This window comes from Salvelinus fontinalis, chromosome 35 (genome assembly GCF_029448725.1).
Source record: "Salvelinus fontinalis isolate EN_2023a chromosome 35, ASM2944872v1, whole genome shotgun sequence".
NCBI classification, from domain to species: Eukaryota; Metazoa; Chordata; class Actinopteri; order Salmoniformes; family Salmonidae; genus Salvelinus; species Salvelinus fontinalis.
In genome coordinates this window covers 14,984,204-15,128,382 of record NC_074699.1, presented here as the reverse complement: position 1 = coordinate 15,128,382, position 144,179 = coordinate 14,984,204, and the positions used below count along the sequence as shown (strand labels likewise).

The following is a 144,179-nucleotide window of genomic DNA, read 5'->3' as shown; positions in this document are numbered from 1 at the left end:
GGATCTTCGGACCAAAATGCGGAGTCAGGGAAATAAGCCATCTTTATTTTACATTTGACAACGATGCAGATGGCAACACGAAAACTAAACAAAACACTTTCAAACTACAAAATAACAAAACGACGTAAAACGGAACCTGAACATAAACTTACATAGACAAACGTAAACTCACGAACAGGAACGGACATCGAAACATACGAACAGCCAAACAGCTCCAAAAGTGAATACATCGACAACACGAAAACATCACAGGAGACAATCACCCACAAACAAACAGTGAGAAATGCCCTACCTAAATATGACTCTTGATTAGAGGAAAATGCAAACCACCTGCCTCTAATCAAGAGCCATACCAGGCAAACCGAAACCAACATAGAAACAGATAACATAGACTGCCCACCCAAAACACATGCCCTGACCAAAAACACATAAAAACTAACATAAATAGGTCAGGACTGTTACAGTACCCCCCCCCCAAGGTGCGAACGCCGGGCGCACTAGCACAAAGTCCAGGGGAGGGTCCGGGTGGGCAGTTGACCACGGTGGTGGTTCCGGTTCAGGACGCTGTCCCCGCACCACCATAGTCACTCCCCTCTTCTTTCTACCCCTTCTACTGACCACCCTAACACTACCTTCCCCTAAATAAACAGCTAGCACCGGGACAAGGGGCAGCACCGGGACAAGGGGTAGCACCGGGACAAGGGGCAGCACCAGAACAAGGGGCAGCACCAGGATAAGGACCATCACTGGAATAAGGGGCAGCACCGGGACAAGGGGCAGCACCGGGACAAGGGGCAGCACCGGGACAAGGGGCAGCACCGGGACAAGGGGCAGCACCGGGACAAGGGGCAGCACCGGGACAAGGGGCAGCACCGGGACAAGGGGCAGCACCGGGACAAGGGGCAGCACCGGGACAAGGGGCAACACCGGGACAAGGGGCAGATCCCGGCTGAAGGACTCTGGCAGGTCCTGTTTGGACGGCTCTGGCAGGTCCATGCAGGCTGACGGCTCTCGACGCTCATGGCAGACTGACGGCTCTCTACGCTCATGGCAGGCTGACGGCTCTCGACGCTCATGGCAGGCTGACGGCTCTCGACGCTCATGGCAGGCTGACGGCTCTCGACGCTCATGGCAGGCTGACGGCTCTCGACGCTCATGGCGCTCTGACGGCTCTGGCTGCTCATGGCTCTCTGACGGCTCTGGCTGCTCATGGCTCACTGACGGCTCTGGCTGCTCATGGCTCTTTGACGGCTCTGGCTGCTCATGGCTCTCTGACGGCTCTGGCTGCTCATGGCTCTCTGACGGCTCTGGCAGATCCTGTCTGGTTGGCGGCTCTGGCAGATCCTGTCTGGTTGGCGGCTCTGGCAGATCCTGTCTGGTTGGCGGCTCTGGCAGATCCTGTCTGGTTGGCGGCTCTGGCAGATCCTGTCTGGTTGGCGGCTCTGGCAGATCCTGTCTGGTTGGCGGCTCTGGCAGATCCTGTCTGGCGGGCGGCTCTAGCGGCTCCTGTCTGGCTGACGGCTCTAGCGGCTCCTGTCTGGCGGATGGCTCTGTAGGCTCATGGCAGACGGGCGGCTTTGCAGGCTCATGGCAGACGGGCGGCTTTGCAGGCTCCTGGCAGACGGATGACTCAGATGGCGCTGGGGAGACGGATGGCTCAGATGGCGCTGGGGAGACGGATGGCTCAGATGGCGCTGGGGAGACGGATGGCTCAGATGGCGCTGGGGAGACGGATGGCTCAGATGGCGCTGGGGAGACGGATGGCTCTGGCCGGATACGGCGCACTGTAGACCTGGTGCGTGGTGCCGGAACTGGAGGCACCGGGCTAATGATAAGCACCTTCCTACTAGTGCGTGGAGCAGAGACAGGGCACACTGAACTCTCAAAGCGTACTCTATACCTGGTGCGTGGTACCGGCACTGGTGGCACCTGGCTGAGGGCACGCACCTCAGGACTAGTACGGGGAGAAGTGACAGTGTGTACAGGACTTGGGAGACGCACAGGTGGCTTAGTGCGTGGGGCCGGAACTGGAGGCACCGAACTGGATACACGCACTATAGGGAGAGTGCGTGGAGGAGGAACAGGGCTCTGGAAATGCACTGGTAGCCTAGTGCGTAATATAGGCACTGTAGGTACTAGGCTGGGGCGGGGAGGTGGCGCCGGAAATACCGGACCGTGCAGGCGTACTGGCTCTCTTGAGCATTGAGCCTGCCCAACCTTACCTGGTTGAATGCTCCCGGTCGCCCGCCCAGTACGGGGAGGTGGAATAACCCGCACCGGGCTGTGTAGGCGAACCGGGGAAACCCTGCGTAAGGCAGGTGCCATGTATGCCGGCCCGAGGAGACGCACTGGAGACCAGACGCGTTGAGCCGGCCTCATGACACCTGGCTCAATGCCCAATCTAGCCCTACCAGTGCGGGGAGGTGGAATAACCCGCACTGGGCTATGCACACGTACAGGAGACACCGTGCGCTCTACTGCGTAACACGGTGTCTGCCCGTACTCCCGCTCTCCACGGTTAGCCTGGGAAGTGGGCGCAGGTCTCCTACCTGCCCTTGGCCCACTACCCTTTAGCCCCCCCCCAAGAAATTTTTGGGAGTTACTCACGGGCTTTTCGGGCTTCCGTGCAAGACGTGTCCCCTCATAATTCCGGTTACGAGCTTGAATCTCCGGCTTCCATCCACGTCTCCTAGCTGCCTCCTCATACCAGCGCCGCTCCGCCTTCGCTGCTTCCAATTCCTCCTTTGGACGGCGATATTCCCCTAGTTGAGCCCAAGGTCCTCTACCGTCCAAAATCTCCTCCCAAGTCCAAAAGTCCTTATTGCTCCGTCGATTTCTCCCATACCGCTTGGTCTCTGTATTTTGGTGGGTGATTCTGTAATAGCTGTCGCTCTCCTCATCCTCGGATGAGGTGAGGAGAGAAGGATCTTCGGACCAAAATGCGGAGTCAGGGAAATAAGCCATCTTTATTTTACATTTGACAACGATGCAGATGGCAACACGAAAACTAAACAAAACACTTTCAAACTACAAAATAACAAAACGACGTAAAACGGAACCTGAACATAAACTTACATAGACAAACGTAAACTCACGAACAGGAACGGACATCGAAACATACGAACAGCCAAACAGCTCCAAAAGTGAATACATCGACAACACGAAAACATCACAGGAGACAATCACCCACAAACAAACAGTGAGAAATGCCCTACCTAAATATGACTCTTGATTAGAGGAAAATGCAAACCACCTGCCTCTAATCAAGAGCCATACCAGGCAAACCGAAACCAACATAGAAACAGATAACATAGACTGCCCACCCAAAACACATGCCCTGACCAAAAACACATAAAAACTAACATAAATAGGTCAGGACTGTTACACCTAAATATGATCCCCAACTAGAGGCAACGATTATCAGCTGCCTCTAATTGGGAACCACACAAACCACCAACCTAGAAATCTATAAACTAGATAACCCCCCCAGTCACGCTCTGACCTAAACACCATAGAGAACCGAGGGCTCTCTATGGTCAGGGCGTGACAGAGATGCTTCATGGATACGGGCTTTGTGAGACTATCTTAGGTCTGTCTCGTTGGTTTATAGCACCTAGGGTGGCTACAGTCACCTGATTAAGATTTGCAGACTTCCAGTAGACTCTTAGAAAAAGGTGCTACATAAACCCATAAAGGGTTCTTCAATTGTCACCCTTAGAGAACCCTCTGAAAATAACTATTTTTGGTTCCAAGTAGTAACCCTTTCACTCATACGGTGTTCTATGTGGAACCCTTTCACCACAAAAAGGTCCTACGTATAACCTTTTTCACACCAAAGGGTTCTACCTGGAACCAAAAAGGGTTATCCTATGGGGACCAAGAGTGTACTTGAAACAATATTTGAAAATATTTTCAATACTAAATCCTTTTTTACAGTGACCCAGTTTGGCCACACCTAGAGCTGTGTTAGGAGGATTAAGGGGCACAAAGCATTTCTCCCTGCTGCCCGCCTGCCCCTCTGGCTCTCCTCTCCCCTGGAACAATAGCGGGCAGACTGGCTACACTTCCGTGAGTCATGTGACGACACAGAGCATGCGAGAGGAGAGCGCTCAGCTGCTTTTTGTTCTCCCTGAGAGAGGAGAAGAAGACAGAGTGTCTGGTCTCAGTGACAGTAATTACAGGTCCTGTCACCTGACTCCAATCTACCCGTCTATTACTCCCCATGTCGCTGTGCTCACAGACACAGAGCAGAGACAACACAGGCTGTCATAGTGTACACCCAACACCCCTCTCCTCACCCCTCCTCATCCCCTCCACCCTCCTCTCCTCCTATTGAGAGTTCAGAAGCAGCGTGTGGTAATGGAGTTGATGTGAGTTCAGTTTCCAATTAACAAAGGTACCGGTACAGTGTATTGCGGTTGGTCACAACTTTCGCTGTGATACTGAGGGCTGTTGAAGGGCCTGTCAAGGTTCATGTTAGATTACTTATTGTGTCTCACTGTCTAAGTGGCTTACAAACAGGTTGCTGTGTCCAGACTGTCTGGGTGTACTGCGGCATGGTGTTCTTTTTCCTCCACACCAAGAGAGCAGGTAAGGTTCAGACGGCATGCTCTGTTGGAGTTCAGTGATAGACGTTCAGTCCAAGCTCCACCATTTGTTGGGTAGTGGTGCTTGTTTCATGATGTTAGGAGCTGACTGTTCTTGTCTCTTGTCTACTCTACAGACCCTCATTCTCTTATTCCTCCAGGGAGTGAGTGTTTAACAAATAAACGGTACATAAATCAAGAAACACAAACAACACACTGACATTAAACAGAGTCAATAACACCTGAGGAAAGAACCAAGGGGAGTGACAGAAATAGGGAAGGTAATCAAGGAGGTGACGCTTGATAGTCCGATGAACCGGCCGAGGCGTAGGAGCCCGACGAGACGGCCGAGGCGTAGGAGCCCGACGAGACGGCCGAGGCTTAGGAGCCCGACGAGACGGCCGAAGCTTAGGAGCCCGACTAGACGGCTGAGGCGTGAGAGCCCGACGAGACGGTTGAGGCGTAGGAGCCCGACGAGACGGTTGAGGCGTAGGAGCCCGACGAGACGGCCGAGGCGTAGGAGCCCGACGAGACGGCCGAGGCGTAGGAGCCCGACGAGACGGCCGAGGCGTAGGAGCCCGACTAGACGGCTGAGGCGTGAGAGCCCGACGAGGCGGTTGAGGCGTAGGAGCCCGACGAGACGGCTGAGGCGTGAGAACCTGACAAGCGGGCTGAGGCGTGAGAGCCTGACAAGCGGGCTGAGGCCTCCCTGGTAGCTCCTGTACTGACACCCGGACCTGACATACCTTCCAACAGAAAAAATAAAAAATAAATCACTCCCTGATGCTTCCCTTAGATAAGGTGTTTTTCTGTAACGATATATGCTGAAAGTTGGGAAGTAAGAGCAGGGAGTGAGTGTTTAATAAATAAACGGTACATAAAACAACAAACACAAACAACACACTGACATGAAACAGAGTCAATTACACCTGAGGAAAGAACCAAGGGGAGTGACAGATATAGGGAAGGTAATCAAAGCGGTGATGGAGTCCAAGTGCACGTGACGATGGTGACAGGTGTGCGCAATAATCAGCAGCCTGGTGACCTAGAGGCCGGAGCGGGAGCACACAGTGACATGTGCACACACTCAAATAATAGCGTGACCAAGTGTTGTGTTGAGCACTTCAGTACAGATCAACTTTATTATCCCACCAGAGGGAAGTTCATTTGATCATGTGCTTAAAAATACAGTACACAAAACAAAAACACGGAATAATACACAATAAAATTCATTTGAAAGTGCAATAGCCTACATATTCACAGTGAAAGTGCAATAAAGTGCAATATGCTGACCAATAGACTATCCATTGTATAGCCCAATGGCCGTTGGAATAAAAGAGTCCCCCGTCCCCGTTCTGATATTCTTTTGAAGGTGTCTCTTTCCCCTTGTCCGGCTGCTGCTATGACTAAGGGGACGGGTACTGTCCTGTAAAATGCTTTCATATTTGTGACTGACCAGCTTGATTCGGTCTTACAGTGGTTCCTCCTTTAACTTCTCTAGGGTAGGTGAGACGCTAACTTCCCACCAGGCCAACATCCGGTGAAACTGCAGAGAGACAACATTTTAAATACACCATTCGTTGTATTAAACATTCTTGTAAATACATGTATCTTACATCATTTAAAAGATGAACGTCTTATTAATCCAACATGCGATTTTCTGAGGATGGCAACCCCACACACGTATTACTAGCATTTTCCAACCAAGCATTAGCATCACGAAAGCCAGAAATAACAATAAAATAAATCGCTTACCATTGAAGATCTTTCTCTGGAGGCAATGCCAAGTGTCCTAACTACACAGTGAATGTTCGTTTTGTTTGATAAAATCCATTTTTATAGCCTAACACGAAACATTTGTAAACCGGTTGCGTTGTGATTTCCGTCTCATTCAACTTTGGACGAAGCGTTCGTGGTAATTACACACACTAAACAAACGTTTATCCAGTCATGGTTGGATTTGAAGACACCAATCAATTACATCATTGTGCACCAATGGTAGGAGCGGTCTATCGTTGATTGACTGTATTTTGGCCCAATGACCACTGATCATCTTGAAATCTAGCTTGGAAGATAGCCAATGAGCTGAGGTAAACGGCAATATGTAATGTTTATACGTTTGAAGACCAGCCTTTGTCGTAAACTCTGGCGTAAAAGAGGTTCATTCGCCATTGCAAATCCTACTTGACGGAGCCACGAGTGTTACGCATAGCAGTACATATTCAATAGCATTTTCAACAAGTTTATATATTTAAATTATGGCGAAATAAATCAGTAAAAGCTCAAACAAAGTCTAGGTATACAGATTTAACCCAAATTATAGAGGAAATTGATAGAGACAGCCCCCCATCTCACAGCTAACCTTCAGGGAGCTGCTCATCCAGGAGCTTGCTCGGTACAGCAAGTCCACTGCAGCACCTTCTGCTCCAACCAGTGGTGTTCACCTGCCCAGATTCATCTCTGTAGGCATGAATGTGCTTCAGGGCAAAAAGGGCACAGTAGGGAGACGTCGTTGTGCCCTTTGTCACAGGAAATTCCCATAGTAATTTGTTATGGATCCATAACTAAATCAACATCTGCATTTTGAAAGAGTATTTTTTATCATTATTTTATTAACGAAATATGTTTATTTGTTTATTAGGCTACTGTGCAGTCTACAATACATACTGTAGTAAACATGGGAAAGTGCCTAATTCCTTATGTAAGGGAGAGCAGGCCATGTCTGTACTACAGAATGCAGGGCACACGGGAGACCGGTGTTATTTCATAGTTGTGATGTCTTCACTATTATTCTACAATGTCAAAAATAGTCAAAATAAAGAAAAATCCTGGAATGAGTAGGTGTGTCCAAACTTTTGACCGGTACTTGCTTAATTAATTTGATTAATATTATGTTTTTTCTATTCCAAGAAAAACGAAAAACCCTCTGGGTTTCTGTTAGGATGGAAAGGAAAATATGGTGCTGTACAACGTGACGGTCGGCAGTACAGTACTGGGCTATTTAGCTAAGGAATCCCCGCAGGGCACGAGGAAGGAGTAGGCTGTCCTTGTAAATAAGAATTTGTTCTTAACTGACTTGCCTAGTTAAATAAAGGTTACACTAAGAACATAACATTTCTGCACCCTCATTTTCTAATTCTTGTCTAACCAATACCAACTGGAGATTCAGTGAAAATAAAAATCTCATTGATTTATGAAGACCAGTCCCCATGTTTGCCTCAGAGCAGCGCGAAACAGTGCTAAAATAGTTGTAGGCTTTTGCTTCTAAGTTTTATATGCTCTTTAAATAAATAAAACCTACACCATTTTTAACAGCACATTACTCAACACTAGTGAGACTCATTTCACCTATGGTAGGCCTACAGTATATTGGAAAAAAATGTTTTCAATGACGTGACTCTCCGACAATAATTACATTTAGAGGATTGGAGGACTCTAAATTAATATCTATGGGGCATTTTCCGTTAGATATTCTCAGATATTCTCACATATCCTAAGGGGCTTTTATATAATTCTAAATAAATTAATAATAATAATCGCTTTGTTTAAAAAGTAATGATATTTTGGAGATTTCGTTTTCATTTAACCTAGAATGAGCGAGAAAAAGGCAATTCTTGGACATGGGGTTAGCCATTCTCACTAATTTGTAAATAAAGCCAGTGTGTTATTTACAATTATTTATTTCTGGAGAAACCTAACTTGATTATTTAGCAGACATCACTTGCTTATATTCAGTCAACACATATCTTAAGAATATCATGGAAAAGTTTAACATTTTCGTTTCGCCATGCTTGTCTCAGAGCAGCGCGAAACGTTGCTGAAATAGACGCCCACAGCGGGAAGGTTATGTATTCTGTGCCCACTCGTGGTATCTCTCTTCGGTTACACATCCTTGGAATAGCAGAACAGCATAACGGTCCGGGCGGCCCTTGCTGTGCCCGGTGAGCAGTTGGTCAAGTTCTGTTGTCAGAATAGGAATGGAAATGCCAGGGTGAACCGACGACCTGACGAACCTTCGACGTACATTATGTTGACTCTGCCTGTCGGAGGTGGAGTTCCAGAGCTCACAGGTTTGAGTTAGAAATGTAACACTTTAGAGTACTTAAGCATCGAATACATTGCAAGTTGAGGGATTTTCACAACAGTAGCCGGGCTATAAAAAGTATATTGTCCTGCTAATACGCATGATGGGCTACATTCATTATTGTAACCACAATGTCACACGTAATTTGTATCTACCTTTCCCATTACTTTTAGAGTTTGGAATTTAAAAATGTGAGCTTTTAATTATTAGTTACATTATTTTAGTTAGAACGTGCAGACTTTCTTTCTTTAAATGATTGTTTAAAGAAATGTTGTCCAAACTGGAAGTCTTCCGACGAACTAAAAAGCAGCATTCCCCAAGAGAGGATGGCTTTCACTTCAGCAGTAATAAATTCATGAACTTCTTTGAGGAAAAGATCATGATCATTAGAAATCAAATTACGGACTCCTCTTTAAATCTGCGTATTCCTCCAAGCTCAGTTGTCCTGAGTCTGAACAACTCTGATAGGACCTAGGATCAAGAGAGACACTTAAGTGTTTTAGTACTATATCTCTTGACACAATGATGAAAATAATCATGGCCTCTAAACCGTCAAGCTGCATACTGGACCCTAATCCAACTAAACTACTGAAAGAGCTGCTTCCTGTGCTTGGCCCTCCTATGTTGAACATAATAAAGGGCTCTCTATCCACCGGATGTGTACCAAACTCACTAAAAGTGACAGTAATAAAGCCTCTCTTGAAAAAGCCAAACCTTGACCCAGAAAATATAAAAAACTATTGGCCTATATCGATTTAGAAAAAGCTGTTGCGCAGCAACTCACTGCCTTCCTGAAGACAAACAATGTATACGAAATGCTTCGGTCTGGTTTTAGACCCCATCATAGCACTGAGACTGCACTTGTGAAGGTGGTAAATTACCTTTTAATGGCGTCAGACCGAGGCTCTGCATCTGTCCTCGTGCTCCTAGACCTTAGTGCTGCTTTTGATACCATCGATCACCACATTCTTTTGGAGAGATTGGAAACCCAAATTGGTCTACACGGACAAGTTCTGGCCTGGTTTAGATCTTATCTGTCGGAAAGATATCAATTTGTCTCTGTGAATGGTTTGTCCTCTGACAAATCAACTGTAAATTTCGGTGTTCCTCAAGGTTCCGTTTCAGAACCACTATTGTTTTCACTATATATTTGACCTCTTGGGGATGTCATTCGAAGAATTAATGTTAACTTTCACTGCTATGCGGATCACACACAGCTGTACATTTTGATGAAACATGGTGAAGCCCCAAAATTGCCCTCCCTATAAGCCTGTGTTTCAGACATAAGGAAGTGGATGGCTGCAAACTTTCTACTTTTAAACTCGGACAAAACAGAAATGCTTGTTCTAGGTCCTAAGAAACAAAGAGATCTTCTGTTGAATCTGACAATTAATCTTGATGGTTGTACAGTCGTCTCAAATAAAACTGTGAAGGACCTCTGCGTTACTCTGGACCCTGATCTCTCTTTTGACGAACATATCAAGACTGTTTCAAGGACAGCTTTTTTCCATCTATGTAACATTGCAAAAAATCAGAAACTTTCTGTCCAAAAATGATGCAGAAAAATTAATCCATGCTTTTGTTACTTCTAGGTTAGACTACTGGAATGATCTACTTTCCGGCTACCCGGATAAAGCACAAAATAAACTTCAGTTAGTGCTAAATACGGCTGCTAGAATCCTGACTAGAACCAAAAAAACGGATCATATTACTCCAGTGCTAGCCTCCCTACACTGGCTTCCTGTTAAGGCAAGGGCTGATTTCAAGGTTTTACTGTAACCTACAAAGCATTACATGGGCTTGCTCCTACCTATCTTTCCGATTTGGTCCTGCCGTACATACTTACACGTACGCTACGGTCACAAGATGCAGGCCTCCTAATTCTCCCTAGAATTTCTAAGCAAACAGCTGGAGGCAGGGCTTTCTCTTATAGATCTCCATTTTTATGGAATGGTCTGCCTACCCATGTGAGAGACGCAGACTTGGTTTAAACCTTTAAGTCTTTACTGAAGACTCATCTCTTCAGTAGGTCATATGATTGAGTGTAGTCTGGCCCAGGAGTGTGAAGGTGAACGGAAAGGCTCTGGAGCAACGAACCGCCCTTGCTGTTTCTGCCTGGCTAGTTCCCCTCTCTCCACTGGGATTCTCTGCCTCTAACCCTATTTCAGGGGCTGAGTCACTGGCTTACTGGTGCTCTTCCATGCCGTCCCTAGGAGGGGTGCGTCACTTGAGTGGGTTGAGTCACTGACGTGGCCTTCCTGTCTGGGTTGGCGCCCCCCTTGGGTTGTACCGTGGCGGAGATCTTTGTGGGCTATACTCGGCCTTGTCTCAGGATGGTAAGTTAGTGGTTGAAGATATCCCTCTAGTGGTGTGGGAGCTGTGCTTTGGCAAAGTGGGTGGGGTTATATCCTGCCTGTTTGGCCCTGTCCGGGTGTATCATCGGATGGGGCCACAGTGTCTCCTGACCCCTCCTGTTTCAGCCTCCAGTATTTATGCTGCAGTAGTTTATGTGTCGGGGGTTAGGGTCAGTCTGTTATATCTGGAATATTTCTCCTGTCTTATCCGGTGTCCTGTGTGAATTTAAGTATGCTCTCTCTAATTCTTTCTTTCTTTCTCTTGGAGGACCTGAGCCCTAGGACCATGCCTCGGGACTACCTGGCATGATGACTCCTTGCTGTCCCCAGTCCACCTGGCCGTGCTGCTGCTCCAGTTTCAACTGTTCTGCCTGCGGCTATGGAACCCTGACCTGTTCACCGGACGTGCTACCTGTCCCAGACCTGCTGTTTTCAACTCTCTAGAGACAGCAGGAGCGGTAGAGATACTCTCAATGATTCGCTATGAAAATCCAACTGACATTTACTCCTGAGGTGCTGACTTGTTGTACCCTCGACAACTACTGTGATTATTATTATTTGACCATGCTGGTCATTTATGAACATTTGAACATCTTGGCCATGTTCTGTTATAATCTCCACCCGGCACAGCCAGAAGAGGACTGGCCACCCGTCATAACCTGATTCCTCTCTAGGTTTCTTCCTAGGTTTTGGCCTTTGTAGGGAGTTTTTCCTAGCCACTGTGCTTCTACACCTGCATTGCTTGCTGTTTGGGGTTTTAGGCTGGGTTTCTGTACAGCACTTTGATATATCAACTGATGTAAGAAGGGCTATATAAATACCTTTGATTTGATTTGATGTAGGATGCTATATTTTTGACCATTTGCAAAGTTAAGCCCGATAGCCTACCTCAGCCAGTTAAGTTATTTTATATAGGCCTAGGCTCTGAAGAAGTAGACTCCAATTAATCCCTCTTGTTGTTGGTAAAGTCAAATTAAAATGAAGATTATTGTTGAAATGAATTTCTCGACTGGTGTAGGTTTTCTCCATCTGTTGGTGTGCAACACTTGCATAACAAGTTACCTATATTTTCAGCACTAGCCACTGTTCACCCCCTACTGATTGCGCTGTGGTTGTCGGCAGTTGTTTTTTAAATTTAACCTTTATTTAACTAGGCAAGTCAGGTAAGAACAAATCCTTATTTACAATGAAGGCCTACCCCTGCCAACGCTGGGCCAATTGTGTTCTGCCCTATGGCACTCCCAATCACGGTCGGATGTGATACAGCCTGAATTCCAACCAGGGACTGTAGTAAAGCCTCTTACACCAAAATGCAGTGCCTTAGACCACTGCACCACTCGGGAGCAATGATCAATATATAAATATATATATATATATAGTCTAATAGCTGAGCTAGGTGTGAAATCCCCCTCTTCCCAACTTGAGCTAGGTGTCCCCCCCCCCCCCCCCCAACTTGCAACAAATCATTTGTATCTATCTTTCCACATCTACCTACACACATATCTACCTACACACGGTTAATGTTCTGGGGGGGGGGACTTTTCCCCCTTTCTACATGTTAAAGATTCAAATTGATAAAGTGTTTTTAGCCACACTCGACCCCAACCCCAATTAATACATTTGGGCACAGTCGATAGCGTACTGGACTTCAGGATAGAATGTTGAGGGTTTGAAACCCGCTCCCTGCTTGTTTCACTACATTATTATGCTGGTCTCAGAGCAAATAGCCTGGATAGTTACTCCCATCTCATTCCTCGCCCTCTTCCACGTGTCATTCAGCACGCTTGTGGGCGTGCTGGCAGGATGCACGGTTTTTTATTCTGTATATATGAATTACAAATCAGCCTTTACTTAAATCATGTTTCTGGTCTATTGCATAGTTACATAGTAATCATTGATGTCCCAGGAGCAGGAGTGGTAAACACTGTTGAAGTGTATAATTGTAATATATACATGCAGACACAGCATCATTAAAATAATGGCGTTTGATACACCTGGTATTGGATATGACTGAAAAAAACCTTGCTAAATAGCGATTTTCGTAAATTAACTTTAGGACAAAAAAATATGCACAATCGTTTGTCTCTACATTAACTAACATATTCCTCTCAATTGTACATGTTTTGCTTGACACGTTATGAAATAATAACTACTTCCATTTGCTTCCACGTAATGTTTTGTCAGCCATCTTTGCTGAAGAAAGTCACCAGGGACGGGTGGCTCGCATCAAATTCGTCATTGGAACCACTTGATATGATTGGTAATATACAAACCTTGGGACCCAAATACATAATGAGTGGTCTAACTCCCCCTTGTGGTGGTCTGGAGCAATGAAGCCGTGACGCTGGGTACCTCTAAGTCCCGCGGTGTAAGTTTGCAACTTTTAAAGGAGGAACCACTGTATGTAGCAAAATTTGAAATTGTGTTTTTTACATAGGATAAAAGTAGAGACTCAGAGCTAGAAAATTGTATATCATACACTACAGTTGAGGAACAACAGGAAAGTCATTCTGCTTTGAAAGTTGATAAACTTGTAACCTCACTTTTGAGAAAATGTCCCTTGAATGTTTTGCTACCTACTAGAGAGCTCTTCTTTGTCTTCACCCATTCAGCATCGTTCACACCCTTTTAAGCTTTAGCCCCATCCATCACTTTAAGGATTCCCATGAGTCTATGTACTAAACAACCAAAGTTTTCAAGACTAAAGGCTGGTTTATACTAGGGGTGTGTTCGTGAATTTAATCTGGAGTGTCAGAGTGTGCTTTGGGTGGGCGCTCGTAAACTCAGAGTGTTGTCATATTGGCCGTTGGTAAATTCAGAGCGTTTTGCTCTCGGAGCGCACACTGGACACTCTGGCCGAAAAGTAGGGTTGATCCAAGCTTTCTGACCTAACAACAGCAGTCAAGAACCAAAGCTAACAGGCTAACGTTGGCTAGCTTGGTAGCTACTTCCAGATGGCTCTGAGATACAAATAATATTACTACAAAGATCATACATGTAACATTAGCTAGCTAGCCAGCCTGCTAACATTAGCTAGCTAGCTAACAGTACACTTTAACATGAAATGAAAACAACTTTCTGACAATTAGAGATGTGTAAGATGTTAATTTGAAGATGTTATCTGAAGCATTCTGTGGGTTCTCTCGACTCCGTCTGCATATTTGCAATTAAACGGCAGAATTTTCTCCATCTCCTTAGCTATAATACCCTAATTCCACTGATTTCAAAACTCGTCCTCCTCTCGTCCTAAAGTGGAGAGCAACACGTATGCAGTTCTACTACGTGACATCTTTCAAAAAATCCATGTTAGAAAGGATTACCTACACATACTGACCAGCTCATATTATAGACAGAGTGGGCATATCCAGCACACTCATTATCTCAGCCAATCATGAGTAGCGGGAAGGTTGCTGACTTTTTCCCTGACTAAACCAATTAGGCTCGTAATTTAACAATTGCATTCGTATTTACAGATGGCATACACGTTTGTTATTAAGGCACATGAAAGTTCACATGTTCCAAAAGGCATTTCTGCACGAAACGCATTTAAAAAAAAAAAAAAGTTTCCGTTCAAATGGCTCTCCTGTGAAGTAGTGACGCGCGACATAAGCAGAGGTTCCTGAAATGAGTCACATTTTTGGAGGATGAGTTTTGTGATTTTTGTGATTCTTGGTCTATACCAATTATCCTTCCTGTAGTCTTGTTCAAGCGCTGAAACACTTGCACTTGCTCAAAAGACCAATCAGTTCTCTTCAATAGAGAAGTTAAGTGGAGTGGTCTCCATGTTTGTCAAGGAAATATCCTTTATGATGGGCTCTTATCTACAGGAGAGGGGTTTCTTACATTTCCTGGAAGTGGAGAGTCATAACAGACTTAAGCAGACTTTCACAGTGTGTATCAATCCAATACCTGAATTGGTTTATGGGTAATCTCAATTGAAATGTGCTGAGTTATCCTTCCAAATCTCGTCTTGTTGACTCGAGGGTATGTTCAAGGTAAAACATTGGATGTGCAGGAACCCATTGTTTTGGTAATGTTACTGATGCTATGCTTCTGACTTTGTGGAATGGCAGGTGATGTGTGCCAAAACAGTGACAGATGTGTTTGTTATCTCTCAGTTGGGAAATATTAGTTGCTATGAGATGATATAAAATGTTAGAGAGAGCTGTGGAAGAGGTCCAGGATTGTATTTGAGAGAGCCAAATTCTGCATAAAACAAAGGATGAGAATGTGTCTTATAGGAGTGCTTAACAGGAGACGTCTTTGAGCTGGAAGGCACAAGTATATTCTCCATCAGAGCTTGAAGAAATTATGCTGTTTTGCCATCTGTTATGTGAAATACTCAGTTCGCATTTGAATAACTTCACTTTTATTGCCCCTGATGTATGTAAAATAGCATTTGTTTCTGTGCTTACTCTTAATTTGCACATTTAATGGCCTGCCGAATGTGAGCTCCATGCTAATGAAGCCGTGCCATTCTGTCTGTCTCTCCAACGCAAGAGTTTATTTCACAGCAGGGGTGATTTCCGTCTGTTTTCTGTCATTATAAATTAATACATTTTACATTATGATACTAATTTCCCTGTTCACTGCCTCCTCTTTTACTTGCTTGTTTTGGTAGTTAACCGTGTGCGTGGATGTGTGTGTGCACGCCCGTGTGCATGCATGCTCTTTGTTTACAGGTATGACATGCAGATAACATAATCAGTTCTGGAGTATTTTCTGTTTCTGCAACTGATCTGCAAACTCCCCTCCAATGAGTAAGCCTGTCTCTTAGGGCAGTGTTTCCCAAACTATGGGTCGGGAACCACTTGTGGGTCTCGGCAGGGGTCCAGGTGGGTCGCTGGATTAAAAATGTTTGTGTAAAAATTTACAGTACAAATCAAAAGTTTGGACACCCCTACTCATTCCAGGGTTTTTCTTTATTTTTACTATTTTCTACATTGTAGAATAATAGTGAAGACGTCAAAACTATGAAATAACACATATGGAATCATGTAGAAACCAACAAATGTTAAACAAATAGATTCTTCAAAGTTGCCGCCCTTTGCCTTGATGACAGCTTTGTACACTCTTGGCATTCTCTCAACCATCACGTCACCCCGCTCCTCCGCTCTCTCCACTGGCTTCCAGTTGAAGCTCGCATCCGCTACAAGACCATGGTGCTTGCCTACGGAGCTGTGAGGGGAACGGCACCTCCGTACCTTCAGGCTCTGATCAGGCCCTACACCCAAACAAGGGCACTGCGTTCATCCACCTCTGGCCTGCTCGCCTCCCTACCTCTGAGGAAGTACAGTTCCTGCTCAGCCCAGTCAAAACTGTTCGCTGCTCTGGCACCCCAATGGTGGAACAAACTCCCTCACGACGCCAGGTCAGCGGAGTCAATCACCACCTTCCGGAGACACCTGAAACTCCACCTCTTTAAGGAATACCTAGGATAGGATAAAGTAATCCTTCTAACCCCCCCCCCCCCTTAAAAGAGTTAGATGCACTATTGTAAAGTGGTTGTTCCACTGGATATCATAAGGTGAATGCACCAATTTGTAAGTCGCTCTGGATAAGAGCGTCTGCTAAATGACTTAAATGTAATGTAAATGTAACCAGCTTCATGAGGTAGTCACCTGGAATGCATTTAAATTAATAGCTGTGCCTTGTTAAAAGTTAATTTGCGTTTGAGCCAATCAGTTGTGTTGTGACAAGGTAGGGGTGGTATACAGATGATAGCCCTACTTGGTAAAATACCAAGTCCATATTATAGCAAGAACAGCTCAAATAAGAAAAGAGAAATGACAGTCCATCATTACTTTAAGACATGAAGGTCAGTCAATCTGGAAAATTTCAAGAACTTTGAAAGTTTCTTCAAGTGCAGTCGCAAAAACCATCAAGCGATATGATGAAACTGGCTCTCATGAGGACCGCCACATGAAAGGAAGACCCAGAGTTACCTTTGCTGCAGAGGATAAGTTCATTAGATTTAACTGCACCTCAGATTGCAGCCCAAATAAATGCTTCACAGAGTTCAAGTAACATACACAACATCAACTGTTCAGAGGAGACTGGGCGAATCAGGCCTTCATGGTTGAATTGCTGCAAAGAAACCACTACTAAAGGACACCAATAAGAAGAAGAAACTTGCTCTGAGGACCCATGCCAAATCTTTTCAGTCTCCTGGGGGAATAGGGGAATAGGCTTTGTCGTGCCCTCTTCACAACAGTCTTAGTGTGTTTGGACCATGATATTTTGTTTGTGATGTGGACACCAAGGAGCTTGAAGCTCTCAACCTGTTCCACTACAGCCCCGTCGATGAGAATGGGGGCGTGCTCGGTCCTCCTTTTCCTGTAGTCCACAATCATCCCCTTTGTCTTGATCACATTGAGGGAGAGGTTGTTGTCCTGGCACCACACGGCCAAGTCTCTCCTATAGTCTCCCTATAGGCTGTCTCATCATTGTCGCTGATCAGGCCTACCACTGTTGTGTCATCGGCTGTCATGAGTGTCAACTTGATGATGGTGTTGGAATCGTGCCGGGTCTTATTCTTTGGTCTGTGTTCGTTTTGTTACCACTCAACCCTTATGGTGGGTCGCGACTCAAAAAACACCTCAATTGCTTGGTCACGAAGTAAAAAAGCTTGGGAACCCTTGTGTTCAAGGTAAATGTTGTTTAATGTGAGGGAGATTCTAAAAAGGCAACTGTAGACAGAGCAAGGCCACTGTTAGCAAGGCAAAGGCAAGGAGAGAGCAGTCAGTAAGAGAGGGATGGATGGAAGGATGGAGGGAGGGAAAAAGAAAGGGGAAGGATGCTCATCTGGAAATCGAGCCAATTATTTCTCAGCTCAAGGGCCTCCAAAAAGCTCAGAGTCCAGAGGACTCAGCAGGCCACAACGTCACTCAATATTTCAGAAGTGGGTCTACGGGAACAGTGTGGGTGTGGACCCTAGGGTTTATTTAGGCCATACGACCTACTCTCCCTACACAATCTATGTCTGCATGGTAACACCTCACCTCACTCTTTTCTCTCTCCTCATTATATCTCCATCACACTCCCAGCCACTAGCTCCCCAGCCTCCAGCCCCAGGCCTAGGCTCCTCCACACTGTGTCCACTTTCCTAGTCCCAGCATCCCACCCCCAACCCAGCAGGACAGCCTGCTGCATAATAACGTCCAATCATTTTTTAGGAAATAAAAGACTGTTTTCTCCTACTTAGATGTATTCCTACTCCTGCTTATTTGACTATTTCCTCCCTTCACCTCTCTCTCCAAGACAGACTTGTGGAGGTCTACAATGTTTTTTCTGAGGTCTTGGCTGATTTCTTTTGATGTTCCCATGATGCCAAGCAAAGAGGCAGTGAGTTTGAAGGTACGCCTTGAAATACATCCACAGGTACACCTTCAATTGACTCAAAAGATGTCAATTAGCCTATCAGAAGCTTCTGAAGCCATGACATAATTATTTTGAATTTTACAAGCTGTTTAAAGGCACAGCCAACTTAGTGTATGTAAACTTCTGACCCACTGAAATTGTGATACAGTGAATTATAAGTGAAATCCTCTCTCTGTAAACAATTGTTGGCAAAATGACTTGTGTCATGCACAAAGTAGATGTCCTAACCGACTAGCCAAAACTATAGTTTGTTAAAAATAAATGTGTGGAGTGATTGAAAAATTAGTTTCAATGACTCCAACCTAAGTGTATGTAAACTTCCGACTTCAACTGTACATACGTAAATATTAGAGATCTCAGTGCTCATCCATGGAGGAATTCAACTCTAAGCCTTGATGTCAGGTTCCAAGAACAGGGAGGCAGGAGACTCAAGGTCCTGGTGGGATGAAAGACACACACACACACACTGTACAAGCATGGTTTACTGTACACTTCAAGGCCTCTCTGGCTTAAGGCAAATTGGATCTGGTTTGTATACATGGCACTTGATCATAAGGCTAAGGTCCAATTATAATTGTGATTTAGCAGGAAACTCTGAAATGACAGATGGAGTGACTGAACTCCCCTTTCTGTGTAAACGTTAAAATACACTGAGTGTACAAAACATTAGGAACACCTGCTCTTTCCATGATAGACTGATCAAGTGAATCCAAAGCTATGATCCCTTATTGATGTCATCTGTTAAATCCACTTCAATCAGTGTAGATGAAAGGGAGTAGACAGGTTAAAGAAGGATTTTTAAGCCTTGAGACAAATGAGACATGGATTTTTCTATGTGTGCCATTTAGAGGGTGAATGGGCATTACAAAATATTTAAGTCCCTTTAAACAGGCTTTGGTAGTATGTGCCAGGCGCACCGGTTTGAGTGTCAAGAACTGCAACACTGCTGGGTTTTTCCACGCTCAACAGTTTCCTGTGTGTATCAAGAATGGTCCACCATCCAAAGGACATCCGGCCAACTTGACACAACTGTGGGAAGCATTGGAGTCAACATGGGCCAACATCTCTTCGGAACACTTTCAACACCTTGTAGTCCATGCCCCGATGAATTGAGGTTGTTCTGAGGGAAAAAGGGGGTGCAACTCAATATTAGTCCATACCGACAGATCACTAATGGCAGGAAAAAGGGTCCTGGGTGTCTACTTCCCTAGCTCCTGTCCCTAAACTCCACCTTCCACAGTGTGGTTGTGTGCTGGTAGCCTCGTCGACAACCAGGCTTCCTTAGAACGGGGAAGTTCATGGCAGAAAAATACTTAATAGGGTTGGAGACCTGGTGTAAATCAGCAACACCTTAGTGCAACAGTGGGTGAGGATGTCCGGGAAATCACTGATGAAAACCCCTTCAAAATATCTTGATGTACAGTACCAGTCAAAAGTTTGGACACACCTACTCATTCAAGGGTTTTTATTTATTTTTACTATTTTCCACATTGTAGAATAATAGTGAAGACATCAAAACTATGAAATAACACATCTGGAATAATATACTAACCAAAAAATATATTTTATATTTGAGATTCTTCAAAGTAGCCACCCTTTGCCTTGATGACAGCTTTGCACACTCTTGGCATTCTCTCAACCAGCTTCATGAGGTAGTCACCTGGAATGCATTTCAATTAAAAGGTGTGCCTTGTTAAAAGTACGTTTGTGGAATTTCTTTCCTTTTTAATGCATTTGAGCCAATCAGTTGTGTTGTGACAAGGTAGGGGGGTATACAGATGATAGACCTATTTGGTAAAATACCAAGTCCATATTATAGCAAGAACTGCTCAAAAAAACAAAGAGAAACGACAGTCCACCATTACTTTAAAATATGAAGGTGCGTCAATACGGAAAATTTCAAGAACTTTGAACGTGCAGTCGCAAAAACCATCAAGTGCTATGATGAAACTGGTTCTCATGAGTACCGCCACAGGAAAGGAAGACCCAGAGTTGCCTTTGCTGCAGAGGATAAGTTCATTAGAGTTACCAGCCTCAGAAATTGCAGCCCAAATAAATGCTTCACAGAGTTCAAGTAACAGACACATCTCAACATCTGTTCAGAGGAGACAGTGTGAATCAGGCCTTCATGGTCGAATTGCTGCAAAGAAACCACTGCTAAGGTACACCAATAAGAAGAAGAGACTTGCTTGGGCCAAGAAATGCTTGCTTGGGCCAAGAAACCTCGAGCAATGGACATTAGACTGGTGGATTTCTGTCCTTTGGTCTGATGAGTCCAAATTTGAGATTTTTGGTTCCAATAGCCATGTCTTTGTAACACAGAGTAGTAGAATGGATGATCTCTGCATGTGTGGTTCCCACTTTGAATCATGGAGGAGGAGGTGTGATGGTGTGGGGGTGCATTGCTGTTGACACTGTAGGTGATTTATTTCTAATTTAAGGCACACTTAACCAGCATGGCTACCATCAGCATGGCTACCACAGCACAGCAATACACCATCCCATCTGGTTTGCGCAACTCCAGGCTGTGTAAGGGCTATTTGACCAAGAAGGAGAGTGATGCAGTGCTGTATCAGATGACCTGGCCTCCACAGTCACCCGACCTCAACCCAATTGAGATTGTTTGGGATGAGTTGGACTGCAGAGTGAAGGAAAAGCAGCCAACAAGTTCTCAGCATATGTGGGAACTCCTTCTAGACTGTTGGAAAAGCATTCCAGGTGAAGTTGGTTGAGAGAATTCCAAGAGTGTGCAGAGCTGTGTCGTCACTTGACTTTTAACATGAATCTGAAGACTGTTATTTATCTAATCAACTAACTATGTTAAATTGTTACCCGATTAAATTAATAATGTAACAATTAACTCATTAGGATCTGGGGCACCACGAGACCGGTTTGAGAGACTTACCATATCCCAAATTAAACTCTGAAGTTCTTTACCTATTACATCTATAAACAGTCAACTTGTTAATCATAACCTTGTATAATATCATCATTCTGAACAGTCGTAACATCCTTGTATCTGCAAAAACCCGAGGCTTACTTGTGATTCAGTACTACAGAAATTGGTTTAATTATTTATTTACTAGCTAACTAAATGGTAACACAGGATTAACATGTACACTTAATATGTTAAAAACAGGTCCCTAGCAGACTGACAAAAATATGGCTGCTTGTTACAAAAGACATAGAGAGGGCGAGAAAGAGAGAGGGACAGAGACACTTAACCTTGTTACATTTAGAAACTACTCTCAGTTATGGTACTCCAATATTTTGCACACGAACCGCCGCCTGCTTGGAGTTAGAAATCATGAATGTATTTACGTGAAAGGCCGTATTTCTCTCTCGTAACCGGGCTGCCTTGGAAAGGGGGTTGGGCCTTTTTGCGGCACGCTTGTAAGGCTCTGATTGTCCAAATTGGGTACGACAAGTCTCATACTGTTGTGGTTCTTTGTAGTTGTCCGGTATCCAGTAACTTGCCTTGTAGTCCTGAACAGAACTACAGAGTTGATTTTCCTTCCATTCGCTCCTGAAAGATGTTTCTTGGAAGACAGGCTAGCCAGCCATGTCGATGGTTTCCAGTGGGGTGATGAGAGTAGAATAATACGATGGTTAGTAAAGAGTGGTAGAATCGTCCCACTTAAATTCGCTTTTCTAGATACTTTTCTTGAATCAGCCATACCAGTGATTGTTCTAGAGGTGAGTTTATCGTCTCTACCTCGTGTTTTAGATTCAGAGTTGAAACCACTTTAAACGTGAGCTGCAGCTCTTATGTCTCTCTACAGTTTGTTATTAAGGGTCTATTCCGTCAGGCTGACACGCTCTCTGACCTCACTCAAGGGGTCGTTGACTACTTTGCACAGTTATAGAAACAATTTTCTCTTATAGTTTTTCAAATCACATCCCTCTCTCAACAAGAAAACACTTTCCTCATTTTTCATATTTCATGCACAACGCATAGAATGGACACTTCACACATGTAGTGGGTCTACTTTCCAAGGTACAGTATTTCCTTTATATTTTTTGTTAATGACATCACAAAATAACAAACAAAACATCATTAGTGTTCTTTAGATCACCTCTGACCGTTCCCCACGTTCTATGGGAGAAATGTTGTTCCAGTAGTTCGCTTTAGAACGTGTTAGAGTTTCAGCTGGAAAAGTCTGTGAAACAAAGGCTCATTCCTCTGGGGAACATTGGAGAGGGAGACTTGAATATTCTCTCCTTGATTTACAACACGGTGTAAGTTGCTAACCCCCCCCCCCCTCTCCGGGTGAGAGGGGGTCTGGTTGAAGTTATTCATTGCCAACCTGATCTGACCTATTTGGATCCTTACAGGACAGTCATGACAGCTGTCAGCATGGCAAATTAAGGCTACTTTGAAGAATCTAAAATCTAAAATATATTTTTGTCATGGCCGTCGAATGAAGTGGACCAAGGTGCAGCGTTGTGGGCGTACATATTCCTTTTTATTTGAATGTCGCCAACAAAACAATAAACAATACAAAACGACCGTGAAGCTATGAAGCCTCTAACAAAGTTAACTACCCACAACGAAAGGAGGGAAAAAGGGATACCTAAGTATGGTTCCCAATCAGAGACAACGATAGACAGCTCTCCCTGATTGAGAACCATACCTGGCCAAAACATAGAAATAAAGAAACATAGAAAACAAAACATAGAATGCCCATCCCAAATCACACCCTGACCAAACCAAATAGAGACATAAAAAGGCTCTCTAAGGTCAGGGCGTGACAATTTTGTTTTGTTTGACACTTTTTTGGTTGCTACATGATTCCATATCAGTAGGTGTGTCCCAACTTTTGATTGGTACTCTATATTGATTTTGTGTATACAGCACACTTCTGGCAAAACAGAATTCAGTTTTTCCTCCAGGTTTTCTTAAATTTTCTGCAATGTTGCAAAATGTTGCAACTCTCTGCAAAATGTGTCCTTCCCGGTCTAAAATTTGTGACGAACATAACATGTAGCACCAAAGGGCATATGATGGCCCTACCCCATCTCTTGATACTGAGTACCATGCCATGTAGTGTTGATTCAAGGACTCAAGGAGTGGGCTATGTAGTGTCTTAGTGGTGTGCTTGCTGGTGCAGATTCGACATGCATGGAGGATCCAACAACACAGTAGCATTGACACACAGAAACAGTTCAGCAACATGAGTTCAGCGACATCTAACATCAGTCTGACAATATACTGAGAGATATACAGTACATAAATGTACAGTATCTCCCACTTTCATCACCCCTTTTTCCAGCCCAAACATAGAGTCCACATAGCCGGGCTGAAGTTGGTGGTAGGAGTAGGATGACATGTTTGGCTGGCCGGCCATGGGTTTTAGGGGAGGTTCTCAGGTCATGAATCAGGGCTGTCAGCGTTCTCACGGCCCCTCAACACCGCTCTCGGGAAAAAAATCGATGAAAGATTAAATATACGTCTCTCGTCTTCTGAAAGGCCAAAAGGTTTACAGGCGAGGAGATTTCTCAAAAATACAAATCCTTTTTTAAAGTATTGGACTGAGAGCAGAGAATCACAAAACAAAAAAGAAAGACAGACAGACAGACAGACAGACAGACAGACACAAGAGACAGAGACAGACAGACAGACAGAGACAAAGACAGACACAGACAGACAGACAGAGACAGAGACAGACACAGACAGACAGAGACAGAGACAGAGACAGACGGGGTATAATGTCTAAACAGAAGGTAGCCGAGTTGTCCATTGAAGTGGGTGGCTCTAGCCTGCAGTGTTGGCTGTACTGCAAATGGTGGGGTGGACAGAGCAGAGAGTTCCAGATCCCCAACCAGTCCATTAGCCCTGGCTGCTATCGAGCTGCCAAGCGGTACGTCAAAGGCACCGTTTGTTATGGAAATAAAAACATTACCACAGCACCGCGTCAGAGATAAAAACGCATTTTAAGTGCGCTTACTCGCTGGCACTGTGCTGACAGGCTGGAGGAGGCGAGGGGACGGTGAGTGAAAGCCTCAAAGCAGTTATACACTGGCAAAGTAGAGACAAACACAGACTTGCAGGAAAGGCAAAGACCGCAGGAACGTAATGGAGAATGTAATATTAAAGATTGAGTTGACGTTGTTGACAGTAGAACAGGTATTACTGTTTCCTCTGTTCCCTATGAACACCTCTGGCTACCGTTAGATGGCACTTTCATGTCTCTGAAGACTTCCTGTGGGAAATGCTTACATATTTGCTGTCAGGAAGGTTGGGGAGTTTATTGATATTCGTTCCATGTCACGGAGGAGCAGGGAGGCGTGTGACACTTCCATTTAAGCCTGTGCCTATGTCCCACTGGCCCTCACTCACCCGCACACACTGCCAGGCTGTACTTTTTCCATTTAGCCAAGGAAACTTCCTCCAGCGGATTATGGAAGGGAAGAAAGTGGTCACGAACGTGCTGATGAGCTAAAACAAATCTCCTGCACACAGAAAAAGGCAAACTTTCCTATTTTGTCCGTTTAAACGGACTCTTAGGTTAAATACCACTGCAGCCTCCCCCTTCTCGCCTCTTATCTTCCTCTGTCTCTCCTCTATCTTTCTCTCTCCCACACACAGCCGTTGTCCATTTGTCCATAACTTTGTTAGCGTAGGCAATGATCTTTCCTTAATTCTGATGCCTACCACCAATTCTATACATGCACTAGGAGATTGAGTGAGATAGATGTAGTGGGCCCAGTGAATTTCTTTTGGGGATTTCACATGGCTGCTGCTGCTGTGGATGGTTTACCTTTTCTCCCTGTCAGTCAGTGTGTGTGTGTGTGTAGGCAGTAGTACACACACATACACACACATTGTTTGTGGGAGATTGCCTTGTCTTCGGTGGCAGGTCCCTGGGTATTCTATGATAGCGTTCACCCCTGATTATTCTCAAACCCCCTCTCTCTTTCTCTCTTTACCCATTTCACTTCCCTTGTCTGTTTTCTTTTCCTCTCTCTGCCTTTCCTTCTTCTCCCTCCTGTCCTCCTCTGTGATTTCTCTGTGGTGTCAGACTTTCCAGCCATGGTCCTCGCCTGCCCCAGAGCCTGGACATTTGTGATCCCTCAGTCTCTGACTTGTCTGACTTGTCTTCTCAAATCACAACAACAACAACAACAAACCTGCCAGACCGCCACTGTTGCATTAATTCAGTGTGCCTCTGAGCAGTACACTGAAATCTCATTTCGCTTCCTCCTTTTTCTCTCCCTATGATAAACGGAACGCTTCTGCAATATGAAACGTGATGTATCGATCAAGGTGTTTGTTCCAGCGCTGAGAGAGGATTTGATGTGTCTCCTGGTTAAAGATTCATACAGACTCAAATACACACTCTGGTACTATAGCATCTCAAAGAAGGACCAACTTGTTCTGCTAATGCGATGCTTGTTGTCCTGTGTACTTTTCAGTTGGTAGTGCTTGGACTTTACAATGCCAAGTAACGTGGGTTTGATTCCCGCTGGGGCCCACTAATACGAAAATGAATGCAGACATGTCTGTAAGTCGCTTTGGATAAAAGTGTCTGCTAAATGGTACATATTACTAATATATATTTCTTAACACCTCTCTTCCTGTGACTATAATATGAACAGACAATTTATGTCAAAGAAAAAGGTCTGTAACATCTTCTTGCCTTCAACAAGTGCTGGAGTTAACTCTTGCAATATGTCACTCTTTCTCTCTCACACCGGTATTCTCTCTCTTATTCTCCCTCCTCCTCTCCCTCCCTGACATGCCCCCACCCCGACCAGACCAGCTCAGAGTGATAATTAACAGTGAGAAGAGAATAGTATGACCGTTGCAGAGTTGAGCCCATGAAATATTCAATGCCTCCTTCATGCTAAAACTCCCTCTAATCAAAAACGAGGAAACCAATCCCACCTCAGATCGTTTCTGGGACGCAGAGATGAAGCACACTTTGATTCCATTTTTATTCTATGGTTGAGGAGGAAAGGAGGGATAGTTGACATCTCATATGACTTGCAGCATCTGAATGTTTACCAGCAGTGGCTGGGTGCAGGCACTGAGGTGCAGGCACTGAAAGCCAGGAGTGAATAAGCAGGCAGTGGCCAGTTGAGTCATATAGTGGAATGGCATGTGACAGGGAGTTTAAAAATTGCAACGCACCACTTGCCAAAACATTTGGAGATTTCATGGTCTCCCTTCCTTCCTATAAATCTTCATGTCAACCGAGAGGATTTCAGAGAGTAATCTGCTTACATACTGTACACCCAAACCAGCCTGAGGCAAGCTGAACATCACAGAGAACATTCACCGTATTGTTTTTGTCCTCTGTAGCCTCTGTGTTTCTGAGCTTGGCGTCTGTTTTCATTTTTCTTTGTTGTGAGAAGGTCCATTCACACACTGCTGTGTGTATGTGTCAGTGCAGTTCTTTGTGTGTGTGTGTGTGTGTGTGTGTGTGTGTGTGTGTGTGTGTGTGTGTGTGTGTGTGTGTGTGTGTGTGTGCACTCATGCGCATGTGACAGATAAATGAAACCTCCTCTATATCAAATAAAATGTTATTCGTCATGCTTCGTAAACAACAGGTGTGGAGTCACAGTGAAATGCTTACATTCGGGCCCTTTCCCACAATGCAGAGAGAAATTATAGGAAAGTAAAACGTAATAATACACGTAATAATAAAAGTACTAATAGATACAGCGACATCAGTACAAGATGTAATGATGTCGCTGTCAGTCTGCGGTTGCCCCTGATGACTGTTACCGTGGCCTCAGCGCTGGGTTTGTGTTTCGGCGTTCTGGACCCTGTGGGACATGTTTGCCAGCCCAAATAGCAGACTGATGTTTGGGAAGGCCAAAATAGCTACTCCTGATTCAGATGAATCACTTCCCCTGTGCCTGGGGCACTGCCATTTGACACACACACACACACACACACACACACACACACACACACACACACACACACACACACACACACACACACACACACACACACACACACACACACACACACACACACACATATATATACAGACACAAGCACACACGCTCCTGCTGCTCACGACCAGACTTCCATATGTCACTGACTCTGCTTGTCAATCAGAACATAATTTCTCACCCCACAGAAGAGATGAGCGAGAGAGGCAGGGGAGGAGGAATGGAGGATGAACTCCCTGACTCCCTGACTCCCTCTCCTGACTAACAGGACAAAGGGTCAGCCGAATGATAATAAGAAATAACGAGTAACTGTCATATAGCCTAACACAGTAGTGAAGGTCAGAAGCTGGGCAGTGGAACAGACCAGTGAGGACGTGAATGGTATCACAAAGTTCTCTTTTCTCTGCTGAAAAGAGTAGGGAGGCAACACAGAACATCAAGATGGGTAGAAGTCAGTGCGGATGTTTTCAGAGAGGAAAAGAAGGGTGCAGAGCTAGAAGAGGCTTTAGGGGTGTCAAACAGGGACACAGCGGGGGCAAGAGGAGCAGAGAGGAGAGGAGGAGATATGCTTGGAACAGACTTTCATCTCAGGTAGAGAGGATGACAAACTGAAGCTGCTCTGTTTGGCTGGTGGGGACATCCAGCTGGGATAAAAAAAGTCCCTATCTTCTGCTATTTTGTTCTCTCTCTCTCTGTTTCTCCCCCCCCCTCTCTCTTTCTCTCTTTCTTTCTCTCTCTGGGTGTGTATTGACCCCTCACCATGTGTGTTGTTTCGGGGCGTATGCTGATTTCTTAGATGTTTATCCGCTGTGTTGTGGTCATGGCCCTGAACTCAGAACAGACCGGGTCACCGACCCTCTTACTCTTATCACAGCTAATGAATGCTCGTGCTGTTGGCTTTTCAGCTTCTCATAGAAGCTATATAATAACACAAACATGATTGTTTTAGTGGTTCAATTATGTTACCCGACCTGCTATAGATTTTAGCATACCAAATGCTCACTTGTGCACTTGACTGTCGTGCCCTTTTCATTTCAAACCTATGGATTAAACGTTTTGCTGCAGGTTTAAACATGAAGTTTGAACACACACTCCTCAGTTAGCCTCAGGGCTGCCTGGGATTAAATGCACCAGTATGAGAATAGTTGTTGATAATTAAAACGACAATTTCCCACAACCTGTTTAAGTAACAGGGGTATTATTCACAGTGTTATTGCTATCAGCCACGGACTGCACACACTGCTCAAAGCCAATAACTATTAGGATGTGTGAATGTATCTCTGCATGATCGTTTTTCTAACTGTGCAGAATAGCAGTTTGCTTTTCAGAGAGGTGATGGGGGTGAGAGAGAGCAAGAGAAAGAGAGAGTCAGTGCCAGAAAGTGAATCTTGCTCTGCAGCCAAAAGCCTAATTCATAATGCTGCAGGAGTTCCTTTCCTCCTCTTTGCCATCCATCATGCCACACAGATAATAGATGTGGTTATTATCACAAAACAAGACTCTCATTACTGATACAAGTTTCCCAACAAAGATAACGGCATTCAAACAAAGGTAAGAAAAATAGCTAATACTTTTTTGGCGAGCAGGTTTCCATATTTATTGTTTATGAAGTGACCTGATAAGTACAATGGCAGCATTTACCATCTGGCCAAGAGGAGAAACCAGACCATTAAGAAAACATGGCACCGAGGTGAGAGAGATCCATTTCCTCACTATTGATCAGATCCCTACGCCCATTTGCAGTGATGCAGCTTCAGCGAGTGGGTGATATTGGGATTCTCCCTCTCGGCCACTCTCACAGAATTGTACACACCTTTCTCTACTTAGACAGTAAACTAAATGGTAATAACAATTCCCGTTAATGTTTGTGAACCTAAAGCATGTTGCACATCCCTTCACTAAACCGTGTACATATGGTAGGCTGATCATGAGTGGCAATCACATGATGTGTTTTACACTTTTGTAGTAAATGTCTTCGTATAATTAAGTTAATGGAGGATTGTGGAACTACTGATTTCAATTAGCCAGGATAGTGACAGGAGAATAATACATTTATTACAGAGCCGTGCCATAGGAATGCTTGCTTTCTAGATTTTAATGGATGTGTCTACATCACTTATGAGACTATCTGTGTAGTGGAAAAAAATGACAATTTACTTCCTCAGTAAATAAAAAGTGTTTTATATTGCACACTGTCTGCAGTCACTGTTTTTAGGCACTAAAACACAGACATGAACATACCAGTACGTCCTGCTATAGATGTTAATCACACACACACGTACCCCCCCCCCCCCCCCCCCCCCCCCCCCCCACACACACACACACAAGCATAAATACATGAAAACATGATCTAGAACACTCATTTCCCACACTGAACGTAGTCTGTGAAGATGAGGACTGTTGGTAATGAAAGATGAGAAGAACGAAAAGAAATGAGATGATGTCTAGGGTAGTGAATCATGAATACCTCACATCGCACTTTGTTCTGTGTGTGTGTGTGTGTGTGTGCGTGCGTGCGTGCGTGCAGGCTGTCTACTGCTTTTCTGCATGAGTCATTGTCTGTTTATTTGTATCTATTTGCAATTCATTCACACTACTCTCACGGTCCACTGTTTCTACTCTCTGGCATTCTACAACATCTCTCTAACACACAAGCTTATATACAGCACATACCGTACTACACATTCTACCAGGCTAAACATAGGACATATTGCCAATTTCATAGTCCTTCAACCCAGAAATGGGGAATTGCATTGACAACTTGGACATGGACTCTACTGGACTCGAATGTTTCCGTTATGAATTACTCCTTTTTTGAAGAGTTAAATCTGCCATTCCGGGGTAGTTTAGTCCTTTCACATCAAGCTGCATTGTCATGGCAACATGACATGCAGCTCTGGCTCTGCACCAGAATGCGCTAAGGGAGGAGAGAGAGACCTGACACACCAGTCACTGATGACTTGACTGAAACTCACTTGAGACACATCCTATTGAGACTTGATTTGGACTTTGTTGACAAGTCTCTCTCACCCAGACACGCACTCTTATAACATAGATCCATAACCAACCACTTCTCCAATTCCACACACCACCAACCACTTAAAACCAATGATTCAGTCCTTCATCCAAACACACAGTCCATCGCATTTAACCATGTCAAGGTGACTGGGAATATGGCCGAATAGAAAACGTGTAGTTATTCCCTCCGTAAGGCAATCAAACAGGCAAAACGTCAGTATAGAGACAAAGGGGAGTCGCAATTCAACGGCTCAGACACGAGACGTATGTGGCAGGGTCTACAGACAATCACGGACTACAAAGGGCAAACCAGCCACGTCGCAGACACTGACGTCTTGCACCCAGCCAAGCTAAACACCTTCTTCACCCGCTTTGAGGATAATACAGTACCACCGACGCGGCCCGCTACCACGGACTGTGGGCTCTCCTTCTCTGTGGCCGACGTGAGTAAGCGTGTTAACCCTCGCAAGGCTGCCGGACCAGACGGCATCCCTAGCCATGTCCTCAGCAGAGGGAGCAACCCCATATCCACATCAATGGGACCGCAGTGGAGAAAGTGGAAAGCTTCAAGTTCCTCGGTGTACACATCACTGACAAACTGAAATGGTCCACCTACACAGACAGTGTGGTGAAGAAGGCGCAACAGCGCCTCTTCAACCTCAGGAGGCTGAAGAAATTTGGCTTGGCACCTAAAAACCTCACAAACTTTTACAGATGCATAATTGAGAGAATCCTGTCAGGCTATATCACTGCCTGGTACGGCAACTGCACCGCCCGCAAACACAGGGCTTTCCAGAGGGTGGTGCAGTCTGCCCAACGCATCACCAGGGGCAAACTACCTACCCTCCAGGACACCTACAGTGCCCGATGTCACAGGAAAGCCAAAAAGATCATCACGGACAACAACCACCCGAGCCACTGCCTGTTCACCCCACTATCATCCAGAAGGAGAGGTCAGTTCAGGTGCATCAAAGCTGTGATCGAGAGACTGAAAAACAGCTTCTATCTCAAGGCCATCAGACTGTTAAATAGCCATCACTGGCACATTAGCGTCTACTGCCCTATATACAGTACATAGACTTGAAATCACTGGCCACTTTAATAATGGAACACTAGTCACTTTAATAATGTTTACATCTTTTGCATTACTCATCTCATATGTATGTATATACTGTATTCTATTCTGCTGTATCTTAGAATATGCCGCTCTGACATTACTCGTCAAAATGTTTATATATTCTTAATTCTATTCCTTTAGATTTGTGTGTATTGCGTGTATTGTTGTGAAATTGTTAGTTATTACTTGTTAGATATTACTGCACTGTTGGAGCTAGAATCACAAGCATTTCGCTACACCCGCAATAACATCTGCTAAACACGTGTATGTGACAAAAAAAAGTGATTTGATTACCTCATTAAAACAGAAGAACTATGGTGACCCAGTCTTCTACTCTGCTTACTTAGCAAGCCATCACCATGTTACTGGTGGCTCTGAAAACACAAATTACAAATTCAAGGCTGGCTTTAAACACTTGGTTGATGTTCTCTCTTGCTTTACTGCAGGTTGTTAATCAGTATGTAAAAAGGGGAGGAGGAGGAGAGATGGAGGAGGAGGGATGGCTTAAGGAATAACTGGGAGGAGTGGTGGTAAAGTAAAGACTTTTGGAGCATTGTCTCTTGTGGGAACGTTCTTCTCCAGAGGTGATTAACTGCTGTTGGTCTAGGGAGCCCAGGAGAGATACACACACAGCCAGATGGAGAGGGAGAGAGGGAGAGAGGGAGGGATGGAGAGTGGGACAGTTAAAGGAGGAAAAGGATGCAACGGATTGTTGAATGTGTGGGAGTAGGAATTGATCATGTGAACAAATATCAGATATATAATACAATCTTTTTTGGACAAAATAAGCACTGCACTGTTGGAGTACACAGCATTAATATCCGACAGCAAGTCTGGAATCAATACTTTTCTCCATTACACTTACAAAACGTTATTCTATGGCCTACTGAAAAATGAAGGCAGGCCCTTTATGTAGCATTTAATGTGACATTATGGAGGGCAGGGGACTGTTTGATTTATAGTTCCAAGGAGAGCCCACCTCCGATTCCTCCCCGAGTCATGCTGGAATAGTCCTGGACATAAAACATGTAGTAGAGGCACTGGAATAGAATACAATAGAAAATAATAAAGATTTTTGTATTCATTAAGTGTAATACAGTGTATTTGACCTGCATTGAAATCCATGTATTTTGAAGCATAGAGGTGTGAAAGAGCATATCTTGAACACTCCAGACACTGGCCCCCTCTGAGCCTTTGCAATAGCGGTGTGATTCTGAGAGAGAAGAGAGAGGAACGTTCCAGAGTTACACTCAGATGACATGACATTACCCTGCTGATGTTGTAGGGCCTCGTGCTGAATAGGTGCTTTTGTTCATTAAATAAATCATTATTTTGTGAAAATAGCCTTCCTAATGAGATGAGGTCACAAATAGTCTGCCATTTTGGTTTATGGTCGTTATTATTTACATTTTGTGTGTGCATTCAATTTGCTTTTATTTTCCTCTCGGTAGAGTTGGACGTCGGGGGGAAAACACAATGAATGACTACACACGCACACGCACACACACACACACACACACACACACACACACACACACACACACACACACACACACACACACACACACACACACACACACACACACACACACACACACACACACACACACACACAGAGACATTGCAATATCAGCCGTGTGGTCTGTGGAGAGGGCACTGGGTGGGATATTTTTTGATAGTGTAACAGACAAAAGGATTTGTACAATATATCTGGGGATGTGTTTCTGTATTTTGCTGACATGTTTATACTCTACTCTGTCTAATTATCCAGTCATCAATACAAGTGATATTTGCTCCCGCACACCATACTGTCAAATCAAGGAGCAGCCTTCTCATATTCCACAACAAACGCATGCACGCAATAACCTGATAAGGTTCCCAGACACAGTGGAGAAAAAAACAAATGACATTACGATAGAAAAAGAGATTTGCAGCCATGGTGTTCTTCTCTATAAAATGTGAACTACGTCTTTTCTCTCACACACTCCCCCCACCTCCTCTCTGTGTGAAATAAACAGTTGTGTGTTTCACTGCCTGGCTGTAGCTTGGATGTTTAAATTAACATAAACACCACGCACACAGCCTCTGTCGGGAAAATAGCGTCTTTAACCCGGTAGGGGATGGAGTTGGTGAAGGGTTTTGGGGTGGGTGAGGGCCCGATAATGCAGTGGCGTGTGAAATGTGGAACAGCGAGTCATATTTCTCCCAGACACTCAGCACTAGCTCTCAAATGCTGCCATATGGCCCCGATTAAACTCATTTATGAAAGCCCCCCCCACACTGGATGCTTAGTCTGCTGCTGCGTCTCCAAAGTGTTTGTCCTCTGCACTCAATTAGAAGAGTGCGTGTGTGTGTGTGCACGTTTTCCACTTTAAAGGTTACAGAGGGATACACATGTACTATTACCCTGAGGTTGTCTATGAGGTTGCTGTTGCTAATATAGATGAAAGAATGTGCCATCCCACTCACTCTCTTTAAACAGAGCCTGAGCTGTCCTCTCTAGACCACTAGAAGGAGAAGGCAGACCCAGCTGTGGTTCTGTCAGTATCAGACATAGCTGAAGGCTTCCTTTAACAGACTGAGATGAAGATGAGTGAACACAAACAGAAACAAAATAATGCTTCACATGAGGTACACATCAAGGCCCTTTTTAAAGGCTGGCGTAAAAAGCTTGTTTGTCTGAATGTGCAAATACAATAATATGGTGTAGATCTGCATGGATGTCAGTATATGTACAATACTGCAGCAAACGGTGTGAGTATGTGAATAGCTGAACTATATGTGGTTATGTGTACTATCAGCACTGTCTGTGTGCCTGTGTGATGTGTGTGTGTGTGTGTGTGTGTGTGTGTGTGTGTGTGTGTGTGTGTGTGTGTGTGTGTGTGTGTGTGTGTGTGTGTGTGTGTGTGTGTGCGTGTGTGTGTGTGTGTGTGTATGCATGTGTCTGCCTACCTGCATGCCTGTGTGTGTGAGCAGACAGAGGCCTGTCAGTGCATGCCCTGGTGTCTGTCTTCCGTCCCATGTCAGCATTATCACAGATGCTTATCAACTCAGCGGCACCAGTCTCTCTCTGGACAGATTCCTCTCTGAACACCCCCTCATCCTCCGTCCAACCCCTCCCCGGGCCTCCCCTTCCCTCCTCTGCCTCCACCAGTGCCACCAAGCGATATCACTCAGGGGGATCTTTAAAATAACGTAAGCAGATATGTATTGTGGGAGAACAGACACGTCATAGAACACTGCATTTATGCTGAATGATGTCAAATTGTGTACTTTTTTGTATGCCTAATGACTACACGTCTTTGTAATCTACCTGAACCTGGACTGAGAAGGGTGTTACCCTATAATTATAATAGGGAGGTTGAAATTCTCCATTCTCAATCTCAATGCAAGCTATGTCAGGCTGAAAACAACAGACTTGGACTGTTAGATCAAGCAATATTGCATGGATCTGTTTTGTTGTTGTTCTGGATGAACGAGACCTGAGCTCCAGTAGGTACGGTGTTGGCAGTTTGGCACAGAAATATGCACATATATACCACTTTTTTTTTGTTCTATTGAAAACTTCCCTGACTGCATTTATGCCTCTGAAAATCAATAGAGAGGAGCCACTTAAAACTGTTGAGACACAACTCTAGTAAGAGAAACCACTATTATGTAAGACACTAAACAGGGGGAGACTAAGAGGAGGGATCCACAATGGAAAATTGTTCAATGAGACAATAGGTCACCAGAGGACACAGTTCAGTGTGCTTGGGACAGGACAGCATGGGGATGGAGGGATCATTCCATCCCTAGCAGCGAGGCCTGTTTCCTCTGAGCTCGTGAGACTCTGCTGCTCTGTTGCACATCACTTCCTGCGCCTCTCTGTTGTCAGGATGAACGCCAGGCAGGAGGAGGAGAGGAGGGGTGGTGGGATTGAAGTTTCCACTGTGACATCACTGTTCTGTTCCGCGCTAACCCTGGATCCCTTAACCCCTACAAAAAGTAAGGAACCCCCTCCTCAAACTAACCAAACTATTTCCACCCCCCTCTTTCTCCTCCTGCAGTATTTCCCCATACCTCTATACCTGTATTACAGAAACAGACTGTTAACAGATAAACTGTTGTCTGATACAGTATGATGCACGAACAAACACAAGGGTTAAATTGCCTGCATCCTAAGCCTGGTTTCTTTGTTTAACTGTGTGTTCTAGTGAGTCAGATGTTTGTCTTTGACTGGAGAGGTATCATCTATATCTGTTTATCCTTACTGTCTGTAATGGATATGAATCACCAGCATCTTCCTGTGTTTATCTGCACTCTGCTCCTCTCTCATTTGTCTCTGCCTATCTCTACTTTCACCCTGTCCATCCTACTGCAGCTGTTCAGCTCCAATCACCCCTGTTCAGTCTCCTGCAAGAGCAGAAAGCCCCGTTCTGTGCAGCTTGACCTTCCTTAGTATGCATACAAGTATGTGAATCTCTATGGTTTGTTTGGGTATGTAGCCTACATGTAACTTACCTGAAATATCCCTGCTGCCCACAAAGGACTATGCCCAGTGAAACAGCTCAGATGTACCTGTCTTGATGACCTGTCAGTATTGTATAATTATTTTGCATTTCTATGCTAATATTCTCACCTGATTCACCAAGAGATTGATTACCCTTCATAGTGACTGATGAGGATCTCCTCCGCTGGCAGGGCGCAGTGGAGCATTGCCAGAAACTCCCCATCAGCATGAGGATTTCCAGTACAGTAGCAAGCCCCCCTGGGTCTCCCCGGGTTGACCCCTTCAAAACTCTCTAGTAGTGACCCCATGAAGTGTGAGTTAAAGGCTGCCGGTCACAATTACACACTAGCGGCGCTCACACTCACATTGTCCTCTGTGATGATATGTGTGATAGATGATGAAACAGTAAGCCTTGGAACTACATAGGCATACACGTATATAGAGGACTCTGGCGGTGATATCATTAGCGCGTAAAGTTATAGTGCGTCATTGCAAATACTCCTAATTGAAACGGGTTTTCTGAGTCATCATATTCATTCTTTATATTAAGGTTTATCTCACCACTTAATGACTGTGTATATTCCCACGTTATACCCTGTAAACTATATGATATATGGTTTTACTAAATTGGCAGAGGGTAAAGAGCACAAACTTGGTAGGCCTATATCGAAACATGCAGAGCAGGTTACATGTTCAATGTGTTAAGATGCTTAAAATCTTATCATTTTCGGTAAAAATGTATCAATATGGTAAAATGCTGCTCTCACCGTGAATGAGTACCCAATTGGAAATGATGAATAAATTATCTGTGCGCAGCTCTCGGGGTTTTACGGTAACAGGGTGGCTACTGAAACGTGGCTGGTTGAATTTGTGTCTATTTTGTTTGCAGCTCTGATCCGCTCCGTACAGCCCTATACAGTCATTGGTACAGCTCTGAGCAGCGCCAGCCGGACTGGACAGAACATACCGAAGCCAGTTCTCCGTGAAGAGCGAATCACTTCGGCGCGTTTGTCACAAATAAAACCACACAAACAGAAGGTAGCATATTCTCCGTCGACACATGGAATTATTGTCAGGTGGCGTAGGTTGCATTTATTACCAATTCAGTTCGGTAGTTGTGGCTTCTATCCATCCTGCCTGAAGGTCACAAGCGGAGCTGCTCAGCACCGACCGCCGCGCCCCTTCAGGACTTCGTCATCCAGGTAAATGTTTTGGAGCGTTAAATCGTTTAACATGGTGTACATTTAGTGTATAACATGGTGCACATTATGTGTATATTGAGCAATTGTTTGAGGTGTTGCTTTTACCAAGTTGCATTGCTTGCAACATGGATGTTATTAGATGATTCTATAATGCTATTTTGTTTAAAAGCCTACTACAACTACAAAGTAAAGCCTATGTCAGCTTGTTTTAATTAATATGGAAGGAATATATTTTGGGAAAGTATGCTTGTTATTGTAAATGTATTTGTAGTATATATATATATATATTTTTAACCATTATGCATCTCCAATCGCCAATTGAACCCCAAATGCTTTAGCCTAGGCTACACGTAATAAGACTAACTGAATTTTCCTCTTAGCCTATTCAAGATTATATTGATCTTTTTTTTTACTATTGGCTATATACATTTATAGCATAAATAGTTGACGGGTATGGCTTTGGGCTGATAGTTTATCTTCTCTACATTGGATAAGACATATTGATTGAGAGTGGGCGATTGGCGGTAAGCAATGTACAAAAAAAAGCGCGTGCCTGCGTTGTGTGTGTGGATAAAGAGATATTTAACATTCATATTTTACAAACATATTATGGGTTGGTATTTATATAAAATAATGAGAGGTATTGCATCAATGGAATGAATTCATAATAGATCTAAATAATTCAGATTTAATTAATGTAGCCTACATGTGAAATTAACAAAATGCTGAGGCCTGTTATAACATTTTGGATTAATGGAAACACCAAGACTTAAAGTAAGCCTATGTAATTTGGTGACATTTAGCAAATTCCACTAAAGGTGTAATAACAACTCAATAATGTGGAGTTTCCTGGCACCTTGTAAATCCCAAGACAATTAGCCTAATTAAAGTGAAATAGTACCTTTTAGTTGTATTTTTCTCTTGCAGATAAACGGGCATGTTTCACCCGGCTAATGAAACCACGTCTCCTCTTATCTCGCTGGCCATAAACAAGTTCTCCAGAGCGGATAATTAATTAGCTTGATAAGTCTGTTCAACAGAATGCTAAATCTCTGGCAGGAGTGAGGTTCACAGTGGATGTTTTCTGCAGTAGTTATCTTTAGTAAACCGCTTTGAGATATAGATGACAGTACAAGTACTTGCTAACCTGTAGCCGGGAAATCAAATGATTCTCTTTTGATTATTCTATAGGCATAGTGGGCGTAAACATTGTATTGCGACTGCGTGTGGCGCGCGCATGGGAGGAGGTATGTGGCCTAATGAACAATGACCATTTATTTTATAGGAAAATAGAAATCAAGCAGTAGATTTCTGAGAGGACTTGTGGAGATGAGGGGCAACATGTCAGACATGGCCTCGTCAACTGGCCTTGCAGAGTTGCCTTGCGTCCTATGTGAAGTTTCACGGATCGTGCCTTGTCTCTGTGCACACACAGCTGTTTGTTGTGACACACGACCCGCTGTCGGGGTTTGTTTACGTCATAGCTGAACTCCCGCTGGGAGAGTGATTATTGATGTGTTATGAATGATGCAGAGACATGATTATATTACAATGTTTGTTTATCCTACTGTTGTGTGTGTGTGCGTGGCTCAGCTGTCAGGTATAGAGACAGACTGTTGTTCCAACGCTAACCCGGTGGGACACCAGCTCTATTGGAGCCACACTAAACAATAGTTACATTTCGAGAAGATCAACAATGAGGAGAGAAGTCAAGGCAATTCACCTGGAGCAGCATTGCCGCAGAGACAAAGAGAACTTTCTAGCACTTTCTCTCCCGGCTGCTGCACACTGAATCATTCTATCAATTCCAGGCCTTGGCTGCCTGGCACAACTTGCATGCCAACCGGTGATGTCTTCAAGTGGGCATCAACACTTTGTTCTGCTCCAAAAAGTAAGAGGAGGGATGACAGGCAGGCCAGTGGATATCACACTACTTTAGCCAATAGCCTCACCCACATCACCACCATTATCTCCTCTCTGCCATACTGAACATTAGGAGTATGGCACGGCACTCATGAATCTTCTTATGATACATCTATGGCTGTGGATCTGCCTACATTCACTCTTTCACTCAGGGTTCTCAACGACTATGGAATGGACTGGTCCGTGTTCATTGATTTATGTAACAGCATCCCTTCACATGATACGGTCTCTCTGACTCACCTCCCTCTCTCTCTTTCTGTCTCTCTCTGCCAGTGCTACCGTCATGGACCGCTCATTGGTGTTTAGCAGAGCTGGGTGTGTGTATATTAGAGTATGGCAGGTCCAGGGTCAGTGGTTCAGAGGGGTATTTTACAGTGATGTCTATGTTATTTTACAGTGAAATTTCATCACTTTGTTTCCAACTGTCTGCTGTTATTACAGACAGCCAAACGTGCAATTAAACTCAGACAGTGTGGGCTCTGGGTATAGCCATATAGCTCCCTCTGAACACAGACACACACACACACACACACACACACACACACACACACACACACACACACACACACACACACACACACACACACACACACACACACACACACACACACACACACACACACACACACACACACACACACACACACACACACACACATACACACACTGGATTGGGTTCTGGGAGATTACAGGAGTAATGGGGAGGCACATCTGTCCTGTCCTCCCACTCCAACGGTCCATGTTTCCCACCCCCCCTGGTCTTTTGGCAGAGGTGGTCATGTTGTGGGTCTATGTTGGTGTGTATGCTGGCAGAGATGGCGTACACCGTACGTGTTCCCCTGAGGGTGAGGGCTGACTGTGCTGTGCTATGCTGCAGTGGGTTTAGTAGCGTTCTGTATGATCGATATGCTCCTGTCTTACTGTGAAATGAGTCAGAAAGGGCAATGTGGAGCCGGACGGCTGCTGTTGCTATGGCGGGAAGAAGAGTACACAGTTGCTATCAAGGGAAACAATGACTTTTGTGTCAATGTCACCACGGCCTGTACTGTTTTCTGGGAGCTTTGGGCGGATTTTTTCCCACATATATTATCTGTGTAATATGTTTGTGTGGACATGCGTGTGGCTATGAAAGAGAAAGAAAAATATAGTATTTTTCTGTTCCTCTTTGTGTTGTTTTGAGAAGCTCTTTGTGTGTAGACGTGGTGTGTGTTTGAGAGAGAAAGCGTGTGTGTGAGAGAGAGAATATACTGTAAAGGACCACATAAATCATTCAGAACATTATGTGCTGTGCGATGAGGGCGGTGCAGGAGCTAAGCTATGTGCTTTACTGTAAGTTAGAGTGCAAGTGCATGGCATACTATACAGTACACACCACATTACCATTTTGTGTGTACTCTGAGAGAGAGGGATGCATGCTATACGTTCATATTAACCGGGAGGGGGGGCACTGTATGTGTGGCAGTAACCAGCACCTGGAGACAGAGGGAGATGGATGGAGGTTGAGAACGATGGGGATACATAGAGTAGGATGATAGATGGATGGAGGTTGAGAACGATGGGGATACATAGAGTAGGATGATAGATGGATGGAGGTTGAGAATGATGGGGATACATAGAGTAGGATGATAGATGGATGGAGGTTGAGAACGATGGGGTTACATAGAGTAGGATAGTAGATGGTTGGAGGTTGAGAACGACGGGGATACATAGAGTAGGATGATAGATGGATGGAGGTTGGGAACGATGGGGATACATAGAGTAGGATGATAGATGGATGGAGATTGAGAACGACGGGGATACATAGAGTAGGATGATAGATGGATGGAGGTTGAGAACGATGGGGATACATAGAGTAGGATGATAGATGGATGGAGGTTGAGAACGATGGGGTTACATAGAGTAGGATGATAGATGGATGGAGGTTGAGAACGATGGGGATACATAGAGTAGGATGATAGATGGATGGAGGTTGGGAACGATGGGGATACATAGAGTAGGATGATAGATGGATGGAGGTTGGGAACGATGGGGATCCATAGAGTAGGATGATAGATGGATGGAGGTTGGGAACGATGGGGTTACATAGAGTAGGATGATAGATGGATGGAGTTTGAGAACGATGGGGATACATAGAGTAGGATGATAGATGGATGGAGGTTGGGAACGATGGGGATCCATAGAGTAGGATGATAGATGGATGGAGGTTGGGAACGATGGGGTTACATAGAGTAGGATGATAGATGGATGGAGGTTGAGAACGATGGGGATACATAGAGTAGGATGATAGATGGATGGAGGTTGAGAACGATGGGGTTACATAGAGTAGGATGATAGATGGATGGAGGTTGAGAACGATGGGGATACATAGAGTAGGATGATAGATGGATGGAGGTTGAGAACGATGGGGATACATAGAGTAGGATGATAGATGGATGGAGGTTGGGAACGATGGGGATCCATAGAGTAGGATGATAGATGGATGCAGAGGAATGTTTCTGCCATAAAGTTCCCCCTTCCACACGCTCCTGATGTGGAAGTCATCTGTTTGAATACAACGCCCCTTCAACAACAATATGAGTTACCATACCAACCCTTTCACATGCATGCACAGATATGATCAACATTAAAACAGACTGCCAGCCACTTGAGTGGTGCAAGTGATTTAGCCTATAGATTGAACAGACGGACGGACATACAGACATATACTTTAGACGGACAGTGGTTGTGCAGTATGGTTCCAGTGTAGGCTAGCTGACTTGCTGTTCACTGTTGCTGCTGCTGCTGCATCTGGGGACTGGAGCTGGGAGAGAGCAGGGCATTGTGGGAGTAGTCTGGTTCTGGTTGGTTGGCTCTGGCTCAGTCTCCAGCAGGCAGCCAGGGCCCAGCCACGCTCTGACAGCAGAGAGAGAGAGAGAGAGAGAGAGAGAGAGAGAGAGAGAGAGAGAGAGAGAGAGGGAAGGAGAAAGAGAGGGCCTGTAATTTGCACCAGGGTCTGGCTGTCGCATTCCACATCTGTAAATTACAGAGTGTAGTGGCCTGCCTGCCTACCTGCCTGCCTGTCTGTCTGCTGAGCCGATAGAGCGTCCAGCTCTCTGCCACAATACCTTGTCTCCCCTTCCCTCCACTGGCTGAGTCTATCCAGACCCTCTCTCTCTCTCTCTCTCTCTCTCTCTCTATGCCTCTCTCTATGCCTCTCTCTCTCTCAGTTCAATTTAAGGGACTTTATTGGCATAGGAAATGTCTCTCTCTCTCTCTCTGCGTGTGTGTGTGTTCCTCTTGCTATATCCATTTGTGACTCCCTCTCTGTGTGCATGACATTTCTCTCAATGCTTCCAGCATTTCCCTCCTCTCCATCTCTTTCTCGACCCTCCTTCACCAGCTCTCTCTCGTGTCTGCCACTGTGTGGTCAGGCCTACTGGCAGGCAGAGATGTGTTTTTTCCACATCACTTCCACAGCGTTTTTCATGCTGTGATTTGGAGTGAAAGGCTCCCCTCCTCCACTCGCCTCCCCTGAGTCTGGGCTTCATTGATTTGTGTTGATTTCAGCAACTTCACTTCTCCACGGTGGCGGGTGCAGAGCCGGCCCGCACCGAGACACACCGCAAGACCAGGGACGGCGCGACCATGCAGCAGCATAGCTGCTTCCTACGTGTAGTATGACTAGCTTTCCCATGGCAGCTAACGAATGCACAGTACATCTGCAGGCTAACTCTGAAGCATTTTTAAGGGAAAGGGACTGTGCTACTGTAAAATGAAAAACATTTAGCATATGAATGGATAACATCATCACGGCTCAATTAAGTGTGAATGCGCATAAGGTCTTCAGAAAGGCAAGCAGAGGAAGTACATTTGTGTAGTTTAAATGGGTGTGTTTTCTTTAGGCTGGGGAAAGGAACATTTGTGAGTGTGTGGATTGGTGAATCTGTGAGTGAGAGCCTAGTCCCTTGTGTTTGTGTGCATGTCCTGTGTGCTCCCCCGGTGTGCCGCGTCCCCGGAGTGTGTCCCCATGTGTCCTCTGTGCGTGCCCGTGTCTGAGGCTGAGGCGGTGCTAATGGGATAGCTGTCTGGCCTGATGGATGAGGCCTGGCCAGGCTGAGATGGTGACCCTGTCGGGGGGCTGTGGTGGTTGTCTGTGGAGCCAGCCCGTCTGATGGAGCACTTGCTCTGATTGGGTGCTACCGAAAGTGAGCTCACAGGGACCACTCCGCACTCTCACCTCACTCATTCTCTCTGTCTTTCAGCTCTCTCTCTCTCTCCATCTCTCTCTCTTCCTGACTCTCTCTCCATCTTCCTGACTCTCTCTATCTTCCTGACTCTCTCTCTCTCTCTCTCTCTCTCTCTCTTCCTGACACTCTCTCTCTCTTCCTGACTCTCTCTCTCCTCCTGACTCTCTCTCTCTCTCTCTCTCTCTCTCTCTTCCTGACACTCTCTCTCTCTTCCTGACACGCTCTCTCTCTTCCTGACACTCTCCCTCTCTCTCTTCCTGACACTCTCCCTCTCTCTCTTCCTGACACTCTCCCTCTCTCTCTTCCTGACACTTTCTCTCTCTTCCTGACACTATCTCCCTCCCTGACACTCTCTCTCTCTCTCCCTGACACTCTCTCTCGCTCTCCCTGACACTCTTTCTCTCTCTCTCCCTGACACTCTCTCTCCATCTCTCTCTCTTCCTGACTCTCTCTCTATCTTCCTGACTCTCTCTCTCTTCCTGACTCTCTCTCTCTCCTCCTGACTCTCTCTCTCTCTCTTCCTGACTCTCTCTTCCTGACTCTCTCTCTCTCTCTTCCTGACTCTCGCTCTCTCTCTCTCTTCCTGACTCTCTCCTCTCTCTCTTCCTGACTCTCTCTCTCTCTCTTCCTGACACTCTCTCTCTCTTCCTGACACTCTCCCTCTCTCTCTTCCTGACACTCTCTCTCTCTCCCTGACACTCTCTCTCTCCCTGACACTCTCTCTCTCCCTGACACTCTCTCTCTCTCTCTCCCTGACACACTCTCTCTCTATCCCTGACACACTCTCTCTCTCTCTCTCCCTGACACCCTCTCTCTCTCGCTCTTCCTGACACTCTCTCTCTCTCTCGCTCTTCCTGACACTCTCTCTCTCCCGCTCTTCCTGACACTCTCTCTCTCTCCCGCTCTTCCTGACACTCTCTCTCTCTCCCTGACACTCTCTCTCTCTCCCGCTCTTCCTGACACTCTCTCTCTCTCCCGCTCTTCCTGACACTCTCTCTCTCTCCCTGACACTCTCTCTCTCTCTCTCCCGCTCTTCCTGACACTCTCTCTCTCTCCCGCTCTTCCTGACACTCTCTCTCTCTCTCGCTCTTCCTGACACTCTCTCGCTCTCTCTCGCTCTTCCTGACACTCTCTCTCTCTCTCTCTCTCTCTCTCTCTATCTCTCTCTCTCTCTCTCTCTCTCTCTCTCTCTCTCTCTTCCTGACACTCTCTCTCTCTCTTCCTGACACTCTCTCTCTCTCTCTCTCTCTTTCTCTCTCTCTCTTCCTTACTCTCTCGCTCTCTCTTCCTGACTCTCTCTCTCTCTCTTCCTGACTCTCTCTCTCTCTCTCTCTCTCTCTCTTCCTGACACTCTCTCTCTCTCTCTCTCTCTCTCTCTCTTTCTCTCTCTCTTCCTGACTCTCTCTCTCTCTCTCTCTCTCTCTCTTCCTGACACACTCTCTCTCTCTCTCTCTCTCTCTCTCTCTCTCTCTTCCTGACTCTCTCTCTCTCTCTCTCTCTCTCTCTCTCTCTCTCTCTCTCTCTCTCTCTCTCTCTCTCTCTCTCTTCCTGACTCTCTCTCTCTCTATCTTCCTGACTCTCTCCCTCTCTCTTCCTTACTCTCTCTCTTCCTTACTCTCTCTCTCTCTCTCTTCCTGACTCTCTCTCTCTCTCTCTCTCTCTCAATTCAATTCAATTCAATTCAATTCAATTTGCTTTATTGGCATGACGTAACAGTGTACATATTGCCAAAGCTTATTTACAATATAAAAATGAGAATCAAAATGGTCAACGGGACAACAGTAACAACAATAACTAAGTGTCAAAATAATATCTCTCTCTCTCTCTCTCTCTTCCTGACACTCTCTCTCTCTCTTTCCTTTCTCTCTTCCTGACTCTCTCTCTCTTCCTGACTCTCTCTCTCGCTCTTCCTGACTCTCTCTCTCTCTTTCTCTCTTCCTGACTCTCTCTCTCTTTCTGACTCTCTCTCTCTCTCTTTCTGACTCTCTCTCTTCCTGACTCTCTCTCTCTCTCTCTTGCTGACTCTCTCTCTCTCTCTCTTTTCCTGACTCTCTCTCTCTCTCTCTCCTTTCCTGACTCTCTCGCTCTCTCTCTCTTTTCCTGACTCTCTCTCTGTCTCTCTCTCTTCCTGACTCTCTCTCTGTCTCTCTCTCTTCCTGACTCTCTCTCTATCTCTCTCTCTTCCTGACTCTCTCTGTCTCTCATCCTGACACTCTCTCCATTTGACCCTGACCTGTACTACTAGTATCTTCATTGATGGATGGCAGAATAGTGCCCAGTTCCCAGCGACTACCACTGTCCCACAGTTCAACAGTCTCTCTGACAGTGGATGTGATGAAAAGTGTTTTCCAGCAGAACGTTGCTGGAGATTCAGTGATGTTATGTGATTACCTCCAGTGCTTAAAAAAAAATACAAAAATGTAATGTTGTATTGTCACATACACCGGAAAGGCGTAGTGAAATGTGTTGTTTTACAGGGTAAACCATAGTAGTACCGCGCCCCTGGAGCAAATTAGTGTTAAGTGCCTTGCTCAAGGGCACATCGACAGATGTGTCACTTTGTCAGCTCAGGTGTTTGAACCAGTGACCTTTCGGTTATTGGCTCAACGCTCTAACCGCCAAGCTACCTGCACTGTGTGACGGTCACAGGAGGTACACCTGCTATGTAAGGATGTCATCATCAGGAGTAATGTCAACTATATGGACATAGAAGATGTCATCATCAGGAGTAATGTCAACTATATGGACATAGAGGATGTCATCATCAGGAGTAATGTCAACTATATGGACATAGAAGATGTCATCATCAGGAGTAATGTCAACTATATGGACATAGAAGATGTCATCATCAGGAGTAATGTCAACTATATGGACATAGAAGCTGTCATCATCAGGAGTAATGTCAACTATATGGACATAGAAGATGTCATCATCAGGAGTAATGTCAACTATATGGACATAGAAGCTGTCATCATCAGGAGTAATGTCAACTATATGGACATATAAGATGTCATCATCAGGAGTAATGTCAACTATATGGACATAGGGGATGTCATCGCCAGGAGTAATGTTTACTATATGGACATATCAGCTCCTTTTTTACAGGCACTGAAGGGGAGGTTTACTATGATACTGGAATGATCTGTTCCACTTCTATCTATCCAGGATCTGTGTCCTAGCTCAAGCCTTTGGGAAACTAGAGGACAAATACTGTTCCTGAATCAGAGCTTAGGTACTCTCAGCACATATCAGCCCAGAGGGACAGTAGTTGTACTCTGAGCCTGGTTCATTCTTACGTCCTGTGTTCCCTCCCTCAACGACTGAAGAGTGGATCTCCTGGGTGCTCTGAAGCATTTACAGAGGATCAGGCTCAACTTGAATCATTTATCCTGTTGACACAGAGATGCAGTCGTGTGTGTGTGAAGGGGGGATATGTGTGTGTGTGAGTGGGGGGATATGTGTGTTTGTGTGGGGGGTATGTGTGTGTGGGGGGGATATGTGTGTGTGAGGGGGGGACATATATATATGTGTGTGGGGGGGGGGGGGTGTGTGTGGGGGGGGGGGGGGGGGTGTGTGTGTGTGTGTGTTGGGGGGATATGTGTGTGTGTTGGGGGGATATGTGTGTGTTTTGGGGGGATGTGTGTGTGTGGGGAGGGGGGATGTGTGTGTGTTGGGGGGATGTGTGTGTGGGGGGGATATATGTGTGTGTGTGGGGGGATATGTGTGTGTGTTGGGGGGATATGTGTGTGTGGGGGAGGGGTATGTGTGTGTGCTATGAATGCACCACACACTTTAACTCCACAATTTTGTAGCTTTTCTTTCTTACAACTTTGTCTCTCATCTTTTCACCTCATGTATTCCCAGATTCCTTTCTGCGTGGTTCACGGCCCCCTGCCTGTCTGTCTGACTGTCATGTTTTGCAAGCGCCTCTCTAAATGTCTTTAACTATAGCTTTTTTCTGAGAGGAGGCAAGTTCAGCCCATCGTTTCAGGTAATTTTGTTTACGAGATTTTTGTTTTCTGTATCATTTTGGCTCTTCAAAGTAAATTTTTTCCTTCCCCGCTCTCTGTCTCTGGCCTGTGTGTGTGTGTTTATTTAACCTTGATTTTAACAGGGATTTATTCTGTATGTGTGTGTGTGTGTGTGTGTGTGTGTGTGTGTGTGTGTGTGTGTGTGTGTGTGTGTGTGTGTGCGTATGTGTCTGTCTGTGTCTGGCTCAAATTGTACCTTCCATCACAAACACGAGGGCGGCGCCATGCTCATAGTGCCCCTACCTTGTCATCTGTTAGACAATGTGACAGCAGATCTACAGTCTGGTGAGTTATCTGCAGTTCACATGAAGTTCACACTGAATTCACATTGTGTTCACATTAAACTTACATGTCAGCGGAATGGGGAAGCTGTGTGTTGCCCCGGGATGAGTAGAGGTTTTGATATGCCATTCTGTGCATTGAAATATTTAGATGCGTTTACAACAGATTTTTTCCTTCCCAAGAGGACCAGTGCCCTTTCTCTTCAATTCTCCATTGGACTTAGTATTTATTGTTGCCAAGTGGAGTCTTGGTTTTGTAGAGGTCAAGGGAGGTGATGTACCCTCATTTACACCATATGTGAGTTGGTTTCCTCATCATCTGTTGTGGAAACCTGATTTTCCAGACCTGCCACTCCGCTCTGCACTGCCGCTCTGCTGAGAGAAACACAACCTGTGTTCTACTGCCGGTGGAAAATATGTACTCTCTCTCTCTCTCTCAAATTCAAATTCAAGCTGCTTTATTGGCATGAAAAACATTGTGTCAATATTGCCAAAGCAACAATGTAAATCTCTCTCTCTCTCTCTCTCTCTCTCTCTCTCTCTCTCTCTCTCTCTCTCTCTCTCTCTCTCTCTCTCTCTCTCTCTCTCTCTCTCTCTCTCTCTCTCTCCACTTAGAAGCAGTCAGTGACATCACACCTCTCCTGACATCTCTCAAGGTCTCCATTTGTAGACATTCCTGTGTTGTTACACATGTCAGACTGCCAGCAAGATCGGAGAGTGTGTACTGTATGTCTGTGAGAGAGTAGATTTCTGGCAGTGATTGAGTGTATGTGTCTCATCAGCAGAAATACATTGAATATTGACTTTTAGGCAGTGAAGCTGAGCGGTTTGTAAACACATTGTATTGTAACAAGGGCGTGCTGTGTGTGTATCCATTTAGAGACAATGGATAACATGCCTCCATTGACCATCTAGAGAGCCATCCCCCTATAGAGCACCACAGATTAGCCTCTGTAGCAGTGTCATCACTCTGTAAACCCTGTCCTGTGATCTCTCACACACTGACCCGACTCCCCGCCTCTAAACAACTCTCTAAAGAGAGGAAAAAAGAGAGAACGAAGTCAGGGCTGGTTCAGTGGCTCCATATTGACTTCCTGGTCTCCACGGTCTCACGGCAGGTAGCTTAGTGGCTAGAGCGTTGGACTCTTAACCGAAAGGTTGCAAGATTGAATCCCCGAGCTGACAAGGTAAAAATCTGTCATTCTGCCCCTGAACAAGGCAGTTAGCCCACTGTTCCTAGGCCGTCATTGAAAATAAGAATTTGTTCTTAACCTGTCTAGGATCAGCGTGGCGCTAGCGGCACACCCCCCCCCCCCCCACTGAAAAACCAGTGCCGCGAAATTCAAAAAAAATATTTTTTTAAAATATTTAACTTTCACACATTAAAGTCCAATACAGCTAATGAAAGACACAGATCTTATGAATCCAGTCAACATTTCCGATTTTTAAAATGTTTTACAGGGAAGACACAATATGTAAAGATGTACATCTATTACCTAAAAACACATTAGCATATTCCACCATCTTTTATTTGTCCACCAACACCAGTAGCCATCACCAATTCGGCTAAACTAAGATATTTATAGCCCCTAACCAACAAAAAAACTCATTAGATGACAGTCTGATAACATATTTATGGTATGGGATAGGTTTTGTTAGAAAAAAGTGCATATTTCAGGTATATGGCATAGTTTACAATTGCACCCACCATCACAAATGGACTAGAATAATTACAATGAGCAACGTGTTTACCTAACTACTAATCATCAAACATTTCGTAAAAATACACAGCATACACGAATCGAAAGACACAGATCCTGTGAATACAGACAATATTTCAGATTTTCTAAGTGTCTTACAGCGAAAACACAATAAATCGTTATATTAGCTTAGCACATAGCAATTAGCAGCCCAGCATTGATTCTAGCCAAAGTGAGCGATAAAAGTCAACATCGCCAAAAGATATTAATTTTTTCACTAACCTTCTCAGAATTCTTCCGATGACACTCCTGTAACATCACATTACAACATGCATATACAGTTTGATCGAAAATGTTTATATTTAGCCACCAAAATCATGGTTAGACAATGTGAAATGTAACTCAGCTGGTCAGAATTTGTCCTTGCGCCACTTAGACAGTGATCTACTCTTATACATAAATACTCATAAACGTGACTAAAAAATATAGGGTGGACAGGGATTGATAGACAATTTAATTCTTAATACAATTGCGTTATTACATTTTTTAATTTATCCTTACTTTTCAATACAGTTTGCGCCAAGCGAAGCTACGTCAAAAAACATGGCGTCCTAAGCCACTAAAATGTTTCGACAGAAACACGATTTATCATAATAAAAATGTCCTACCTTGAGCTGTTCTTCCATCAGTATCTTGGGCAAAGGATCCTTTCTTGGGAGAAATCGTCTTTTGGTGGAAAGCTGTCCTCTTGCCATGTGGAAATGTCAACTACGTTCGGGATGAACTGAAAAGCGTTCCCAACTTTTCACATCGTTGCAAAAATAAATGTCCCAAAATCGCACTAAACGGATATAAATTGCTATAAAACGCTTTAAATTAACTACTTTGTGATGTTTGTAACTCCTATAACGAGTGAAAAGATGACCGGAGAAATATAACAGGCTAAACTAATGCTTGGAACAGGAGAGGGTCGGTGTCTTCCACGCGCGTTACGCAGCAAGAAAAGACTTGCTAGCTAAAGGTTTTTTTCATTTGTAGTGCCTGTGAACGAGCAATCGAGCCCGTTGGAATCGTCATCACGTAAAGGCATCCAGGGGAAGACGTAAGAAGTGTCCGTATAGTCATAGCAACGACAGTGCCCGTTTAAATGACTTCAGAAAAGTGGCCAACGTTTCTCAAATCTGACTCCATGTCAGGGAAATTGCTGTAGAATGGGCTCTGTTCCACTTAGAGACAAAATTTCAACTCCTATAGAAACTATAGACTGTTTTCTATCCAATAATAATAATAATATGCATATTGTACGATCAAGGATTTTGTGGGAAGCCGTTTAAAAAATTAGCCACATTAGCATAAATAGTCTAAACAGCGCCCCCATCCCCAACAGGTTAACTGTCTTTGCCTAGTTAAATATAGGTAAAATAAAAAAAAAATCTAATAAACATGAGCCAGACAGATCTGACGGCCCACAACGCCTGCACAGCAGTCACCTCCCTCTCTCATCCGTACGCTTAACACAGTCTTTGTCTGCCAACAATGCTGGGATTTGGGGCTGGTCACCCGCTGGTGAGGTATGGCAATGTCTTTCTTCTCTGCCCGTCTCTGTGTCTGCCTCTATCTCTGTCTCTTTCACCTCGCTAATGCTAATGTTTCATTCTCTGTTTGACTGGAAAATAGTCAGTGGAACTTCCAGAGGTCCAAACCTCTAAGGATCACCCATGATCCAGTCAGCTCTTTTCTTTGACAACTTCCAATATTTTCCACTGTGCGGCATTTTTGTAATAATGTATTTTTAGTTATTTTGTCAGAGATGCTCACAGCTCATTAGCAGTGCTGAAGAGTCTTGCACCATGCAGTCAGCAGCACACCTTAGGGAATAGAGATGGACTGACAGGTAACGTTCTTGATGTTGGTTACTAGAACATTGACTTCTACCGTCCTGCTGTGTGTGTGTGTGTGTGTGTGTGTGACTGCATGAGTGCTGATGTGCCGTGCAATTTTATTTTTTATATAACTAGGCAAGTCAGTTAAGAACAAATTCTTATTTACAATGACGGCCCAGGAACAGTAGGTTAACGGCCTTGTTCAGGGGCAGAACGACAGATTTTTACCTTGTCAGCTCAGGGATTCGATCTAGAAACCTGTCGGTTACTGGCCCAACGCTCTAACCACTAGGCTACCCGCCGCCCCAATGTGAATGTGTTGAGGCGTGTATTCTCTGATTAGCATCTACTGTTCGGATGCTAATCTGGCCTCATTACATTTCCTCTGCTGCTCTTTGGCTCTCGGGCTCTCGTTCTGTCTCCAAGGAAGTGTGTGTGCATGTCTATCTGTGCGTATCTATCTGTACACGGATGTGCGTGGCTGACTGTGTGTGGCTGAGTGTTTTCCTGTCGAGGTACTGGTTGCGTGATTGGCCTTGTGATGGTTAGATATCAGTGTCATACCAGCCCGTGGAGATTGAGATGTTGAGAAAACACAAACTATACTGTATCTCTAACGTCTAGACATTACATCTGAAGGTATGCCCTCAGTACCCTGCCATTCACCATTACTCACCAGTCTGGCTGGCCTTGTCTAGCTGAGGGATGTTGCCCCAGACAGCCCTGAACCCCCAGACATAAACAGCTCTCACTCACTCACTCACTCACTCACTCACTCACTCACTCACTCATTCACTCACTCAACTCACTCACTGTGTTGACATTTTAGTTAACTTCTTTGGTTTAGGGGGCGGTATTTTGACGTCCGTATGAAAAGCGTGCCCAAAGTAAACTGCCTGCTACTCAGGCCCAGAAGCGGAAAAAAATGTCATCCAGCCACTGATTTCAATGGCTGGCACTTTTATAATAGGGCGAAATCGTGCCCGGTTGCAGTTCCTAGGGCTTCCACATGATGTCAACAGTCTTTAGAAAGAGTTTCAGGCTGGTTTTTGGAAAAATGAGCCAGAAATTGTAGTTTTTCTAGGTGGCTACCATTTTGTCTGTAGTGTTTCCAAGCTCTTGAATGAGGGCGCGTTCTTTGGTATTTTTCTCCGGTAAAGACAATAATGATTCTCAGTCTTAAATTTTATAGTTTATTTGCGTATTAGGGTACCTAAGGTTTGATTATAAACGTTGATTGACATGTTTGGATAAGTTTATTGGTAACGTTTGGGATTCATTTTGAAGGAAGGAAACTGAGTGGATCATTGACTGAAGCGCGCCAGCTAAACTGAGTTTTTATAGATATAAATAAGGAGTTTTTCGAACAAATGGACCACTTGTAATGTAACTGGGACCTTTTGGAGTGCCAATAGAAGAAGATCTTCAAAGGTAAGGCATATACACTGCTCAAAAAAATAAAGGGAACACTTAAACAACACAATGTAACTCCAAGTCAATCACACTTCTGTGAAATCAAACTGTCCAATTAGGAAGCAACACTGATTGACAATAAATTTCACATGCTGTTGTGCAAATGGAATAGACAAAAGGTGGAAATTATAGGCAATTAGCAAGACACCCCCAAAAAAGGAGTGATTCTGCAGGTGGTGACCACGGACAACTTCTCAGTTCCTATGCTTCCTGGCTGATGTTTTGGTCACTTTTGAATGCTGGCGGTGCTCTCACTCTAGTGGTAGCATGAGACGGAGTCTACAACCCACACAAGTGGCTCAGGTAGTGCAGTTCATCCAGGATGGCACATCAATGCGAGCTGTGGCAAAAAGGTTTGCTGTGTCTGTCAGCGTACTGTCCAGAGCATGGAGGCGCTACCAGGAGACAGGCCAGTACATCAGGAGACGTGGAGGAGGCCGTAGGAGGGCAACAACCCAGCAGCAGGACCGCTACCTCCGCCTTTGTGCCAGGAGGTGCACTGCCAGAGCCCTGCAAAATGACCTCCAGCAGGCCTGAGAAGTGGTCTGTGGTCACCACCTGTAGAATCACTCCTTTTTTGGGGGTGTCTTGCTAATTGCCTATAATTTCCACCTTTTGTCTATTCCATTTGCACAACAGCATGTGAAATGTATTGTCAATCAGTGTTGCTTCCTAAGTGGACAGTTTGATTTCATAGAAGTGTGATTGACTTGGAGTTACATTGTGTTGTTTAAGTGTTCCCTTAATTTTTTTGAGCAGTGTATTATATCGCTATTTCTGACTTTCGTGTCGCAACTCCCTGGTTGAAAATGATTTGTTCTGCATTTGTGTGCTGGGCGCTGTCCTCAGATAATCGCATGGTTTGCTTTCGCCGTAAAGCCTTTTTGAAATCTGACACGGTGGCTGGATTAACAACAAGTAAGCTTTATTTTGATGTATTGCACTTGTGATTTCATGAAAGTAATATTTATAGTAATTTAATTTGAGTTTGGCGCTCTGCAATTTCACCGGAAGTTGCAGTCGCTAGCGTCCCACTGATCTGCAAGAGGTTTTAATATAGATATGTAGCTACAACATAATAGAATGTGTGTAACACAAAAAGTATGCATGCTGATGATGTCAGGTCCAGGATATTGTGTGTCCTACCATGATCTCTCTGTGGCTCCGCTCGTCCTCTGTGTTTATTCTTAGTCCAGTACAAGATGATACAGTTAAGAGGCATTCCACACACACACACACACACACACACACACACACACACACACACACACACACACACACACACACACACACACACACACACACACACACACACACACACACACACACACACACACAGAGACAGATAGTGTAAACCCTTCCTCCCTCTTTCTCTCTCTCTCTCTCCCACAGTCTCTTGCTGGCAGCTGTTTGTCTTTGATGTTTATTCACAGGAGTGTTGTTAAGGAGATCCTGGGAGTTGGGGCCTGCCTACCACTTTGTTAGAATTCCTCACTTCACCAAGGCAATTACACAAAAACTCAGCAACCTAATGATTTAAAGTCCCCAGAAAGCATTGCAGGCAGACTGCTAGGTTATGGCGTATTAAGTTTAAAATCTAATAACTGTCTCTTAGATGACAGCAAATGCTCCTCTTCTTCTCAATTTGCCCGAAGGGCTTTGATGAATAAAATATGTATTTTGTTTTTCTTCAGTGATACCACATACTGAAGATGAGAAGTTTTGTTTGTTAGAGACAGGAGAGCGATTAGAGTGTTTTTGTGGAGACGGTCATGCCAACAACCTTGTGATGGGCTGTGTGGGGGTATGTGGAGGATGTGGGTGAAGAGGAAGGGGGAGAAGGACCTGGCCTGGCTCCAATTTGGACTAGGGCTTGACCAAAAGGCTCTGGATTGTGTTAGAAATTAGACACTGCTTCAGAGATTAAGCCCTGTGTGCAGACGTCCGAATTCAGACACACACACGCACAAGCACACACACACACCCTCAAGGCGCCAGTCTCCCTGTAAGGTCTATGAGCTGTTCTGTTTTTTGTCCCTGGTTTGGCAGATGGTATTCATTGAGTTGAATGGGGAGAGAAAGAGGCTGATATTTTGACAGTGACTGAGGCACTGACTCTGAGGTGCAGTGTTCCCTAGCGTGGTACGCGTGTGTGTATGCATGCATGCGTGTGTTGCAGGCAGTGTGTGTGTTTGTGTGTGTGTGTGTGTCGCAGGCAGTGTGTGTGTCGCAGGCAGTGTGTGTGTGTGTGTGTGTGTGTGTGTGTGTGTGTGTGTGTGTGTGTGTGTGTGTCGCAGGCAGTGTGTGGTAGTGTTGAGGGACACAGGAGGTTGGTGGCACCTTAATTGGGGAGGACGGGCTCGTGGTAGTGGCTGGAGCAGAATTAGTGGAATGGTATCAAATACATCAAACTCATAGTTTCCAGGTGTTTGATGCCATTCCATTTGCTCTGTTCCGGCCATTGTTATGAGCCTCCTGTGCCTCCTGTGTTGAGGGGAGAGTACAACCTAGGGCAGCACAGCAAGGGTGAAAAGATAATGTAGCATCAAAGCTCTTGTTAGCTCTACCTCCCTCTGTGACCCCTCTCTCCCTTTCTCTCTCTCTCTCTCTTTTCGCCATCCCTTTCCGTTCCAGTTATTGCTATCCTATTTCTAACTGCATTGCCCCCCCCTACCCCCCCACCACCACCACCACCTTCTCTCGGCTAGGTCAAGCCAAACTGTTCATTTTGCAGTAGCAGCAGAATCCACATATCTCAAGGGGTCAGCAGTAGATTTGAGCAGCTTTAATAAACATCTCTGTATTTATTAAGGCTGGCTTGTTGTCTCAATGGGTGCTTTGTGAGCTCTCATATCCCAGTACAGTGGAACTCACATTCTCTAAGTTCTGTCGCGTTACATTACTTAAATAGAAATGCAATCAGACAGTCAAATGAAAAGACGAGACAGATCCCAGGATTAAAGTGTTCACCAGATTAGTATTTGCTCAGTTTATATGAGCTACTGTATAACTCGTCAGAACAGGAACTCTTTAGACAGAATGAGTGTGTTCAAACAGACCGTGTGTGTGTGTGTGTGTGTGTGTGTGTGTGTGTGCGTTTAGGGCTCTGATTGCTAAAGTGACTTGTGTTTTCTTCTAGGAACTAGTAAAGCTTGCTGAGGGCAAAAAAATACTTTGGAAGAACTCGATTCACGTTAACATCCTCTCTTAGACAATTCAGAAGTGTGGGGGTTGGGAGCGAAACGGATCCCGTCTTGACAAATGAAGAGCACAGTTATATTTCACTGATTGTACTTTTATGCTAGGGGGCATTTTTATTGGGTTGACATTTAAACTCCCTTCTCTTGTACACTCTTAGACAAAAAGGTGTTATCTAGAACCTAAAAGGGTTATTCGGCTGTTCCCAGAAGAGAACCGTTTGAAGAATCCTTTTTTTGGTTCCATGTAGACCCCTTTACACAGACGGTTCTACCTGGAACCAAAAAGAGTTCTACCTGGAACCAAAAGGAGTTGTACCTGTAACCAAAAACGGTTCTCCTATGGGGACAGCCGAAGAATCCTTTTGGAACCGCTTTTTCTAAGAGTGTATCATCTGTGGATTTCTTGTGACAGAAAACATTGTAAAATATAAATGTGATTGTGTGCTGCAAAATTATGTTATGACGGGTTTCAAGTCACAAAAAACGAAGAAATACAAAATAATGATGTGATGATGCATTGGTCATGCAAATAAATGGCTTGGTCAAAAGTAGTGCACTACACGGGGAATATCGTGCCATTTAGAACACAGGGTTAGTGTCTGTAACCTGGCCCCTACCTGTGTTTCCTTCCCACACCGCTCTGCTGGTAATGACCTGAGGGTGTGTTTTCACGGCACTGAAAGGGTCAGATGGCGATCTGTGTGGGTGCTTTCACTGCAAGGGTTAACGATGGTTATCAGCTCCCAACGCAGCCCAGACTCCATGTCCAAAAACACTCTGAAGTATTAGGATGGAAAGATGATGCTCTTTAATTGGGTCATAAATGGGCTTGCATGGGATTATTAAGTTAATGTGTGTTATTTTGTATAGGTGTGTGTGTGTGTTTGTTGGTTTAGGATATGTGGGGTTTTATACATAGATAGGCTAGTTGGAGTGTTCGTACCTGCCAGCTCCTAGCAATCTCCCTAGTCAATAGTCCTCTTATCCTTTTCTCCCTGTTTGTGTGTGTATGTAATGTGTGTGTAATGTGTATATATTTTGTGTGTGTATGAGCTCGCTGGCTATGGGGCATTGTCTGATAGGACCTGCTTGGAGACAGAGTGCCTGGTCTGTCTATGAGGAGGGTGTTGAGGGATGTGTGTGTGTGTGTGTGTGTGTGTATGTGTGTGTGTTATCTATGACAGATAGTAGACGTGAGCAGACAGGGCATCGCGTCTGTTGTCGTTCCCTAGTGCTGGCTTCAGGCAAAATATCTCTCGCTCTCTGTGTGTGTGTGTGTGTGTGTGTGTGTGTGTGTGTGTGTGTGTGTGTGTGTGTGAGAGAGGAGTGGTCTCTGTGAGTTCACTTTCGGTGGCACCCAATCAGAGCAAGACTATGTGTCTGTGTGCATTCATGCATCTGTGCCAGCATCCATCCTTGCACATATGCCTGTCGATGTATGTCTGCTGTCAGGACTTCGTCAGTTGGAGAGGCTGAAGCCGAGGTTAGGTTGGGTGTGTGTGTCTGTCGGGTTGGGGTCACAGACAGGTGAGGGGGGGACCTGGGGGAAATCTCCTGCTGCCTGGGCTCCAGTCCCCCCTGTCCCAGCCCTGCCAGTGACACGATCCCTCCCTCCCGCCTGCCTGCCTGCCATCACTTCCACCCTGCCTCTCCCTCCCTCCCATCCCTCCAAGCAGGTGACACAATGACAGAGACACTTTTCTCACTCTCTCTCTCTCTCTCTCTCTCTCTCTCTCTCTCTCTCTCTCTCTCTCTCTCTCTGTCTATCTCTGTCTCTCTCTCTCTCTGTCTCTCTCTGTCTCTCTGTCTCTCTCCCTCTCTCTCTCTCACTGTCTCTCTCTGTCTCTCTCTCTCTCTGCTGCCAAGCTGAAGGGGCAGGATTAGCAGTCAGTTCACTTCACTGCCTCATCTTTCTCTTATTTTCGGTTGTGGTTCTCTGCTCTGTCATCCATTCTTCTGTTTTTCATTGTCGTCCTTTTTCCTCAGGCCTTTATTAGGCTTATTCCGTTTCCATTCTTGTCATGCCCTTTTCCCATTCTCCTTCCCCTCTCTTTGTTTTCTTTCAATCTCTCTTCATTTCCCCTCTTTCTGGCTGTGTCATGTATTGTTGCCCACCACAGGAGGTTGGTGACACGTTAGTTGGGGAGGACGGGCTCGTAGTAATGGCTGGAGCAGAATGAGTGGAATCGTGTCAAATACATCAAACACGTGGTTTGCATGCGTTTGATGCCACTCCATTTGCTCCGTTCCGGCCATTATTATGAGCCGTCCTCCCCTCAGCAGCCTCCACTGTTGTCCACGTAGTGCTGTGTTATGGTTGCAGTGATGTACAGTGTGTGTTGTCCTCTGATAGATGGTGTAAATGTGGTGCTAGTGAGCATCTGAACTCTGGAGCCTCTTCTCTGGCGAAACGATGAATGGCCTCTCTCTGCTGTCAGCTTTATTGCTCGTTTAGCACTTTGTCCCTCTCTCTCTCTCTCTTTCGCCCTCATTCTCAGAGTGCTTTTTGATGATGACAGAGCAGTGCATTGTGTGTTGTGGGGAGGTGGGAAGAGGAAGGTATTGGATGTGCCGTAGGGCCGGACTGGAGGAGCTCACGGTGCAGAGGGGGAGAAATGGTGTGTTCCTACACTGTGTTTGTGTTTACTGTGGGTGTGGACACGAATGTTTATCAGGGCTGCTAGTTCCTCACCTCTCCAGAGAGCCTCTCCTCCACTGGCTTAACAGTTTTGGGTCATTATTCCTTCCTTTTCAAGAGCAGGAGAATGATCCTGCCTTCCACTGTCTCACTGTTCCCAGCCCCTCCTCCTCTCCCCTCTTCCTCTCTGAAAAGTTGACATGTTCTAAGAACAACTCACCCAGTGGACTGTGTGGTCAGAATACATTAGAACTTTTTTTCTTCAGCCCGCTCATTGTTAATAATCTCCTCTCCTTGACAGTCTCTCTCTCTTTCTCTCTCACACACTCTCTCTTTTCCCTCTCCCTCTCTCTCTTCGCCCTCTCCCTCTCTCTCTCTTTCCCCCTCTCCTCTCTCTCCCTCTCACCCCCCCTCTCTCCCTGTGTTTCTCCCAGTGAGCCAGGCATGGTGGTTAAACCCGATAGCAGTAGCCAAGCTGTATTAATTAAGAGTGACCTCTCACTTGTTCTGAAGTCAGCTGGGTTCCTTTAGCCCTCAGCATTGATTCCTCCTGCCTCCTACTGGGGATAAAGACTTATTAGGGCAGAGAATTGGAGAATAGAGTTAGAATGAAACTAACAATCCCTTCTCATCCCCTCTTCCCTTTTATTCTCTTTGTGGAGGATAAGCAGGTGTGTGTGTGTGTGGTATGTGATTGTATGAGAGATTCAGCAGATGATGTGGGATTTAATGGGATATGATACAAGGATTATGAGCTGGGGGGGTTGTGCACAATGTGATAGGAGGTTTAGGAGGATGAGATAGAATTGGGAGGAAGGGAGGGCTGGCGAAAGGGGTGTTTCTGGGGCAGGAGGAACTCTGAAGGGGCATGTGAGGTGACGCACACACACCCATAACTCCTCCGTAATGATACTATTATGATTTCTGGCGTGAAGTTGGGTTTGAGGAGTAAGCAACAGGGTGAAGTCTGCAGTGCCCTACATCATGAGTCAGTAAGATACACTGTGACACAACACACTCACACACATCCACACGATATCAGTTGACTCAGCAGTAGTGGTGGCAGGAGCCGTAATTGCCTCACTGTAGCTAGCCAGAGAAATAGGGGAAATTCAATCAACCAATCACACGGGGCCAGCTGAGTCCCCTTTCTTCACTTTGTGCCTGATTTCCCGTTTTTTTCCTTTTGTTTAGTTTATTTGGATAGGGACAAGTACAAACACATTGACACATTGAACAATCAATCGTCTGATGCATTACGCTCGTGTTTCTAGCTCACTCTAATGTTCCACACCCGTCTCTAGATGAAAACAAAAGGAAAGAAAGAAAAACATAATCAATAACAAATCACACAAAATGACATATCTGGACATTAGCATACTTGTATCCACAAAGCAGATGTCATTCTCTTTTCCTTCCATGTTCCCCGTTTCTCTCTGTCCTCAGCGTGTTTGACCAGTGTGTCCAGGTCAGTGCTGTGACTGCAGGTAATTCTCTCTGTCCTCAGTGCGTCCAGGTCAGTGCTGTGACTGCAGGTAATTCTCTCTGTCCTCAGCGTGTTTGACCAGTGTGTCCAGGTCAGTGCTGTGACTGCAGGTAATTCTCTCTGTCCTCAGTGCGTCCAGGTCAGTGCTGTGACTGCAGGTAATTCTCTCTGTCCTCAGTGTGTTTGACCAGTGTGTCCAGGTCAGTGCTGTGACTGCAGGTAATTCTCTCTGTCCTCAGTGTGTTTGACCAGTGTGTCCAGGTCAGTGCTGTGACTGCAGGTAATTCTCTCTGTCCTCAGCGTGTTTGACCAGTGTCACGTTCCTGACCTATTTATGTTAGTTTTTGTGTGTTAGTTGGTCAGGACGTGAGGTTGGGTGGGTATTCTAGGTTATCTGTTTCTATGTTGGTTTTGGTTTGCCTGGTATGGCTCTTGATTAGAGGCAGGTGGTTTGCGTTTGCCTCTAATTAAGAGTCATATTTAGGTAGGGCATTCTCACTGTTTGTTTGTGGGTGATTGTCTCCTGTGTCAGTATGTTTGTTCGTACCACACTGGACTGTAGCGTTTGTTTGTTTCGTTTTCGTTTCGATGTCGTCTGTTTCCTCTGCGTTTTGGTCTGAGGATCCTTCTCTCCTCACCTCGTCCGAGGATGAGGAGAGCGTCACCCGTTACAGAATCACCCACCAACAAGCTAAGACCAAGCGGCAAAGGGAAACTAAACGGAGTAAGGGACAGGAGAGAAAGGATTTCTGGACATGGGAGCAAATAATGAATGGAGAAGGTCCCTGGGCTAAAGCAGGAGAAAATCGCCGTCCCAAAGCTGAGCTGGAGGCACGGAGGAGAGCAGAGGCTACCGGGGAGAGGAACCGGAGCTATGAGGGAACGCGTCTGGCACGGAAGCCAAAAAAGCCCGTGAGTAATTCCCAAAAAATTCTTGGGGGGTGGCTAGGAGATAGTGGGCCAAGGGCAGGTAGGAGACCTGCGCCCACTTCCCAGGCTTACCGTGGAGAGCGGGAGTACGGGCAGGCGCCGTGTTACGCAGTAGAGCGCACGGTGTCTCCTGTACGAGTGCATAGCCCAGTGCGGGTTATTCCACCTCCCCGCACTGGGAGGGCTAGATTGGGTATTGAGCCAGGTGTCATGAGGCCGGCTCAACGCGTCTGGTCTCCAGTGCGTCTCCTCGGGCCGGCATACATGGCACCTGCCTTACGCATGGTTTCCCCGGTTCGCCTACATAGCCCGGTGCGGGTTATTCCACCTCCCCGCACTGGTCGGGCAACCGGGAGTATTCAACCAGGTAAGGTTGGGCAAGCTCAATGCTCAAGAGTGCCAGTACGCCTCCACGGTCCGGTATTTCCGGCACCACCTCCCCGCCCCAGCCTAGTACCTACAGTGTATACACTACGCACTAGGCTACCAGTGCGTATCCTGAGCCCTGTTCCTCCTCCACGCACTCTCCCTGTAGTGCGTGTATCTAGCCCGGTGCCTCCAGTTCCGGCCCCACGCACTAAGCTACCAGTGCGTCTCCAGAGCCCTGTACACACTGTATATTCTCCCCCTACTAATCCGGATGTGCTTGTCCTCAGCCCGGCGTCACCAGTGCCGGTACCACGCATCAGGGATAGAGTAGGCTTTGAGAATACAGTGTGCCCTGTTCCTGCTCCCCGCACTAGTAGGAAGGTGCTTGTCATTAGCACGGTGCCTCCAGTTCTGGCACCACGCACCAGGTCTACAGTGCGCCATATCCGGCCAGAGCCATCCGTCTCCCCAGCGCCATCTGAGCCATCCGTCTCCCCAGCGCCATCTGAGCCATCCGTCTCCCCAGCGCCATCTGAGCCATCCGTCTCCCCAGCGCCATCTGAGCCATCCGTCTCCCCAGCGCCGTCTGAGCCATCCGTCTGCCAGGAGCCTGCAAAGCCGCCCGTCTGCCATGAGCCTGCAAAGCCGCCCGTCTGCCATGAGCCTACAGAGCCGTCAGCCAGACAGGAGCCGCTAGAGCCGTCAGCCAGACAGGAGCCGCTAGAGCCGTCAGCCAGACAGGAGCCGCTAGAGCCGTCAACCAGACAGGATCTGCCAGAGCCGCCAACCAGACAGGATCTGCCAGAGCCGCCAACCAGACAGGATCTGCCAGAGCCGCCAACCAGACAGGATCTGCCAGAGCCGCCAACCAGACAGGATCTGCCAGAGCCGCCAACCAGACAGGATCTGCCAGAGCCGCCAACCAGACAGGATCTGCCAGAGCCGCCAACCAGACAGGATCTGCCAGAGCCGCCAGCGAGCCATGAGCAGCCAGAGCCGTCAGAGCGCCATGAGCGTCGAGAGCCGTCAGAGCGCCATGAGCGTCGAGAGCCGTCAGAGCGCCATGAGCGTCGAGAGCCGTCAGCCTGCCATGAGCGTCGAGAGCCGTCAGCCTGCCATGAGCGTCGAGAGCCGTCAGCCAGCCATGAGCGTCGAGAGTCGTCAGTCAGCCATGAGCTGACCTTCAGCCTGAAAAGGCTAGATACCCAGAACTGCCCATCAGTCCAGAGCTGTCTCTCTGTCCGGAGCTGCCTTTCAGTCCGGAGTTGCCCCTCTATCCTGATCTCCCTCTCTATCTTTATCTACTTCTATATTCTTATCTATCCCTCTGTCTTGATTTATCTCTCTGTCCCGGTGTTGTCCTTATTAGATATGTTGTTAAGGGGATTTTGTGGGGGTCAAAAGAGGGTGGACATTCTTGGAGGGAGGAAGTTAGGATGGATTATGGTGGGGTGGGAACCGCGCCCGGAGCCTGAGCCACCACCGTGGTTAGATGCCCACCCAGACCCTCCCCTAGACTTTGTGCTGGTGCGTCCGGAGTTCGCACCTTGTGGGGGGGGGTACTGTCACGTTCCTGACCTATTTATGTTAGTTTTTGTGTGTTAGTTGGTCAGGACGTGAGGTTGGGTGGGTATTCTAGGTTATCTGTTTCTATGTTGGTTTTGGTTTGCCTGGTATGGCTCTTGATTAGAGGCAGGTGGTTTGCGTTTGCCTCTAATTAAGAGTCATATTTAGGTAGGGCATTCTCACTGTTTGTTTGTGGGTGATTGTCTCCTGTGTCAGTATGTTTGTTCGTACCACACTGGACTGTAGCGTTTGTTTGTTTCGTTTTCGTTTCGATGTCGTCTGTTTCCTCTGCGTTTTGGTCTGAGGATCCTTCTCTCCTCACCTCGTCCGAGGATGAGGAGAGCGTCACCCGTTACAACCAGTGTGTCCAGGTCAGTGCTGTGACTGCAGGTAATTCTCTCTGTCCTCAGTGCGTCCAGGTCAGTGCTGTGACTGCAGGTAATTCTCTCTGTCCTCAGTGTGTTTGACCAGTGTGTCCAGGTCAGTGCTGTGACTGCAGGTAATTCTCTCTGTCCTCAGTGTGTTTGACCAGTGTGTCCAGGTCAGTGCTGCGACTGCAGGTAATTCTCTCTGTGCTGACAGTGGAGACAAAAAGCTCCAGGCCGACAGAAAAAAAAACCTGTCTAGAAACCATGAAACGTCCTTCACCACAAAATGGCCAAGTGGACGACATGCGTAACAAAAGAGTGGAATGCACCTTTGCCCTCTCTCTTTTTCTCTTTCTCTTCTCTCATCCTTCCCCACTGTCGTTCGAAGTGTAGTCCTAGGCTACTTCTATTCTCTGCAACCTTGTCCTTGTCCCTGAACCCTTTGGCACAGCGAGCAGTCTTTATTTGAATTTCTGTTGTTTGCCTCGCTTGTTTGTCTCCTTGGACTCCATTTTCAAGTTATTGTTTAGTCAAACCGATTGGTTGATACCACAGAATTGAGTCAATATTTTTTGAATTTCTGCATTGCCATTCCCTGCTCCTGTCAAATGAGCAGCCAGCCTAACTTAATAGCATGCTCCCATTTGTCTATCGATATCATACCAGACCGCAAAATAAACGGTTGTGCATTCATCGATTCTCACTTCTACATCCACCTTTCATTGGCTCTCTGGTTCCCAGAAGGGCAGGCTGGCTTCGGGAATGAATTGGACACTGAATCCTAAAATGACCCCCAGACTCACAGCCACTGGCAGTTCTATTACACGTGTTTGAAAACAGGGCAGCGTTCAAATCTAAATAGACTGTGGCAATTGATTCTTTATCAATGATGGAATGATTCTAATCTCGCACGGGCGGGGGATCAATCGTGTTAATGTCCGGGGATTGGCTGAACTTAATTAGCTCAGGTCCCGGTCCATGGTTTATCTGGTGGTCTGCTTTTGGCCGGGGTCGTTATGTGACCCCATGCTGATTCAGATCGACCATTGTTTCTCTTAGAATAGCAGGGCTAACGGTCCCAGGACAATGTCCAGACCAGCCATTCGATGTCAGGTCTCTGTCATGTCCTCTGTGTCAATCATTTTAGCCAGCCTTGTATCAACACACTGATCCATTCCCCAGACTGTCACATGGTGTGAATGTCCTTTTCCGCTACCATGTTTAAAGAGTTTACGGTGTGTGTGTCAGACTCAAAGACGGAAAAGAAGAATGAAATGAGCTCTGAAATTTGGTGTGGCATTTTGTTAGCCATTACTGTAACGGCACTGTCTACTATCACCCCAAGGAGCACCTCTGTTCCTTTTCATCCTCTCCATCTTTGTTCTCTCTGTCCTTTTCCTGCCCACATCCTCCCCTGACCTCAGCCCTTCTTCACAGCAGTCTGTCTGTCCTCATTAAGCGAGGGGAGAGATGGAGGGAGTAGATGGAGGGAGTAGATGGAGGGAGGGGGCGTTCCCTGGGCCTTTTCCCAGCTCTCTTCCCAGGGGGTCTGTTTGTGGTGTCAAATAATAATTGGTGTGTGTTTATATGTGTGTGTGTGAGTGTGTGTGTGTATGTGGAGAAGGAGTAGTACTGGTAGTCTGAAGAAACTGCACCGAGTCTGAAGAAAGCTCATGAGATACAGAGATTTTGGCAGGTTGAAAGAGTTTCTCTTGTGAGACTTTAGTGACGTAGTTGTCTGGGGTGTTCATTTGACTCCATTAATGATATCAAGATGGCGGAGTAAGCCTGATGAGCCCTTAATCACTGGCTCTTACTGGAGCAACGACAATGACTCACTAACCTTCACAAGTGGAAGTTACCATTTACCCTCCTGAGCTCTCTCTCTCTCTCTCTCTCTCTCTCTCTCTGTCTCTCTGTCTTTTCTCTTCTGTTCTTCCATCTTTTCTCCCTCATGTAATGGAACAGTCATTGGTATTTTTACTGGTTGATCCTCCCTCTTGGCTGGCACCCCCTCTGCCATCTTGTTTACCATCTGCTTGTTGCCCCCTGTGGGGTAGACAGCCGTCTGCTTCGGGGGTAGGGGGGGGGGGGCTGTCACATGATGCCCTCAGATTGTGGAGGATGAGGATGACTCATTATTATAAGGGTCCCATTTATAGAATAGACTGAGTGACATAGAGGTCAAAACAGAGACATAGTGTATAATCAATGGTGAAAGGAGAGAGATGGCTGACAGTGACATGTGGGTGACGGAGAAAGTCAGAACGAGAGAGAACATGAAGCTCTTGTATCTTTGCGTCACCCCCTAGATGGATGCTGTCTTCTCTATCACAGAGCAAATTTGAGCAAATCTGTCAAACTCACAGAGCTGAAGTTATTAACCCTGAAGAAGACGTACACACACACACACACACACACACACACACACACACACACACACACACACACACACACACACACACACACACACACACACACACACACACACACACACACACACACACACATAGCATAACACTGTAGTCGATCTGCTCTCTGTCCTTCCCCTCCCCACCTGATCGATGGCTAGAATGCTCCATTCTTTTCACCTCACTAACCTCTCCAAAGGAATGGAAGTGAAGTGGCTCATGAAATTGACCTGACACAATCAACCCCTTTTTCTGTCTCACTCTCTTTTTTTTTGTTCTCGTTTCCTCCCTCCCTGTCTCCCTCCTTCCGTGTCGCTCCCAGAGAGAACATGACATATCCGGATCTGTCTTGCGCCTAATGTAGCATGATCTAATTCAGCTGAGATGGGCACACCTGGCATTAGATTAACCTGCCCTGGGCACACCTGGTGCTCTGGGGATTTGATTAGGCTGTGATGGGCACAGCTGAGAGAGAGGACACGGGGGATTGGATTCACCAGACAGCAGTTCCAACTGGTACACATTGCAGGGAGAGCTGCTCTGCAGAGCTCATCTGTTAACTCATATACGCAGGCATGCACGTGCGCACACAGACATGTACACACGGAGGCACGCACGCACGCAGGCACGCACACACACAGAAGGTCTGTCTGTTGGAGTACAGATGCCGAGGCGTCTGTTTGTGATGATAGTGTAGTCACTCCCCTTTCCACATTAGCTTACATTCTGTATCCTGCTACTAACTCCCTCTGTTCCTCTCGACTCCGGTTAACCAAGGCTCTCTAACACAATCTGCCTCTTAGCCTCAAGCTATCTCAGGCAGCATCACAATTAACATGCCCTCGCTCATAAGACTCAAACTGACACAGGCCTCTTTGCCTAGACACATTTAGCCTCCAGCAAACACAAACTTTCTGCATTCTCTCCTCCTCCTTCCAGCTAATCAGCTCTCCTGCGTTCTCTGCCCTGCCCAAGACTCCAGTTGCCTGAATATAGATGTCAGATATGTACAATCTCTATTACTTTACTGTAGACTCCAGTGAGTGGCTTGTATAATATTCTACCAGTGTGTGACCTTTTTTATGCCAGCCCCAGCAAACGATTGGCTGTGATTGGTTCAGTACTGTATGCTGAGAGGCTCATTGTATGGTGATAGGAGCACTGATATGTGTTTAACCAGAGAGGAAGAGGCGAAGCGAGAGGAGTAACTGGGCCCAAAATCTGTCTTCTCCAGCGGTTGGTGTTTTTTTCTTCTTCGTTTTTTCCCGCTTACCTAGCGAGGAATATTTGTATGGAGGTCAACGAGAGTTGAATTTGGTTAACAAAAAAATGAATAGCTTATTTGCTACATGTGGTTTTTACAAGTGTACTGATATAAGTAGGATACGTGACAACTTTGAGAAAAAAACACTTTATATCGAAGTTGTGCCTGTTGTTCACATCTGCCATCTCATTGGCTGGAATGGTCCCACCTGCCTTCCATTTTTGAAGACATTTATTTTCATTGTTAGAGCAGCCACTTGAGTATCTTGCCTATATATATATATATATCACGACATATATATATAATGGATAATCTGTGGTTTAACACACATCCTTGCCTCTAGCTACCACCCCTCCCTCATCTCAACAGGTCAGGAGGTCCATGTAGCTGCTGGCTCTGTGTGGGTGGTTCAATCCATCTTCCAGCAACAGGGCAGAGTGGAATCAGTATCGAACTCTGACATCGACAATACAACGGAGAGAGGGAGCGGGTAGGGCCAGTCATCAAGCGAGAAGCGAAGAGAGGAAAGTGCATTTCAAGACATCCATAGAGTAGAGTTGGCCTCAATGTTCCCTTAAAGCTGCACACGGGCGCACAGCTCCCCCGGGACTGCCTCACAGAATACATTTCAGCCCGCACAGAGAAGCATGAGATTGAACTCCACTCAACTTTCTAGTTTTCCCCTTTAGTTAACACTGTCAACGTTTCCCTCTACTGTGTGAATTGTGCTCGAATCAATGCAATATTAGCTACTTTCAATGCAACAACCTGAAACAAAACAAAGGTTGCAAGAGATTTTCTGTTAGGCAGAGCACATTGGAGTAGGATTCTATTGTATGTAAGGCATGACTCAGGCCCATACTGAACTGGACTGTGTTTACAGCGTGAGGGGTTGCGAGTAGATGCACTTGTTTTGAGATCAAAGCTAGAGCTGCATGTAGCCACCTGTTCACATTTGTTCATATTCTTTGCTAGGCAGGTAAAGAGATTTTTTTTATCTATTAAAGGGGCAGTGTTGTATTTTGAGACAGGCTTGAATAAGCTAAGTAGCCAATAGGCAGAGGGTAGCATAATTTGTCTGATTCTCTATTATAATGGTATGGGAAAAATAATGAATTTTATTTTGTGAAGTGGTTTCTTGCATCAAACAACACCACATTTTCAGTCACCTCCTTGTCTGAAGGACAAACAGGTTCATGTCAATCCCTTTTTTTTTCAAGGAATTTCAAGGCATTTCCTCCATAGTTTTTTATGGTAGGTCTACATTAGGATCAAATAGCGACGGTAGCGTACTTGGCCACTGTTATAACTGTAACTTAAAGTGGCTACAAACGCAGTGTTCACAGTAAACGCGCCAGAAGTTGCACCGCATTTTCACAACGTTCAAGTTTGCGCTCATCAGACCTGAAATTTGCTCAGTGGCGAAAACATTTATGTGAACATTGGTTAGCCTCATCTTGGTTTTTCAAAGATTACAATATGGAAAAAACAATCTAGTAAAATAACATTCACAGATCAGTCACAGTAGGTTTTGCATAACTGATGTGTCCAAGTTTTCAGTTTGCAACTGACTTCTGCTATGATTTTCCCTTTAAATGACTCAATGATTGTAAATGAGATATGAGATCAAGCTCACAGACATGGTTCCCTATTGTTATTCCGAGCATGGCATATCTCTGCTCTCTCTGTCAGGGAGCTTTACATTGTCTCCTCTCTTCTCCCATAGCGCAGACAGGCCTTTTGGGAAGACACGTTTAGGTTCCCATGGTTACAGTGGATGTACTGAAAAGTGTTTTTTTAACCCTCTGAATTTTGCTTATTTTCCATAGTAGCATTCTCCTTCTTAATTTGTGCTCCTGGCACATTGTGCTTCGTAGTCATTTGTATGCAGTGCAACTCCAGCTTCCTCCCTAAATGTGTGGCTGAGAGGAGCTGATGGGATTTAAGAAGAGGTTTAGCAGCCAGCTGTGTGATATAACTTATCCTCTAAAAAAGTAGAGAACAGACAACACACGAAAGGCCCTCCTCAAAGCAGCCTGTTATCAAGTCGCTCTGTTCCCAGAGACAGGCCTGTCTGCAGCCTTTTGTCTCAACCTACACTTACAGCCAGAACAGGTGTTCCTGCCTCGCCTTCATTTCAACACTGCTACCCCCTCGTCTCACCTCACGTCCTTCTTCAACAAGCTGTTTGTTCCTCGTTCATTGGGAGAGGAGCGAAGTGGGATTCACTAATCTCTGAATTCATTATCTGCCTATTACCATCCCCGGCACCTGGGTCCCGACAGACACTTCTGTGTTCCCTCCATCATAAGCACGCATTATAAAGTAGTGACTGACGATACTGTCTGTCTGTTCCTAAAATCCCACTCCCAGCTCTGTGCTGGCCTAGTGCCTATGCTCCGTCGTGTAAAACAAGCAGAGTACAATGGAGTGGTTTCCTGTTTTTCGAAAGATGACACATGGCGTGATAAGGCTTTGTTTCTGTAGGGACAATGTGTTCTCCACACATGTTAATGCTAATGTGTTGCTCAGTGATACATCACCTGCGGGCCGTTTACTGTCCGTCTCGGGGGGGAAAAGCTGCTGATGTGTATCGATCGTGAACACGCAAAAAAAGGTAAATCAGCACATCTCCATGGTTATGGGGCGGTGGAGAGGGGGGGTAGAGGGGGGTAGAGGGGGTAGAGGAGGGAGTCTGGAACGGGGCCCTGGTGTTTTGCTGTAGAGGCACAGAATCAATCAGTGCAGGATCAGACTCAATGGCAATTTTTACGTTGGGTTTTGACAAGCTGATCCTCCATTGTGGGCACTCTGGCACTCTATTGCTCCTCCTCACACACCAGCCCACCTCTGGCTGCAGACAACAATCCCCGTTCTCCAGGTTATTCATTGCTGACCATGGACGTTGTTTGTAATAGGTGACTACATCTGTAATACTGCATGTGTAATGTGTAGAGTTGTGCTATCCTCCACTGACTCTTCAATCCCCTCCATACGTACACTATTGAAGCTCTGCTTAACCAAGCATGGCTCTGAGAGTGATTTTATCTCACCGGGGTGCACATTTGTCTCATCTGAATAGCTTTCATGGGATTTAATCGCTTTCCAATTGTGCTCCAAGATATAATGGCACATCAAGTGTGTCTGAAGCACTCCCACTATGCTAACATTAAGCCAATCCCATCCACATAAGGATCCTCTCCTCAGCCGACATATATTCTTGTTCCCAGCCGTGGGTCTTTGCCAGGTACCACTTTCTTAGAATGTTGTTATAGCCCTGGCAAGCTAGGTTATCCACCATGGTGACACCAGCAGTCTCAGAGGGCCACAGTGGAGCCAGTCTGCAGATGTTTAGCTCTATATGTTGGGTGCGTGCGTGCGTGCGTGTTAGCCCCCTCCCCAGTGTGTGTGAGCCACTTCTCTAAACCAACAGTGCTGTGAGCGATTAGCCTGGCTCTGTCCTGGTTAATGGGGTCCTTGTTAAAGTTGGATGTCTCTGTTCCCCCATAGTCAGGGAGATTTAGCGCCAGTTCCTCAGGGAGAAGATGAACCCCACTGAGATCTACCCCAGGGAGCAGAATAGTGATGCGTGGGTTAACTTATAACCCGCAGTCCCCGCGGTTATATCCGCGGGGCGGGCGGGTTCAGGATTGTTAAATATTGTGTGGATAAAGGGTGGGTTGAATAAAGAGAAAACGACACCTTCAAAAATCCATTCAATTATTGTGCAGTTTATATCTATAGGTTACATTGAGGTTACATTACATTATTTTTGGCTGTCTGGCATTAGTGCGTACGCCTAAGCTTCAGGATCTAACTGTGCAAGCACCAAATAGCCTACACGCCAATCGCCAGATGTATTTGGGAAAGGGCAGAAAAAGCTCAAGTCGATCCACAGAGGCAAAAAGGACAATGTCCGAGTTTTAATTCAATAGAGAAAAGCTGCGAAAGGGATAGTTGAAAATGAAGAGAAGGGAGGGCCAGAAAAGTTATGTTTGGGAAAGATTTGGTGGAGTGTTAAAAGAGGATGATAGCAGTTATGCTATGCTATGTGTGATGATTGTGAGGCGCTATACAAATTGCCAGTCACAAGACAGGGACTTCAAATAGGCCTATGGCACGTCAAGGGAACTGTAGCCTAATGTTCAGATGGGTTAAATGGAAACTGAAGTCTGGACACTGACTGTAGGTCTATAACCTCTCACATATTAGCAATTGCGGGTGAACAAACAGCTTACACCATTAGAGCAGAACACTGACGATGGCATCATGTGGTCACAGGAAACACTCTGCCTGCCAGTCTTTCTCACTCTGCAATGCCCCCAAGGGAGTTTGTGATGTGTAGTTGTGTGTGTCTGTATGTGTGTGTCCTTGTGTGCATGCTTAAATTGCATCTGTGTGTGCGTGTGCATGTGTGCATTTGAATGTCTGAGTAAGGGGCATTGATACCATTAGAACTACAGTCCCCCTCACCTCATCCCCTCACTGTAGAGCTCTGTATAACATGTGGCTGCTCTCAATACTGGGTCAGACAGATCTGGCTCATTTACGCAAGAAGTCTCCATGATGTGTCTCCAACATTCTTTTGATTTCCGTTGTTATTGAAGTAGCTTTAGGATTTTTCAGAAAGCATTCTAAATAATGATGAAGTAATAAAGTCTGCTTTTGGTTTACAGCTGTCTGGCTGAACTTAAAATGAGTTTCTCCTCATTTACTCTCTTTTCTTCCTGCTTGACTGGGAAGGATGGTCTCCAGAAGACTCTCTGTTTCCAAGCCCGTTCTAATGGTTGTACCTCCGAGACGGAGGCTGTGCTGTACACTATACATAATGATGTGTCACAGAAGCCATGCTACCTACTTGCCCTCAATAATGGTGTCTGCCAAAGCAATGAATAATGGAGGATAATGTTCTGTGTGTCTGCAAGCCACTACCATTCTCTCCTGCCACTTTAATGAATAATAGATCCCCTGTTTCTTCTCCTCTCTCTCTTCTTCCTCTCTTTCTTTAGGGACTCTGCAACGAAGGGATGAGGGGACAACGAGGTGCATTAGAGGAGTGAGGGCAGTCTGAGGGCAACAGGATCTGAAAAGGACGACTTGGCTGATATAGAGGAGGGAGAAGGTAACCCCAGGACTTAAGAGGGGAAGAGGGGGGAGGGGGGAGGGTTAGGTGCAGCGCTGGACTGCAGGATTGAAGGACTGGATGCTAGCCTCAGTAGGCCCCAGCAGGTCCCAGCTCCCACAGAGATGGCCTCCAACTTCAACGACATCGTCAAGCAGGGATACGTCCGTATGCGGAGCAGGAAACTGGGGGTGAGTGGAGCCCCAAACTGAACTGGGGGTCTTTTGGGAGTCTCCGTCCTTAGCGAGGGGGTTGTGTGTGTGTGTGTGCTTTTGCATGTCTGCCCAAGGGATGATAAAGATACTTTTTTAACTGTCTATATCTCATGAAAGAGAAAAGAAAAAAGGAAGTAATGGACGATAACGGCCTGTTTGTGCTCCGTAGTGTCGTGACAGAGTTTGTTGGTCGATGTATTCATTGATTTTCTCTTCACCTCTGCATCAAGCCATGAATATGAACATGAAGTATGCATATCAGTATGGTAATGCATATGAGTCAGAGCTGAATGACGTACATCTGGTTGTTGGAATTAGTCTTTTGGGGATGAGTCAGATGAATTATGTCAATGAACACAAATGAAATATTTTAATTATACACTTATGAATATTAGTCAGTATGGCGCAGACTGCCTGATTTACATTTGACATTTTAGCCTCCAGCATTTCTAGTCATCATAACGACTACCGAGCACAATGTATCTGCTTTAGTTGTATTGATTCTCCTAGAAACCGTAGAGGATTTTCATTCAGATATTTATTCACAGAAAATTCTCCTTAAACGTCTCGTTTTGGTTTCCCTCATTTCGCAGTATTGTTTTGTCTGTGTTGGCGTGAAGCCAGACTGAGGTGTGTCCTCACGCTGAGGTCAAGTCCAGGCGTTATCAGAAGGAGTCTGATAGCACGGAGGCGGAGTGATTGTGATACGTCGTGTGTCAGTGGAATAATTAACTGGCTTCAACCTGTTGTGTGAGAAAACGCCTTTATCAGACGAGGAAGGTATACTGTCTGGTGAGGACACAGCCTGGTAAAAGAAGGGTTAGATTTGAATGGCAGGGCTGTTCTCTGTCTGGTCCTCTCATGGTCTTCTTCGTTTTCCCCATAGAACCATTTATGGTTCCAGGTAGAACCCTTCAGTGGTAAACAAGGTTCTACTTAGAACCTTTTAGTGGCAAAAGGGTTCACTTGGAACCAAAAATAGTATTAGGCAAGTAGTTTGTGCAGTAGTGGTTTAATCCTGCGTCCGTGTTTCTGGGCTCAGGGGTAAAGATGCAGGCTTAGTGTCAGTGTGGTGTGGCAGTCCTCTGTAATGCACAGACTCAGTTACAGACACTGTAGCTCTAAGGAGAGACCTACCCAGAGGAGACAGTGGACTACACACACACACACACACACACACACACACACACACACACACACACACACACACACACACACACACACACACACACACACACACACACACACACACACACACACACACACACACACACACACACACACACACACACACACTGGTTTCTCTCTCAGCTGGTTGTGGCCCAGTATCTCTTATTGTGGTGTACATACATGTTTATCATGACTTGGAGCCTTGTTGGATAGTCCCAAAGAGACCATCAGGCTAAACCCTCTCTTCTATCCCCTAACCATATCTACTGTCCTACCCTCTTCCACCCACATATGATCCCTTCGTCAGCATCCCCCAGCCCTGCTAACCCTGTACAATGAACCTCATACCTTCCTCATACCTTCCTTACAGCGCTTTCTATCTCTGTCTCATGGCATGACGTCTCTTCGCTGACTGTAATTATTACAGGAGGCCGGGTCTTGGGTTTCTGACCTGAGGAGAGCACCCCCACAGTAGTTAGGCTTGTCTCTCTCTATGTCCTCCCCGCCTCGTTTTCTCTCTACTTCGTGCCTCTGTGGTGGAGTCGCTAGGAAGTGTGCACTCAGCAGGATTGGGGTTACTGTGGTAGCGTGGTGACACATAGCTCCCCGGGGAAGCAAAGCAGTGGATTACCTGAGTTTGGTTTACACCCTCCTCTCTCTGTTCTCTCTCTCTCTCTCTGATCTCTCACTCTGATCTCTCACTCTGATCTCTGTCTCTCTCTCAATTCAATTTCTGTCACGTTCCTGACCTATTTCTGTTAGTTTGTTGTATGTGTTAGTTGGTCAGGACGTGAGGTTGGGTTGGGTTCCTCTAATTACGAGTCATATTTAGGTAGGCGTTGTCACAGTGTTCGTTGTGGGTGATTGTCTTCCGTGTCTGTGTAATTGTTTGCACCATACAGGACTGTTACGGTTTGTTCGGTTTGTGTAGTCTAATTGTCCTATTCGTGCGTTCTTCTTGTTTTTATGTAAGTTTGTCGTATAGGTCTGTCTACACCGTTTTGTTGTTTTGTTAGTTTATACAAGTTCGTGTCTATGTTAATCTTCCGAAGATGAAGAGGAGGAGGACCGCCGTTACAATTTCAATTCAATTTTAGGGCTTTAATGGAATGGGAAGCATATGTTAACATTGCCAAAGCAAGTGAAGTAGATAATAAACAAAAGTGAAATAAAAAATAAAAATTAACAGTAAACATTACACTAACAGATGTTCCAAAATAATAAAGACATTTCAAATGTCATATTATGTCTATGTACAGTGTTGTAACAATGTGCAAATAGTTAAAGTACAAAACAGAAAGTAAATAAACATACAGTGCCTTGCAAAAGTATTCATCCCCCTTGTTTTTCCTATTTTGTTGCATTACAACCTGTCATTTAAATAGAGTTTTATTTGGATTCCATGTAATGAACATACACAAAATAGTCCAAATTGGTGAAGTGAAATAATAAATAACTTTATTTTTTATTTTATTTTAAACAACGTAAAAGTGGTGCGTGCATATGTATACACCCCCTTTGCTATGAAGCCCCTAAATAAGATCTGGTGCAATCAATTACCTTCAGAAGTCACATAATTCGTTAGGTTGCACACAGGTGGACTTTATTTAAGTGTCACATGATCTGTCACATGATCTCAGTATATATACACCGGTTCTGAAAGGCCCCAGAGTCTGCAACACCACTAAGAAAGGGGTACCACCAAGCAAGCAGCACCGTGAAGACCAAGGAGCTCTCCAAACAGGTCAGGGACAAAGTTGTGGAGAAGTACAGATCAGGGTTGGGTTATAAAAAAATATCAGAAACTTTGAACATCCCACGAAGCACCATTAAATCCATTTATTAAAAATGGAAAGGATATGGCACCACAACAAACCTGCCAAGAGAGGGCCGCCCACCAAAACTCACGGACCAGGCAAGGAGGGCATTAATCAGAGAGGCAACAAAGAGACCGAAGATAACCCTGAAGGAGCTGCAAAGCTCCTCAGCGGAGATTAGAGTATCTGTCCATAGGACCACTTTAAGCCGTACACTCCACAGAGTTGGGTTTTATGGAAGAAAAATCTATTGCTTAAAGATAAACATAAGCAAACACGTTTGGTGTTTGCCAAAAGGCATGTGGGAGACTCCCCAAACATATGGAAGAAGGTACTCTGGTCAGATGAGACTAAAATTGAGCTTTTTGGCCATCAAGGCAAATGCTATGTCTGACGCATACCCAACACCTCTCATCACCCCGAGAACATCATCCCCACAGTAAAGCATGGTGGTGGCAGCATCATGCTGTTGGGGATGTTTTTCATTGGCAGAGACTGGGAAACTGGTTAGAATTGAAGGAATGATGGATGGTGCTAAATACAGGGGGATTCTTGAAGGATACCTGTTTCAGTCTTCAAGAGATTTGAGACTCTGGACGGAGGTTCACCTTCCAGCAGGACAATGACCCTAAGCATACTGCTAAAGCAACAATCGAGTGGTTTAAGGGGAAACATTTAAATGTCTTGGAATAGCCTAGTCAAAGCCCACACCTCAATCCAATTGAGAATCTGTGGTATGACTTAAAGATTGCTGTACACCAGCAGAACCCATCCAACTTGAAGGAGCTGGAGCAGTTTTGCCTTGAAGAATGGGAAAACATTTCAGTGGCTAGATGTGCCAAGCTTATAGAGACATACCCCAAGAGACTTGCAGCTGTAATTGCTGCAGAAGATGGGTCTACAAAGTATTGACTTTGGGGCGGTGAATAGTTATGCACGCTCAAGTTTTCAGTTTTTTGTCTTATTTTTTGTTTGTTTCACGAAAAAATATTTTGCATCTTCAAAATGGTAGCCATCTTGTGTAAATCAAATCATACAAACCCCCCCAAAATTCGCAAGCCACTGTACATACTGTATGGGTTGTATTTACAATGGTGTTTGTTCTTCACTGGTTGCCCTTTTCTTGTGGCAACAGGTCATAAATCTTGCTGCTGTGATGGCACACTATGGTATTTCACCCAGTAGATATTGGAGTTGATCAAAATTGAGTTTGTTTTCAAATTCTTTGTGGATCTGTGTAATCCAAGGAAAATATGCGTCTCTAATATGGTCATACATTTGGCAGAAGGTTAGGAAGTGCAGCTCAATTTCCACCTCATTTTGTGGGCAGTGTGCGCATAGGCAGACCTGGCTCTCAAGAGAAGACAGGCAATGGCGGCCTTTCTCAATAGCAAGGCCATGCTCACTGAGTCTGTACATAGTCAAAGCTTTCCTTAAGTTTGGGTCAGTCACAGTGGTAAGGTTTTCTTCCGCTGTGTACTCTCTGTTTAGGGCCAAATAGCATTCTAGTTTGCTCAGTTTTTTTGTTGTTAATTCTTTCCAATGTGTCGAGTAAATATATTTTTGTTTTCTCATGATTTGGCTGGGTCTAATTGTGTTGCTGTCCTGGGGCTCTGTGGGGTTTGTTTGTGTTTGTTTGTGACTCTTCTTCAGGTTAATCTCTCTGTAGGTGATGGCTTTGTTATGGAAGGTTTGGGAATCGCTTCCTTTTAGGTGGTTGTAGAATTTAACGGCTTTTTTCTGGATTTTGATAGTTATCGGGTGTCGGATATTTTTGCATGCAGAGTCTCAATTTGGTGTTTGTCCCATTTTGTCAATTCTTGGTTGATGAGCGGACCCCAGACCTCACAACCATAAAGTGCAATGGGTTCTATAACCGATTCAAGTATTTTTAACCAGATCGTAATTGGTATGTCGAATTTTATGTTCCTTTTGATGGAATAGGCCCTTCTTGCCTTGTCTCTCAGCTCGTTCACAGCTTTTTGGAAGTTACCTATGGTGCTGATGTTTAGGCCGAGGTACGAATAGTTTTTTGTGTGCTCTAGGGCAACGGTCTCTAGATAGAATTTGTATTTGTTGTCCGGGAATTTGCATTTGTGGTCCTTTTTTGGAACACCATTATTTTTGTCTTACTGAGATTTACTGTCAGGGCCCAGTTCTGTCTGTCTCTCTCTGTCTCTGTCTGTGTCTCTGTCTGTGTGTGTCTGTCTGTGTCTGTCTGTCTGTCTCTCTCTGTCTGTGTGTCTGTATCTGTCTGTCTGTGTCTGTCTCTCTGTGTCTGTCTGTCTGTGTCTGTCTGTCTCTGTCTGTCTGTGTCTGTCTGTCTCTCTCTGTGTCTGTGTCTGTCTCTCTCTGTGTCTGTCTGTCTCTCTCTGTCTGTTTCTGTGTGTCTCTCTCTCTGTCTGTCTGTCTGTCTGTCTGTCTGTCTGTCTGTCTGTCTGTCTGTCTGTCTGTCTGTCTGTCTCTCTCTGTCTCTGTCTCTGTCGCTGTCTCTCTCTGTCTCTCTCTGTCTCGCTGTCTCTCTCTGTCTCTGTCTCTCTCTGTCTCGCTGTCTCTCTCTCGCTGTCTCTCTCTCGCTGTCTCTCTCTCGCTGTCTCTCTCTCTCTCGCTGTCTCTCCCTCTGTAATCTTGTCACTGCATGATTTTTTTCACGCCTTATTTTCTCCTCCTTAATTTCTGCCTCTTATTTCTCTTATTTTCTTTCTTTCCGTTCATCATCTCCCTCTGTTTTCTTCTCCTCCTCGCTGCGTCTTCTTGCAGTGAGCACACAAAGTGAAATCAGAGGCCTTCACTCTGTCATTGTTTAAGTCGACCCCCCCCCCAGGTGTTCTTATGAATTTGCGCAGAATAACAACATAATGCCATAAACTCCCGCTTATGTGTCGCAAATGCTATTTACAGCCGTGTTCCTGCTTATCCTCCAGTTCTGCTATGTAATGTGTGAGTCCGCATTAGCAGTTGAAACAAAGCCTGTGTTCTGTTAGAAGTTTTAACGCTAGCTTCAATGGATAGCCGCCCAACTGGCCGTGTCTCTCTGACACCACAGCGAGCCTGATTTAAAGACTTCTAAAGACTATGGTCCAGTTGGTGGTCTGGCTTTCATCTCTGAAACAATTCCCTGATATTGTAGTTGTAGTTTAAATTTAGAAAGCCCTGTGGTTTTTGGGGATAACATTCCTCTGTATTTGCTGAATGTTCTTCTGTGTGTCAGTGAGAGGAGGGCATGGTAAAGGGCTGTGATTGACAGCTGATGGTCCCATAGGAGCGCTGGACCTGGGTGTGATAGTCTAGCACCCAGAAGCTGTCTGTAGCTGTCTGCTGCAGCCTCGGCCAGCATCCCGGAGTCGCCTCTTCACTGTTGACGTTGAGACCGGTGTTTTGCGGGTACTATTTAATGAAGCTGCCAGTTGAGGACTTGTGAGGCGTCTGTATCTCAAACTACTCTAATGTACTTGTCCTCTTGCTCAGTTGTGCACCGGGGCCTCCCACTCTTTCTATTCTGATCAATTTAATGGACAAAAAATTATTTCAAAAACAAGGACATTTCTAAGTGACCCCAACTTGTGAACGGTAGTGTATGTGCATACCAAAATGCATACCACATGCCTACACAGATTCAAGCTATGGAAATATATACACACATCCTAAAAAAGCAACCATGTGCACGAATTCACACATACTGTAGACACTGTATATAAACACAACATGTATAATAGTTCCCCTGTCCACTTCTCTTATCACATACGAGCACACTCTGTCTGCACAGACCAGAACAAGCACTCAAACACACTATCTTTCTCCCCTGTCAAATGTGTATCCAGACAGTCACCTTCCTCTCCTGCCAAAACCCTGCCAGTCTACTGCCACTCTGGCCTTGTAAGGCCGGACAGCTGGCCTCGCCATCTCGGTCTCTCCTCCATAGCCTATAAGAGCTGTTCCAGACCACTGCTCTTCTTTGCTCTGGCCTCCCCGTCCTCTCCTCCCCCCCTATCCCCTCTTCCTCCTCCCCTCCAGCTCTCACTTTCACTCTCCCCAGAAGACCCTTGACCCTCCCAGTCATCTGCGCAGGCTAATTAACTCTCTCTCTTTCTCCTTCATCTCCTCACTCTACCTTTCCCTTTCAGCCTCTCCCTCCTGCTGCGTTTCAGTTAAATTGCAGCAGTCCAATCAGACTAATAACAGGCTGTTTAGCATTCTGCTTCCGTTAGCGCTCGGTCCGCGCCGGTAGCTAGCTGGCCTCTCCTCGCCTCTTCTGGGCTCGGTGGAGGAACGGCCCTAATTGCTTTGCAGCCATCCCACTTGACTGTGTCCTGTTTTATAAGCAGGCCGGGAGGAGCATCATAAGACACTTTACTGGTGAATCAACAGACGAGCCAAGGTTGATCAGGGAGGATGGAGAAGGTCTGAGGAGATGTGGTTTAGGGAAACACAATGTCAGCGAGGACCTGTTAAATGTTTAATCCCACCTGAAGAGAGAGAGAGGGCTGATTGAACTGACTGACTCCGACTCTCTCAGACTGGACAGAACCTTCTGGAATAACAGCTCGGTATCTTTGTCCTGATCTCTCCTTGTCTTTGACCTACCACTGTGTGTCTAGTCTAGGAATGTCAGTATGATCATGTGCCTTTCCACTGTATCAACAGAGCCGACTGTATGATGCGTAGATTGCCTCTAGCTAGATATTACACTGACACACGACGGATCTGTGGTTTTGTTTCCTCACCACGTTTAACTGGCAGCGGTTGGGGAAAATTGCAAGAGAAACCTCCGAACGTTGTTTTCTCAAGTTCAGACAATCCTAATGGAGTTAGGTCAAACTCCTGTTTGGATGGGAGGGAGAATGATGTTGAAAATAACAAGCGTCAGAAATCAAATGGCTCACTTTGAGAATCAAGCAGACTCCCTTCACCTCACAAATCCCCCTGCCTCTCTGAGCCCGTTCCCACAGCTACAGTGACAGATCTCTCTCTCTCTTCTATCTCTCTCCTCTATTCCCGTCTCTCTCCTTTTTCATCCCCCGTTCTCATTTCTCTACCTGATGCAGCCCCCCCCGAGGAGCCAGTCATTGTGAGTTTCCAATGGGATCAGCTAAGAAGGATTGGATGCTGATTTATGTTTCCCATTCAGATTTATAGGTGAATTTAGGTGAATTGGTTTTGAATAAGATGATGCCAATCATTCCCATTCATTTTCTATTCAGACCTGCACATGTCTCATATTCTGAACCGTGTGTGTGTGTGTGCCTGTGTCTGTTGTCCTGATTTTGTGTGTTGTCTCTGTTTGTGAGTCCTGTGTGTGTGTTGTATAATAAGCTGGACATCAGCCTGGTGTCAACCTGTTACCGTTATTAGCCGGTTAATCCTGGGATCAGGCTGGGGTGGGGCTCGTCCCAACTGGGCTGCTGTGACAGGCAGGATCTCCTGGGAGCCAGGGGGATTAATGTAGGCTAACTGCCTCTGGCCCCTTCTGGGGCAGTCGGGAGCCTGAGATGAGGAGGAGAACCAGGGTGGAGCCAATTAGACTGAGGAGGGCAATCTGAGTGGAGTAGCAGAACGACTGTATAGGGAAGATACATTAGTGGTGCAGGATGTAGTACACGTGTGTGTGGGTATGTGGGTAATGTATTTACACAACGCTGTATGTGGATTGTTGTGTTCCCGTCAATGTGTCTAAAGAGCTCAGATATCACTCTCTGAAAGGGTTCTTAAAGGGGTGTAATGGCTACGATATAGATCATTGATAACCCTTATGAATGCTGAGCCCACTCTCGGTAAGTGTGTGACTTGACTATTCACATTCTCTTATCAGTCCCACTGGGGAGATCGATAGTTCCTTACTCATGCCCTACTAATGCAAGGTTCTCTCGCTCTCTCTCTCTCTCTCTCTCTCACTCACTCACTCACTCACTCACTCACTCACTCACTCACTCACTCACTCACTCACTCACTCACTCACTCACTCACTCACTCACTCACTCACTCACTCACTCACTCACTCACGCCTCCCGGCCTGTTTACAGGGGATTAGCTCCACCTCAGGGGAAAGAGCCATGCAAGCATGTCTACCTGCCTGGAATATCAATGGCAACCTATAAAATACTTCCTTTTCACTGTTAAGAAATGGCATGGGAGCAGGGACATTTGGAATACAATGGGAGACCATCTCCACAAATCTCATTGTTACAGGCACCTTTGCTTTCAACAGATAAAGGGGGGGACAAAAGGTCTTTCTCTCGCTTAATCTTTGTCTGTCTTTCTGTCCGTGGTGGCCAGAGTAATTCTCCCTGTAGAGGTGCTGTCAGGACTAGAGGTCGATTGATTATGATTTTTCAACGCCGATACCGATTATTCAGTATTGTTGTAATTGTCATTATTACAAATAAATAAAAACAAAAGCCGATACATTTACATTTAAGTCATTTAGCAGACGCTCTTATCCAGAGCGACTTACAAATTGGTGCATTCACCTTATGACATCCAGTGGAACAGCCACTTTACAATAGTGCATCTAAATTTTTTAAGGGGGGGGGGGGGGGGGGGGCAGAAGGATTGCTTTATCCTATCCTAGGTATTCCTTGAAGAGGTGGGGTTTCAGGTGTCTCCGGAAGGTGGTGATTGACTCCGCTGTCCTGGCGTCGTGAGGGAGTTTGTTCCACCATTGGGGTGCCAGAGCAGCGAACAGTTTTGACTGGGCTGAGCGGGAACTGTACTTCCTCAGTGGTAGGGAGGCGAGCAGGCCAGAGGTGGATGAACGCAGTGCCCTTGTTTGGGTGTAGGGCCTGATCAGAGCCTGAAGGTACTGAGGTGCCGTTCCCCTCACAGCTCCGTAGGCAAGCACCATGGTCTTGTAGCGGATGCGAGCTTCAACTGGAAGCCAGTGGAGAGAGCGGAGGAGCGGGGTGACGTGAGAGAACTTGGGAAGGTTGAACACCAGACGGGCTGCGGCGTTCTGGATGAGTTGTAGGGGTTTAATGGCACAGGCAGGGAGCCCAGCCAACAGCGAGTTGCAGTAATCCAGACGGGAGATGACAAGTGCCTGGATTAGGACCTGCGCCGCTTCCTGTGTGAGGCAGGGTCGTACTCTGCGGATGTTGTAGAGCATGAACCTACAGGAACGGGCCACCGCCTTGATGTTAGTTGAGAACGACATGGTGTTGTCCAGGATCACGCCAAGGTTCTTAGCGCTCTGGGAGGAGGACACAATGGAGTTGTCAACCGTGATGGCGAGATCATGGAACGGGCAGTCCTTCCCCGGGAGGAAGAGCAGCTCCGTCTTGCCGAGGTTCAGCTTGAGGTGGTGATCCGTCATCCACACTGATATGTCTGCCAGGCATGCAGAGATGCGATTCGCCACCTGGTCATCAGAAGGGGGAAAGGAGAAGATTAATTGTGTGTCGTCTGCATAGCAATGATAGGAGAGACCATGTGAGGTTATGACAGAGCCAAGTGACTTGGTGTATAGCGAGAATAGGAGAGGGCCTAGAACAGAGCCCTGGGGGACACCAGTGGTGAGAGCGCGTGGTGAGGAGACAGATTCTCGCCACGCCACCTGGTAGGAGCGGCCTGTCAGGTAGGACGCAATCCAAGCGTGGGCCGCGCCGGAGATGCCCAACTCGGAGAGGGTGGAGAGGAGGATCTGATGGTTCACAGTATCGAAGGCAGCCGATAGGTCTAGAAGGATGAGAGCAGAGGAGAGAGAGTTAGCTTTAGCAGTGCGGAGTGCCTCCGTGATACAGAGAAGAGCAGTCTCAGTTGAATGACTAGTCTTGAAATCTGACTGATTTGGATCAAGAAGGTCATTCTGAGAGAGATAGCAGGAGAGCTGGCCAAGGACGGCACGTTCAAGAGTTTTGGAGAGAAAAGAAAGAAGGGATACTGGTCTGTAGTTGTTGACATCGGAGGGATCGAGTGTAGGTTTTTTCAGAAGGGGTGCAACTCTCGCTCTCTTGAAGACGGAAGGGACGTAGCCAGCGGTCAAGGATGAGTTGATGAGCGAGGTGAGGTAAGGGAGAAGGTCTCCGGAAATGGTCTGGAGAAGAGAGGAGGGGATAGGGTCAAGCGGGCAGGTTGTTGGGCGGCCGGCCGTCACAAGACGCGAGATTTCATCTGGAGAGAGAGGGGAGAAAGAGGTCAAAGCACAGGGTAGGGCAGTGTGAGCAGAACCAGCGGTGTCGTTTGACTTAGCAAACGAGGATCGGATGTCGTCGACCTTCTTTTCAAAATGGTTGACGAAGTCGTCTGCAGAGAGGGAGGAGGAGGGGGGAGGGGGAGGAGGATTCAGGAGGGAGGAGAAGGTGGCAAAGAGCTTCCTAGGGTTAGAGGCAGATGCTTGGAATTTAGAGTGGTAGAAAGTGGCCTTAGCAGCAGAGACAGAAGAGGAAAATGTAGAGAGGAGGGAGTGAAAGGATGCCAGGTCCGCAGGGAGGCGAGTTTTCCTCCATTTCCGCTCGGCTGCCCGGAGCCCTGTTCTGTGAGCTCGCAATGAGTCGTCGAGCCACGGAGCGGGAGGGGAGGACCGAGCCGGCCTGGAGGATAGGGGACATAGAGAGTCAAAGGATGCAGAAAGGGAGGAGAGGAGGGTTGAGGAGGCAGAATCAGGAGATAGGTTGGAGAAGGTTTGGGCAGAGGGAAGAGATGATAGGATGGAAGAGGAGAGAGTAGCGGGGGAGAGAGAGCGAAGGTTGGGACGGCGCGATACCATCCGAGTAGGGGCAGTGTGGGAAGTGTTGGATGAGAGCGAGAGGGAAAAGGATACAAGGTAGTGGTCGGAGACTTGGAGGAGAGTTGCAATGAGGTTAGTGGAAGAACAGCATCTAGTAAAGATGAGGTCAAGCGTATTGCCTGCCTTGTGAGTAGGGGGGGAAGGTGAGAGGGTGAGGTCAAAAGAGGAGAGGAGTGGAAAGAAGGAGGCAGAGAGGAATGAGTCAAAGGTAGACATGGGGAGGTTAAAGTCACCCAGAACTGTGAGAGGTGAGCCGTCCTCAGGAAAGGAGCTTATCAAGGCATCAAGCTCATTGATGAACTCTCCAAGGGAACCTGGAGGGCGATAAATGATAAGGATGTTAAGCTTGAAAGGGCTGGTAACTGTGACAGCATGGAATTCAAAGGAGGCGATAGACAGATGGGTAAGGGGAGAAAGAGAGAATGACCACTTGGGAGAGATGGGATCCCGGTGCCACCACCCCGCTGACCAGAAGCTCTCGGGGTGTGCGAGAACACGTGGGCAGACGAAGAGAGAGCAGTAGGAGTAGCAGTGTTATCTGTGGTGAGCCATGTTTCCGTCAGTGCCAAGAAGTCGAGGGACTGGAGGGACGCATAGGCTGAGATGAGCTCTGCCTTGTTGGCCGCGGATCGGCAGTTCCAGAGGCTACCGGAGACCTGGAACTCCACGTGGGTCGTGCGGGCTGGGACCACCAGGTTAGGGTGGGCGCGGCCACGCGGTGTGAAGCGTTTGTATGGTCTGTGCAGAGAGGAGAGAACAGGGATAGACAGACACATAGTTGACAGGCTACAGAAGAGGCTACGCTAAAGCAAAGGAGATTAGAATGACAAGTGGGCTAGACGTCTCGAATGTTCAGAAAGTTAAGCTTACGTTGCAAAAAAATCTGATCTGATTGACTAAAATGATATAGTACTGCTGGCTGGTGAAGTAGCCTGGCTAGCAGTGGCTGCGTTGTTGAAAGTGAAGCTGGCTAGGTGACCTCGACAATTTCTCTAAATTTCTCTAAACTACACAATTATCATGGATACAAGGACAGCAAAGACAACTAGCTAACACTACGCTAATCAAGTCGTTCCGTTGTAATGTAAGTTTCTACAGTGCTGCTATTCGGTAGAAGTTGGCTAGCTAGCAGTGTTAGCTAGCAGTGTTGGCTAGGTAGGAGGACGGCAGCGCGGCAGGCGAAAATAGCTGGCTAGCTAACCGATAATTACTCAAAGCTACACAATTATCTTAGATACAAAGATAGCAAAGAAAACTATGTAGCTAGCTAACACTACACAAATCAAGTCGTTCCGTTGTAATGTAATCGTTTCTACAGTGCTGCTAATCGGTGGCTAGCTGGCTAGCTAGCAGGGTTGACTACGTTACGTTACGTTACGTTAGGACGAGAATACCTGGCTAGCGAACCTCAGTGAACCTCGATAACTACACAATTATCTTTGATACAAAGACGGCTATGTAGCCAGCTAAGTAGCTAGCTAAGATCAAACAAATCAAAGATAGCAAAGACAACTGTGTAGCCAGCTAACACTACACTGATCAAGTCGTTCCGTTGTAATGCACTCGTTTCTACAATGCTGCTATTCGGTGACAAGCTGGCTAGCTAGCAGTGTTGGCTACGTTGCGTTACGTTAGGACGAAAATAGCTGGCTAGCAAACCTCAATAACTACACAATTATGTTTGATACAAAGACGGCTATGTAGCTAGCTAAGATCAAACAAATCAAACCGTTGTACTGTAATGAAAATGAAAATCAGACCGTTGTACTATAATGAAATGTAATGAAAAGTTATACTACTATTCGGTAGACGGTGGACGTTTGCTAGCTGGCTAGCTGCTGGGCAGATAGCAGTGTGGACTACGATAGACGACGAAATACGATAATTACGCAATTATCTTTGATACACAGACGGTTATGTAGCTAGCTAAGAAGAAATTGCTAAGGTTGGACAAATTAAACCGTTGTACTATAATGAAATGTAATGAAAAGTTATATTACCTGCAGAGCGAATGCAAATGCGGCCGATTTGTTTTTATTTATTTGTAATAATGAAAATTACAACAATACTGAATGAACACTTATTTTAACTTAAGATAATACATCAATAAAATCAATTTAGCCTCAAATAAATAATGAAACATGTTCAATTTGGTTTAAATAATGTAAAAACAAAGTGTGGGAGAAGAAAGTAAAAGTGCAATATGTGCCATGTAAGAAAGCTAACGTTTAATTTCCTTGCTCAGAACATGAGAACATATGAAAGCTGGTGGTTCCTTTTAACATGAGTCTTCAATATTCCCAGGTAAGAAGTTTTAGGTTGTAGTTATTATAGGAATTATAGGACTATTTCTCTCTATACCATTTGTATTTCATTAACCTTTGACTATTGTATGTTCTTATAGGCACTTTAGTATTGCCAGTGTAACAGTATAGCTTCCATCCCTCTCCTCGCTCCTACCTGGGCTCGAACCAGGAACACAACGACAACAGTCACCCTCGAAGCAGCGTTACCCATGCAGAGCAAGGGGAATAACTACTCCAAGTTTCAGAACGAGTGACGTTTGAAACGCTATTAGCGCGCACCCCACTAACTAGCTAGCCATTTCACATCGGTTACACCAGCCTAATCTCGGGAGTTGATAGGCTTGAAGCACAGCGAAGAGCTTCTAGCAAAATGCAGGAAAGTGCTGTTTGAATGAATGCTTACGAGCCTGCTGCTGCCTACCACCGCTCAGTCAGACTGCTCTATCAAATCATAGACTTAATTATAACATAATAACACACAGAAATACGAGCCTTAGGTCATTAATATGGTCGAATCCGGAAACTATCATCTCGAAAACAAGACGTTTATTCTTTCAGTGAAGTACGGAACCGTTACGTATTTTATCTAACGGGTGGCATCCATAAGTCTAAATATTCCTGTTACATTGCACAACCTTCAATGTTATGTCATAATTACGTAAAATTCTGGCAAATTAGGCGGCCCAAACTGTTGCATATACACTGACTATGCGTGCAATGAACGCAAGAGAAGTGACACAATTTCACCTGGTTAATATTGCCTGCTAACCTGGATTTATTTTAGCTAAATATGCAGGCTTAAAAATATATACTTCTGTGTATTGATTTTAAGAAAGGCGTTGATGTTTATGGTTAGGTACACATTGGAGCAACGATACGCACCGCATCGATTATATGCAACGCAGGACACGCTAGATAAACTAGTAATATCATCAACCATGTGTAGTTAACTAGTGATTATGATTGATTGATTGTTTTTTATAAGATAAGTTTAATGCTAGCTAGCCACTTACCTTGGCTTCTAATGCATTCGCGTAACAGGCAGGCTCCTTGTGGAGTGCAATGTAATCAGGTGGTTAGAGCGTTGGACTAGTTAACTGTAAGGTTGCAAGATTGAATCCCCCGAGCTGACAAGGTAAAAATCTGTCGTTCTGCCCCTGAACGAGGCAGTTAACCCACCGTTCCTAGGCCGTCATTGAAAATAAGAATTTGTTCTTAACTGACTTACCTATTTAAATAAAGATGAAATAAAGGTGTAAAAAAAATCAGTGTCCAAAAATACCGATTCCCGATTGATATGAAAACTTGAAATCGTCCCTAATTAATCGGCCATTCCGATTAATCGGTCGACCTCTAGTCAGGACCTGTGCTTTTTGACGTGGCTGGGTCAGTCTGTTTAAAATGCATTAGGCCTGGGTCGACAGGGCAGGGAGCATGGCCCCTCTTTTCTGGAGGACAAAGACCCTTGAAATTGGTGACAGCAGAGGTGGATAAGGTGGCTGACCTGTGACCTTAGGTTTGCTGTGTTCAGTCAGAGGTGGTGGAGGAGGAGTGTGTGTGTGTGTGTGTGGTGTCTAGATGGGTTGTTCCTGCCGCTGAACACATAGTGTGATCAGAGAGACACTGAAATAGATTTTGGATTGCTTCAAATGATCTTTTTTGAGGCAAGGTATGCTCATACATGACCGTTCAGTTCTGAACGATGTGACGTCCATCACTTCCTTATATTTAATGAACCAAGGTATCGGAGGAGAATTTACAGCTCCCACTCCTCTCGCTCTCTCCCTCTTTCCCTGTCTACCATATCCTCTGTTTCACTCTCCCTGTCTTTTTTCATCTCTGTCGCTGCTCCTCCACCCACTAGCTTAATTACCAGGCTTCATAGTCAGTTTGCCAAGGCCTGATTGCTCTGAACACTGGAGCTGAGGGAGGAGAAGAAGGGGGGAGGGGGGCACGATAGTAGACTGCAAGCTTGCCAACACACACACGCACACAGCTCCAATGAAGCACTGAGCCAATTGGTTTGGGATAACATTGGGGAGAATTAGGAGCTAGATGGCAGATACACAGAGGTAACTCTCCATTGAACAGCTTAATATCGTTGAGACATAATGGACTGGTGAGCACCTGCTCTCAACACGCCGTCAGCTATCCCACTGAAGGCGAACAGCGATAGAGGAGCCGAGGCCGTCTTTTTGAAGGCTCCCCCTCTCCTCAAGGTTCAAACTCATTGTCACCAATTAAAAAGGACACATCAGAGCAACGCTTTTGTCCTTTCACCATGTCTCCATTTGTGCACGCTCACATTACGGTGTGCCTTTGTTGATGACGCTCTTGTTTAATCTCTGGATAAATACAATTGCATATTTAATTGGTCTTGTTATCTCTGTCACAGTGACACCGGTGTGTGTCTGTCTACGGCAGTGAGACATTGTCACTCAGTTTGGGGTCTTTGTATTCATTCTACTAAGTCAGTGCACTAAGGGATTTCACTGGCTCTGTGGCCCCTAGCTAATAAACAGGGATGTGATAATGGGTTAGGGAAAGTGGAATGTGGGGATTGGCTTAGGGATGGCTGGCCCTGGCCGTTCCGTACTGTACTGTGCAGGTCCTGAGGTTGCCCTGGCAACAGGAGGTTTGCTTTAGAAGGACAGTGGAACATCGATCAAATAAAGACCCTGCCTTTTATAACAGATAAGGGGGATAAATGCCACTAAAGCAATAGCTATCTTATTGATGTGTGTGTGTGTGTGTATGTGTGTGTGCCTGTTCGCATTACTGCGATGGATTTCTCATTATTCCATCAGGAGAGTTTGTGTCTTTGTCTGCCTCCTTAACTCAATATCGTATGTATAATAGAATTGTCTTGCATAAACAATGTTTGACTGATGACAAGGACCCGGCGCACTCCTTCTCATTTTCTACCTGTCTCTTTCTCTCTGTGTCTCTCTTTCACTCATTGCTAATCACTAAATGCTATTTAGATTTTCTTATAACGCTTCCTGGTTAATTGATCAGGTAAACCAGAGGCAACCATTGTGTGCCTGCTCTTGATAGCAAAAGAGTGTAAATCGTTATGCTTGAATGGGGTGTATATGTTGACATTGACTTGCTGTTGGGTGGCTGGTTGCACTATGTTAACTGACTGTTGTTTTTGTGTTGAGATTTACCGCCGCTGCTGGCTGGTGTTTAAGAAGTCGTCCAGTAAAGGACCACGCAGACTGGAGAAGTACACTGATGAGAAGTCCGCTTACATCAGAGTCTGTCCTAAGGTACCCCCCCCCCCCCCCCCGAGAGTGCTGCATGATAAGTCACGTTTCAATTGGCAAATGTCAGTTTGAAGGATGATGTCTGTGTGCGGCGTGTATGGTATTACTGTGAGTGGGTGATATATATGTGTGTGTGTGTGGTGTGTGTCATTAGAAAGTCAGTCATTCAGTCAGTCTGTTCTCTGAGCCCCCTGTTTAGCTGCAGCGAGCAAATGTGCGTGTCTGAAAGGATCAACACACACACACACACACACAGACACACACACACACGCACACACAGGAGGCTGAAGGAGATGAGAGTAACACAGATCAAAGCCAGCCTCCCACTCCTAGCCAGAATCCAGGTCTCTCTGAAGTGTCTGAGCATAGGGTGACCACTACACCTGGCTACAACACTCCCTCTTTCTCTCCTCTCCTTTCTCTCGGAAAACTGAATCCGGTCAACCGGCAGCACATCATACAGTATTTAGACAGCTTGTCTGACCCTTTCAACCTCTCTCCGTGTTTGTCTAACCTCTTGAACTTTCCCATTGCCCAGGTGACCGAGATCAGCAATGTGAAGAATGTCACAAGGCTCCCAAGGGACACCAAGCGCCAGGCGGTAGCCATCGTCTTTACCGATGACACCTCGCGCATGTTCACCTGTGAATCAGGTGCTCCACACCACACTTACCTTATTGCAATAGATGTTTTCTCACAGTGTACAATCATCTCTGAAGTTTCCTGTTTTATGACACCTCTCTTTGCATCCCATTGGTCTACACTCAGAGCTAGAAGCAGAGGAGTGGTTCAAAACCCTGTCAATCGAATGCCTGGGGACCCGCCTCAATGACATCAGTCTAGGAGAGCCAGACTTGCTGGCAGCAGGTGTTCAGTGTGAACATACAGGTGAGTGTCTGACTAGCACCATGGCACAGTCCTGCTCGACTTTGCTTTATGGCTATTTTTGCATTCATTATTTCTTTGTTTGCTCAGAATGTTTGCAATTTCCTACGATGACAAACACTTCTGGATCATCAATCGTAGGCTACACACTTATCTCTCAGCCTCCCAGATCTGGGATACTACACTCCTTTGTTCCCCACACGGGCTTACCTGTTGCTGCTGACCAAGATAACCGAAGGCAACGAAGAAGAGGAAGTTATCACAATGCTTTCAACCATCTAAAAACACAACCGAATTCGAATGGAAATAAACCATGTCTGAGTGTTGGTTCAGCTGTCATCTAAATGTGTTATCACTGCGCTTTCAACCATTTCAAAAGCACAACAAAGTTCAAATAGGAATACAATGGCAGATATTTAGTATTTCTACATCTTCATGTGTTATGCATCATGCTTCATCTAACAGCACGACCAAATGACCTGGATTGCGGTTGAGATGACATTAAAAGTACGTGGTGCAAGTGATCAACGCTGTTCAGTATTCTGTGCAGATTATTACAGGTGAAGATTTCTACAGATCTGCAGCCTTTGCTCGCTGTCTTGAACATGCCCACTTTCTATGATGACATAAGAAGACATTTTATAGTTACAGTATGCTAACCTCAAAATGTGGCCGGTGATGTGCTACTCATTTTAAGGTTGAATAACTACTGTTGTATACGTTTGTATAATAGCCTTAACTTTAGGCTATTTACTATATTACACAAGTAATATTGAATTGTGTTTGGTTGACAACGCAACCAAATATCAACATTTAAAGGATATCTAATGCTTGGGATAGTTTCATCTGAGCCACTGGCTTAATCCTATTCTTTAACTTTTATTTTTGCTTTAGTTAGAGGTGAATCCAACATATCATTTGTTAAGATACTGTATTGCAAAAGAGATTTTGTATTGTTTGGTTGTCAACAAATTCCAGTTTGTCTACAAATTAATAAATCATATGTTGGATTCACATCTTCATCTCAACCAAGAATCATAGTTAAAGAAGATGACTAAGTCAAATCAGGCTGTGTCTAATGATGTAGTGCACATAAAAATGATTTTCCCAAGTACCCCCCCCTCCATCCATCACATTTTCAACTTTGCTGATAGTTTTGCCACATAAAAATGCTGCCTTATAGGCTGTAACAAATGTGCCCATTCTGGTCTTGGTACTTTCTCTCCAGTTGTTCATGAAGGCGTTTCCACTGCCATCTGTCGCATAATTAATTTTACACACACAATAAGATTCCACATTGTCTAGCGTATTTTGTTTTGTCGACATTTGGAAAGTTTACAGAAAAATGTGCTGTTTCCATCAGGCCTGTCATTAAATGTTTTATCCGACATGTACTTTACTCACATTAAAAGATTGGATGGAAAACCTGGTTATTGAAAAAGATTCCACGTCACAATACACGTCACAATACATTGACAAATTACGTTGAAACAACATTGATTCAACCAGTTTGTTCCCAGTGGGACGGTTTATGGACACTCGACTCTGCTATTTAACCAGACGGCTTTTCCATTTTCCGTATGGATCAAACGGGGGCTTCTGGTAAGAGTAGGGAGAGGTGTACTCTTCCTCATCAACACTTCCTGGTGTACCGAAGTTGAAAACATCTTCAGCTCCTGTTCATCTGACCTGGAGTTTATGATGCTTAAATGCCAACCCCACAATATGCTCAGGGAATTCACGCATGTTATTATCACAGCTGTGTACATACTGCCACAAGCGAACACCAAGGCGGCGCTCCGCAAACTGTATATTAGCCAGAAAGAATTCTCACACCCGGAAGCAGTCTTTATTGTCATGGGGAATTTTAACCAAGCATGTGTGAAATTAATTCCTTCACTCTTCTGGGAAGGCTTTCCACTAGATGTTGGAACATTGCTGCGAGGACTTGCTTCCATTCAGCCACAAGGGCATTAGTGAAGTCGGGCACTGATGTTGGGCGATTAGGCCTGGCTTGCAGTCGGCTATACATTTCATCCCAAAGGTGTTCGATGGGGTTGAGGTCAGGACTCTGTGCAGGCCAGTAAAGTTCTGCAGCATTCAATGTCAGAAGAACAAACCCAAATGACCCGGTGGCGCGCGATGTGTATAAGGGAAACACGTACGAGCTCAACATATCCATTAGGGACACAAAATGACAATACAGACTCAAACTTGAATTGATGTTCAACAACTCAGGCTCACGTCTCATGTGGCAAGGACTACCGACTATCAAATACTACAAAGGCAAATCCAGCTGTGTGGTGCCCACCGAAGCCTCCCTCCCGACAAGCTTAAGACATTCTATGCACGCTTTGACGCAGACAATACCGAGCCATCCAGGAAGACTCTCGCTGCTCCAGACGGCAAGGTGATTTTGCTCTCCAAGGCTGACTTGAGAGTGAGAACTGTCAAAAGAGTGAATACTCAGAAAACGGCATCCTCAGTGTGTGCGCTGACCAGCTGGTGGGCATCTTCTCTGATATATTCAACCTGTATTCCCCACCTGCTTCAAGGAAACCACAATCATCCCAGTGCCAAAGAAAAACAAGGTGACATGCCTAATGACTATCAGCCCGTAGCACTTACCCTGGTCATCATGAAGTGCTTCGAGAGGCTGGTCATGCACCACATCAAGACCAGCATGCCAGACACACTGGACCCACTCCAATTTACCTACCGCTCCAACAGATCCACGGAAGATGCCGGTTCCATTACTTTTCACATGGCCGTAACACATCTGGACAAGAGGAAAACCTACGTGATAATTCTGTTCATTGACTACAGTTCAGCATTCAACACTATAGTTCCCTCCAAACTCGACACCAGCTCAGAGCCCTGGGCTTGGTACATGAATTGCTCCGTTCACGACTGCTAGGCACTCCATCGGGTGGTGAAGATGGCTCAGAACATCACTGGGACCGTACTCCCACCAATCCTGGACAATTACTCGAAACGGGGCCTGCTCGTTCTGAAGAAAGTTGATCAGGAGGAGTATGGGGATCCAACGTTTCAGTTGGAGCTCTGAAACCCAGATGACCCTGATGTAGTGTGGGCTGTCAGGAGGGATAGCACATGCAGCTTCTACCAGCCCCCTCCTCCCACAGACACCGAGAGGATGAGGAACAACATGATCAAGGAGCAGAAGGTCTTTGCCCTCATCAAAGAGATTCTCACCTACATGGGGTTCATATGGATGTTGCTCCTGGTGGCATATGTTCAGCGGGACCCTAACGCTTACTTCCTGACTCAGCACATTTGGCAGCTTCAGCCAAGGGATCTCAGACAGCATGAGCCACAGAGATGTGTTCACCTGGGCAAATACCTCTCTGCTCAGCAACCTCTTTGGAGAGTTCCCAGGTTTCATCACAGATGGGAACTCCAAACTGGTTGGTAATGCCCGTCTTCGCCAGGTGAGGGTGCAGAGGAAATCCTGCCGCATCGCCCGCTCCATGCACCAGGCTGTACCTGATTGTCATGGTCCATACTCATAGGAGGTGGATGACATGGGCTCCTATGGGCCAGGCTGGAACCGCTCTACGAGTGAAAAAACCTCAAAGGCCCTCCGCAGCCCATGGCAGTACCAAACCCAGGCCCAACTCAGAGCCCAACCCATCTGGCTAAGGTTGTGGTCCTCCACAGGGGAGGGGGGTTTGTGGTGGAGTGAGTTCTGTGAGTCACAGAACGCTAGCAGTACCCTTCAGTATCTGTTGGACAACACCTGGCTTGATATGTTCACCCGAGCAGTCTTTGTAGAGTTCACATTGTCACACTCATGCTGGAGACCACAGCTGTAGAACGTTCCAGTTTCGCAGTGACCTGCGGAGTGTCCGACTATACCAGCCTACCGGTGGACTCCACATCTTTGTCATGGCCTCTGAGGTCATCTATTTCCTCTTTATCCTCTACTACATGTATGTTCAGGGCAAGCTGATGAAGCAGCCGAAGTGGGCTTAATTCAAGACAAAGTGCAACCGTCTGGAGCTCGCCATCATCCTCCTGAGTTGGAGCGCACTGTCTGTCTTCATTAAGAGGAGCCTGTTAGGGAACCGGGACATGGAGTACTACCACAACCATAAAGACTAGTTTGCCAGTTTCCATGAGACAGCCACAGCATATGCAGTGCTGGGGTGTCTGATCGCATTCCTGGTGCTACTGGCTACAGTCAAACTGTGGCATCTGCTGAGGCTCAACCCCAAGCTACACATGATCACAGCCACACTGCAACGTGCCTGGACTGACATATCAGGCTTCCTCGTGGTCATCACCATTATGTTCCTGGCCTATTCTATCACTTCTTATGTGATGTATGGCTGGAAGCTGTACTCTTATAGGACTCTCTTGGATGCTGCTCTGACCACGGTTAGCTTGTAACTGGGCATCTTTAACTATGACGAAGTTCTTGATTACAACCCGGTGCTTGGTGCGTTCCTCATCGGCTCCTGCATTATATTCATGACCTTTGTGGTTCTGAACCTGTTCATCTCAGTCATCCTGGTGGTGTTTACTCAAGAGAAAATACATCAGAAGCCCTCAGAGGAGGAAGAGATAGTGGAACTGATGCTGATGAAGCTCTGCAGCTTGTTTGGAATAAAAATTAAGAAGGAAGACTGACAGCCCCACGGAGAATGGCATGGCTGCCTCAGCAACTAACAGAGGATTCTCCACTATATCCTCATAGATGATTACTTCTAAGTACTGGTGTACCACTAAGTATGTATTCACAGGGAGCTGTCATGTTCACTTCTGTTGCTTCATAGGAGCAGTGATGCATTTGTTGACTTGTTGCCTCTAGCTGTTTAATTATCTAAAATATCATGCATAAATGAGGTTATTTGTGCCGTTTTGTGATCTAAACCAAAGCTTTAAAAATATGGAGGAAATAACAACTCCTTCTGTTACCTCACGTTTCTGTCACAAATACACATACTGTATGTATGGTTACTATGATAACATGTAAGGAGACAACAATGAGGAGGAGAGCAGGATACAAACATTTACATTACATTTAAGTCATTTAGCAGACGCTCTTATCCAGAGCGACTTACAAATTGGTGCATTCACCTTATGACATCCAGTGGAACAGCCACTTTACAATAGTGCATCTAAATCTTTTAAGGGGGGGGGGGGGGGGGGGCAGAAGGATTGCTTTATCCTATCCTAGGTATTCCTTGAAGAGGTGGGGTTTCAGGTGTCTCCGGAAGGTGGTGATTGACTCCGCTGTCCTGGCGTCGTGAGGGAGTTTGTTCCACCATTGGGGTGCCAGAGCAGCGAACAGTTTTGACTGGGCTGAGCGGGAACTGTACTTCCTCAGTGGTAGGGAGGCGAGCAGGCCAGAGGTGGATGAACGCAGTGCCCTTGTTTGGGTGTAGGGCCTGATCAGAGCCTGAAGGTACTGAGGTGCCGTTCCCCTCACAGCTCCGTGAAGATACAAAGATATTGCTAATACAACAGCATTGGAATTACAGTTGGAAGTTTACATACACCTTAGTCAAAAACATTTAAACTCAGTTTTTCACAATTCCTGACATTTAATCCTAGTAAAAAATCCCCGTTTTAGGTCAGTTAGGATCACCACTTTAATTTTAAGAATGTGAAATGTCAGAATAATAGTAGAGAGAAAGATTTATTTCAGCTTTTATTACTTTCATCACATTCCCATTGGGTCAGAAGTTTACATAACCTCAATTAGTATTTGGTAGCATTGCCTTTAAATTGTTTAACTTGGGTCAAACGTTTCGGGTAGCCTTCCTCAAGCTTCCCACAATAAGTTGTCTGAATTTTGGCCCATTCCTCCTGACAGAGCTGGTGTAACTGAGTCAGGTTTGTAGGCCTCCTTGCTCGCACATGCTTTTTCAGTTCTGCCCACACATTTTCTATAGGATTGAGGTCAGGGCTTTGTGATGGCCACTCCAATACCTTGACTTTGTTGTCCTTAAGCCATTTTACCACAACTTTGGAAGTATGCTTGGGGTCATTGTCCATTTGGAAGACCCATTTGCGACCAAGCTTTAACTTCCTGCCTGATGTCTTGAGATGTTGCTTCAATATATCCACATAATTTTCCTGCCTCATGATGCCATCTATTTTGTGAAGTGCACCAGTCCTTCCTGCAGCAAAGCACCCCCACAATATGATGCTGCCACCCCCGTGCTTCACGGTTGGGATGGTGTTCTTCGGCTTGCAAGCCTCCCCCTTTTTCCTCCAAACATAACGATTGTCATTATGGCCAAACAGTTCTATTTTTGTTTCATTAGACCAGAGGACATTTCTCCAAAAAGTACGATCTTTGTCCCCACGTGCAGTTGCTAACCATAGTCTGGCTTTTTTATGGCGGTTTTGGAGCAGTGGCTTCTTCCTTGCTGAGTGGTCTTTCAGGTTATGTCGATATAGGACTCGTTTTACTGTGGATATAGATGCTTTTGTACCTGTTTCCTCCAGCATCTTCACAAGGTCCTTTGCTGTTGTTCTGGGATTGATTTGCACTTTTCACACCAAAGAACGTTCATCTCTAGGAGACAGAACGTGTCTCCTTCCTGAGCGGTATGGCAGCTGCGTGGTCCCATGGTGTTTATACTTGCGTATTATTGTTTGAACAGATGAGCGTGGTACCTTCAAACGTTTGGAAATTGCTCCCAAGGATGAACCAGACTTGTGGAGGTCTTCAATTTTTTTTCTGAGGTCTTGGCAGATTTTCTTTTGATTTTCCCATGATGTCAAGCATATAGGCACTGAGTTTGACGGTAGGCCTTGAAATACATCCACAGGTACACCTCCAATTGACTCAAATGATGTCAAGTAGCCTATCAGAAGCTTATAAAGCCATAACATAATTTTCTGGAATTTTCCAAGCTGTTTAAAGGCACAGTCAACTTAGTGTATGTAAACTTCTGACCCACTGGAATTGTTATACAGTGAATTATAAGTGAAATAATCTGTCTGTAAACAATTGTTGGAAAAATTACTTGTGTCATGCACAAAGTAGATGTCCTAACCGACTTGCCAAAACTATAGTTTGTTAACAAGAAATGTGTGGAGTGGTTGAAAAACAAGTTTTAATGACTCCAACCTAAGTGTATGTAAACTTCCGACTTCAACTGTATGTTTGTTGTGAAATTAATTAAAATGGTTTTGAACCATGAAAATAAAGGAAGGCCCGCATCATCATCAGGTAGCTTAGTGGTTAGACCCGAGCCTACAAGGTCAAAAATATGTCGATGTGTCCTTGAGAAAGGCTCATAACCCTAATTTGTTCCAGGGGTGTCGTTCTACTGTGGCTGACCCTGTAAAACAACACATTTCACTGCACCTATCCGGTGTACAGTATGTCACAATAAAAATATATATATACAGTGCCTTCGGAAACTATTCAGACCCCTTTACTTTTTCCACATTTTGTTACATTACAGCCTTATTCTAAAATGTATTAAATCGTTTTTCCCCCTCATCAATCTACACACAATAACCCATAATGACTAAACAAAAACAAGTTTGTAGAAATGTTTGCTAATTTATTGAAAACCCCCCAGAAATATCACATTTACATAAGTATTCAGACCCTTTACTCAGTACTTTGTGGAAGCACCTTTGACAGCAATTATAGCCTCGAGTCTTCTTGGGTATGACGCTACAAGCTTGGCACACCTGTACTTGAGGAGTCTATCCTATTCTTCTCTGCAGATCCTCTCAAGCTCTGTCAGGTTGGATGGGGAGCGTTGCTGCACAGTTATTTTCAGGTCTCCAGAGATGTTAGATCGGGTTCAAGTCTGGGCCACTCAAGGACATTCAGAGACTTGTCCCGAAGCCACTCCTGCGATGTCTTGGCTGTGTGCTTAGGGTCATTGTCTTGTTGGAAGGTAAACCTTTGCCCCAGTCTGACGTCCTGAGCACTCTGGAGCAGGTTTTCATCAAGGATCTCTCTGTTCTTTGCTCCATTCATCTTTGCCTCAATCCTGACTAGTCTCCCAGTCCTGGCCGCTGAAAAACACTCCCACAATATGATGTTGCTACCACCATGCTTCACCGTAGAGATGGTGCCAGGTTTCCTCTAGACGTGACGCTTGGCATTCAGGCCAAAGAGTTTAGTCTTAGATTCATCAGACCAGAGAATCTTGTTTCTCATGGTCTGAGAGTCTAGGTGCCTTTTGGCAAACTCCAAGCGGGCTGTCATATGCCTTTTACTGAGGAGTGGCTTCTGTCTAGTCACTCTACCATAAAGGCCTGATTGGTGGAGTACTGCAGAGATGGTTGTCCTTCTGGAAGGTTCTCCCATCTCCACAGAGGAACTCTAGAGCTCTGTCAGAGTGACGACTGGGTTTTTGGTCAGCTCCGTGATTAAGGCCCTTCTCCCCCGATTGCTCAGTTTGGCCGGGTGGCCAGCTCTAGGAAGAGTGTATTTTCATTTAAGAATGTTGAAGGCCACCCTGTTCTTGGGGACCTCCAATGCTACAGAAATGTTTTGGTACCCTTCCCCAGATCTGTGCCTCGAAACAATCCTGTCTCAGAGCTCTACGGACAATTCATTCGACCTCATGGCTTGGTTTTTGCTCTGACATGCACTGTTAACTGTGGAACCTTATATAGACAGATGTGTGCCTTTCCAAATCATGTTCAGTCAATTGAATTTACCACAGGTGGACTCCAATCAAGCTGTAGAAACATCTCAAGGATGATTAATGGAAACAGGATGCACTTGAGATAAATTTCAAGTCTCATAGCAAAGGGTCTGAATACTTATGTAAATAAGGTATTTCAGTTTTTTAGTTTGAAAAAAACATTTCTAAAAACCTGTTTTCGCATGGTCATTATGGGGTATTGTGCGTATATTGATGAGGATGATCTTATTTTTTTTTTCATTTGGAATAAGGCTGTAACGTAACAAAATGTGGAAAAAGTCAAGGTCTGAATACTTTGCGAAGGCACTGTATACTGTATATATAAACTCAGCAAAAAAAGAAACGTCCCTTTTTCAGGACCCTGTCTTTCAAAGATAATTTGTAAAAATACAAATAACTTCACAGTTCTTCATTGTAAAGGGTTTAAACACTGTTTCCCATGCTTGTTCAATGAACCATAAACAATGAATGAACATGCACCTGTGGAACGGTCGTTAAGACACTAACAGCTTAGGTAGGTAATTAAGGTCACAGTTATGAAAACTTAGGACACTAAAGAGGCCTTTCTACTGAAACACCAAAAGAAAGATGCCCAGGGTCCATGGTCATCTGTGTGAACGTGCCTTAGGCATGCTGCAAGGAGGCATGAGGACTGCAGATGTGGCCAGGGCAATAAATTGCAATTTCTGTACTGTGAGACGCCCAAGACAGCGCTACAGGGAGACAGGAAGGACAGCTGATCGTCCTCGCAGTTGCAGACCACATGTAACAACACCTGCACAGGATCGGTACAAGATGGCAACAACATCTGCTCGAGTTACACCAGGAACGCACAATCCCTCCATCAGTGCTCAGACTGTCCGCAATAGCATGAGAGAGGCTGGACTGAGGGCTTGTAGGCCTGCAGGTCCTCACCAGATATCACCGGCAACAATGTTGCCTATGGGCACAAACCCACCGTCGCTGGACCAGACAGGACTGGCAAAAAGTGCTCTTCACTGATGAGACGTGGTTTTGTCTCACCAGGAGGTGATGGTCGGATTTGCGTTTATCGTCGAAGGAATGAGCGTTAAACCGAGGCCTATACTCGGAGTGGGATCAATTTGAAGGTGGAGGGTCCATCATGGTCTGGGGCGGTGTGTCACACCATCATCGGACTGAGCTTGTTGTCATTGCAGACAATCTCAACGCTGTGAGTTACAGGGAAGACATCCTCATCCTTCATGTGGTACCCTCTCTGCAGGCTCCTCCTGACATGACCCTACAGCATGACAATGCCACCAGCCATACTGCTCGTTCTGTGCATGATTTCCTGCAAGGCAGGAATGTCAGTGTTCTGCCATTGCCAGCGAAGAGCACGGATCTCAATCCCATTGAGCACGTCTGGGACCTGTCGGATCGGAGGGTGAGGGCTAGGGCCATTCCCCCCAGAAATGTCTGTGAACTTGCAGGTGCCTTGGTGGAAGACTGGGGTAACATCTCACAGCAATAACTGGCAAATCTGGTGCAGACAATGAGGATCAGATGCACTGCAGTACTTAATACAGCTGGTGGCCACACCAGATACTGACTGTTACTTTTGATTTTGATCCCCTCTTTGTTCAGAGACACATTATTCCATGTCTGTTAGTCACATGTCTGTGGAACTTGTTCAGTTTGTTTCAGTTGTTGAATCTTGTTATGTTCATCCAAATATTTACACATGTTAAGTTTGCTGAAAATAAAAGCAGTTGACAGTGAGAGGACGTTTCTTTTTTGCTGAGTTTATATTTTTCAAACGCACACCCCACCCACGAGCTGTTCACTTCTTTACCGTTGGAACATGGGGTCTGATACCAACAGTTTCTATCTACAAGCCATCAGAATGCTGAACACTTGAACTGGACTGACCACCTGCACTGACTTTCCGCACCTTAGCACACACGCACACACATACATTCATGCTACACACACAACACAGCTGCTGCTACCAGTGTCTTATTATTATTGCTAAATTGATCATCTCTCCTACTCTCTGATGTGTTGTGGATACGGGTCCTGGCTTCTACAGGTCACTTTATAATGTGTGGTATGTCATGCTGAACTAAGACTAGTAATACCCCTTCCTGTCTCCCTGTCAGAGCGTTTCAATGTGTTCCTACTGCCCTGTCCTAACCTGGACATCTATGGGGAGTGTATGATGCAGATCACCCATGAGAATATCTACCTGTGGGACATCCACAACCCTCGCACCAAACTGGTCACCTGGCCGCTCTGTTCCCTGCGCCGCTACGGACGAGATGCCATGCGCTTCACCTTTGAGGCTGGACGGTGAGAGAAACACTCATTGAGGGAGGGTGGGTGGGAGAGATATGGAGAGTGAGGCATGGGGAGAAGAATGCAAAAGCTGCAGAAAAGCAGGACTGTGTAACCAGTTGTCTGTGCCTAGCCCATAGATTGCTTGATGAAAAACGCATACAGACCACACACACTCATGCTCGCACACAGACAGACAGACAGACACACAGACAGACAGACAGACAGACAGACAGACAGACAGACAGACAGGTGCCCTGCCCAGGAGAGCCTCATAAAGAGATTGATTGAATAGATTAGAGGAAAATCAATGGTGAGCGAGGCGTTCTTATCTCCTCCTGTGCTTTGATAAACTTGAAAAGAAAGGATTCGGTCCACTTGCAGGGTGCCCCCCAAAGGACAAAGATAAGAGAGTACTGCCAGTTGGGAGAACGTAGTCCCACACTGCCCCCTGGTGGTGGTTAGAATGCAGTACTATTGGCTGTCAATTGCTTGAGAACAATTTGTGGTAAATAGAGTGTGCCTGCAAAAGGACTGTTTGCAAAAACATATCTATATATGGTGAATTGTCGATATTACCTATATTATGGCCTGTATGCACATGCATGTTGTACTGAGCAGTGTGTGTTGGTGTGTTCCAGGATGTGTGACAGTGGAGAAGGCCTGTACACATTCCAGACGCGGGAGGGAGAACAGATCTACCAGAGAGTCCACTCCTCCACCCTGGCCATCGCTGAGCAGCACAAGAGAGTTCTGATGGAGATGGAGAAGAACAGCAGAGTAAGGCATAGTTACACACACACACACACACAGTATTCTCTCTGGTGGTTATATAATACTGTGTTTTTTATCATTTTTTTCTCTCTTGTCAGTTGTCTAAAGGTTCTGAGACGGGCTCCTACCCCTGTACCCCCACGGCCATCCTGCCCCGCAGTGCCTTTTGGCACCATATCACTGGCACTCAGGGGGGCATGGACCCAGCCCATGGTAAACCACAGCCTAGACTACAATCTCAACCACACAGCACTGGGGCTAGAGTGGGAACATTGGTCTGAATATGGAAAGTGTAAACGTTTGAACATGGGGTCTGGAGTGTAACGAATCATACAGAAGCTTATGGAGTAGGCTGCACCTGTAGACATGACTTTTTCTCGTCTGTCTCTTGTGTCCTGTCCTGTTCTGTAGGTGACATGTTTGGTGGTTCTCAGACTGGCGCTGATGCAGACCTGCTCTCCACCCGGCTGCCCTCAGAGCCACGCCACGCTACCATGCCCCTGGCACACAGCCAACACTCGCCCGTCCGCTACCCCACCTACCCCAGCCAGTGATCCCAGGGGTGCATTGCAGACCCCTAGCCTCCACCACACCCATACTCTGTACCCGAACACTCCTCCCATTCTCCTTTCTCTGCAGTGCTCACCTTGACTCCACGCCCCCTCATCTACCCTCCAGCCAATCAGGTTGGGGTGGGGTCATAGGACCTCCCCTAAAGCTGGTAGCTCTGTGAAGCAGGACATGACAGCGCCTCTGGTCTTCTCTTCAAAGGCTGGTTACCTGAAGGAACTTCAACCCCCAGAATCCCTCACTGTGGGGTCAAAGTGCATTGTGTGAGCCGGCAGTGGCATGTTGCCTCTTAGTGAGCTGACATTGTGGCATGGTGCATCTCTCTCTGCTCTGCTGTGGGCGTGGAGGAGGAACATGAGGAGGAGGGGTGTGAGCTGTAAGGATGTGATTTAGTGGCTGTCCTCTCTTCTAACCCCTGTGAAATCGTGTTTTCTTTCTGACGGGATTCACCTCAACCCCCTTCGCGAAAGACCTCTACTTGTACCTCATGCCAGCTCTTAGCAAAGTTCAATGTTACGGGCTCAGGACGTCCCCATATAGCTCTTATTGGTGGTCAGAACAGAAGGACCCCTTCCTACCATCCAGCTCCAGCATGATAATGATTGTGGCGCTAGCTCCAACCCATAACCTCAATCTGACAGACACGTATGTAAGACAACAGTTTCCTCGAAAGAACTGGCCTTGGCTTCCAAGTCTGTGTGTGTGTGGGTGGAAGAGAGACTGTCCCTGGACTATCAGCCAACCAAACACCTGGTCTAATTCCACAGAGAATCAATGGACCACTTGTCTTTCATCTTTCTTTGAATTTTTTTTTTTTTAACTTGTAGCAGACATAACAACCTGACTTTGCCTTGTATTCTGTTCTGTCTGATAAAGAAAATAGACATAGATTTTTCTGGGAGGATAGAGGGAGGGAGGGAGGGAGGGAGGGAGGGAGGGAGGGAGGGAGGGAGGGAGGGAGGGAGGGAGGGAGAGCCACATGCCTCTGAAGTCATGACTTCGTTTGTTGTTTTCTCTTGGTTTTCTGCCATTGGGTTGTGAAGACATCCTAGGCTGTTCATAATGGTAGTGGAACCCTGTCCTCTGTGTGTGTACTGCATGAATGGAATACACAGTTACTGACATATGGCCACTTTAAAACCAACGTTAAGAGAGAATTTAGACATGGTAAATAATGTAAATGTCACAAAGATGTAGCCACTCCCTCGAACCTCATCATTGTTGTGGAGGTCCTTGGTCTGAGGGAGACACCACGGACTGTGTCATAGTGTGGCTCCTCATTGAGTTTCCTGTCAGGCACAAAAGCATAATGAACTAGTGAAGTTGTGATAATCATTATTAATGTCCCGTGTTTGTAGTTTCACAGACTTTCTGGTGTGTGGGGTGGGTTACCGCCTGACCAAAATGGCTCTTGACATGTTTGCACTTGAAGATTATTATTATAATTTTTTTTAAATGTGTTTTGATAAATCAGGAGGCATTGCTCTTAATTTGGGTCATGTGAGGGATAAGCACAGATCTAGGGCGGGTCCATAAGTTACCTGCCTCAGAGGACCCTCACATGGAGTCCTTTTATTTTAGGGCTGTAGCCTAGATACTGCTGGTGGGTTAGTAAGTAGATGACTGTTGCACAAAGAGAGAAAAACATGTATTTATAGCAGTAAAGTACAGTATAAAACAGAGTTCTTACATAAGATTGGGTTTATAACTAATAATGCTAATTATTTAAACCCATCTCAACATTAGCGTATTTGATTGACTATGAACTAAGATTTTCCAACTGTGTATTAATTTGTGACACTTGGATATAACCCAGCAAATGCACCCTGTAGTGAGATTATATATATATATACACACACACGAGTTTTAATGACTTCAACCTAAGTGTATGTAAACTTCCGACAATATACAGTTGAAGTCGGAAGTTTACGTACACTTAGGTTGGAGTCATTAAAACTCTTATTTCAACCACTCCACAAATTTCTTGTTAACAAAATATAGTTTTGGCAAGTCGGTTAGGACATCTACTTTGTGCATGACACAAGTAATTTTTCCAACAATTGTTTACAAACAGATTATTTCACTTATAATTCACTGTATCACAATTCCAGTGGGTCAGAAGTTTACATACACTAAGTTGACTGTGCCTTTAAACAGCTTGGAAAATTCCAGAAGAGGATGTCATGGATTTATAAGCTTCTGATAGGCTAATTGACATCATTTGAGTCAATTGGAGGTGTACCTGTGGATGTGTTAAGGCCTACCTTCAAACTCAGTGCCTCTTTGCTTGACATCATGGGAAAATCAAAAGAAATCAGCCAAGACCTCAGAAAAAAAATTGTAGACCTCCACAAGTCTGGTTCATCCTTAGGAGCAATTTCCAAACGCTTGAAGGTACCACTATTGTACAAACAATAGTACGCAAGTATAAACACCATGGGACCACGCAGCCATCATACCGCTCAGGAAGGAGACGTGTTCTGTCTCCTAGAGATCAAATCAAAGTGTATTTGTCACGTGCGCCGAATACAACAGGTGTAGACCTTACAGTGAAATGCTTACTTACAGGCTCTAACCAATAGTGCGAAAAAAAGGTGTGTGTGTGTGTGTGTGTGTGTGTGTGTAGGTAAGTAAAGAAATAAAACAACAGTAAAAAGACATTTGAAAATAAGAGTAGCAAGGCTATATACAGACACCGGTTAGTCAGGCTTATTGAGGTAGTATGTACATGTAGGTATGGTTAAAGTGACAATGCATATATGATAAACAGAGAGTAGCAGTAGCGTAAAAAGAGGGGTTGGCGGGTGGTGGGACACAATGCAGATAGCCCGGTTAGCCAATGTGCAGGAGTACTGGTTGGTCGGGCCAATTGAGGTAGTATGTACATGAATGTATAGTTAAAGTGACTATGCATATAAGATAACCGAGAGTAGCAGCGAGCGTAAAAGAGGGGGGAGGGACACAATGCAAATAGTCCGGGTAACCATTTGGTTTCCTGTTTAGGAGTCTTATTGGCACTCCGGTACCGCTTGCCGTGCTGTAGTAGAGAGAAAAGTCTATGAATTGGGTGGCTGGGGTCTGACAATTTTCAGGGCCTTCCTCTGACACTGCCTGGTGTAGAGGTCCTGGATGGCAGGCAGCTTTGTCCCAGTGATGTACTGGGCCATACGCACTACCCTCTGAAGTGCCTTGCAATTGCCGTACCAGGCAGTGATGCACCAGGTCAGGATGCTCTCAATGTTGCAGCTTTAGAACCTTTTGAGGATCTCAGGACCCATGCCAAATCTTTTTTGTTTCCTGAGGGGGAATAGGCTTTGTCGTGCCCTCTTCACGACTGTCTTGGTGTGTTTGGACCATTCTAGTTTGTCGGTGATGTGGACACCAAGGAATTTGAAGCTCTCAACCTACTCCACTACAGCCCCGTCGATGAGAATGGGGACGTGCTCGGTGCTCCTTTTCCTGTAGTCCACAATCATCTCCTTAGTCTTGGTTATGTTGAGGGATAGGTTGTTATTCTGGCACCACCCGGCCAGGTCTCTGACCTCCTCTCTATAGGCTGTCTTGACGTTGTCAGTGATCAGGCCTACCACTGTTGTGTCGTCAGCAAACTTAATGATGGTGTTGGAGTCGTGCCTGGCCATGCAGTTGTGGGTGAACAGGGAATACAGGAGGGGACTGAGCACACACCCCTGGGGAGCTCCAGTGTTGAGGATCAGCGTGGCAGATGTGTTGCTACCTACCCTCACCACCTGGGGGCGGCCCGTCGGGAAGTCCAGGATCCAGTTGCAGAGGGAGGTGTTTAGTCCCAGGTTCCTTAGCTTAGTGATGAGCTTTGAGGGTACTATGGTGTTGAACGCTGAGTTGTAGTCAATGAATAGCATTCTCACAAAGGTGTTCCTTTTGTCCAGGTGGGAAAGGGCAGTGTGGAGTGCAATAGAGATTGCATCATCTGTAGATCTGTTTGGGCGGTATGCAAATTGGAGTGGGTCTAGCGTTTCTGGGATAATGGTGTTGATGTGAGCCATTACCAAATCAATCCCAGAACAACAGTAAAGAACCTTGTGAAGATGCTGGAGGAAACAGGTACAAAAGTATCTATATCCACTGTAAAACGAGTCCTATATCAACATAACCTGAAAGGCCGCTCAGCTAGGAAGAAGCCACTGCTCCAAACCGCCATAAAAAAGCCAGACTACGGTTTGCAGCTGCACATGGGGACAAAGATCGTACTTTCTGGAGAAATGTCCTCTGGTCTGATGAAACAAAAATAGAACTGTTTGGCCATAATGACCATCGTTATGTTTGGAGGAAAAAGGGGGAGGCTTGCAAGCTGAAGAACACCATTCCAACCGTGAAGCACGGGGGTGGCAGCAACGAGTTGTGGGGATGCTTTGCTGCAGGAGGGACTGGTGCACTTCACAAAATAGATGGCATCATGAGGCAGGAAAATTATGTGGATATATTGAAGCAACATCTCAAGACATCAGTCAGGAATTTAAAGCTTGGTCGCAAATGGGTCTTCCAAATGGACAATGACCCCAGCATACTTCCAAAGTTGTGGTAAAATGGCTTAAGGACAACAAAGTCAAGGTATTGGAGTGGCCATCACAAAGCCCTGACCTCAATCCTATAGAAAATGTGTGGGCAGACCTGAAAAAGCGTGTGCGAGCAAGGAGGCCTACAAACCTGACTCAGTTACACCAGCTCTGTCAGGAGGAATGGTCCAAAATTCATCAATTTTATTGTGGGAAGCTTGTTGAAGGCTACCTGAAACGTTTGACCCAAATTAAACAATTTAAAGGCAATGCTACCAAATACTAATTGAGTGCATGTAAACTTCTGACCCACTAGGAATGTGATGAAAGAAATGAAAGCTGAAAAAAATAATTCTCTCTACTATTATTCTGACATTTCACATTCTTAACATAAAGTGGTGATCCCAACTGACCTAAAACAGGGAATTTTAACTTGGATTAAATTTCAGGAATTGTGAAAAACTGAGTTTAAATGTATTTGGCGTATGTAAACTTCCGACTTCAACTGTTATATATATATATATATATATCACACACAGTATATCACCACTGTTAAAGTTATTGTACGTGAAGCTTATACAATGAGGTCATTTTCTAATCTCATTGACAAGGATGTTTTGGTAGGGATGGTGTGTAATGTTATTTATTTGAGTTGGCCAGAGGGGGACAGCCTGATGTCTAATGCTACTTATTAAATGCCGGAATCCAATAAAACACACATTTACAGTTTCTGTATTATTTATCTCATATTAACATAAAGGGCTAAGCTTTTTGTTGAACGTTCATCTTTACCCTATGTATTGTGTGATTGTGTACATACATGAGTTGTTGTTGCTGCCCTCTTGGGCTCTTGTATATAGAGTACAACTATTTATTTCACATCGTGTAGTCTCTAGATGTGTGTGTGTGTGAGAGCGTGTGATGTGTATGTTCTGTGACAGGGATCATTTGGGGGACGTTTCTTTGAAATGCATGCACTCAACACATTTTTATACTGTGTAACGATGGCAAGATTGAAATGTTGTGGACTTGTTTGTCCAGCTATGTGGGTGAAGATTTTTTAGAGACGATTACTTGGCACAGGGAAATAAAGATCAAAAGATTCACCTGATCATGGGGTCATCTAAGTGATTTTACTGATTGGATGAAAGAGAGATGTTACCATGGGGATGATGTATGGAGGGGGTTAGGATTGATACAATTCTTCTGGAACGGGAGGAGTCTTCATACTCCCTCCATGGGTCCTAAAGTATCAAGTTTCATTCCACTTAGTCCCCTTCACCTCCTCTCCTTACAACTCGTTTGCCTTAGACTTCGTGTATGTTTCCATCGCTGCTCTTTCTCTTGGTTCTCTTTTTTATTGTCGATGTCTGGTGAAAACCCACTCTCCAAAACAGAAGCGTTTCAGGAAATTGAAAAGATGATCATATTTTCCCATGAACAAACATAAAATTATGAAACTTCAGAAGGATTCATTTGTCCTAGTCATGAAATGTTCAGAGTACATTGAGGTGAGTTAGTGCTTTCAGTAGAATAATAGTTTTAAAAAAATTGGGAAAAACATTTAGTTTGGTTTTCATCAGACAGCAAGCGACATCATAGAACGTGCTTGTACCGTTTTTTTCATAACAAATCTATGGGCCAAATCCCTCCTGGATAAGAATTGCAATAGGACTGGATATCTCATGATGGATTGAAGATCTTTTTTTTTTTTGTGGTGGTGGTGGTGAAAATATTGTTTTATTACAATGTTTGTAAATAATTTCACAGACGCGTTGGATCACTCCTTAGTTTTGTGGTTGATACTGGATTGTTTCCACAGAAATCACAACGTGCATGTTATTTAACATCAATACCACGACGTAGCAGGCACACAAATGCAAACTTAACTTCAAATGTCACATATAATTTACTTGCACGTTTGTATATTAAACAGCACAACTACATTTTACAACTGCTAATGGACTAGATTGTGGGCCAAGCCAACCGTCTACAAATAATCCATTTCACCAGGATTCTTGGAAAAATATAAAACATATTTTGCTATCTTTGTTTGCCAGTTGTCCAGCATAGTCTTGTTAGGTTTAGGAACCTATTTCTGCTGGTGAGGAATGACTTGGACAAGCTGAGGTACCCTAATTTCAACCTCCAAACATGTTCCTCCTCCGTGTTAATACATCGGCTAAATGTGTGTTCAGAGAGTTTGTTAGAGTTTAATTCTTTAAAGCACATTTCAGCCATTTATTTCAGCCATTCGCCACAATGTGTGATTCCTCAGTCAAACCATTCACAGCATCAGAGCACTTAAAAGACGACCCCCCGGAGAAGAAAGACAGGCTGTCCTCTATACAAGCCATTACTTTACAGTCACTTTGAGCAACTCTTCATGTCAAACTATTGGTATATATTCATTGTACTATTCCTGGTATCTCTTTAGTTTTGTTTGCACCTAATGGAGGACTTCTAAACCCAACCTCCTCTCCTCTTCAAAAAGAAAGGAGGACCAAGGCACTTTTCATATAATTAATTAAAATGCTTTAATTTGTTTGCATGTTCAATGGAAACAAAGTTAAAAACCCCTTTCCATCAGGGTGTCTCCCAGCTAGGGCTGAGAGCACAGAGAAAACAACGCTTTAACCTTCTCATTAATCTGGAAGCTACAGCCCCACACAGTCCCTATAACATTGGGAATAGTCAATCATCAATCAATCAATTTTATTTTATATAGCCCTTCGTACATCAGATAATATCTCGAAGTGCTGTACAGAAACCCAGCCTAAAACCCCAAACAGCTAGAATGCAGGTGTAGAAGCACGGTGGCTAGGAAAAACTCCCTAGAAAGGCCAAAACCTAGGAAGAAACCTAGAGAGGAACCAGGCTATGAGGGGTGGCCAGTCCTCTTCTGGCTGTGCCGGGTGGAGATTATAACAGAACTATGCCAAGATGTTCAAAAATGAATAGTGCTTAAATTGATCTTGAAATTAAAATATTATTACAATAAATTGTTATCTGTCTCGTAACATACTTTGCTCTGTCTCTGTGCTCGGTGCATTTCCTTTGGGTGAGGCACGTGGTGGGATTTTGGGAGGCCACACTAAACAGGACATATTAGGACTATAGTTTTGTGTGGGCTCAGCGCCTGGGACCCTGATGTAGGTCTGCTATGAGCATGTCGCCATTGAAACCCCTGTTGCATGAATTCCTTTAACAAAATGCCATGTGTGTCCTGTAATGTTTGTGGTATTAACATTTTGCAGTTTTTCAATAAAAAATGAATAAAAAAATACACTGTAAAGAATGGTTGTGGCTTATTTGTCCTGCCTCAGCGCATTATCATTCCAATGTAGGCGTATCACCTTTCGCACATTGAAATGTATATATTTTTTTACCAAAGCTATATGGGCCTTTCAATAATAAAACAAAAATAATTGGGGAAAACATGCTAAACAGAAAGTGCAAAAAATATAAACACTTTTTTTTTTAAATGAATGAAAAAAATATATATATTATGAGCACACTTATGCTTAGATTCAATCAGATCAAGCCTTAACCAGTGATCGCCGACACAGAGCTGGCGTTTTGGCTGTGTCAGAGGTAAGTTAGAGAGCTGTCAAGTCAGTGAGCGGCTACTTGTGTGGTCATCGTCACGAAGACACAGCTGTCCTACTCGCGTTAGAAGTTCAGAACGAGAAACTGTAGACTATACAGAAATAATGACATTCAAACTGAAAATCATTAAACAAAACAAAATAATACGGATTTATATCAGCCTAATGGAGATGTAAACCTAGATTGCACATTCCAGTGTTCGAAAATGTAAGGCTGCATGGTACTATTATTAATGCGACATCCAATGGTAATGTCCGCGATAGGTATATCGCCAGGAGCTGTTTGATGATTTGACATCTCCAATGCTGTTAAACCGACATTGCCTAAATAAAAATAAACCTGCTCTGCAGTTATCAGAACTGATTGAATCTAGCCCTAAACACATGTTTTTAGTGTCATGCAGCAGCTGGATGCATCTCGGTTGAACACGCTTCAGTGGTTAAAGTGGGGATAGATTCCTATTCTGGCCAGTTCAGGCCCAATAGCGTAGAAACAGGAAGAGGCCTGTAAGGTTGAAAAAAGCGGTTGTGACTCCATGAAAGTGACTTTTTGTAGCAGGTTAGGAGAACATTTTAGCTAGCCCTAAACCAGTGGTTCCCAAACTTTTTATAGTCCCGTACCACTTCAAAACATTCAACCTCCAGCTGCGTACCCCCTCTAGCACAAGGGTTAGCACACTCTCAAATGTTGTTTTTTGCCATCATTGTCAGCCTGCCACATACGCACACTATACGATACATTTATTAAACATAAGAATGAGTGTGAGTTTTTGTCACAACCCGGCTCGTGGTTAGTGACAAAGAGCTCTTATAGGACCAGGGCACAAATAATAACATAATAATAATCAATAATTCCGCTCTTTATGTAACCATCTTACATATAAAACCTTATTTGTTCATCTGAAATTGTGAATAACTCACCACAGGTTAATGAGAAGGGTGTGCTTGAAAGGATGCACATACCTCTGCAGTGTTGGGTTGATTTGGAGAGAGTCTCAGTCTTAAATCATTTTCTTCACACACAGTCTGTGCCTATATTTTGTTTTCATGCTAGTGAGGGCCGAGAATCCACTCTCACATAGGTACGTGGTTGCAAAGGGAATCAGTGTCTTAACAGCGCGATTTGCCAAGGCAGGATGCTCTGACCGCAGCCCAATTCAGAAATCTGGCAGTGGTTTCTGATTAAATTACATTTTCACAGAACCGCTTGTTACAATTTCAATGAGGCTCTCTTGTTCACATATCGGTAAGTGGACTGGAGGCAGGGCATGAAAGGGATAACGAATCCAGTTGTTTGAGTCATCTGTTTCGGGAAAGTACCTGCGTAATTGCGGACCTAACTCACTCAGGTGCTTCGCTATATCACCTTTTACAATGTCCGTAAGCTTGAGTGCATTTGCACACAAGAAATCATACAATGATGGAAAGACCTGTGTGTTGTCCTTGTTAATGCAGACAGAGAAGAGCTCCAACCTCTTAATCATAGCCTCAATTTTGTCCCGCACATTGAATATAGTTGCGGAGAGTCCCTGTAATCCTAGATTCAGATCATTCAGGCGAGATGCAAGCGGTCATCATGCAAGCGGTCAGACAAGTGAAAATGATGGTCAGTAAAGAACACTTTAAGCTTGTCTCTCAATTTAAAAAAATCTTGTCAATACTTTACCCCTTGATAACCAGCGCACTTCTGTATGTTGTAAAAGCGTTACATGGTCGCTGCCCATATCATTGCATATTGCAGAAAATACACGAGAGTTCAGGGGCCTTGCTTTAACAAAGTTAACCATTTTCACTGTAGTGTCCAAAACGTATTTCAAGCTGTCAGGCATTCTCTTTGCAGCAAGAGCCTCTTGGTGGATGCTGCAGTGTACACAAGTGGCATCGGGAGCAACTGATTGCACATGCGTTATCACTCCACTGTGTCTCCCTGTCATGGCTTATGCGCCATCAGTACAGATACCAACACATATTGACCACCAAAGTCCATTTGATGTCACAAAGCTGTCCAGTACTTTAAAATATCCTCTTCTGTTATCCTGGTTTCCAGTGGTTTGCAGAAGAGGATGTCTTCCTTAATTGACCCCCCATAAACGTAACGGACATATACCAGGAGCTGTGCCAGGCCCGCCACGTCTGTTGACTCATCCAGCTGTAACGCATAGAATTCACTGGCTTAAATGCGAAGCAGTAATTGTTTCAAAACATCTACAGCCATGTCACTGATGCGTCGTGAAACAGTGTTGTTTGATGAAGACGTTGTATCGTTTTTTTTGGCCTTTGCCCCCAGCATTGTCCCAGCCATATCCGCGGCAGCAGGAAGAATTAAGTCCTCCACAATAGTATGTGGCTTGCCTGTCCTAGTAACTCTGTAGCTCACCATATAAGATGCTTCTAGCTGCTTCTTATTAATGGTATCTTGCTTTTATACATGTCTTGCTACTCGAAAGTCATCTTAATTCTCGCTCAAAAAACTACCATGGCTTATTTTTCAAATTGGCATGTTTTGTTTCTAAATGTCTGCGCAAGAAGGAAGGTTTCATCGAGTTGTGAGATAGTGCTTTTGTACATATAAACACACTGGCTGAGGAAAGGCACTTCTCCCAATATAAGTGAACCCCAAATCATATTTGCGCCTCTTCGATGGTCCAACGTCCCTGTCTGTTGTTCAGTGCTTTCCCGGGTAAGGGAGCAGTAGCTCTTCGGCTGCATCAGATTCACAACTGTCAGTGTCCATGCTAGCTGGGCTAACAACAAATGTAGAATTACTGATGCTAGCATTGGATGTGTTCGTGGAAGCAGAACAACTTGTCATCGACAGGTGCAGGTGTAGTACTGCTGGTAGTAGCAGTACTAGTAGTATGTGTCTCTATGTGTCTCTATGGACATGGGCCTTACTTTTTTTAACCATTTATCAATTTTCGAGCAAACAGATTGAGCAGCAGCTATGTTTGGCTACATACGCACCGTTAATGGAATGCCCCGCGAGAGAGTAACGGGTAATGTGATCGGATGTTAATTATTTGACTAGGCTACATGTATTTGACATTGTGTTGTTATTTCACTGAACACTAGATAGTTTCATTTTATTTTTTGCACTGAAACGAGGCTACTCAGGCAGGGAAAAAAACTCACTAAAATGTATAGCCCCTTTGGAAAATAGAAATGGACTGTTTGAAAATGTGAAGAAACGTTTTTTACATTTTTTAAAATGTATTTAAATGTGAATCACATTTTTCTTGGACGTACCCTCGGCGGCATTGCATGTACCCCTGGGGGGGATGCGTACCCCTGTTTGGGAAAACCTGCCCTTACACATTACAAGAGCTGCTCTTTAAAGATGATAAGTCTGTCTTTGTATACAATATTGACACCTAGTGGAGCAATAGAGCCTAGGTCCCTCATCATAGACCACAGTATCAGACTGGGTTGTTATTCTGGTATCAATGCCACAACCAGGACATTACCTACAGTGTTTTATAATGGTGTGTCTTTACTTATTAGATCTACGTACTATTACATTAATAGCACAAGTAAATCAATAGAGTCATTAAATTACCACAATGAGCTTTTTATCCTTGAATTTGCATGGGATTGAGCTCCCGTACACAGGACTACTATTTATGTGTGTGCACCTGATATATAAATGTAAATATGAATGAGAATAGGGGCTGTATTTTATCTCATTGTGGAGAGAGTTGACAGTGAAGAGCATGTAGAAGGCAGAGCAGTCAGTCAAACAGCACCTACAGACAGACAGACAGACAGACAGACAGAGAGAGAGAGGGAGGGTGGAAAACAAGATCTTATACACAGTCACGTACATATGAAGACAGGGACACAGTCAGTCAGTTTTTTACAGAGAGAAAGAGAGTTATTGGTGATATGAAAATCCATATAATTATCACGATATTACTTACATATTTTCTTTATATATATTTTTTAATTTTATCCCATTTTCTCCCCAATTTTCGTGGTATCCAATCGCTAGTAATTACTATCTTGTCTCATCGCTACAACTCCCGTACGGGCTCGGGAGAGACGAAGGTCGAAAGCCATGCGTCCTCCGAAGCACAACCCAACCAAGCCGCACTGCTTCTTAACACAGCGCGCCTCCAACCCGGAAGCCAGCCGCACCAATGTGTCGGAGGAAACACCGTGTACCTGGCCCCCTTGGTTAGCCCGCACTGCGCCCGGCCTGCCACAGGAGTCGCTGGAGCGCGATGAGACAAGGATATCCCTACCGGCCAAACCCTCCCTAACCCGGACGACGCTATGCCAATTGTGCGTCGCCTCACGGACCTCCCGATCGCGGCCGGCTGCGACAGAGCCTGGGCGCGAACCCGGAGACTCTGGTGGCGCAGCTAGCACTGCGGATATTACTTACATTTTAACAGCACCACCGTCTTGCTGGTATTTGTTGTATTCTACTGTAACTACTATGCCATGTATTCCTGAAAGAGATTAGGAACATTTTCATTGAATTGCCCCACACAATCTGGTAAATCTATATAAAATATCTGGATGAGCAGTGACAGAGTGGCTAAGTTGCAATAGATAGTATAGAATAGATAGTGTAGCATACACATATGAGATAAGTAATGTGAGATGTAAACATTCTTAAAGTGGCGTTATTAAAGTGACTAGTGCTCCATTTACTAAAGTGGCCAATGATATCAAGTCTGTAGGTAGGCAGCCGCCTCTCTGTGCTAGTGATGGCTGTTTAACAATCTGATGGCCTTGAGATATAAGCTGTTTTTCAATCTCTCTGTCCCAGCTTTGATTCACCTGTACTGACCTCGCCTTCTGGATGGAAGCGGGGTGAACAGGCAGTGGCTTGGGTGGTTATTGTCCTTGATGATCTTTTTTGCCTTCCTGTGACATCAGGTGTTGTAGGTGTCCTGGAGGGCAGGTAGTTTGCCCCCAGTGATGCGTTGTGCAGACCGCACTCTAGAAAGCCCTGCGGTTGAGGGCGGTGCAGTTGCCGTACCAGGCGGTGATACAGCCCGTCAGGTTGCTCTCGATTGTGCACCTGTTAAAAGTTAGTGAGGGTTTTCGGTGACAAACCACATTTTCTCAGCCTCCTCAGTTTCAAGAGGCACTGTTGCACCTTCTTCGCCACATTGTCTGTGCGCTTGCACAGAGATACTCGTCACTATATCTCTGTGGATTCAAATTGCCATCAATAAAATGCAATTGTGTTCGTTGTCTGTAGCTTATGCCTACCCATACCATAACCCCACCATGGGGCACCCCTTTCCCCTTTCCCCTCTGTTCAGCAACCAACGCCATACACGTGGTCTGCGGTTGTGAGGCCGGTTGGAAATTATCTTGAACGACGTACAGAAATGAACATTAAATTCTCTGGCAACAGCTCTGATGGACATTCCTACAGTCAGCATGCCAATTGCACACTCCCTCAAACTTGAGACATCTGCGGCATTGTGTCTTGTGACAAAACTGCACATTTTAGAGTGGCCTTTTATTGTCCCCAGCACAAGGTGTACCTGTGTAATGATCATGCTGTTTAATCATCTTGATGCTGTTTAATCATGCCACACCTGTCAGGTGGATGGATTATCTTGGCTAAGGAGAAATGCTCACTTACAGGGATGTAAACACAATTGTGCACAAAATTTGAGAGAAAAAAGCTTTTTGTGCATATGGAACATTTCTGGATCTTTTACTTAAGCTCATGAAACATGGGACCAACACTTTACATGTTGAGTTTATATTTTTGTTCAGTGTAGTTACGGCCCTGAGCTGGAGGGGTCTCTGGATCTCTTCAGCTTTCATCGGTTTAAGGTACACTACATATACATAGACAAACATTGGCATAGAATGGCCTTACTGAAGAGCTCAGTGGCTTTTAACGTGGCACCGTCATAGGATGCCACCTTTCTAACAAGTCAGTTCGTCAAAATTCTTCCCTGCTAGAGCTGTTATTGTGAAGTGGAAACGTGTAGGAGCAACAACGGCTCAGCCGCAAAGTGGTGGGCCATGCAAGCTCACAGAGAAGTGGTGGGCCACGCAAGCTCACAGAGAAGTGGTGGGCCACGCAAGGTCACAGAACGGGACAGCCGAGTGCTGTGCTCGGTTGCAACACTCACTACTGAGTGCCAAACTGCCCCCCCCCATGGCCGAGCAGACGCACACAAGCCTAAGATCACCATGTGCAATGCCAAGTGTCGACAGGAGTGGTGTAAAGTTTGCTGCCATTGAACTCTGTAGCAGTGAATCGTGATGAATGTGTGATGAGTCACGCTTCACTATCTGGCAGTTTGACAGACAAATCTAGGTTTGGCAGATGCCAGGAGAACGTTACCTGCACGAATGCATAGTGCCAACTGTAAAGTTTGGTGCAGGAGGAATAATTGTCTGGGGCTTTTATTCATGGTTCGGGCTAGGCCCCTTAGTTCCAGTGAAGGGAAATCAGCATACAATGACATTCTAGACAATTCTGTGCTTCCAACTTTGTGGAAACAGTTTGGGGAAGGCCCTTTCCTGTTTCAGCATGACAATGCCCCCGTGCACAGAGTGAGGTCCATACAGAAATAGTTTGTTGAGATTGGTGTCGAAGAACTTGACTGGCCTGCACAGAGCCCTGACCTCAACCCCATCGAACACCTTTGGGATGGATTGGAACGCCGAATGCGAGCAAGGCCTAATTGCGCAACATCAGTGCTCAACCTCACTAATCTTCTTGTGGCTGAATGGAAGCAAGTCCCTGCAACAATGTTCCAACATCTAGAGGAAAGCATTCCTAGAAGAGTGGCTGTAATAGCAGCAAATGGGTGACCATGTTCGATGAGCAGGTGTCCACATACTTTTGTTCATGTTAGTGTATAAGTGAATTTTCCCCAATATTTTTGGTCCCCTAAAATGTGGGGACTATGTACAAAAAGTGCTGTAATTTCTAAACCTGATACGGGTGAAAATAGTCTCAAATTAAAGCTGACAGTCTGCACTTTAACCTCATATTCATTGTATAATTTCAAAAGTGCTGGAACAACAACAAAAATGGTCACTGTCCCAATACTTTTTGAGCTCACCGTATTTGTATATGTTATGGTCTTGTGAAGACTGGCTGGATTTTGGCAAGGAGGATGTTCTTTTATCTCATTATGTCTACAGATTCTCCCTTCTCCCTGGTTTTGTTTTTACTGAAATGTTGATGCTGGAGACTGTTATCAGATATAACTATGTAAACTATAATTTATAGTGTAGCTGTTAAGAAATGCATTGCCATTAATTGGAAGGTTGTTAATCCTCCCACAATGTCAAAATGGATGGCAGGAATGTCAAGTTATGTCTCACTAGACTTGATTTATTACAAGATTAAGGGTATACTGGGCAACTTTCATAAGGTCTGGATGCCTTATATGGAATACAGTATGACAAAAGGAGTGTTTTTTGGTATTTCTTTCAAACCTTTCCCTTGGGAAAAAAAGGTGGAAAGGAAGTTGTGTTGGTGAGAGAGTTGAGTTATTGACTAGACTGGTGGGGGTCGGGCGTGCAGGTGGCTCGGGCTGGCTGGGCTGTCTGGCTGAAATGTGATATAGAGGATGTCTTGATAAAGTCAAGTATTTGCACTTTATTTGTAAGAGTTGTTAATTTGTTAGTCTATTGGTTAAAGGTGCGACACAATATTGATTATTGAAATATCATTGATCTAGTTCAGTCTTATCAATCACGTAAACATATCATCTCTTCCCTAGCTAAAAGACCATGGGTCATATTAGATTGTGTAGAAATGCAGGAAATTAGCTTTAGATGCCAAAAAAGGCAGACCCCCAGTGCAGGTTATGTTCCCCCACTTCTAAAAAAAAAAAAGAAAGTTGTGCCCCTGTGTAAATTTTATATTTCTGTATTTCATTTTCAAAACATTTGCAAACATATATTTTTTACTTTGTCATTATTTGGTATTGTGTGTAGAGGGGTGAGAACAAATATATATTTAATACATTTTGAATTCTGGCGGTAACACAACAAAATGTGGAATAAGACAAGGGGTATAAATACTTTCTGAATGCCGACTTGGGAGAATGACGATCGGCAAAAGACAGCTAATCAGTATCAGAAGTAAAAATACAGACTGGCCTGCTACTGTGCCTTTCTATACTAATCTGTCCAGAGTAGTCCCACAACTGATCCAAATGGAATGGAACATTTAAATACCAGGGCTTTTGCATCATTATTCAAAAAGACATGATCTGTGCAGTTTACAGCCTACAGTAAAAATGTACTCACTTGTACTCTGAAAACTGAAAACAATAATGCTAGTCTAGGTAGGATATTTTTTATTATCCATAACTAGGTTAATAGGGCACCTTTTTGAGTTGCTTGTCTTCACTGTTCTTGCATATGCAATGACACGCAAATACATTATTTACACAAATGACACAATCACAAAAACATTTTTCTTTGTAACAATTCAATTCACATCCCTGCAAATATAGTTATGTTATGATAAGGTACCATCTACTTGACTAATATAGGCTTAACGTTATCTCAGGTATCCCATAGGCTAGGAGGCTATATACTGTAGGCCTGTTCTGCAAAAACCAAAGACATCAAAGTTATCCAAAACGTAACAGATGGACTACAAAAGGACATTTTCTTTCAGAGGATTTTTGATGACAATCAAAGAAACGGAAAGGCACCACTTGACAGTTGATCACTCCATCTAACCCTCATGCACAATGGTGAGTGATAGATCGGATAGCCAAACCTATTTGATTCTTTTCAGAGACGGGTATGAAAACTTTTTGATATGTTGCGTATTTGCCTGGGACTATGCACATCAATAGTGAATAGGCATGGAAGGTGCGTCACAGAATACAATAAAATGCACAACAAAAAAGTGAAATAAACAGCACAACATTGAAAAGTAAAAAAAATGGTATTATGAGTACAGTAAGCTTATGAGCAAACCTGGAAACACATTTTTATTTGTGTGATTACGCTTTAATTTATGCTTATGTTTGCCTGTAGTGGTATGTTAAAAACCTACATACTAAATATTGTGCTTCTGTGGTAATAAAATGGAAGCAGTGGTATTAGTAGTAAAAGGTTTAACCGTGTTAGTCAGGGCCTGGCCTCAGCTGGATGCATCGCCCTTGAAGAAGTTACAGTGGTTGCCGTGGAGACAGATTCTTTCTCTGGCCGAGTTAAAGACCAATAGCGTAGAAACAGGAAGAGGCCTGTAGGTTGTAATAAGCATTTTGACTGAATTACAAGATGATACGTCTGTCTTTCTATACAATAGTGACTCACAGTAGTGTAATAGAACATGCTGTAGGTCCCTGACCATAGACCACGTTATTTGACTGGGTTGTTAATCTGGTATCAATGCCACAACCAGGACATTACCTACAGTGTTTTATAAAGGCATGCTTTTACATAGACCGATGTAAATATGTTTTCCATGCCCCTAGATCTATGTACTATTACATTAACATCAGTTAAATTACCATAATGATTTTTATCATTGACTTTGCATCGGATTGTGCTCCCGAACAAATTGACTACTGTGTTTGTATGGGCTGTTTCTTATCTCACCATGGAGAGAGTTGACAGTGCAGAAGATGTAGAAGGCTGTCTCCTTCAGGGGGCCAAACTGGAAGAGCAGGACCCCCCAGGAGACCCCCAGGAGCCAGGCCAGACCCAGCAGACTGAGTACTGTCCCCCTGCTCATACTTCTCTCCCTCAGGACAGGACTCTGACGGTGGGCCCTCACCACCTTCACTGTCACAGACCCAAAGCACAGCACGTTCACCACGAATGTCAGCACAAAGTACGAGAAGGACACCGTGGTCAGAGCAGAGTCAGTCAGCCAGCACCTACAGACGGACAGACGGACAGACGGACAGACGGACAGACGGACAGAGAGACAGAGAGACAGAGAGACAGAGAGACAGAGAGACAGAGAGACAGAGAGACAGAGAGACAGACAGACAGACAGAGAGAGAGAGAGAGAGAGAGAGAGAGAGAGAGAGAGAGAGAGAGAGAGAGAGAGAGAGAGAGAGAGAGAGAGAGAGAGAGAGAGAGAGAGAGAGAGAGAGAGAGAGAGAGAGAGAGAGAGAGAGAGAGAGAGAGGGAGAGCCGAGCCACAGTCACGTACATATAAAGACAGGGACACAGTCAGTCAGTTTTTTACAGAGAGAAAGGGAGTCATTGGTGATATGAAAATCCATATAATTATCACGATATTACTTACATTTTAACAGCACCACCATCTTGCTGGTATTTGTTGTATTCTCCATATTTGCCACAAGCAACAATTATGGTAACTACTATGCCAGGTATTCCTGAAAGAGATTAGGAACATTTTCATTGAATTGCCCCAGTTGAGTCAAACACCAAGAGACAGCGTAGATACTTTAAATACATTAATGAAAGCTGAAGAGATCCAGAGATCCCACCAGCTCAGAGCGGATCAAGCTGGACAATACCATGTGCAGCTGAGTGAAACTGTTTCACTTCTCACTGATCATGCCTAGTCTAATCATACTTGTCTTCACCGCTGAATTACTGCACTCACCCCATCCTACCAGGCCCAGTTTGAGGAGGTATCTGTTGACGTGGATGCTGAAGACCCGGATGATGAGCAGGTAGAGGTGGAAGCCTTCCAGGGAGAACCAGGTGAGGGTGCACAGCAGGGAGTAGTGGGTGGCTGCTGCCATAGCAACACACAGGCCGTGGACACCAAGAGAGGCCAGGCTGCCGTTGATGAGGAAGGTCAGGTTGAGGCACAACAACGCTGCGCACAGGTGGATGTGGATGCACAGGGAATCATCAGATTTACCCCTTCTGGAGGAAGGGAAGTTATAATTCAATTGATTGTCAAAATCAACAATATAGCAAATCTCATTGTTATGGCCTTATACTAACTCTTTGGGGTCAGGTTATTGTAAAAGCACTGTATGACAACTGCTGATGTAAAAAGGGTACTTTGAATCTCAAAACTTGTTTTTCCAATGAGGATGTTCTGTCTGAGAGGCATTGTGTGTGGTGGCTAGTGGTTTGCATGTCGTGGACATAAGTATTAGTTTTGTCGGTAGACTCTGACCTGAGGTGGACGAGGAGAGCCAGACACAGGAAACAGAGGGATATTCCACAGCCCACCCTGGACAACAACGTCAGCAACCACACAGAGGAGGAGCTCAGATTGTCACTAGAGACACTGCCCGGAGACTGCCGTCAACACACACACACACAGTGTTCAATGTTGGGCTTAAAATTAGTCCGTATCGTGGTATAGCACGATTGAAATGTAAAGGTCATTTCAGATTGATCGGACATGTAAGTCGCTTAGCGTGAATGGAGTCTCCGCGAACACGGGAACATTGCACTTAAATGTAAATCGCGCTATACCGCAGATCTTCCGCAGTACGATTTGAGTCAACCCCTTAATCAATTGGTCGAAAGAATGTTAGTTAGGTCACAACAAATTATTTCTCACCATAAGCACAGCGAAGAATGAAAGGTGGTTACAAGAGCACACTGTTTCATTTTCATTTTTCTTAGTGAGACATCCAAAGGAATTCCAATGTGCAACTTTACCTGTGAAACAAAGACACACAGTAAAATATTTCCAACATATACTTTTGTTGTGTATAGTGCCTCATAAAACTATTTTGTTTAGTTAATAAGTAACACTACCATTTTCACCATCCCAGAATACACACGCTAGTGAGTTGTTCTCCTATCAGAGAGAATAGAACCTGATTAGTCCCCTTCACCTATTCCAATCCACACCATATCATAAACATGCATTTTTGGAGCTGTCAAGCAATTGATAGATTGCAGACAGGTGAAAGAACAAAAATATTATAAATATAAAAAATAAAAAAAGAGTTTGATGGTTGATTGTGATGTAAATAGGTACTGCTCACTAACCAGTGATGCATTCTGGTAGCGGAACGTGATATTAATATAGTTACTGAGGCCTGAGATGTCCTCTCCCACATTGATGGATACCACTCGACCGTTTAGGAGCTCAGTGTTGTTCTCCACCACCTAGTAGGGATCAGAAGAGAGGATATATATATATATATATATAATATATATATTATAATGTCAGAGAGAACCACAATTTTCCTCAGAACCAAATACTTTAAAGGATATTCGTTTCTATAGGCACTGGGCATGATATTTGAGTCATAACAACAAGCAACAACATATTTCTCAGTAAACTTGTTCTCTTTTATTTGACGTTAAGTCAACAGGTTGTATTGTAGTGATTTTGAGCATAGTGTGACTGGTAGCTAGCATAGTAGCATGACAATGAATAGTGGTAGAGCAGGCAGACATTTGCATTGTAAATGTACATAGATGACAAGAGATACAAGTGGTTGTTGGGTCTTTCCAGGAAACTGTCAACATGTTCAAATAGAGCTACTTTCCATAACAGGCTGTCACGATGCAGTTTGCTTAAGGGATTTATTCAAATGTGCACTCCATCAGTATATGTTTGTACCAATGTGTTGTCACTACATGATTCACATACTGGAGCTAAATGAGAAAGTACCACAGATGTTTTTCTGTGCTTTTGTTAAAATGAGGATGTCCTAAAACTTTCACAGCAGAAATACTTTCCCATTGTTCCTCAAAAATGCAGTGTATGATACACCATTTTGTAGCTCTGAGTCTCTACTTTTTACCAGTGTAAAAAGCCCAATTTCAAATTTTGCTACATAAAACCGAATTCAGGTGGTGAGTCACATATTTCTACATGTGTTATGAGGGCAGGTCTGTTTCATTAGTTATCTCTGAGATGTATTTGTTACTGTTGTTTTACCGGGAACAGGCTGTCATTCTCAAACCAAAATACTCCCAGGTTAACATCCTCTTTCGTGTCTCCCATAGCATCATTCAAAGCCTCAGTAGGAATCTCCAACCAAATGTCATCCATCTTCTCCAACTTGGCCTGGTGGAGATGGAGAAAGAGTTATAAATGTGGTGATTGGCGATATCCTCATTTTGCTTTTGACCTCTCTCTCTCTTTCCATGTCTCCATTTCGTTGATGCTCACATTATTGGTGGAGGGTAGAGACATTCTAAATATGAGCAAATTGTTCTTCTTATGTGATGTCACTGAGCCTTTGAGGCTCTCAAGGGTCACTTTCTGAGGTCCCTGCTTGGTAATGTTGTAAAATGTGCTGTTGTAGGGAAACAAAAAATCACAGTTCTGAATAATCCAGCCAAAAAAGAACCCATGAAAATATGTTTAGTTGTCAGTCAAACATTGACATAGCTCAAATTACATTACAAATACATTTCAGTCAGGGCCGGCCCTAGGCATAAGTGACATAAGCTTGAAAATAAAGGAGAGCCGCACACTCCAGGAGCTCAGATGCAAAAATTGAATTACCAACGTTTCGACAGCAAAGCTGTCTTCATCAGGGTATAATCCTATCCTATTATTCCCTGATGAAGACAGCTTTGCTGTCGAAACGTTGGTAATTACATTTTTGCATCTGAGCTCCTAGAGTGTGCGGCTCTCCTTTATTTTCAAGTTTTCTACTGAGCTTGCCAGCACCTCGCCTAACTAGGTGTGTGTTTCTTTTTCTTCTAGATAAGTGACATAAGCAACACGATTTTGCTTAGAGCCCCCAAAAGGCTAGGGCCCTGATTTCAGTTCAAATTATAAGTGGACTCACTTTTTTATGGAATGCAAGTCCTGAACATTCTTTACTGTTTCTTCCTTTCCTTGACATTTTCTGATCAATTCATCAACAGAGGTCAGGTCGTTATTTGTTAAAGTCTGTCCAATGTCTTCAGAATCACATTCTCTCACAATGTATGGGGTGTTGGTCGTGACTTTATCTGTAATTACATTAGTAGTTGTCTGACTAGTAGTGGACTGATTGGGCCATTGAGCCACACATTTCAGTTGAAGCATTTCTTTGCAGTCATCAATATTTTGCTGAATGATGTTGATGATGCAGTCTGTAAGTAGAGAACAGAGTCCAGGGTATTGGTCAAATCAACTTACCACACGCTTTATTATGGTTAATGACAATAGAAGGCTAGATAATCTACACATGATACCTCTTGGCAAATGGGTCATGTTTGTTTCCTACATTTGAGAATAACGTGATTTATTTTTATTATTATACCTTTATTTCAACAAGGAGCACAGACCGAGACCAAGGTCTCTTTTACAGCTGGGCCCTGCATATACATGTTACACATACAGTTTAGGTACATTGATTAAGAAATTACACAAGATAAACAAAACGATCACAGATAACACAAAAAAATACAGCAGCAGATTATTACATTTACACAGGTTATTCCCCTAACAGCACAATAACTTGCATTACCCAAAACAGTTACAAGCAATACAAAAATAAAAATCCTCCAATAAATATTTAAAATGGGCAAGGGGGACAAGAGTCTCAAGTTTAAGTTTAGTCTGCAGGCTATTCCATAGGCAAGGAGCGTAACAGGAAAAGGCAGCCATACCCAACTCTGTGGAAATCGCATGGGCCTCAAGTGTAATCCATGTTGAGACCTGTTTTAGGAATTATAATTCTAATGTTGTTGAGTGATGATAAATAAGAAGGTAGCTTATTCAGAAGTGCTTTATAGACAAACACGAGAGCATGTTGTTCTCTTCTCACGGACAGCGAAGTCCAACCCACATTTTGATATAAAACACAGTGCTGAGTTCTGTAGCTAGCACCAGTAATAAACCTAAGTGCGCAATGATAAGTAGCATCCAGCGATTTAAGTGTTGATGCCGTAGCATGCATGTAGATAATATCCCCATAATCTATAAGAGACATAAAAGTAGCTTGCACAATTTGTCATCTATTTGGAGAGAACAAACATGTCCTGTTTCTATAGAGGAAGCCTAGTTTGATTTTTAGCCGTTAACAAAGTTCGTCAATATGCATTTTAAAAGACAGTTTATCATCCAACCATATCCCTAAGTATTTATATGCAGAGACCTGTGTCACGTTCCTGACCGGTTTTCTGTTATTTTGTATGTGTTTGACGGTCAGGGCGTGAGTTTGGGTGGGTAGTCTATGTTATGTGTTTCTATGTTGGTTAAAGGGGTGACCTGATATGGCTCTCAATTAGAGGCAGGTGGTTTTCATTTCCTCTGATTGAGAGCCATATTAAGGTAGGTGTTTTCACACTGTTTGTTGTGGGTGGTTGTCTCCTGTGTCAGTATGTTACGCCACACAGGACTGTTTCGGTATTCGTTCGTTCGTTCGTTCGTTCGTTCGTTCGTTCGTTCATTTTGTATGTAGTCTGTTTCCTGTTCATGCGTTCTTCACGTTATATGTAAGTTCGTGTCCAGGTCTGTTGACTGCGTTTGTTATTTTGTAATTATCAAGTGTATTTCGTGTCAGTGTTCGTCTTGTCAAATAAATCATTATGTATTCATCACCCGCTGCGCCTTGGTCCACTCTCTCACCGAAAAACGACCATTACAACCTGATAAATTCGAGAACTATCTAAGCTCGTAAGTGCAAGTGTATTTTCATCCAACTTTTTGAACCTATTAAAAATCATAAAATGTGTTTTCTTTGCATCTAAAACACGTTTCAGCTGTATAAAAGACCCTTGTAATATCTTCAAATCTGTCTCCAATAGAGATAATGCCTGGTCAGCCGTTGAAGCGATAGAGTACATGACAGTGTCATCAGCATATAAATGAATTTTAAATATTGTTTAAAATATAGAATAAAGTTTAAATATATTAATACGAACGTGTTACTCAGATTTACAATAGTGTTTTCAGCAGTTGGACATCAAGGTCGAGAAAGTACACTTTGCTGAAACTAAATTACCTGAAAGTGTGTAGTTTGTTCTCCATGTGAAGGAAAATGACCCCTCTCCTGGGCCAAAATGTATGTACTGCTGGGTTTGTCTTATTTCTATTATTAAAGTATACATCCTGGTAAGACTGGAAATATTATAAGTGCAGAAGCATTCATAACCTGAAAGCAAGGCAATAAATTTAGCACAGCTGAGTTTCACATGTTCCCTGTTTCTCTTGTGACAGAAACAGGGTCAAATAAATAGTTAGAATATAGTTGAACCTACTGTCAGAATTGTCTTCCTCCACAGAAGGTATTGTAAGAATATCTGCTGCAGTCTTTATTTGAGATTTCTCAAAGAATCTGATACAATCTGAAACAAAGTTGTGGCAATCACCGAACAGTATTTCATGACTTACTGAAGTTTATTCAGCTTAATACAAACTGTCTTTTAGTTATTCAAAACACAAAACATACTTTCATGATAATTCAATTACGAATCAGTCTCAATGATAATATATAATAATGTAATGTATTTAATCATTTAGTAATAAGTACTAAATTGTTTGTCAATAACACCACTTGACTAGAAGATACATAGTTCCCCATCATGAAAGATGTTGTCAATGTATATGAGGAATTAGGTCAAAAAGAAAAAATGTGAAGGTAATATCAGTCAGTAACACATTACAGTATATACAAGTATTTTGTTCGTCATGTTACTCAACAATGGACCTAAAAAAATTCAGCAAATTGAAGACAAAATGGCATCACTTGTAATTGGAATACCAATAAACATGACTAAACATCCATTGTTAATACTGTAATACTGTTGTGGAGCTGGTCAGATTTGTTGTGTCAGTTGTGATCATTACACACAAAAGTAATATAATTCTGACAGTAAACCCCCAAATATGTTGAAAGGGGTCTACCCCAATCATCCAGCAACTGGAAAACTATTTAGCAAAAAAATCAGCCTCACATGAACTCTGCACAAGTACTATGTCACCACCTGACCTTAGAGAGCTTTTTTATTTCTATATTTGGTTAGGTCAGGGTGTGATTAGGGTGGGCATTCTAGTTTTTCGATTTCTATGTTGGCCTGGTACGGTTCCCAATCAGAGGCAGCTGTCTATCGTTGTCTCTGATTGGGGATCATATTTAGGCAGCATTTTCCCCCCTGTTGTTTGTGAGATCTTGTTTTTGTGTAGCTGCCTGTGAGCAGCCCAGAACGTCACGTTTTGTTTTCTTCTGTTTTGTTTGGTGAGTTTCACATTTATTAATCATGTGGAATTCTATGCACGCTGCGCCTTGGTCCAATCATTCAAACGATCGTAACATACTACTGTTTAGTAAAATAAGGTTGAGAGCAGCAGGACCCATGAATGTACTCTCCACTGACAAGACAGATCGCACAGTACAATTAAGGTGAAAAGATACTTACTTTTTCCATTCTCTTCGAGATCTAACCAAACAAATGAAAAAAAGTTTAATAAATTAGGTATTTTTTGTGGCAAAAAGTGCACTATTTCATAGGCCTACTAACATGAATAAAAATTTCATAAATTAGGTATTTTTTTGTGGCAAGAAGTGCACTATTTCATAGGCCTAACATCCATGGAAGAACAAATATTTGAACACTGTGAATTTGGAGTGAGAAGAGACATTTCAATACATTAGCCTAGTTAGTTAGTCAACACGTTGGCCTTTACTCACCAGGACAATGTTGTTTCGAAGAGGATGTTTTATAAACCCCCAACACACAGAAATAAACCACCAGCACAAAAACGCCATAGCCAAATTGTGAAATTTGAAACATATTAGATGAAGATGGAACTGGAAATTTGAAAAGGACAACATGAGATTTCAGGAAAGATCTTCGGAAATAAATAGCTGGCCGCAGGGGAACTATACGGAGATATAATCACGTGAGCCATATTTCAATGGTACATAACCTTGCGTAAAGTGTCATTCATATTCAGTATTCATACATTTTGTTAATCAACTCAACAAAAACACGTTGCAGAAGGTGTTCAACTTACCTTTCATATGAATTGATTCCTATAACCTCCACACTTGCACCGCTCTGTGACTGACAGAGAGAAGTCAATATCAAGGAAGGATAATGTCAATGTTTTGCATGTGGTGGCTAAAAACCTCTTAAGGATCCGCCCCTTTTTCCCCATTTTCAACCTAAAATGACATACCCAAATCTAACTGCCTATAGCTCAGGACCTGAAGCAGGATATGCATATGATTGACACCATTTGAAAGGAAACAGGTTGACGTTTGTGGAAATGTTAAATTAATGTCAGAGAATAACACATTAGATCTGGTAAAAGATAATACAAAGAAAAAACATTTTGAAAGTATGATGTTGACATGATCAGTCCAATCAAAGCTACTGTAGATATAATGTGATTTGATGTCATTTTATCTGTGGCCAATGACCTTGAGCCTCCTTGGATGGGCACTTCTAATGTAAGTCTATGGCAGCACCCAAGGCGCTTGAATTTTCGAGCTCTAACCATACATTTTGTGGTGACCTAGTGTCCCCATGAGTGACAGAACACTGAGACAATCACGGCGCAACTAGAGAAAATTACCAACCCCTACGCTCCGTATTTTCCGCTGGCTGCCACCACCGAAAGCACTGAGCTAGGATGAAACACCTGCATTTTGGAGCTGCCTTACTCAACAAAGCACAAAAGAGACCACGTTAGTATGCAACTTTATTAACTCAATTATTATTTATTTTTTACATTGTTTGCAAACTGATATGTGACACATATTTTATTTTTTTGGGGGGGGGGGGATAAACAGGTGAGGCTCAAAACCGGTGGGGCTCTGCCCTACCTGCCCTGAACGACCCATCGTCACCGGCCAGCAAGCATCTTTCTCATGTCAGTCAGTCAGAGTTTCTAAACCATACTGTCCTGTCTTTGAGTCAGTCATGTGCGTGGTCTAAATAACTCAACTGGCTAGTTTGCCAGTCTGTAAACAGAAGGCTGGCTGTACGTTGATCCTGCTGCTCGGATTAGATAGAGTGAAGCTGCTTTTCTCTGTTCACTTGCTTCATAATTTCACCTGATCACTTTTCCTCTAATGTTTTTGGTCTGATCATTTAGAATGTTGCTGCCTGGTACTATTATAAATCACATGGTGAGGACGTTTACTATCAATCTATCAATGTGCATGATACCTAACAAGTGGGGCAAGGGTAGAGAAAAAAGATTCAACTCTAATGCACATTCTGACTGAGTGACAGCAAACTTGGCTGCCTGCTGCAAGTTGAGGACACACAGACACAGACGAACACGCCCACCCCTCCGCACACTGCTCCTAATCTGCAGCTTTTTTGCAGTGAGAACTGCAGGGAGGTATTTTGCCAACATCTATTTGGGTATCTTAAAACACTTCAGTTTCTTCTGATCACGAGTATCATCTGATCTGATCCGACTATCAACTGTCAATTTACGTATACCAGTATGTCCATGTCGGCACACCCCTATCTTGCACTAAAATTGCATTATCATAATTTAAACAATTTCACAGTATTATTCCAACCCCATAGTGTGGAAATATATATAAAAACACAGAAAAATTCTCAATTGAGATGGATATGGTCACGGTATTTTTGTGCATTCAAATTGCCATCGATAAAATGCAATTGTGTTTGTTCTCCGTAGCTTATGCCTGCCAATACCATAACCCCACCGCTACCATGGAGCACTCGGTTCACAACATTGACATCAGCAAACTGCTTGCCCACACAACGCTATACACGTGGTCTGCGGTTATGAGGATGGTTGGACGTACTGCCAAATTCTCTAAAACGACATTGGAGGTGGCTTACGGTAGAGAAATGAACATTAAATTATCTGGCAGCATCTGGTGGACATTCTTCCAGTCAGCATGCCAATTGCACGCTCCCTCAAAACCTGAGACATCTGTGGCATTTTGTTGTGTAACAAAACTGCACATTTTAGAGGGGCCTTTTATTGTCCCCAGCACAAGGTGCACCCGTGTAATGATAATGCCATTTAATCAGCTTCTTGTTTTGCCACACCTGTCAGGTAGAAGTATTATCATGGCAAAGGAGAAATTTGGCAATTTGAGAGAAATAAGCTTTATGTGCCTATGGAAATTGTTTGGGATCTTTTATTTCAGCTCATGAAACACAGGACCAACAATTTACGTGTTGATATATATTTGTGCTAAGCATAAATTAAACGGCCCATTGCAGACCACCCAGTCCTGACCCCACCAGCTGCGGCATTCTGGGTATTGGGTACACGGTGCGCTGGCTAGTGACTTTCCCATGTCCCAGCTGTAAACACACTGTGGGCTACACTGGGTGCAATGACATTCAAGTGATAAAACCTCACAAAAGTGTGTGGTGATGCACAACTCTCCACAGCACAAATATCTCCTATAGTCAACCCTTTAACCCTCCCGTTGTCTCGGCGGGTCAGAGCGACCCCGGGCAGTTCCGAGTTGATTGCCCGTGTCTGTGTGTGGGTCGGAGTGACCCCGGCAGCCTTAGCAAGGTGTATGTTGTAACCCTCCTGCCCCTGTGTGGGCGGGGTCATAGTGACGTCAGAGGGGTCAGAGTGACCCCGGCGGCGTTAGCAAGGTGTATGTTGTAACCCTCCTGCCCCTGCCCCTGTGTGGGCGGGGTCATAGTGACGTCAGAGGGGTCAGAGTGACCCTCGGCAGCGTCACCTGTCGCTTCCCCCGTGTCTGTGTGGGTCAGAGAGACCCCGGCAGGCCGGGGTCACAGTGACCCAACACCACCACCTGCTGGATACTAGTAAAAGGTCCTGCCCCAAAATTGACATTCTCAACATTCCGGGCAAGGGCCTGTGTCGAATACGGCGTGTCTGCCCCCAAACGGGCCCTTGGGCACCGTGTGAGTTTGGATATCGAATCTAAAAACGCCCCCCTACAAACTACTTTCCCTTGGTTGTGGAAATTGTGCCTTTCGGGTATGGCTGTTGTTAGACAACCTTCCCCTTGCCTCGGCGGGACAGAGTGACCACCGGCCAGCGTTCCGAGTCGATTCCCAGTGTCTGTGTGGGTTAGAGAGACCCCGGCAGCGTTTAGCAAGGTGTATGTTGTAACCCTCCTACCCCTGTCTGGGCCAGGTCACATTGACCCGAGCCCTGTTGTAAGCCCTGCGTTATGAGTTGTTCCCCTCTGTTCCGGGGGCCTGGGGTCAGAGAGACCCCGGCGGCGTTAGCAAGGTGTTTGTTGTAAACCCTCCCCTCCTACCCCTGTCTGAGCCGGGTCGGAGTGACCCGGGGCCTGTGTTAGGAGTTGTTCCCCTCTGTCTGGGCCGGGTCGGAGTGACCCCGGCAGGGACCAGTTGTCCCCACCAACTCTGTGCACGACCTCGGTGCTATCACGCGGGTAGGCCAGCCGAGCGTCCCGGATGGGACCGAAGGGGCCAAGGGGCCGAAGGGGCGAAGGGTCGAAGGGCCGAAGGGCCGAAGGAGCAGGCAGGGCCGACCACGCGCCTCGTCCATTCGCGTGCCTCGTCCCATTCACGTGGCCACCGTAAGCAGGGCGTAGAGAGGCTACTAATATTGTCAGGAAGAAGAAGAAGAAGAAGAAGAAGAGGACGACGACGAGGACGACGACGAGGAGGAATACGACCCCGCCGAGCGTGAGCCCTCCGCCTACGACAGTAAGCAGGGCGTAGAGAGCCTACTAATATTGTCAGGAAGAAGAAGAAGAGGAAGAAGAACAACAAGAACAACAACAACAACAACAACAACAAGAAGAACAAGATGAGGACGATGATGAGGACGACGACGACGAGGACGACGACGACGAGGAATACGACCCCGCCGAGCGTGTTGCCTCCGCCTACGACGCCTCGCAGTCCCGGTTTCAGCGCGGCTCAGGTCCTGGAACAGATATCCTCCAGCGTCGACCAAGAAGACGAAGAAGACTACTGCGATTCCGAAGAGGAGGACGTTTCGGAAGATGAAGACGGTGAGGAATACAACCCCGAGCGCGACGCGGACGACTACGGAGACGACTCGGCCTCGCGGTCGAGCTCCTCTTCGGAGGAAGAGCCGGAGGAAGAGCCGGAGGAAGAGCCGGAGGGAGACGCGGCCGCTGCCCGAGAGGAGCGAGACAGAGAGCCAGACAGAGCCAGAGAGCCAGAGCGAGAAAGGGAGACGTTGCTGTCGAAAAACGGCAAAATCAAATGGTCCTCCGCGGCCTATCGCGGCCCGGACCGACCCCGCGCCATCCGCCAGCCCTGCCCCGCCGTGACGCCGGGCCCCACGGCCTACGCCGCGTCGCGAGCGCTCGACATCGAGTCCGCCTTCCGGCTGTTTGTCACACCGGCGATAGAAAGGATCATCGTGGACATGACCAATCTGCAGGGGGTGAGAAAATACGGAGACGGCTGGCGACCCATGGACTCCACCGACCTGCGCGCCTACGTAGGGCTGCTGATCCTAGCCGGCGTCTACAGGTCCCGAGGCGAGGCCGCGGCCAGCCTGTGGGACGCCGAGAGCGGCAGGACCGTGTTCCGCGCCACCATGCCGCTCAAGGCGTTTCACAAGTACTCGAGGCTGCTGCGATTCGACGACCGCCAGTCGAGACCCGCGAGACTCGCCACCGACAGACTGGCGGCCGTGAGAGAGGTGTGGGACCTGTGGGAGGAGCGGCTGCAGGCCCTCTACAACCCGGGGCCCGAAGTGACGGTGGACGAACAACTGGTCCCGTTCAGAGGTACCGTCTATGCATCTGTGTACGTACGCGTAGCGTAGAGAGCACGGGCAGTCTATGTATCTGTGTTTGTACGCGTGGCGTAGAGAGCACGGGCAGTCTATGTATCTGTGCATAGAGAGCGGTAGCAGTCAATGTATCTGTGTATGTACGTGTAGCGTAGAGAGCACGGGCAGTAGTAGCACGGGCAGCGGTAGCAATCGGCAGTAGTAGCAATGGGCAGCAGTAGCAATGGGCAGTGGCACGGGCGGCGGCGTCGGCGGCTGCGTGTAACGTAAACGCAGTGCGCCCCGATGGTGAGCCAGTAACTCATGACGCTGCTAATCTCCTGCAAATCTCCTCTCCCTCTCCTCTCCCTCTCCTCTCCCTCTCCTCTCCCTCCCCTCTCCCTCGCCTCAAGGACGCTGCCCTTTCCGACAGTACATTCCCAGCAAGCCGGCCAAATACGGCATCAAGTCGTGGGTGGCCTGCGACGCCAAGTCCAGCTACGCTTGGAAGATGCAAGTGTACACCGGCAAGGCGGCCGGCGGATGCCCCGAGAAGAACCAGGGCGCGCGCGTCGTCCTCGATCTGACCGAGGGACTGCCGGCCGGTCACAACGTCACGTGTGACAATTTCTTCACCTCCTACGAACTCGGGCAGCGGCTCCTCGAGAGGAACCTCACCATGGTGGGCACGGTGCGAAAGAACAAGCCCGAGCTCCCTCCCGCGCTGCTCCAGTCCAAGGGCAGACAGGTCTCGTCCTCCAGGTTCGCCTTCACGCCCACCGCCACTCTAGTGTCCTACCTGGCAAAGAGAAATAAGAACGTGCTGCTTCTGAGCACGCGGCACGCGGAGCCCGACGTCAGCGATCGCCGAGACCGGAAGCCGGCCCTCATCCTAGACTACAACTGCAACAAGGGCGGCGTGGACAACCTAGACAAGGTGGTCGGGACCTACAGCTGCAGACGGATGACCGCCCGCTGGCCCCTGGTCATCTTCCACAACATCCTCGACGTGTCCTCCTACAACGCCTTTGTCATATGGCGAGAGATCAACCCCGACTGGATGCCCGGGAAGCGGAACAAGAGGAGGGTGTTCCTGGAGCAGCTCGGAAAGGCGCTCGTGAAGCCCTTGATCCAAAGAAGGCAGCGTCTCCCCCGCACCGAAGCCGCGTCCGCACTTGTCAAAGTCATACGGGGCGAGCGTGTATCCGCCGAGGCTCGTCCGCAGGCCCGCGAGCGAGCCGCCGGCCCGGCCGCCGCCGCCGCCCCGGCCGCCCCGCTGGGGGCGAGTAAGAGGAAGAGGTGTCAGGTCTGCCCACCCAAGAAGGACGCCAAGACACACACAGCGTGCTGCAGGTGTAAGAAATACATCTGCAAAGGCTGTTCACACCCATACTGTCACACTTGTGCCCACTGGGCCTTTAGCCAAGACGGGACAGAGTGACCCGGGGGGGGACACTGTGTGCTAGGCATAATAGAAGGACAACGGGAGGGTTATGTAACAACAACCATACCCAAAAGGCACAATATCCACAACCAAGGGAAGGTAGTGCAGGAGGGGGGGGGCGTTTTTAGAATCAATACCCAAACTCACACGGGGCCCAAGGGCAGTACGGGGGACAGCCTGTCACTTCGCACACAGGGCCCTTGGCCGTAATGTTGAATCTGTGAGTGTCCACCACAACCTCTCAGTTATCCAAAACTTTATGTTGTATCCTGTCTGTGGAATTTGGAGGCTGTGACAATAGATCCAGCTTTCAGTAGTGTAGCAAACCACGTATCAGTTATCCAACACTTGATGTTCTAGCCAACGCACTAATACAGGGAAGTACTTATAAGTCAGTTTGGGTTGTTACAAGAGTTTACATTTATCAACACTGGGGAAGAGGTATCAGCTATAACAAGTAGGACTATTATGGGTAACCTGTTCATCTTCGTTGCAACAATCCACTTGTCTCTATGTATGCATCTGTACGAAAAACACAGTGTAATCAGTGATGGACCTGTGCTTGAAGAAGACTACCTGGGTGTGGATGGGGGACTTGACCTTGACGGAGAATATCGTGGTATGGATGGGGGACCTGAGTTCTGAATCTGACACTGCTCCGAGAAAGTATGGGGGAGATGTAATTATCCTAACAGTTGAAATGTTATATTGTATTCATTTGGTACTATGGTGATGTGGACCTCTTTTATCAATAAAGTACAGTTGGTAACACTTGACAGTTGCTTGTCTGAGCATACTTTATTTTTTACTTGCATTCAACAGCATTATAAACTATAACAAGGCTACCCAAGCCCTCACAGTGAGCAAGCCTGGAAGCCTTCTAGGCTCCTGCGGCTTCTGTCAAGCTCTGTGTGTTTGATGAGGCTTTCCTTAGGCCCGCCCTATCATGACTCAGTCAGCAAGCATGGAAGCCTTATAGGCTCCTGTGGCTTCTGTTAAGCTTTGTGTGATTGATGACGCTTTCCTTAGGCCCGCCCTATTATGACTCAGTCAGCAAGCATGGAAGCCTTATAGGCTCCTGTGGCTTCTGTTAAGCTCTGTGTGATTGATGACGCTTTCCTTAGGCCCGCCCTATTATGACTCAGTCTGCAGAACTGTGGGTCTTTGACAATAGGGGCCAAAGCGATATATTAATGACCATACTGACGTCTCTCAGGAAGCAGAACAGAGTGTATAATGGCACATGGGAAATCAGAGTCTTTCTATACACTCAGATATTGTAATACAGCAAAGGAGAATGACAGTAGCGACGACTCGGACATTGACTTTGTTAGTGGCAGCACATGCAGAGAGCTGCAGTTCAACCCTGTTACAGTTGAAGATGCCCAGCTGCTGTGCACTAGGCTGAAGGTGCAGTGCAAGAAGAGGTCTCTCAGTCATACTGCGTCTGGTGTGTTAGGTGCTCCGTGTAAGAATGTGAAAATAAAAGGTGACGGAAATTGTTTCTTCAGAGCGGTCAGTGAAGCACTGTGTGGTACAGAGGAGTACCATGAGCCAATTCGAAATGCGGTGGTGCAGCAGCTACAGAGCAAACAACATATGTATAGGACCATCCTGAGAGTGTGTTACCGTTCAGTGTCAGAGTACATTACGGAGTCCAACATGAATTGTTTAGGTAGTTGGGCGACCGAAGTGGAGATTCAAGCAGCTGCAGACATGTTGGGGGTAAGCATATATACATACTATACCAACCGTTGGATTGAATACAGATCTAATGGTTTAGAGGTGTCTAAGCAGGGCATATATTTGGAGAATAGTCGGAACCATTACGAGACAGTCGTTTGTGTCAAGAGGCCTCAGACTCAGTCTTGTTACGGTTACTGCCAGGGTTATGAGATTGGGAACAGCCATATACCACAAGCAGTTAGGTCCTCAGGCTCCAAATCATCTGATTCCGAAAGCAGTTCGGGAGCGGACATGGCAGGTGACTACGAGGATTGGATGTGTGATGATTATCAGGACAATTGTCAAGAGGACTATACCCATAACCGAGATACTCCCGGTGCTGACATGGAGGATACCAGAGACCAAGAGGCTGAAACCAGTCCCCGTTCAACCGATAGTCTTGTGGACTACGACATTTACGATTCCGAGGAGTCAGACTACGAGGTCCACACCCAAGACGTCGACAGTGAACAGCTCTACAGTGAACAGGTTGACAACGAAGAGGTGGTCTACTGTGAAGAGGTCTATGGTGAAGAGGTTGACACCGGCGCTGTCGTGGAATGTGAAGAAGTCGATGATGACGAGGTGGTGGACTGTGACGACGTGTACGATGAAGAGGTTTACGACGACGAGGTGGTGGACTGTGAAGACGTGTACGATGAAGAGGTTGACGATGGCGAGGTGGTGGACAGCAACGAAGGCTACAGCGAAGAGGGTGGCGAGTTACAGGTTTACTGTGAAGATGGTCACGACTCGATTCCAGCTGTGGAAGATTCGAGAAAGCAACATTTGATGGAAAGCATGCTTAGTTGGTCTATACTGAACACATCATGGCATTCCTTCCTAGAATGGCTGGGGGAGCGCTGGTGGGGATCAGTCTCTAAAGAGCAGATTATCACATTCATGGATACATCTAACAGTCGCAAAGGGGACATTGTCGTCGCAGCACACTTCGGTGGCATGCAAGGAGGAGTGTGTTCGATTATGGTGAAGACACAGGATTCAGTCATGACCTTTACTGTTGTTATTAGTCGAGGCAGGTACATCTGTACCGATATGGTACAAGGTCTATTTTCAACTCCTATTGACATTATGAAAGTTCTGGTGCGTAAACTGGGAGAAGGACACTTGCTACGTAGACCCAGGTGGATGGCTCATGACCCCAAATACTTTGCTATGACACAAATTGTGGACGAGCTGCGTTATATTGTAAAGCTGATAAAAGGCTCATGGTGGGGAGCTGCATTCCTCAGTTTGGAAATGTCCCCACCACATGGTAAAGTGATAGAGCTTCTACGAATGAGGACAAACAAGCACACCAACCCAGCTGCCGCAATCCATTATATGAATGAGGACAGTTTGGGATACCTGTTTGATATTGTAACTGCCAAGGGAAAGAGATTCAAGGTGACGTTTGATAACTTGGGGTTTACGATTGGGACAGGTGTACACTTTCCATATATCACATCTATTCTTTCCCGCATCTGCTGCCTTGAAGATGCAACCTTTGTTGCCCGACCAAAGAACCACATCTTTGGGGATGAAGGCCTGGAACGTCACCCAGGTGTCACAGATGCCAGACACAATGTCTAGAGTAGGAAAGATATAGGTGGAGAGCATATGTAATCACTGTCATATCGCTTGGTAAATGTGCCATTACAAAGTGCTTGTGGTGTATTATTCAATGTCCATATCCTTCTGTGAATAAAGACAATAATATCCTGAGCAAGAATACCAGGTCACATTTATTTACAGAGTACATAACATTTACATACATCCATATCAAAAGTAGGACATAGTGGCAGCTCAAAAATGAATAAAATGGGTTCAGTGTAGTTAGATCTCAACACATTGCAACCTAGTCATCTCCATCATCATAATCTCCATCCGCATCAGCTCCATCCTCATCATCGGCCATATACTTGAGCGAAAGAGACATAACCACATTACCAACAAGTCATACACACAAGCAAAAGTGTCATCACAGTATACACTACCATATCTACCATTTCATCTTCTGCATTGTTCAACTGGGGAAGAGGAGGTAATGCTAGGTGAGGTTGAGGCCGGTTGACGACTTCTGGGGGCAACAGTGGAGGAGCTTGTTCCAAGACAAGGTTCCTAGGTCCCTCATCGTCAGACGATAGTATGTAATCACTCTCCTGAATGTGTATTACAGACATGGGAAATGTATCACTTATACATGGTATACTTTACAACAGTGAATGAAAGGACATCAAACCGAGTACCTACAGAACGGGTCAGGATTATGGTAGATACCTGTGGAATAGAGACGAGTGTTAGAATCAGTACAAGTTAAATGCCTGTGATGAGTATGGTCTATGAAAGAGGTGTCTATAGAGTATGATATAACATGCGTCTCTCCTACCAGGCTCAGCTCGCTATTGTCAGTTTCTATACCACTCTCCTCTGACATGATTAGAGGTCGGAAATGCACAATTGCCTGAGGTAAGGAGATATAGGTCCATGATTAGCTGTTAAATGCGACAGTTGCAGTAGGTGTCACAGTTAAACACCTTTTCATGAGTGGGTTAAGTTACGGGTTAGGTGTGGTTGTACAGAGGTGAAAGCTGTTCGTAAGGCTGCATGTGATCATAATCATGATGAGCAACTAGCCACGTCTCTAGCAACAACAGTTAGAAAACATAAGGCCCTTTCCTGGGGTTGGTGAGAGTGTGCGGCTTTGGGGTATGGTTCCACTTTTCCTACTATTTACAATGGCTGAATCACAAGAACTATGATACCAATTACATACACATAGCAAAATAGGTAAGTGGTTGGAAGATGGCCTATATGGGGAGAAGACAATTCGACTCACTCCGTGTCGCTAAGCAAAGGAAATATGGCAACTGGCCTCTATTGAACAGATCCTGGCTTCCACTGGTAGAATGGCTGGGTGAGAGGTGGTGGGGCTCCGTCTCTAAAGAGCAGCTAATGTCATCCCTAAATAGATCCGAAGTTACTGTAGGAGCTATTGCCATCACGGCCTACTTTGGTGACATGCAGGGAGGAGTGTGTTCCTGTATGGTGAAGAGCACTGACAATACTCTCATCCCATTTGATATACACGTCACCCAAGGCTATTACAAATGCACTGAGTTCCTAGACTGGGACAGAGGTGACCCTGTTCAGCTAATAACCGATGTGCTTAAAGCAGTCCCAAGCGGTTACTTGATGGCTAGACCAAGAGACATACCTGATGAACAGAACAATTGGTCTGGCAAATGTGTAGTGGAAGGGATGCGTGAAATGATACAGCTACTAGAGGGTGCATGGTGGGGACATTCGACGGGCAGTTCCCCAATGTCATCAAATCACATTGAAGTTATACAGGACCTAAAAAAGATGGAAGATGAATACCCCAAGCCAGCTGCAGCGATCTGTTACATGGATGAAGAGGAATATGGATACCTCTTCGAAATTGTAACAGCAAAAGGACAACCATACAAGGTCACGTTTGATAAGTCTGGGTTTGTGCTTGATACAGATATACACTTTAACTCAATGACAAGTTTGCTGGACCATATGACAACGGTTGTAAAGGTTTCCTTTGTACCAAGACCCCTTTCTACAACACAGGACCTGTGCATGAGCAAGATGGATGTAACAGGAGGGAGAAGGAGGGGACCAGTGGAGACAAGTGGAGGCCTACCCAGTCTCAAACGTTCCATACAGACTAGCCCGTATGACCAGAGGTATAGGCCATGACCATTGTATTACTGTACATCTCAATTAATATTTGTGACAGTATATGTGTCAATGTAATATACATTACATATCATTGTTTTGACATGCAATCAATAAAGTGTATCACCAGTCATGTCAGAGCCTTGTTCTTTTTATTCACATACATTACAAAGAGCAGTACCGTTGCAACTACACATGTTTCACAAAGTCATTATAGCTGGGCTATCCACCCGGTACTGCTTCATCCAACCGTGTCTGTGCTATCCACACAAGCTTACTTTCTCCATCCCTGTCTGTTTATCTTCCCGTCACCTGGGCACTCATCCAACCTTGTCTATGCTGTCCACACAGCCTCATCCAACCCTGTCTATGCTGTACACACAGGCTTACTTTCTCCAGCCCTGTCTGTTTATCTTCCCTTCACCTAGGCAACGGCTCTATTTGTTTATCCAGCTCTGGGCACTCGTCCAACTGTTTCTGTGCTGTCCACACAGGCTTACTTTCTCCATCCCTGTCTGTTTATCTTTCCATCACCTGGGCACTCATCCAACCTTGTCTGTGATGTCCACACAGGCTCATCCAACCTTGTCTGTGCTGTCCACACATGCTCATCCAACCTTGTCTGTGCTGTCCACACAAGCTTACTTTCTCCATCCCTGTCTGTTTATCTTCCCGTCACCTGGGCACTCATCCAACCTTGTCTATGCTGTCCACACAGCCTCATCCAACCCTGTCTATGCTGTACACACAGGCTTACTTTCTCCAGCCCTGTCTGTTTATCTTCCCTTCACCTAGGCAACGGCTCTATTTGTTTATCCAGCTCTGGGCACTCGTCCAACTGTTTCTGTGCTGTCCAACTCTCTGTGTTTACCCAACCGAGCATTACAGGGAGGCAGTTAAATAGCAAGGTCTGTTCTTAGGATCTGTTAACAGTTTGCCTCTCTCAGCACTGGGGAAGAAATATCAAGTGTGCATTCGAAATGACTGGGATGGAAGTGACCTATGGAAACTGGCCTCTATTGGACAGATCATGGCTTTCATTTGTAGAGTCACTGGGTGACCACTGGTGGGGTTCCGTATCTGAGGAACAAATGATATCTTTCCTCAATAGACCCGAGGTGAAGGTGGGAGCTTTTGCCATAGCGGACTACCGTGGAGCGGAGCCCGGAGGAGTGTGTTCATGTATGATGAAGACAGGGGATTGTGACATTATCTCATTCGCCATATATGTCACTGGAGGCCGTTACAAATGCACCGACTTCCTAGAGTGGGAATACAGTCAACCAGCAAAAATTATAGAAGACATGATTGCAAATTACCCAGGAGGGTACCTGATGGCTAGACCTAGAGCCATACCTGGTGGTCAAAGCAAGGGGACTTGCATACGTGTAGTGGAAGAGATGCATACTATGATACAGTTACTAAAGAGTGCATGGTGGGGACTGTCTCTTGGGCAGTCGCCAAATGGTAGGTCCCCAGGGTCAAGTGAGCACACTGCCTTGTTAAACAGTCTAAAGAGTATGCAAAGTGAAAACTTCAACCCTGCTGCTGCAGTATGTTACATGGATGAACATCGCTCTGGATACCTCTTTGACATTGTAACAGGGAAAGGAAAGGTATACAAAATCATGTTCCATGGGTCTGGCTTTCGATGTGGGACCAATCTACACTTCTACACCATAGGAGAGTTGATTGACTACATGAGAGGGGCTAGGAATGTAACTTTTGTGCCACGACCTTCCCCCTAATGTGAGGGGAGACAATGACAAGGATGGAGTAGGATCGAAGGACACAAGAGGGTTCGATATTCTCAGCACAAGGCTATGGATATGAATAGTGAACTCTTTTCATAACATACTCTGTAAGATATTATACAATGTTACAGCTAGAGTGTACTTTTTCTTGAAATGAATAAACCAAATCAATGGTGTCTTTTGCCTTTATTCAATATATTTGTGAAACATTACTGTATAACATAGTCCTCCTGCACATATCACGCAATTGTTGTTAACCCATACATGTTGCCCCATAGTAAAAGTTATACCAATCCCTTAAAGACATATGGTTATTCAACATAAACTTCAACTGGGTTCTCCTGATCAACACCTCGGTGCTTAACTGTGTGACAGTAGAAAGACTGTCAATGTCTTCTTCCTCACATCCCTCTGCAAGCCTCAGCCCATGGATGAGTTTGGTGTATATGTCCCAGAGTGTTGTTCCATAGAGTATGGTGATTGAGAGATGCCCAGTGATTTCACCTATGTTTTCAGAGGGGCTCTGGATCAAGACTTTGATGTGAGGCCTATTTTCGTCTACAATGGCAATGTTGTCCGCGTACTCGCTCATGGTCTGGTACAGTGCGGAGACGTATTTCATCACAGCATATGGGATGACAATACCCCCACCATACATGTGTCTAGGAGGGAAAGATGTACAGTCGAGGTCTTGGAAGGCTCGCGGGGTTGCCATTGCCATCTCCTGAGTGACTCTGTGGAGAATTCCAAGGTCGTCGAGGGAGACAGATCGCCAAAGAGCTAGGACATTTCTGAGAGCATCATAGTCCTTGTCAGTGCCGAGTTGATGGGAAGGTACGCACACGTAGCTGTCTGCACACTGGGGGAAAGAAAAGGATGCTATTCCACTGGGTCCCCTGGTAATGCTGACAAAGCCTTTCGCCGAACACAGGCCGCATATGAATTGAAACTCCCCTCGGGGAGAAGCGACCAGAACGTCTAAAGCTCCTTTCGCTCTGTCCGAGGCCCAGAGACTTTTTGACATCATGAAGGCTAAGACATTGATGAGAGCCTGCCTGTTGTCGTCATCATAGACAGATAGGGTTCGATTGAAAGGCACTGTGTCCGTGCCAGCTATCTTGATACAGGAGCCACCGTTAATGTCAACGTTCCATTGGGATGAAAGTTTAGATGGATCATTAGTCAGGATCCTTGTCTTGTTGTCATTGAGGACAGTGAACTTGACTGGTATTTTGTCCAAGGTGCCTTGCTTGTATGCGGTAACTGTCATGTTGTCAATGATGAACAGAGTGCTGCAGTCTCCAAAGGGTATGAGCCCTTGCAAGTCAATCTTGAACATGGTAGGCTGATGTGCTTCACTGACCTTGTTCATTGTATGGGTGAACACATACTCCTTCTGACTGAAAGACATCTTTACCCGTGCTTGGGATGCTAAAGGTATACTATCACCGGTCTGTACTCAATGCATGTATACGAAATGGTATATACAGTGCTTTTCGTCTCGATCACGAGAGCCACCGTCTTTCATTGACACACCGTCCTATCCTTCTCTTCTTGTCTTCACCGTAGACACGCTGGATAAGCCTGTGACCGGGGATATTGTTGGTGAACAGGTCCTTGTAGAAGTTTTTACAACCGGTGCAATGATACGTAACCACCCTGCAGTCAGAGGGAGGACGTCTCCTCTTTCCGAGCGTGGCCCGGACAGGGGTGATCCATTTTTTCTCCTTAAAGGTCTCGATCCAGGTTCTCATGACTTTTGCGTCGGCGCAACAGTACGGCATGATGCAAAGAACAGATTCTGGGTACATAACGGGCCCAGAGCTGAACGCGTCAGGGGTCTGTATCTGCAACATGAGTACAGTCTGATACAGAAGGCCTGCCAGGTCAACTAGAGTCCTCTCGCACAGCTCGCTTCTCACTATGGAAAGCCTACCAGTAGTAGAGTAGGTGATCCCAGCGTCTTGCAACATGACAATCGGCAACGAAAGCAAGATGGAGGCGTCAGAGCAAGAGTCGTTGTCGACAAGGGACAGTATGCCTTCCGATATGGCTTCCGTGAGCCTTTTCCCGAGCGAGGCGCTTAGGTTCCTGTAGACATCACGGGGCTGTAGGGACATGTCCTTGGTGATCACATTGCTGCAGACCTCGAGTTTCTCACCGGGCAGACGCGCCACAGTTTCCCTGTTGATCCTTAGGTGCTCCAA

At 45.3% G+C, this 144,179-nt stretch overlaps 3 protein-coding genes across 4 annotated transcripts; 2 read left to right on the top strand and 1 right to left on the bottom strand.

Moving 5' to 3' along the window:
• The first annotated feature begins 36,808 nt into the window (after window positions 1-36,808).
• On the top strand, window positions 36,809-103,592 carry LOC129834357 (docking protein 4-like). Of its 2 annotated transcripts, XM_055899273.1 has the most exons (9): window positions 36,809-37,140; window positions 71,899-72,202; window positions 89,406-89,513; window positions 90,049-90,163; window positions 90,279-90,398; window positions 101,170-101,359; window positions 101,986-102,124; window positions 102,217-102,331; window positions 102,530-103,592. In XM_055899273.1, the coding sequence occupies exons 2-9, from the start codon at window positions 72,137-72,139 to the stop codon at window positions 102,670-102,672; spliced, it is 996 nt and encodes a 331-aa protein (XP_055755248.1). In that variant the 5' UTR covers window positions 36,809-37,140; window positions 71,899-72,136; the 3' UTR covers window positions 102,673-103,592. The 2 variants fall into 2 exon arrangements, with proteins under 2 accessions (XP_055755248.1, XP_055755247.1); XM_055899272.1 differs by lacking the exons at window positions 36,809-37,140; window positions 71,899-72,202 and having other exon boundaries at window positions 81,786-89,513.
• Window positions 103,593-118,808: 15,216 nt separating this feature from the next.
• On the bottom strand, window positions 118,809-123,973 carry LOC129834974 (adhesion G protein-coupled receptor G3-like). The gene is made up of 10 exons (XM_055900335.1): window positions 123,865-123,973; window positions 123,631-123,759; window positions 122,730-122,849; window positions 122,493-122,535; window positions 122,293-122,393; window positions 121,900-122,024; window positions 121,372-121,640; window positions 121,048-121,138; window positions 120,390-120,670; window positions 118,809-120,031 (listed from the first exon to the last, which is right to left on the bottom strand). The coding sequence occupies exons 1-10, from the start codon at window positions 123,886-123,888 to the stop codon at window positions 119,916-119,918; spliced, it is 1,299 nt and encodes a 432-aa protein (XP_055756310.1). The 5' UTR covers window positions 123,889-123,973; the 3' UTR covers window positions 118,809-119,915.
• A 7,087-nt stretch (window positions 123,974-131,060) lies between these two features.
• Window positions 131,061-135,561, top strand: LOC129834356 (piggyBac transposable element-derived protein 4-like). The gene is made up of 2 exons (XM_055899271.1): window positions 131,061-133,357; window positions 133,755-135,561. Exons 1-2 carry the CDS (start codon window positions 132,400-132,402, stop codon window positions 134,780-134,782), a joined length of 1,986 nt encoding a protein of 661 aa, XP_055755246.1. The 5' UTR covers window positions 131,061-132,399; the 3' UTR covers window positions 134,783-135,561.
• The last annotated feature ends 8,618 nt before the right edge of the window (window positions 135,562-144,179 follow it).

What these genes read in the sequence shown, in the direction of transcription:
- LOC129834357 (XM_055899272.1), top strand. Translation starts at nt 89,337, where the DNA reads ATGTTGACATTGACTTGCTGTTGGGTGGCTGGTTGCACTATGTTAACT. An exon ending in ACATCAGAGTCTGTCCTAAG is followed by an intron (nt 89,514 to 90,048) that starts GTACCCCCCCCC and finishes CCCATTGCCCAG; the next exon opens with GTGACCGAGATCAGCAATGT. An exon ending in GGGCATGGACCCAGCCCATG is followed by an intron (nt 102,332 to 102,529) that starts GTAAACCACAGC and finishes CCTGTTCTGTAG; the next exon opens with GTGACATGTTTGGTGGTTCT.
- LOC129834974 (XM_055900335.1), bottom strand. Translation starts at nt 123,888, where the DNA reads ATGTCTCTACCCTCCACCAATAAT. An exon ending in ACTGGGCCTGGTAGGATGGG is followed by an intron (nt 121,139 to 121,371) that starts GTGAGTGCAGTA and finishes AATCTCTTTCAG; the next exon opens with GAATACCTGGCATAGTAGTT. An exon ending in GATGGTGGTGCTGTTAAAAT is followed by an intron (nt 120,671 to 121,047) that starts GTAAGTAATATC and finishes GTCCGTCTGTAG; the next exon opens with GTGCTGGCTGACTGACTCTG.
- LOC129834356 (XM_055899271.1), top strand. Translation starts at nt 132,400, where the DNA reads ATGAGGACGATGATGAGGACGACGACGACGAGGACGACGACGACGAGG. An exon ending in ACAACTGGTCCCGTTCAGAG is followed by an intron (nt 133,358 to 133,754) that starts GTACCGTCTATG and finishes CCTCGCCTCAAG; the next exon opens with GACGCTGCCCTTTCCGACAG.